Source organism: Chenopodium album, chromosome 19, assembly GCF_948465745.1.
Source record: "Chenopodium album chromosome 19, dcCheAlbu1.1, whole genome shotgun sequence".
NCBI classification, from domain to species: Eukaryota; Viridiplantae; Streptophyta; class Magnoliopsida; order Caryophyllales; family Amaranthaceae; genus Chenopodium; species Chenopodium album.
Window position 1 is genome coordinate 4772451 of NC_137852.1, and position 140244 is coordinate 4912694.

Below are 140244 nucleotides of genomic sequence, written 5' to 3' on the forward strand. Positions count from 1 at the left end.
TCATTGCATAACAGCTAAAAATAATGTATGTAATCATTTTCAAGTAACAGAATTATTTCACTTTCAAGGTTAAGAGAATATATACAGTACAGTCCAAGCAAGATAATACTAGCCTTTAGCTCTGTCTGCCTTTGTCACATTACGAGTTAATATCACAGCTAAGAAAATTCTAGACGCGGTGCATATCAGGATAGAAGCAGTGCCTGTAGATCAGAACATCAGACTACTGTATTACAACTAAGAAATTTCTAGACGCGGTGCATATCAGGACAGAAGCAGTGCCTGTAGATTAGAACATCAGACTGCTATTCGTGACGAGAGGTAGGGACCAAAAAATATCAGTGCTATCCATGTAATAAGCTTGGGACCAGAGTATAGGACATTACAGCCTTTGAATTTCCAGTAGACCACAGCAAAAAGTTCAGAATGCAATTGAATGAAAAAAATAGTGGTATAACTTCATATGATCTTATGAGATTGTAAATTGGTATTCAGCTAGAGAAAACATAAAAACTTCCCAGGCGTAAGTTAAATGTAAGAACCGCTATCACTATGGCTGCCAAGGACCATAATTTATCATAATAAACATCTCTAATCGTTACAAAGAATAGGGAAGCATGTCCTAACAAAAATGCCCAGCAACAGCCAGCATGAAATACATTTCAAACATGTTATGTAGCTGCACGTAAGCTGGCTCCTTTTTGCTCCATCGATGTATGGCAGCAGAAGGCAAGTGAGGCTCAAGCATTGAAGAGAGGATTTCATCTGTAACCGTCTGAAATTTACTCGTTTTTCTTCTTCTCCAAATTAGCCACAGCTTGTTGTTGTCGTTTCCTCCATGCAGGCATTTTTCCAGGGAATACCCATCTCAAAAACTTTTCCCAGGAATAGCAAATCAAGAACATAGACAGAGCCCAAATCAACAGCTTATTTCTCAAAGGTTTTGGCATGGGCACCAATTTTAGCCAGTCATTGAGGTCCCTGAACAGATCAGATGTGATGACGACAAAAAATCCGACTGCTGAGACAAGTGCGTAGAGGAAGGGCTTGTTTTCTGTAATGCTCTGGTTGAAAGGATGCCCCATATAATTCACTGCAAAAGTAGCAACCTGCAACATCATTCCAACCATGTATGAAACCGTATTTACCAGATTTGGATGGAAATCAGAGTCTGGTTCAATACACTCATCAGGCATGTATTTCTCAGCCTCCTTCACGGAACTAATCAAGTAGAACAGATGGACAGAAAACTGTCCAAGTAAAGAGAGAAAAACGTAGCAGCAGAATATATTAGGGTGGGGTCGATCAGCCGAGAGTGTTTGAAGCGGGCGAGCATGGGAGATGAACAGGAAAAAAGCAGCAGTGAAAACCCCACTAATAGTAGCTTGGACATCACCAAGTTTGACACCATCCAAGTTCATGACACTGAGCACATAGGCAGTTGCAAGGCAGTTAAGACCTAGGATCTTGAACATCTGAAGAGTGGTAACAAGAGTGCTCCGACCTTGACGAATAATATCTGTGGTTGGGGCCACTGATGCATGCTTTGCAGTGAAAGGTGAGGCCATCGAGGCATCCCCTAGCTTCACAATGGGGGCTGAACGACCATCACCATCGTCATTCATCTCTTCTAACATTTTCTCTAGCTTCTGCTTCTGCAACTCAACAGCAGTCAGATGCTTATTGCCAGCTGCTTGGGTAGAGGATTCAGATTTTGAAGCAGATTTCTTTTTTGAAGAGCCTTCACCACTAACAGTGACAGCTTTCTTATCCTCAGAGGCAACCTTTGGCTTCTTGGACTTGGATGCAGTAGTTTCATTTTTTGCAGTTACGGAGGAATCTCCAGGCACAGCATTTAGCAAAGCCACCCCAACATGTGCCTAATAACATAACAATAAATCAAGATTATTAAAGCATACTTCATGTGGGAAGCTTGGAGCTGTAAAGGCAATTTCAGATAAAATCAAGGCATAAAATTCAAAAATGAGTTCAGATGAGTTAAATTTAGAGCCAATAAGTATTATCCAAGTTCAATCAGAGCCACATGAGTTCTAATAAGTGTTTAGTTCAGATAAGTAAATATAGCTTTAACACAAAAATTGAACATCACAAGTTCTAGTAAGTGTTAAGTTCAGATAAGTATATATAAATTTAACACAAAAATTGAACATACTGTTGAGTATGAAACCAAATGAAACTAGCTTATAGAAATTTATATCTAGATCAAGTTCACCTTATGAAAAGATGCATAGGTCTTAGGCCATTGTCTATCCAAATGCAGCTCTAACAAAAAAAATGGTTGGATTATATGAGTTCCCACTCGGACACTTTTAAATGATGTCGCATAATGGCTGAATATATCAAAAGTAAAAAAAGGATTTTCCACAAAATAACTCACAATACATGAAATATTCTAAAGCAGCAGCTAATATGAAAGACCATAGGCAGCAGAAATGAAGATCAGACATTTATTTTACCAAACATTACCTGCTTGAGAGCTCCAACATCATTTGTACCATCACCACACATTAGTGTCATCCTTCCCACAGTTTTTAGTGTGGTCAAAATAAGCTCTTTCTGTTCAGGAGCAACCCTAGCAAAAACCTGATTTATTGACAGAAATAAGTTATTAATAAATTATAATTCTTTTTCAAACTACAACACTCAAACATTGGAATTCACAAACCTTAACAAAAGGCACAACTAGCAGAACAGCCGATGTCCGCTGCAGCATCTCAAAGCAATCACCACCAATACAAAGATCATGTGAGTCAGCCAAAGCCTCAACCTCATTTGCACTGAAAAAAAAGAGTCTAATCTATCAAAACAAATAAAAGAAAAGTAGATGGAAAAGACATGAGGAAATAGGCAACATTTTCAATGGTGAAAATGCTTTTATATCAAATAAATACATATGTAGCCATAAATAGGGAAGGGTGTGAGGAGAATTAGTCGGGCTTTACTTGAAAGGTATGGTCTCAGTTTCATCTGGTGAAACCCAGTCATATCTGTCACTACCCTTTACTGCTGATAGAATTAGTGCTGGTCTGGAAATGATATGCACTTGACCAGCAACATGACAAGCAGTTAATGCTTGATCACCAGTGATCATCACCTGCAAGGATTCCCCAAAGTGTAAAAGGCAACATCAGTCATTGATCAAGAGTCGGAAGAGATATAGTGATGAACAAGTGGAAATAGAAATTTATATATAAGGCACAATTAGTGATTACATGAAGATGCAGCAGGATCATATGAATTTACTCGTAATGATAATTTTCCAGCCAAATACACACAATCTGCTTTTTTATGTCGGTTTTCTATTTCAAGAATGGCTTACACATTTATCAAATTGCTTACAGTAAAATATAACTTTAGATTTGCCACAAATCTATATAATGAATGGAAGAAGTAAAAGATCAACTGGAAGAGATTAATAGCTGCTATGCTTCATTTACTCTTTCTCATTACATGATAATTGAACAAAGTATTACATGAAAGGATATATAATACATTTCAAAAAAAAATTTCCCTTTCAAATTATGGAAGAAGTCATTCCCACTTTACACTATACCAAACAAATTACGCAATTATTACTGAAGTCAACAATTAATCAACAGCAAATTTTGATAGGCTAAAAAATCATGACATAAGGCAGGAATTATCTAAAGTGAAGGTCTGAAAACAAGTGAACTAAGACATTGACTTCCTTACCAGATCATGCGAGGACCCTTTTAGTTCAGCCAATACAGAGGCTGAGTCATGGCGGATAGGGCAATTAAAAACCTGAAATTAGAAGTAAATTTAGGGATACCCAGAGACAAAAATGATAAGACAAAAATGCACAGTAATAGAGCCTACTGCAAAACCAGCAAATGTTAGGTCCTTTTCCACCACATCTCGATCCAGGCTTCTGGCTTCACTGACCTTCAGGCAGCCAAACACGTCAAACAATAATTAAGGCAAATAAACCAATCCATACAGCACAGTGAACATAGAGTGGGTAACAAACTTTGCTTTTCATAAATCAGAACTGATAAAATAAAATGGAAGAAAGCTTACTGTCATCTCTGGAAGGGGTTTGTATGCCAGGGCCAAAACCCTAGATCCTTGACGTGTATATTTTTTGTAGGTTTCCACATATGAGGATGGCAAGTCTATAAGTCTATCTTGAATAGTTTCAGGTGCACCCTGGATCATAAAAAGTGATACACATGGAGTCTGAGCCACACATAATTTTACATAATTGCACAATAATCAACTACTCAACAGCCAAGATTCATTGTATGAGAAGCAAATCAACAGAGAACATATATATTAAACGTATAGTTCTGCAGAGAAAGAACAGGATTGTTCTAAACATGCTTATTACTCATGTATTATACAGACTACCACATTGACAAAGAAACAATAAATTGACATCAGGACTATATGAGATTATACAAAGGAAATAACACATGCACAAGCGCAGCACACAAAGGTCATGAAATTGTAGCATAAAATGCTTGGACTCCAGCATTTGCAATAGTTATTTTTTTTTAGTTTTTATGGTTTCATGTATTCCATCTTAATTGATGCAGATCCACCATCTATATTTTGTTATACACAGCTAATTACATACATATTAGCTCATGAATTACCAATGAAAAATCAGGAGAGAGGTGCACAGACAAACCTTCACAAATGATAAAAAATTCTCATCAACACGTACAACCACTGCCATTCGTTTTAAGTGAGATGCAAAATGATGTCGTTGAACGATTTGCACAGGATTTCCATTACCCCTACAAGAATGATAGATCAAACAAACACATCAGTTCACAAGTACTCAAAATTTACATAGCATTTGCGATCCTATCATGCAAGTTGCAACACATCCAGGTCTCACAGACAAACAAAAAATTGTATTAGAGCGAGGATGGTCTGATGTAATCTTATCCTGTTGTGGTGTAGTTTGATAACTGATGTGTGTCAGCTAAGTATAAGGACCTGAAATAAGTTGAAGGCACATAGCCTTAACGGCTTAAATACTTTATAATACAACAAACAATAACGGAGAAGGCAACAAAGTAGATGCTGTTTGGATGTTTGAATGTATGAAGTACTAATTATGGCAAAGCTGTCATACTAGCATTGATACATAACCTAACCAAAAAAGTTGGTATAACAAAAAGAGCCTCTTTAGTCATTATAAGCCTGACATGACAAATATCTAAATCTCCCCAAATCTCCCCTTAATAAGGTGATAAATACTACAATCTACGCCTCTACAGGTTGTGGTGGTGGTCATTAATATAACTGAGTTGTATATATACATGGCCAAAAGGGCCCAAAACCATAAGACCAGATCAAGTTCCAACCAACAAAAACAGCAGGCAATCTGTACATGGACATTTATATATACGACAGTCCTTAATACTCCATGTGAGTACAAAAGCACTGAAGTAGAGGGGTGGGGGGAGTTTTGGTGAAATGACTGGTGCAAATTATTGCTGGAATTATAACATCCTAAAACATGGAGTAAGAAAGCCATAGAACTGATAAAGGGTATTCAAGTGTGTAGATAAAATAATACTTGACACTAATGCCATCTCTTACTTTTTAGGCATCGCCTTCTCGTCAGATTTGTAGGACCAGTCAATTCCTTTCAGTGCAGCTTTCTCAAGAGGATCACCAACCTAGATTTTTTTTTAAAAAAAAAAAAAAAAAAAAAAAAGAAAATATTAGAAGTTATACGCAGCAAATAATTTTGACGACTAACTGAATAGTAAAGCATACCAGCTTGTTGTCAACAAAGACTAAGGCGTGACAAGAAGCAAGAATCTCCAGTGTTCGACCTGGTACTTTTTTCATATCTGTTTCTAATTCCAAACTTTCTGTGGATCCAACCACACCTGAGAATTCCTAAGGGTAACAAGAAAAATATCAAATAAAGGAGTTGAAAGAATCTTGGGCTCAAGTTGACTCATTTAACAAAGCAGATATAAGACACACCATATCATCTGAAGTCAGGGTTCCTGTCTTGTCAAAGCAACATATATCAACCTGCAAATAACAAAGTGATTAAAAAGGTCAGAATACTAAAAAAGAAGCGAATATGTCGATGCCTATTCTGTCATAGGTAAATGTCAATGTTGCAATCCCACCATATATAGCCCAGCGCATCAAAAAGCTAACCATAATGTACAAGACCAATAAATTCAGAAGGTACCGCAACACATGGAACAATGGACCAAACTTCCTTAAGCTATTAAACATAACTTAGAGCTTGGTGAACCCATTGGAATATAATTCCAGAATTATTTGTGTTTTGGAAAAGCTAACACCAAAATATTATTGAAATCAAATACCAAAATAAAGTAGTGTATGGGGTTTCCAATCAGGATCTCCGGGCTCGGGGGTATTACAAAGTCTTAAGCATGCTCTGTAAATCAATCCAGCACATATACCTCTCATCCAAGAGAAATTTATAACACAAATTTCAACTCTTTAAGTAAATGATGGCAATTCAAGTAGAAATAATTTTGGAGGCTTTTATAAAAAAAAAGAATCACTCACCTTCCCAGCAAATGGAATTCGGAATGGTTCTGTGCAAAATATTCCACGTCTAGCTAAAGCAATGAGGGAAGTATTGACAGCTATAGATAATTCCATAGGAAGTTCAGGGGGTATAACAGAAGTGATAATCAGCGAACAACTCAGGATAAGTTTGTATCTGCTCCTGGTAGGGTCCTCCAGTCCCTACAAAAAACACTTTGGTTATCAGAAGCATAGTCATACGAGCTTTAAAGAGTTGAAATGCACACAAATTAAATAGTATTAAACTATGTAATCATGTACTTGCCTTCATCAATACATAACCAGCAGCTATAACTGCAAATACAACCAAGAATAAGATGAACAATCCACTTTCCCAACTGTTTGCCGTAACCTGATACAAAATGGCATGTTATGATGTGAGAAGATTACATCAAGTGTACCAACAAGGAAACAGTGACAGACAAGAAGATTACATACTCTCTCAGTAGAAAATAATATCGTGCGCATCAATTTCCCTTGACTTGTCTCGAAACCAGTTCGTAAGACAACAGCTACACAGCCACCATCAGGGGTTTTCAGAGGAAAAGACTGATACATCACAGCATATTAGTGAAAAAAAAGTTTGAACATAATATTATACTAATATAACATTAAGATGGAAAAAAAAAAACTACCTTATCTGGAGTGTGCTGTAATATTTTTGTACCACCAAAAAGCACATGGCTTTTATCTCTTTTAATTGAAAGCTTCTCCTCGGCAGATCTGGCTGTGGTGGATACCTACAAAATTCCAAGTTTCAAAACTCACTATATCACAATCCAGCACTTTAGTTCACAAACAAATACATCTAACTGACTTGGTGTATCAATGCCGATGCTACAACTGAGCTTCTTATAATAGTATTATGTTAAGTTTTCTATTACAGTTACATATAGAAAAATTTAGTATGATCCCTTGATCAACAATTTCATGTTTTAAGCTAAACTCGGGAGGAGGAGGAGAGTGATGAGCCCTTTCAACATCAACCCCATTGACAGGGGTTTAATACTCGAGGGGCTCAACTCAGGGATTCCCCTCAACCCTGCCCAAACCTCAGTGGTGGGTTCTGACTTGCCTGTTTTTTCAAATAAGACAACATTTAAAAAAATTTATGATCAAAAAATTATCAACCAACATTAACATCTCTGAGTAAGAATCCATTATAACCGAATGCAACAAAACTCAGCAGAAGCCACTACACCAAGACAAACTTGAAATGAAATGCAAAGGGAGAAGAAGCACCTTCCACTGAGGAGTAGACTCGCCTGTGAGAATGGCCTCGTTGACAATAGCACTTCCAGCTAATAATAGCATATCTGCTGGGACAGACTTATCTTCACCATTTTGACCAGATGCGCGTCCAATAGAAATAACATCTCCGGGAAGAAGGTCTGTTCCAGAAAGTTTCACCCACCTGCAATGCATCACCAATTCACCATCAGAAACTGAATTCTAAATCCAATAAACAAACTGATACAGCATAAATAATCACATACTTGCCACAACGATGCACCATTAGTGTCTGGCTATCAACTCGTACACGTCTAAGCTCCGTCAAAGTTTTTAAACGGGTTTTTGCCATAGTTGACTCAAACATGAACAACATGAACAAGGTGAACAGACTGTAATACCAATATTCATCTAAACACCAGAGACCTACACAGAAGACCTAAACACAGAAAAAATAATCATATACAAGGTAAAAACTTATCTGATATTTGAAGTAAATGACAAACAGGAGCAGGGAAGTTCTACAAGCAGAAAGAAATCAACACACACAAAAAAAGAGCGCCAGAAGAAGCAAACCTGGAAAACAAAAAAGGGCTCCATGCAGTGCTCTTTCATTAGTTTCTGAAAAGTTGGTTGGGGGTACTCAAATCTGCAGCAACATTTACAAAGTGGAGTAAAAGGAATCAGGAAAAAATAATATATATTTATCATCCATGTTTTCGCAATATGAAACAGCATTAGAAAAAAATAGTACATCAATTTTTGATTCGATCTAAACACCAGTCCCTTTAGCCTAATCAGTATGAGCGTACAGCAAACAAAGGGTGCTTCTACTTACACTCGATCTGCTGAAATACAAAAGCATAGTCTTACCTCTTCAGAGAAATAAGGAGGTCAATCTAAAAGAATCCCCAGCAAAGCCATTATATTGAAATAAAAGAGCAAGAATATGAAGAAAAGTATAAATTTAGAAAATCCTAACATCAGAAATTCCAGCTCATAGCTTAAGTCTAAAGAGCATAAAAGTACACTCTACAAGAAAACAAAATAGTTCGAAGTACTTGGTAAAATCATTGAGGAAGCCGAGAATAATTAATATACAATGAGATCAACATATATTACAATTTTACAAGTAAAAGGATACCAAAAAGTATTCTTACTAGCAAGTAGCAACAAGGGATACACACATTGGTCATGCTAGTCATGGTGATAATGATGACAGTGGTCGTGTTGCAAAAAAACATTATTCGCTAATATCATCATTCAGATTTGAGACATATTGCGCGAAAAAAACTTACACATTGCGACCCCATTTTTCTGTAGCAGCAACCACCTTAGCTTCAGAACCATGTCCAGTTTTTTTGAGATAGTATCCAAATGTTTCTTTAGTTGGGAAAGGAAGCTTGTAAAATGTTTCCTTTTCCTTTGAATAGATAAACCTTTGCTTTCTGAAATCAAAGAAAATTTCTTCATCTTCAGTGGAACCTGCCTGCAAGGGGTGAATCAAGTTTATTTGTTATTGATCATCATTATTGCACAGAAAATAGAAACATACTGCCCAGAAATCTGATATACTATGGAATTGGAACTATCTGGATCTGGTGATAAGAGGATCTTAGAGTACTAGACTATAAGGTCTTAAAACCCTCACACACACACACACACACACACACACACACACACACCCACACCCAAAAAAAAAATGAAGTGTCCTACTGTCCCTTAATAATAATAATAATAATAACATTTATTCTTATAAGTTCTTAGAGAATTAATGTCCTTCCCGATTAGCAAAACCAGAGAAGCAAAGACAAGATTATGTGACAGAGCACAGAGGAGAGAAAGGGTTGCCCACAAAAAACCTCCTGAATGCAAGACTTTAATCCTTAATTCTAACTTTGTACATGCGCAGGGAAACTAACCTCCAAAATAAATTTCAAAGGGAGGAGCATAAAATTTTTCAAATACATCAAAGCATTCCATTTAGTCCAGCGAAAACAACATTATACAGGGTAATAATAGATTATTATGCCACCAAGAATCCAAGACTGTCGGTGGTCAGTAGGTTGCCCATGTACAATAGGAGGGCTATATATCTATCAAACAAATAATTGTATGGTCTTATCCAGGTCTTATCCATCCCATGTCAACCTTCAAAGAACACTAAACAACAGTGTTATCAAACAAAACAGGACTATCTTGATAAAACACTCTCTTCATCATCTAGCCTTATGCTGACCCTTGCCAGAGAGCAGCCTGTATAAGCTAGCTTCTTGAAATACTACCAGCAAAGCCCTAGTCTCTGTGTAAGTAAGTAGCTTAAGGAGGTATGCATCCCCATCAAAGATGATATCCCCACAATTGCACTATTCTTAACAATAATCTAACTTGCACAGAATCATTTCCCAGCTTAACCCTTAAGCATCAAGACAACTTTGGAAAAACACTCAAACTCTACACGCTCAAACCTATACCTATGAACATCATTGGACAAATGAAGGATGGTAGGAATGTATGATCAGCAAACATCAAATTAAAAGTAGCACTAATCAAGTTAGATCCTGCTCTTATTTTTTCATCCCCACTTATTAATGTACAAGTAAACAATAATCAATATCCTCCGCTACAGTAAAAATAAGAGCATGACAACTCATAAAAATGTTTAGGAACAGGTACTGCTCCAAAAACATAGTGTCCCCAAATATTTACAAGAGTGGGTTCAAAATCTTAAACTTTCATCGAGCCTTCACTGTCTTACAAATATACAGAATCACCTATGATCTCACTTAAATTTTAGTAACTTTAGTTTTGATACCCTCGGATTAAATTAGGAGTAAGCAACACTAATTAATGCAGACATAGCTCTAAAAACCCAAAACCTGAAATAATTAAGCATCTCATGAACAGAAATACAAAAGAAATTTTATCAATTAATAAATCTATAAACCTTCCGAATCCAGGAAAAAAATGGATCTTACTTGTTTACGAAACTCAAGCAGGACAATTTCTTTTGAGCCACAGAACTTCGCGGGAGTAATTTTGCAGGAATCTGCTTGGTGGATATCGTCAACCTGCAGAACATAAAATGACAACTGTGTTATTGATAGATGATCCCACTGCCACACCTCAATAGCTTTCAAGTAGATGACTGCATGGAGCGAAACATGCCAGCAGGATCTACAAAATAGCCTTTCATATGGAATTCTAATGTATGCACCATTAATTACCACATGTTATTTACCAGCTCCACTCCCATATTGATCATTATGCTTTCTGTTTACATGTGTAGTATATACCTATACACCCTCAGCATATACAATATGAACATTAAGCCCTTACAATGGTCAACAAAGGCCTCACGTATTGGGGAACTTTTACTGCTCATATATTACCCCCTACTCCACAGTAAACATCTCCTTATTCAAACTAATGAACTTTAATAAACATATCTTGAACAAAAGCCGTTATTGGGTGCAGTTAAGACTTCAGAATACACCATGCCACTTTTCGATTGATTTTGTGAAATTTGGTTGTTAGGGGTGTCAATGGGAACAGATACCATACAGAAATTAAAAAAAAAAAAAAAACCATTGTTATGCCACATACCTTGTTATATTGTACAAGGCATTTGAAATCCACAGACCAAGCTGTGAAAAGCAGGATCAAGATGTGAAAGGTGATAAGACCGCCAAGAACTATCATGGCATCGGTTATATCTAAGCTAGGAACAATCAACGCCAACCAAAGAGCATAAAGAATGGCAAACGGCCAAACGTCGAGTCGCCATAGCTTTTGCTTCTTCTTCAACAAGTCAATTCCATCAACTACTTTCCCTCCAATACAAAATTTCGGCATCTCGATAGAAATCCAAGTCAAATTCTCAATCCACTGCATGTGGAAACAAGAAATTACACAAAATTAACATCTAAACAAGACATTATGCGAAACTTATTCAAAAGATTGAATCTTTACACCCACCAAGCTAATCTATCTAACATAGAGAAGACTCCCAGTGGAAAATCAAATACTGGGATTGCATTGCTACATCAACAACAAAAATTTTAAAACCCTAATCAATTAAATTTAATAAATTCAATCCAAATTAGCTCGAAATTCTTCAACTTTCGATCCCATATACTCCCAAATCAAACCAACAACCCCATCATGATTGAATCATCAAATTGAATCAACAAATAACAATAGCAAATTGAGCAAAGATAAAATCTTATGCAACACTATGTAAATATGTAATATAAGATGGGTTCATATCAAAATTAGAAATTGAATCAAAAAATTGGAGAAAAAACTAACCTTGAGAAATTTGAGAAATCGCTTGAGAAGCAATGGAAGAAAGAGTTGACAGTACTATAGTACTAGATTGTAGTTGCGCTTAAAAAGAGTCAGATAATTAGAAGAAGATATAACAGAGATTGGACATTCCGAAATCGAATTAAGTGTTCGGAAAGAGATCAATCTCTGCAACCCTAAAATCAAAGTACCTTGCAATGTGTACGATTGATTTATCTATTACAGTAAAGTGCACAGAATACGGTTCTTGTTCTTTGAGTTGAGTTTGGATTCGGGGTTAATGTTATGTCACGTGCTTCCGGTTTCCCGGTGTAACGGGCACGGGTCGGGTCAAACTGTGCAGGCCCACAAATCGTGGCTCGTGTTCAAGCGGTCTATGTTTAAATAATTACAGTGGGTCAATAATTATTTCGGGTTGGGGTTCACATAGAGGTGATCAAGGCCCGGCTCGTTAGCGTAGCCCGAAAATCAGGCAGGTTTGGGCAAGCCTAAAAACGCAATTTTAGTTAAAAGCTCAAGCTCGGACCAAAATTGTCCGAAAACCTGCTTTGACCTGACTAGCCAGCTACTTTTTTTTGCCCTTTTGGGCGCAAGAAATTAAGGTTTGGTCCGACCCGATTTTATGATCACCTCTAGGTTCATAGTGATATTTTATAAGTAGAGACGTAGTGTCCATGCATACATGTCAAGTATATGAGACTATGACGTTTAATCATATGCTACCTTGATAATTTTTACCCCGAATACAACATATATTTTTGGAAATTGATCAATATTGAGCATCTTGATTGTATCGAGCATGTGCCAAATTTTGATAAAGATGTCCACGCATTGCTCGTGTTATGACTTACGAGTCCACCGGCATGCCACATGTCATGCAGAGCGTATGGCAGTTTCGTGCAAGGTCATGCCATTTTTGTGTTAGCCCGACATATGCGCAATCTTAAGTGCTACAAGCCCAAACAAGCTAGAAGGCCATAAGTGCTTACCCCGATTCATTCATGTGAATCATTGAATTTGACAACAAACACCAGGCTAATTGCATTTGTTTCGTTTTTATAGGTGAGAAAAAGACATCCTAATGGGTTGTAACCTTACACAGGTCAACCTGACTAAATTTGCAGGAAAGGTCCCTTATTCAACCCCAAGGCCCAAAGTGCATTGTTTCATCATTGCCTACAAAACCCAAAGCTACTGAATATATGTATATCTATAGATCCATTGTAAAATAACATGTTTTTCTATCAATAAAAACGCTTATTACAAGGTTTGATGAACCCAAGACCAACAAGAAATCAACTAATGTTGTTACCATCTTTGCTATCGTTAAATTATGTTTCATATTCAAATATAAAAAACTAAATACATTGCATTAAACATCAATTTGAGAGCCCTTATTTAGTTTCATAGTTTTATTGTTCACTTTTATTTTAATTATATGGGTTATAATTTATAGCTCAAAAAATATTTGATATTCAAAGCAAAATCCGGTGCATCGTCCGAGCCTCACACTAGTTTACTACTAAGAATAACACATTTATACTTCTTAAATACTCGTATACAGTTTGCCTTTTATGCTTAATAATATCATATCGCCTCATAATATTTGGTATGTATAGGTTAACTTCGATGCCATAATCAGATTTTGTAAAACTCACAAATTTATATGTATGTGTCAATCAAAAGTATTCTACACTGCCATAAGTATCATTTTTTTTTTCATTAAATTCCACTTTTGGCATGTGGAAATCAATTTATTGAAAAAAGCAATTGATGAGGGGTCGAATGATCACATTTCAATAAGCATTAGAAAATAGACGGAGCAAGATTTATTGGCCTAGGTTAGTAGGTTATACCAGGTAATCATATAGTCCCATAATCAGATTTTTTTATTGAATCTGGGGGTCCAAATTAGTACAATTAAAACCAAAGTATAACGTGACATTTAAGAACTTTAGGCCTTTATATAATTCATTTCAACAATAAATCCATTTTCTATCAAACAAAAATTTCTACTCCAATAAACTACATATATTTATATTTTGCAAAATCACTAATGTTTTTCTCATAAGTGTCATACTGTCATGCACATTCACCTTCAAGTAAGTATGATAATTATAATTAAAATTATCTAATTTATCTCATATGCCTAAGGCTAAAAGTATGACTGATGATTAACTAAACCTAAATTTTTGTCATAATTCAAGTAAGCAAAACTCTATTACTTGAAAGGTCCTACTATGCTACATACTGCCAAATTAGTAAAATTACTTCACAAATTTAGAAATTTCGAAATGAAAAGAACAAGAGCATAAAACCAATAATGTATGTATGTGAAACTCGTTTTCTCTATTTTGTAATGACTAGTGGAGCAACTAACACAATAAGTGAAAGACAATTTAGTTAGGACAATCGAGTAACTCGTTGCAATATAGAAAATAAATACTGTCCAATAACCACTATTTCAACTTTCCATAAATTTGTCTAAGAGTGTTGATAGGTTGGAGGTCATTATCTTTTAGATGTAGTTCAATTTTTGTGGTTGGCTTTTCTTGGATTCATGACCCATAATTTTCTGTAGAGCTTAGGCAGATGCTCTTATCTCAATTTGTAGTCACAAGTGAGCCCATCAAACAACTCGCATTGTTACAAAAGAGTGTAGTACATTCATATACGACCGTTGCTTAAGAGTTGGGGCGTTAATTGGTTAAAATTTAAAAGGTAGTGTAAACACGTAATTATGAAGGTGATAGGTGATTGACAAAATGTAAAAGCTTATTGGTAAATTGATGTAAGATATTTTATGATACAGTGATGCAAGACTTAATGGTATATTGTGTAATTTTACAATTTCATGCGTTTGTTATTGAATGACTCGCTCCCCTGCCCTTTTGAACATCATATTTATTATACACCCGAATGTATTTACCTAAGTGCGTTCTTTTAAAATTTGCTACTTTAGTCACATACTCTATACATAAACAAAATTGATATTAAAATTGATATTATTGTATGAGATGATGCACCTTATTTTCAATTTTGTATACAAAGAAAGAAATTTCTAAACACATGTGAAAATCCAAGTTTGCTTGGTAGAGTTTGTGAGGAATTCACCTTATGATTTTGAGGCCATAAGTTTGCGACTCTCACTATCTACATATATTTGATCAGATTATAGGATTCTCTTACCCCCTTACTCTCAAGTGTTAGACCTGTATACCCGAACTAATTGACTTAAAGTGTGTCGGCCTGATTCAATAGAATTCCTTCTTTTTACCTAAACGTAAAGTAAAACTTAAACTTACACTATAATTTTGTTAAATTGTGAAACATGGGTGCCGACTACCAAAAAAGGAATGAATAAAAATCTTTTTGCTTGTGAGGCTAAGTTGATATGTAAGGCCCCACACTATCACCCCCACTCCATTCCAATGGCTAAAAATCCTCTTTATTTGCAAGCTATGCAATGACCATACAAGATACATCTTAGAAGATTAGCTTGTAGTATTTCATACTATTATAAATTGGACCGTACATACACCATAATAATACTCATTCAACCAAACAAGTAATCAAAAGCAAAAAAGAGTTTGAGAGTGAGTAACAATCTACATATATAAAGCAATGGCTTCTAGCTTGATGAACGCCGCCGCCTCCGTGGCCACTGCCAGCACTGCTCAGGCTAACATGGTTGCACCATTCAATGGTTTGAAGTCCACTTCAGCTTTCCCTGTTACCAGGAAGACCAACGTTGACTTTACCTCTCTTGCTAGCAATGGTGGCAGAGTACAATGCATGCAAGTATGGCCACCTGTTGGTAAGAAGAAGTTCGAGACCTTGTCTTACCTTCCACCACTCACCACTGAGTCTTTGCTTAGTGAAGTCCAATACCTTCTTAACAAGGGTTGGGTTCCTTGCTTAGAATTCGAGACCGAGGTAATCCCTATATCTTTAATTAGTTAAGAGATGCTGGTTCAGTATGATCTGTTTTTTTTACCAAAACAAATATAAAATGAAATAATAAATGTCTAAATCAGCTGATGAAAATTAAGATGACTATTGTAGAACTTTCAGTAACTCATTATGTGTTTTTTTTTTTTTTATGTTGTAGCACGGATTTGTGTACCGTGAGCACAACAACTCACCAGGATACTATGATGGGCGTTACTGGACCATGTGGAAGTTGCCTATGTTCGGATGCACTGACCCAGCTCAGGTTGTGAACGAGCTCGAGGAGGCTAAGAAGGCGTACCCCAACGCCTTCATCCGTATCATTGGATTCGACAGCTTCCGTCAAGTGCAATGCATTAGTTTCATTGCCTACAAGCCAGAAGGCTATGATCAATGATTGATCATGTTGCAACATTGGCCTAATTTGTGATTTGTTATGTTTTACACATATAAATTGTGTATCTAAGCATTATGTATGACTGATGATCTTTGTTTGAATTGAAGTTTTTTTTTTTCATTGAAAAATAATCATGTTTGTTTGGTTTATATTTTGTTATTTGGGGTTATTGAGTGGGTGATATATAGAGAGAAGTGAACTTGTAAATTAAATGACTTGATGTAAAAGGAGGCCTACGTACGGGTCATATCAAGTAATGGAACCTCTCATATTCTCAAATGTGTTATTGCATTTGTCATTAATTCTTAATTATTTTTATGTATGGCACTAATTGCCTACTTGCTACTTCTTCTGTCGCATTATTTAGAAATTTTTCTATTGTTCACGGGAGTTAAGATTAATGGAGAGAGTGATCGATATTCTTATATTGACATTTAATAGCGGCATAAAAATCTAATCAAATATGCTCCACATGAATTTAGTGAATGTATGGATATACGAATATTTTACTAAAAAAAAAAAGACAATAATGTCACAAAAATTTAGGAAAATCTATGTTAAGGTATTTTATACAAAAAATTTGGAACAAAGTGAGTATAATAATTCGTATATGCATAAAAAAAAATATATAAAAAATAATTTTTTTTTAAAAAAAAAAAAAAAAAAAAAAAAACAGTGGCTATCACATTAAGGTTTTTCAACCTTTTCTATGTGAACAAAACTTACTAGGCGATGGTGCAGAAATATAGATTCCAAGTATATACATATCGATCCCAAGTCTCAATTCCTGAATTCTTTCTTACACTTTACACTTCTCCTTGCCTTATATTTGAGCCCAATTGTGTTCCATATTACTCCGAATAAAAAAAAATCTAATTAAGTGAAGTGAGTACACCACCGTGTAACTAGATTTAGTATTGTAAAATTGATTTTTTGGACATAAGAGTATATTGATGTCTATGACTAAGGATTTTAAGACCAATAGTATAGCTCAATACCTAAAGACGGACATAATATTACACGAATTTAAATAGAAGTTGATCCCCTAAATAAAAAAGATCTTATTTTGAAAAATAATAACAATATAAATGTTAGTTTATGGGATAAAGTTCAAAATTAACCTGATTAAGGTTTAAGAAGTTAACTTTACCTCTTTGGACACAAAACATGCGGGCATGGGTAACAAAACAATCCAATTATAAGCCAATCACACAAGCATGGTCAATTAAATCACCCGACTTTCACCAATTAAATTGTTAAGAGAAATTGTAGTTTTGATCCTTCTATTTAATTTCCATATATCTAAAATTGTTCAGAAATAATGAGCACTAGCTATTGAAAAAAACAATATTATCAAAGAAAAGTCAAAAATTGTTGAGGTGGAAAATATTCATAACATCTCCAAGATTGAGTCATGTGTGGTGGTTATACTACAAGCTAAGGTGTTGCATACCCACTTGATTATAATGGCCAAAATTATTTTCACAATAAAATCACAACCATATCTCATTCATCTCTTCATTCAAATAATGACCATAAATTTTATTAGGCAACTTAACCAATTTTCTAGTATAAATAGCATTGGTTCAACACAACATAAGCCTCAACCAAAGAAGTAGTGAATATCAAAAGAGAAACACATAACATACACAAGAGAGTGAAAAAAAATGGCAGCTAGCATGATGTCCAACGCCGCTGCGGCCGTAGCCTCAGCTAGCACTGCTCAGGCTAGCATGGTGGCACCATTCAATGGGTTGAAGTCCACTTCAGCTTTCCCTATTACTAAGAAGAGCAACATTGATGTTACTTCTCTTGCTAGCAATGGTGGCAGAGTACAATGTATGCAAGTATGGCCACCAGTTGGCAAGAAGAAGTTCGAGACTTTGTCTTACCTTCCACCTCTAACCACTGAGTCTTTGCTTAGTGAAGTCCAATACCTTCTTAACAAGGGATGGGTTCCTTGCTTAGAATTCGAGACTGAGGTAATTTCCATATTAATTGCAACATTATTTTTTATATAGCAGTATCATATTATATTGCACATAGTTAACACATTTTATGTACTTATTTTTTTTGTAGCATGGATTTGTGTACCGTGAGCACAACAGGTCACCAGGGTACTATGATGGGCGTTACTGGACCATGTGGAAGTTGCCCATGTTCGGTTGCACAGACCCGGCTCAGGTTGTGAACGAGCTCGAGGAGGCCAAGAAGGCGTACCCTAACGCCTTCATCCGTATCATTGGATTCGACAGCTTCCGTCAAGTGCAATGCATCAGTTTCATTGCCTACAAGCCTGAAGGGTACTAGTTTGATTGTGTTTTTTGCTATCTTGTTTGTGATTAAATCCATTTATCCCGGATTCAAATAGAATATGTATGTGTTCATATAGAGGGATGTGATTGTTGTATTTATAGTTGATTTATTTCCTGATTATAAATGATATCTCCCTTTTTTGCTAGTCATCAACTATTAATTTCTCATATTTTTTGCCAAATTACTTCCTAGCTTTTACCTAATTCCTTTTTTTTTTCCAATCGTTACATCACTTACATGTTACGTGTCTTTAGTCATATTTGCACTGACAGTGCAAGTCCTAATCCAATCCAATCCGAAACAAAATTATATTTGAATTATTAAATTCGATCTGAATCTCCTACCAAGTTAGTTTCAATCAGATCTAATCAGAGAGAGTTTAGTGATTTGAATCCAATTCAACATTCAAATTACAAAGAATTATGATTTTTTGTAAAAATGCATTAAAAAAAATTACAATCTCATATTCTCATTTAGATCTTACAGAAATAAGTCCACGCCTTTTATAAATCCAAGTTTTGTTTATTCGGTAAGATCGGATTCAAACTCTCTCAATACAATCTGATCTGAAAAGCTTTGTTTCTTTACTTTAAAAAATTAAATTGATTCGATCCAATTTTTATAATATATTAACATGAATATCTACGGTTTGGATTGGATTGAACTCAATTTCATCCAAATACTAGATTAAGTCCCGTGCCACGCATTATTTCTGAGTTAAAAAACGTAACAATTAAGAATTTAAAATAGAGTTAATATGACGCTAAAAAGGGACTGAGTTACGTTTATTTTTGAGTAGAGAGAGTCACAAAAGGCATGCTCTAAGGGACCCACTTTTTAATAACGCTCTCATTTCATGGTTTCAAATTTCAATTGCCATTTCTTCTAAAAAAAAAAAAAAAAATCAATTGCCATAGTAGGTAGTAAGATTAATACAGTAAAAAGAAAAGGAAGAAGTATACGACATAACTTTAACCAATTAGGCTAATTGACATTAGATAAAACTATTGACATAGAACTTGAAAATTTTTAGCTTATTGGTAACGAATAAATAAATAAAATGATCTAAACTTTTAATGGATGAAAATTTCTTAGTTAAATATATAGATCATGTTATATTAGACATATATGCCAGCAGATTATACCCTTCTTGATTAAAAATAAAAATGCAGGAATCACAAATCATTTATAATAATTTCAGGGTCAAATATTACATAAGAACACATTTTTTCACATAATAAAATGCGAGAAAAAACAAAATGTGCTACCATAACTCTCTAATATGCCGCAGGCTTTGCCTCTCTAACCTCATCGGAAATTGCAATGTCCTATAAATTTAGTTTAGTTTAATTTTAGTTTTTTTCCTTAGGGATCAGTTGATCATCTTTCTTATATTTTTCTTTAGGGACCAAATGATGATCATCTTTTTTTTTAGAATCTGGAGTTTGTTGAATGTCCATCAAATTCCAAACATCATCTTGCCAAACAATCTCCTCACCATCTTCTTTTATTTTCTTCTCATAATCTTCAAATGCAAAATTGTAATGAGGATACCAACAAGCCTCACATTCATCATAACCCCATATATGATGATCCAACTTCATTTTCTCCCATTTCGTTAGATGTGAATGATAATTATTGCCTTCATCAAAATTACTCATTTTTTGTTGTTGTAAAAAAATTGTTTAAAAAAAATTATGAGAGAAAATTTAAAGAAAACAAAGATGAAACTGTATAATTTGATGAACACAAGGTTTTTTTTTTTTTTTTTTTTTTTATAGTGGGTGGAGTTTGTGAATTTAATTAGTTTGGCCTTTATTATTATTTAGTTTCTGTCCTTTTTATTTAATTAATAAATGTGTATTAATTGAATTTAGGCTTATTATGGGACTTTTTTATGGTAAAAAAATGGTGAAAATATCCTCTACTAATGGAAAATTTTGCTTGAATAAGAGCTAAAATGATTTGCTAACAATATTATAAAAAGTCAATGTTTGAACTAATCTTAATTTCCCAAAAAAAGATGATCCCACTTGGACTAATATTTATGTCCAACCATTCAAATCATGTGGGATATAAAAAATAAAAAAACCTTTCTTGGCCACTAATGAATGTTACCAAGTTATTATCCAACATTAGCAAAAATGCAAAATAGTATGTGGCATATTTTATAATTACAAAAAGATAGTCATATGATAAATGCGTTTATGTGCCAGTATGATAAACGCATTTATGTGTCGGTTTGATGATAAACGCGTTCATGTGCCAGTCTAGCAACTCTTCTATCCAATTTTATATTACCATTTTCAAAATTGTTCACATGAATTACAAAGTTGATACAAGTAGTTACTCTATTTTAGACATTAGCTGTGAAATTTAAATGTTGGAATTGGTAGTTAGATAATACAAAATGAAAGCAAGACCCTAATAAGTTTTGATCTATGTGATGGAGTTTCGAACAAAGTTAATTTATTCCAACTTTTTTTTTTCTCGTCTAAATCGTTTCTTCATAAGTGTTGAAGTCTTGAAGGACTTCCTGGTTTATATATTGGAATAAACAGTCTATCCGAAGATATAATCAAATTTCATTTTATATTTTATTCATCTGTTTTTTAAAACGAAGCTTAAAAACTCTTTTGATCCCTCATAGTTTGCGGTAACCCATTAAACTCACATTCTTAGGCTTTGATAACAATAATGGTCTCCCACAATTACTTAGAAGTGTAGGACAAAATAAGCTAAAGGTAGAAGTGCCCGTTTGGTTTTCAGTTTTAATTGAGGTCAAATCCAATATGAAATAAAATTCAACTTTTAAAATTTTTTAATCTCAACCGATCCGAATATCTCAACAACGCCAATTTAAATTAAAATTCAATTGTTTGGATCCCATCCAAAAAATCTGATTTAATTAAGTTTGCAATTTTTAGGACCTAACTAATGTGATTATAAACAAAAGTGCAATTTCAAAATAAAAATACGATTAATAAAATAAAATTGGCTTATCTAAATTTGAATTAATTTGGCTTTTTAATTCCAAATTAAACAAGGTCAAACCAATCCAATTCGAAATCCAAATTAGAAAAAATAATTAAAATAAAAGAATAAAACAAAAAAAAAAAATCATTCTAATCCAATTTAGAAGCATTCAGTGGATTGAATAGGATTTCGGTTTTAATCTGAATAATGGACACCCCTATAGAGTACTTCATATACAAATAATGAATTCAAGATACTTTTTGACACCTTTATTCAACCAGATGGTGAACTAAGAATTCCTCTCAAGACCATATCCAAGAGTTAAGAGTTTAACATGCAACTAAGTTACAAGATGATGAGGAATGTTTAACAATCATTGCAAATGAGTATTGTGTTCTTGTTGTAACAAAATGAAGCTTTGTTTATTTGCTGGTTAGTGGTTATTATTAATATGATTATGACCCTTCTAATAAAGTTGCCTAAAACACAACAAACTTTCGGTTTCGTTGTGACTGTTTAATAGTTAACTATCATTCCAAATTCTTCATCTCTTTCAAGTCAGTAAATGGAGGGAGTCCTCTCACAAAGATGTAGATTCCTGCAAAGAATGTTCGCGCAACAAACAATCCCAAACAGTAATCTTTTCAGGGCACAGCTTGTTTAACACTGTCCTCAAATCACCAGTTTCAAGCTTCTGGTTGAGATTAATAGTCGTAGGACAGAGAAGTTCCTGAGCCGTATAGAGTAACACGAAAAGATTAGCAAAGCAGAAGAATAACAAATTTTCTAAGACTTGGTGGAAAAGTTGTGCATATTATTACCCTGTTTAGCCACAAAATGTAGAAAGCAGAATGAATGATCTGTGATTGAACATCCTCAAACATGCTCTCTGGAAGATTCAAGCAATCTCGCAGAAGACCAACTTCACTGTCGATAAACACAGATACATAGTCATTTTCAATGCTCTTCTCGTTGGGGTGCTGTGAGATATCAGGTTGATCAGATCCGAAATGTTTCACCCAATATACAGATAAAAACCGGCGATGGAGCCACAAGGCCTGCCAAAATGTTGAAATACCAATTTTAAAGACTGAATGTAACCAAGAAAGATTGACTGCCAAGTGCAGGAAAATTGAGACTTGCGACTGTTGACTTTCCACTTCCCAAAAACCTTACAACAGGTTCCTTCACTTTTAACTTTTCCCCATCTGTTGAAATTTGACTCTTGCACCATTAGCTTAACATCATTCATCACACAAGTTTTATAAGTACGTAGTCTGTAGAAGACTATCAAGAGTGAAATAAGAGTCTAAAAGAGCAAAGTCCATAGAAGCTTAATACCAGGAGAGTACCAAAAGACCAAAATTTCATGTGATAAAGCATAACCTATTCCAAGCCTTCTTTAATCAATTAACATCAGTACTGAATCAACTGAACTGTTTTCAAACCAAAAGAAGAAATAACTCGTAGTCTATTACCAGGAGAGTACCAAGTATGCAAGTACAATACATGAAACAAACATTTTAGTTATCAAGCAATCAAATAAGAATATGTACCTCTCGCCCAATATAACGTCTAATTAGCACTTCATTCCAATCCAGTTCATCCTGCCATCACTCAAAAATAATTTAGATGGAAAGATAAGAACTTTAGGCACTGGAAGACCCAAAGAAGCCATAACCTCACAATCAAGGAGTTCCAAGCCCCTCAAGCACAACTGTGATAGCTTTAAGCTTCAGGATTTGGGGTATCTGAGCTGCAATGAGAGTTATGAGACCCTACCCAGTTCTTTGAAGCCAAAAGTGTAATGAACCCAAGTCAACCGTTGGTGGTGTATACGAGGCGCGGAAAGGGGCAGCAACGGCCAGCAACATAGGGAAGGCATTTCTTTGCAAAGTGCCAAAAACAATTAAGAAGAATGATGGAAAGAAGGGCAACCATCTTTTGTTATGTTCAACTATGGTTTTTCCTAATTAGTAAAGTAATCACATGTATCTTCCTAAGGTTAGCATTGACCATCTGTTTAAGTAGGAAAGTTGAATCTTGTAGAGGATTATTCAGAAAATTGTAAGGCAAACACTAGAGAGTGGCTACCTAAAGTGGCTTAGAGACTTGTGGCCTCAAGCTACTAACTATCCTTGTAATTGCTTTGAGAGAAGTTAATGAACATTCTGCCCTTTCTTCCATTGATTCATCAGTTTATTACAATTAAGTTACAATCAATTTCAGTTTATAACAACTTGGTATCAGAGCAACCGATCATGGCGGGGGGACCATCACTTACCCAGCGTGCCGACGCGGTTGATGAGAAGATAGAAGAAGTGGAATCGCGTTTGAAGTCAATCGAACAAAAGCTCACGGAACAGGGAGACATGGTTGGTCGTGCAGTAGCTGAGGCTGTGAGTACAGCCATGGCGGAGGCCCAGAAAGCAATAACGGAAAATTTCGCAACCCTATTTGAAACAGAGCGGAAGAGACGGGAGGATGATAGGGTGGAGCTTGAAGGAAGAATTGATCGGTTCAGGAGGGACCAAGAGATGCAGACCACCCTAGCAGCTCGGGAGCAGGATAGATTTCGCGAGGAGCTGCGCGCTGCCGTAGCCGCAGCCACACAACCCCGCCGCCCACCGTCTCCTCAACCACAACCCCGAATTCAAGTGGGTGAGGCTGTTAGTGGCATTCATGGAGAGAATGGAGTGCGCACGCCACCGGGGGGACAATTTGGTATGCCGGAATGGAGGAATCAGGAACCCAGAGGGCACGGCGATCAGTTCGACGGTGGTGGCGACCATCGCTGGAGGCCCAAGAAGTTGGATATGCCCGTTTTCGAGGGAAAAGACCCCGACAACTGGGTAATGAGAGCGAAAATGTACTTCGACTTCAATCAGTTGTCGGAGGAGGACCGCGTGACGGCAGCCGTGGTGGCCATGGACGGCGCCGCCCTCCAATGGTACCATTGGGAGCAGAGGAGGAGGCCTTTCGCTAGTTGGGCTGATCTGAGGCAACGGCTTCTGAAGGAATTCCGACCGACACACTCGGGAACGCTGCACGAACAGTGGTTGGCGGTGACACAAACCACCACCGTCGAGGAATATCGGAGGAGGTTTATAGAGCTTGCGTTTCCCTTAGAAGACGTGCCGGAAAGCCTTATGAAGGGGCAATTTGTGAATGGATTGAAGGAAGAAGTGAAGGCGGACCTCCGTTTGCAGAATCCGGCGACCTTGGAAGAAGCCATGGAATTGGCTGGAAGAATAGAGGAGAGAAATAGAATTGATGGGGGTAAAAAAGGGAGTGTGGGTCCCTGGCGGGCGGGACCTAGCAGCTCCGGGCTCACCCAACTGCAACCGTCCAGTAGCAGGAGTGGGGGAAGCCTGATCCAATCATATGGGCTGCCCACCGCTCCAACTAACCAAATATGGCCAAGGGCCCCAGAATCTCAGGGTTCAATTAACTTGGGCCGGCCCACGACTTCCCAAGGCTCCCAGAAAACGAGCAGTGGACCTCGAAGACTTACCGAGAGCGAACTACAAGATAAAAGGGCTAGAGGACTTTGTTTTCGTTGTGACGAGAGGTGGGGAATCGGGCATCGTTGTAAGAGGAAGGAAATGAGTGTATTGATAGCCGGAATTGGGTGCGAAGAGGAGGAGATGAACACTAGTTACTTGGAGGATAAGGAGGAGTGGGAGGAACCCGACACCAACGTGGAAGTCTCACTTTGTTCGGTGGTGGGGATATCTAACCCAAAAACCATGAGATTGAAGGGGTTTATCAAGGGAAGACAAGTAGTAGTTTTGATCGACCCGGGGGCGACTCATAATTTCATTTCAACATCGGTAGTGGATGAATGCAAAATACCGCTAACGGAAGGCGGGGAGTTCGGGGTGTCTCTAGGAAATGGGGATACCGTGCGTGGTAAGGGTGTTTGTCAAGGGGTGAGGGTCAAGCTCAATGGTGGGGTAACGGTTGTAGAAGATTTCCTTCCACTCGGCTTAGGCAACACCGATCTCATATTAGGAATACAATGGTTGGAGAAATTGGGGGCGGTTACCACCAATTGGAAGACACACGAGATGAGGTTCACGGTGGCCGGAGTGCCGGTGACACTCACCGGAGACCCATCCTTGGAGGCGGCATTAATCTCGCTCAAGGCCATGTTCAAAACTTTGAGTAAGCAAGGGAGTGGGCTACTAGTTGAGATTAGTCAAGTTGAGGAGGCCCAAAATGTTAAGGGTGAAGCAGATGGGCCTCAATTGAACAATGGGCCACCAGAATTTCTTAAGGGGCTCCTGGAACAATTTGAAGGAGTGTTTTGTTTGCCAAGTGGGTTACCGCCATCTAGAGGCAGAGAGCATGCTATCACGTTGAAGGAGGGTCGGGCCCCGGTTAGTGTGAGACCGTATCGGTACCCACAAATTCAAAAGGATGAGATCGAGAAGATGATACGAGAGATGTTAGAAGCCGGCATCATCAAGCCTTCTACAAGCCCTTTTTCAAGTCCGGTTTTGTTAGTTAAGAAAAAAGATGGTTCATGGAGGTTTTGCGTGGATTATCGAGCCCTCAACCGTGAGACCGTACCGGACAAATATCAAATTCCGGTGATAGATGAGCTATTGGACGAGCTTCATGGAGCGGCGATTTTCTCAAAATTGGATTTGAAGTCCGGGTATCATCAAATACGGGTCAAGGCCGAAGATACTCACAAGACGGCTTTCCGAACTCATGAGGGGCATTACGAATTCCTTGTGATGCCATTCGGGTTGACTAATGCCCCGGCCACATTTCAATCACTCATGAACGATATTTTCCGACCATTCTTGAGGAAATTCGTATTAGTGTTCTTTGATGATATACTTGTATATAGTAAGGATGAAAGGGAGCATACTGATCACTTGAAGCAAGTCCTCACCAAGTTGGCCCACCATGAGTTGTATGCAATCAATCAATCAATCAATCAATCAAAGCCTTAATCCCAAAAGTGGGGTCGGCTAACATGAACCAAATTTGATTATTCCGTGTAGTCATCAACATAAATCTTTCTCCTCCATCCCTTACGATCCAAAACTTCATCCTCACGTAAATCCATGCACTTCATATCCTTCCTCACTCCTTCCAACCAAGTCATCTTTGGTCTCCCTCTTCCTCGTTTAATCCCTCCATGGTCCCACTCTTCCACTCTTCGCACCGGTGCACCCTCGGGTCTCCGTCTTACATGTCCAAACCAACGCAGACGATTTTCCCTTAATTTATCTACAATGCCCGCCACACCTACTTTCTTGCGAATAACCTCATTTCTGATTCTATCTCTTAAAGTGTTTCCACACATCCACCTTAACATGCGCATTTCCGTAACCTCCATCTTTTTAATATGCTCTTTCTTAGAAGCCCAACATTCTGTACCATAGAGCAACACTGGTCTTATGGCAGTCCTGTAGAATTTTCCCTTCAACTTTAAGGGAATGCTGCGGTCGCATAACACTCCCGTGGCCGCTCTCCATTTAAGCCACCCTGACTTAATCCTGTGGGTCACGTCTTGATCAATGTCACCATTCTTCTGGATGATCGACCCTAGGTACTTAAAACATTCACTCATGGTCAAATCCTTTCCATCCAAACTCACCACTTCATTGCTTGTCCCCCTCTGAGTGCCAAAACGACATACCAAATATTCAGTCTTACTCCGACTTAGCTTAAACCCTCTAGATTCCAACCTTTGCCTCCATTGCTCCAACTTGGCATTAACCCCATCCTTAGTCTCATCCACCAAAACGATATCATCTGCGAACAGCATACACCATGGAACCTCATCTTGAATTGGTCTAGTTAATTCATCTAGAACCGTTGCAAAAAGAAAAGGGCTTAATGCAGACCCTTGATGCAATCCGATTGTAATAGGGAAATCTTTTGTCAACCCTCCGCATGTCCTCACATTTGTTGACACATCCCGATACATATCCTTAACTAGGTCTACATACCTTCGTGGGATACCTTTCTTCAACATTGCCCACCAAAGTATCTCTCTTGGCACCTTGTCATATGCCTTCTCTAAATCAATAAAGACCATATGAAGATCATTCTTCTTTACCCTATAAAACTCCATCATTTGTCTTATCAAATGGATTGCCTCCATAGTAGATCTCCCAGGCATAAAACCAAATTGGTTATCTGAAATGCTTGTGCATGCCCTCAACCTTTGTTCAATCACCCTTTCCCACAACTTCATAGTATGGCTCATAAGCTTAATTCCTCGATAGTTAGAACAATCTTGAGCGTCTCCTTTGTTTTTATAAACCGGGACCAAGGTGCTCTTCCTCCAATCTTGTGGGATCCTTGTAGCTGTCCATATCTTGTTGAAAAGGTTTGTTAACCAATCAATACCAATCTTACCCAAACACCTCCACACCTCTATCGGTACCCCATCAGGGCCAACCGCCTTCTTAGGTTTCATCTTCCTCAGTGCAATCTCCACCTCTACTCTCCTAATCCTTCGCACATACTCCATGTTGATTTCTTCATCACTCATAGAGGTATCTCCTATCACAACTCCATTACTTCCATTAAATAATTCATCGAAGTACCCCTTCCACCTGTCCTTGATGCCCTCCTCTTGCACTAGGACCATTTGGTTCTTATCTTTGACACACTTCACCATGCCAATATCCTTCCTTGCCTCTTGTCTTCTCTTTGCCATCTTATAAATGATCCTTTCTCCCTCCTTGGAATCAAGCTTTTCATAAACCTCCTGATATGCCTTTTCTTTTGCTTGGCGAACAGCTGCCTTTGCCTTACTCTTAGCCTCCTTATACGCTGCAAAGGTTTCATCACTCCTACATTTTCCTAAGGCTTGATAGCATTCCCTTTTTTGCTTAATTACTGCTTTCACCTCTTCATTCCACCACGAAGTATCTCTCTGTACCGAAGTTCTTCCCCTTACTTCCCCTAAGACCTCTTTGGCCACTCTTAGGAAACAGTTCTTCATTCGTACCCAAGTCATGTCCGGATCCACCTCTCCATCCCAATCCGCTTCTTCAATTACCTTTTCTGTAAAAACCTTAGCTTTTGCATCCCTTAGGGTCCACCATCTTATCCTTGGTTCTTCTTGTCTAACTTTTTTCTTCGCCTTCTCTTTCAGACGAATAGTCATTACCAATAGCCGGTGTTGGGTGACCACACTCTCCCCTGGGATAACCTTACAGTTTATGCAACTTTGTCTATCTATGCTCCTTGTGAGCAGGAAGTCTATTTGAGTTGCATTTGCTCCATTCCGAAAAGTTATCAAGTGTGAATCCCTCTTCTTAAACCAAGTATTAGCCAAAATTAAATCATATGATTGGGCAAAATCCATAATAGCTTCACCACCGGCGTCCCTCTGCCCATACCCAAAGCCTCCATGGACACTCTCATAGCCATCTCGGCTCGCCCCAACGTGCCCATTTAGATCCCCTCCAATATATAACTTCTCTGAGTGGTGGACACCCTGCACCACCTCGTCTAGGTCCTCCCAAAATTGTCGTTTCTCTTCTGCATCTAAACCCACTTGGGGAGCATAAGCACTGATAACATTCACAATCTCCTTGCCACATAGCAACTTCAGCCTTATCAACCTATCGTTCTTCCGATAGACCTCGATCACCTCTTTTGCCAACCTCTCATCGAGAACCACACCAACTCCGTTCCTAGCTCCACCATTCCTTGTTCTGTGGCTCGTTTCTTGCCCAACATACCATACCTTATACCCCAAAACCAAGCCTCGAGCTCCTTCTCCTGTCCATCTTGTCTCTTGGAGGCACATGATGTTCACGCGTCGTCTTTTCATTACTTCTACCAATTCTGCTGATTTTCCCGTAAGAGACCCCACATTCCAAGAACCAATCCGCAAACTAAATTCTTTTCTCCCACGCTCCCTCCTGATCCCAACTCCAAGCCCTTGATTATTTGACACCACAATTGGGCAATATGGCGCGTCGCTTCTGGGCGACGACCTAGCAACCCTTACATACTTATCACTGCACCCGGGTCTGGGAAGTGCAGCGCGTCGCTCAGTAGGGAACGCCCCAATGGCACGCCCTTGCTCATTTGACACCACACTCGGGCAATGTGGCGCGTCGCTTCTGGGCGACGACCTAGCAACCCTTGCATACTTATCACTACACCCGGGTCTAGGAAGTGCAGCGCGTCGCTGAGTAGGGAACGCCCCCACGAAAATATCTGTTTGGCTCATGTCATGGGATGTGACGAAGTTTTATACTGGCTGTCACTGGCCTACCGTAACCCTCCTCCTTTATCCAGGCTTGGGACTGGCAGCGGGAAACCCACTGGCAAATTACAAAAAATGTGAGTTTGGGAGTCAACGTGTGGCGTACTTGGGCCATATAATATCCAAACAAGGTGTCGCAATGGATAATGACAAAATCAAGGCCATCCTTGATTGGCCAGGCCAAGGAACCTTAAAGAGTTAAGAGGGTTTTTGGGCCTAACGGGCTACTACCGCAAGTTCGTAGCCCATTACGCCCAAATCGCCGGTCCTTTAACTGCTCAACTAAAGAAAGATGCGTACGGGTGGTCGGATGAAGCCGCTAAGGCGTTTGAGAACCTCAAGAAGGCTATGACTACCGCCCCGGTACTTGTTATGCCCGATTTTAAGAAAGAGTTCGTGCTTGAGACCGATGCCTCCGGTTATGGGCTTGGGGCGGTATTGATGCAAGAAGGTCGGCCCGTGGCTTACTATAGCAAGTTGTTAGGGGTACGAGCCCAAGCCAAATCCGTGTATGAGAAAGAGATGATGGCAATATGTTTGGCTATAGTTAAGTGGCGTCATTACTTGTTGGGACGGCGCTTCATAGTGCGACCCGACCAACAAAGTCTACGCTATATAACTCAACAACACGAGATAGGCCATGAGTATCAACGTTGGATGCGAAAAATAGTGGGGTTCGATTTCGAGGTCCGATATAAACCCGGGGCGTCCAACCGAGTTGCGGATGCACTTTCACGAAAGCAACCAGAATTGAGAGCTCTAGTTTGCTCCCAAAACATTGATTGGGGGGAGTTGGATAGAGAGCTCGACACTGATCCTTGGCTCACTGAAATTAAGAAAGGGTTGAAGCCCAATGAGATTGGCCCAATGGGTTCATTTTAAGAAATGGCCGAGTACAGTATAAGGGGAGAGTTGTGCTTCCTAAATCAGCCAAAATAATACCCAAGCTACTGTACGAATATCATGATTCTCCCACTGGAGGCCACGACGGGGAAGTGAAAACCTACCTCCGGGTGGCAGCAGAGTGGTTCTGGCCGGGGATGAGAAGGGCGGTGGCGGATTATGTGGGTGCTTGCGAAGTTTGTCAGCGCAACAAGGTTTCTCAGCGAAGTCCGTCGGGTCTCCTCCACCCTTTACCAGTGCCGACCGCCGTATGGGAGGATATATCGATGGATTTCATCGAAGGGCTCCCGTTGTCCAAAGGGGTAGATGTGATTCTAGTGATGGTCGATCGTTTCTCAAAGTACGGTCATTTCTTGGGGCTCAAACACCCCTTCACCGCCCTAAAGGTGGCGGAGCTGTTCGTGAAGGAGGTGGTGCGGCTACACGGGTTTCCCTCTTCTATTGTCTCTGACCGAGATAAAGTGTTCATTAGCCGTTTCTGGAGTGAACTGTTCAGGCTGCAGGGTACTCAATTGAATCGAAGTACGGCATACCACCCACAATCCGACGGTCAAACGGAGATCGTGAACAAAAATTTGGAAGGGTATCTCAGGTGCTTCGCGTCAGCACAACCCAAAGGGTGGGCGCAATGGCTGCCGTGGGCAGAGTTCGCTTACAACACCTCCCCGCACAGTTCCACCAAAACCACACCGTTCAAGGTAGTGTACGGGAGAGAACCACCGAAACTGATGAGGGTGGGCTCGGGTCAGACACCAGTGGGATCCTTGGAGGAGCAACTCAGGGAGCGCGACTTTATGTTAGATGAATTGCGCGTGAATTTAATTCGAGCACAACAAGTGATGAAATCAAACGCGGATAAACACCGCCGCGACGAGCAGTTTGAGGTGGGGGATGAGGTGTTCCTTAAGATCCGGCCTTACCGCCAGCGTTCCCTAGCTAAGCGGCCGTTCGAGAAACCGGCGGCGCGTTATTATGGGCCTTTTCGAATTCTCCGGCGCGTGGGTAAGGTCGCTTATACACTAGAATTGCCTGATTCGTGTAAACTCCATCCTACCTTCCATGTGTCTCAATTGAAGCGTGCAAAGGGAAGCAATATCACCAGCCAAACTCTGCCTGTTCAACTCACCGCCGATATGGAACTACTAGTCGAGCCCGAAAAGCTATTGGATGTTCGCAAGCGTAGGAGTGGGAACAACACTACCCTAGAAGTCCTGGTCCAATGGTCCGGGTTGCCTCCATTTGAAGCTACGTGGGAAGAGTACCAAGCCATGATCGATCGTTTCCCATCCTTCCACCTTGAGGACAAGGTGAAGCTTTGGGGGGGGGAGTATTGTAATGAACCCAAGTCAACCGTTGGTGGTGTATACGAGGCGCGGAAAGGGGCAGCAACGGCCAGCAACATAGGGAAGGCATTTCTTTGCAAAGTGCCAAAAACAATTAAGAAGAATGATGGAAAGAAGGGCAACCATCTTTTGTTATGTTCAACTATGGTTTTTCCTAATTAGTAAAGTAATCACATGTATCTTCCTAAGGTTAGCATTGACCATCTGTTTAAGTAGGAAAGTTGAATCTTGTAGAGGATTATTCAGAAAATTGTAAGGCAAACACTAGAGAGTGGCTACCTAAAGTGGCTTAGAGACTTGTGGCCTCAAGCTACTAACTATCCTTGTAATTGCTTTGAGAGAAGTTAATGAACATTCTGCCCTTTCTTCCATTGATTCATCAGTTTATTACAATTAAGTTACAATCAATTTCAGTTTATAACAAAAAGCTACTATGTCGGTGCAAAAACTTTAGTTCACAGATTTTGGAGTAACTTATGCAGCAAATCCAGTTCAATTTTACATGGAACTTGTGAGATAAAGAGTGTAAAAACAAACACAAGCCATGCCGCACTAGTAGATAGTAACTAATACCAGAAATTTGCTAAACCAACCACACTCATTACTAAAAGGTACAGTGATAAAATAGAAAACAATTTACTCAAAACAAATTATTGAATGGTCAGAAACTCAGAATTCTAGACATTACCTTCCATAGTTGTTTAACTGATTCCTGGGTAATACATGAATCAACAGCTATCCCATGGCTAACATCCCCAAACATCCGCAGCATTAGCTTCTGTAAACCAGCATTGTCAAAAATGTTGTAGACATCTATTAAATGCCAAATCATCCAAAAACTCTTCGGTAAACCAGCATTAGCTTCACACGAGAATGTACTTTTCTGCATTCTCAATGACCTCATCTTTTTAAACTAATGCATCTTAAAGATCAAGTAAACAAATTTTATGTCCTACATGAGTTACATCTCCCTTGGCATCAGGGAACTACTAACTGATAGCATTCATGGAAAGGGGGTTGGCACGATCTGTTTTTGAGGTATGTGGCTGAATATTTTTACCACTTAAGAATTTGCCAAGCGATCTAGTAGCTCAATCACATTTATACAAGTAGCATCATAATTCTAATATAAGCCTGAGAAACAGAGAGTATTCTGACTTATTGTTTCTACAGTTCAGCCTTTTCAGATTTATTCCATGATTCTGATTTGTCTCCAGCTATTGCATAAGCTGAGGAAGCAATTTCGGTAACAGCAGAAACCTCCAATATTTGTTTAGATTTTGGAACATACGCCATATGGGTCAGATATCAATGTCAATGATGCACCATATCAGCACTAACTATAATGAATATTTTTTTTTTTTAGCTTTTAACTTAACCTTGGCGGCTCTGCCAGAATTGGGGAAGTGGAAACAAGGTAGTATTCAGATTTCAGAATCATTAACAAAATTAAGTTAAAATATAATAAAGAAAAAGTGTTTGTGTGTGTGTGTGGGGGGGGGGGGGGGATCTGGTGCTTTTGTATAAACGGCAAAAGGAGGCCTAATGCTTCACCTGCAACCTAAGTGAAAACTGGAAGTATTAGCAAGGAATATTTACCCGTCGATAATGAAAGCAGCTATTATCAGCAACATTCAGCGCAGCCCATTTTCTGTTGGTGTTCAATTCAAAAAGAGCCTGTAACATGGCAGGGTCATATTCAATAAGAGACATACAAAGTATAGTAGGGGGAAAATCTAATAAAAAAAGGATGAAAATACGCATAACATGCCATTCTAGTTCAGAAGTCACCTGTTCACTAGTCATATAAGAAATTAACCAACATCTGTGATTCCAAGCACGGTAGTTCATTTTTGACTTCTGCAAAGACAGTCCAAAATAAGTATCTTTTTCTAGGGAAAAAAAGTTAATTGATTACTTATCTCATTCAGTCTTCAGCTAAAAAATACACAGTGTGATCTCATCGTAAGTACAGGTTCATTTCATTTAAATGAGAAGTTGGAGAACAGATCATATACAGCTGGTAAAAAACTTCCACACCCGAAAGTAAGAAAAGAAGATGAACATGAACAAAGACCAGCACTTAGCTATGAAGCCACACAAACAATGAATAGCAAATAAACCTTTAACAATACCCAGTTCTGCAACTGAAATTAAACCTCTGCTATTTTCTCAACAAGCTCAGATTCTTTTGCTAAAATCAGCTCCAGATTTGGACATCTTCCAGCAATTCTCTTGATAACCCATCTCCTATCAAGAAACACAGTCAAGGAGGTCAGAAACACCAGAACACACAAGAAAACGGTGATAAAAGAGGACCACAAACACCAAATTTCAGTAATAGCATAAAAGCCTCCCTAACAAAAGTTGACATAGAGAGGTATCATAGCATCCCCTCTCTTCCTGTTAGAGTGCATGTCAGATAAATTCTTATCATCCCAGCACTTGAATCAGTTCATTACAGTTAGCCCTGGATCGAAGTCATTGAACAGCTCAGCATGCACCCTTGTGCAAAAAATCACTATTCAAGGGTCAGATTACTTATCTCACTACCATATTATTATCTAGATCTAATCTGAATGGATTCAAAAGGTAAAAAAAATCATCAAGAAAATTCCCTAACCCCAACTCAACCCCTACCTTTGTTGGCTCATCACACTTTCCATCATAAAAAAATGAGGCCTATGGGGGTGAACAATAGATGACCATCAAAAGGTGCAATTTCTACTCCCCAAGCCTTGCAGGAATCACCAAAAGCAGCCAATAAAACACCAGTGAATCACAGTTCCGTCCAGATCTAATGTAAAAGTTTCTCTTCATGATTTTATTCTCTCCTTATTTTGCCCCTCCCTTGGCATTGCCAAAACCCCTTACATTCTAACTCTGGTTAAAGGATGATTAGCATTTTGCCAGTGTCTGAGCTTCCAGGAGGAGAGGAAGGGAGTAAGATAACATGCAAGACACAAAAAGGGAAAGAAAAAAAAGAGGGAGCAGTGTGAAGAAGCCACCACTTATTGCATGTGAGCATGTCAAATGTCCACCAATTGCAGGTTGCCTGATAAGGAGCCTTCGCAGCTTAAAGTTTTCTGGAGGAAAGGCTCTAAGAAGGGAGAAAAGGAAGACAAGGGTAATATTTGAGCCATCACACTTAAAACTAAGTATTCAATTTAACTCCATCATTAGCAGGAGATTCAAAGCCTAGGATTTAAGAATTAATTTTCATAAAACATAATCCCTCAAAGTAAAGAGGGTTCTCACATGGAGACAATCAGACAAATGCACCAAGTAATATTATTGTACTCGTCTCAACTGAGATAATATGAAGTATTAGAAAGAGAAACTAGGACATCAATGAGAAGCATAATACCTATAGTTCCAAGCACTTTCAGATTTAGGAGCAAGAGAAAGAACCAAAGAGGATACAAGAAGTTCGTCCGAAATTGAGAATTCTTCTCTCTTTGATATAATGAGCTTCCTGTATTGATGAGACAAAGTAACATTCAGTCCGAGTGAAAAGCATTTGCATCTATAAACTCACAACATATACTTTTAACAAATCAAACCATGTTATTAGAGCTTAGAATTATACAAAATAAAAATAAATAAATAAATAAACTTGCCGGCGAAGGCCAGACAACAATGTAGATAATCCCCAAAAAAAGAATCTAGAGTAGATTTAGAAATGGAAGCTGTTTTATTAAAAGTTTTAATCTTCTGCTTATATTAAATACCAAATAAAATAATATCAGCAAATTGCATCCAGCAAAAGACAAGCAAAATTAACCTTGCATTCCATGCAGTCCCAAAGTCACTACTCAACAACAAAAGAGCCTTGCTGTGCTTCATGACTGCATCCTCAATCTCAGATAAGATACAACTGCTAGCCGCATCCTCATCCTTCAAAGAACAACTGGAATGCTTTTTATACTTTGCATATGCATCCATGAACCGCTGCTTTGCTGCTTTATACAACGGAAGTAGATGCTCAGTGGATATTCCCAACTTGTGCTCTCTACTCCAGAAAAAATCATTTTTTCTCTCCACTTCACTAGCATCTAAAGGTTCAGAACCCAGTTTTGCATCTCCTTTGTAATCCTTAGAAGTAAGAATGGCAACATCTTCCCCTTCATTGAGCATCATTAGCTGGGATGGATGGATGAATCCCAACTCATCACTGTAAAGGAACCAAGCTCATCAAAAAGGGAGTGATAATAGGGAACAAGCAGTAAACATATATAATACAAAAATATAACTGTATTCATACTTTGTATAGCAGAGAAAGATAATAGTGGATAACCATTAATTCTTTTAATAGGGAGAGACATCCTCATAACAATCATTATGTACAGCAGTATATGAAAAGTTACACTTAAAGCCTTAAAGGCACTGAGGCTCGAGGTGCACAAGAAATATGTCCTAAGGGAAAATCCCTCACGATTATCACCAGAACAGGTATTCGACAAACTATCAGCAGTTTATTCTAGCAATGACCAAACAATCTCATTGGGTTACATTCTCTGGAATCGTAAGGTTAGCGTGATCCAACTTAGACTGTCATTTTTAATAATTTACTAGCAATAGCAAAGTGAATTGCTCACCAAATTAAGATGATGTATGCCAAGCGTCCAAAAGAACATAATTCAATATATCAAAAGCTTCAAACACAATCAAAAGAACTGTAGGTCTGTAGTAAAGCAAATTGCAAATACAAAAACTTACATAAGAGGATCACGATCCAAAATACACTGTAATTGGTCCAAGAGGTGGAATGCCTCCACTGGCTTGTTTGTCATTATTATGATGCTTCCAAATTCATAAACCCTAGTAAATAATCCAATAATATTAAATCATCAGCTAACACACTCCAACAATACAAATAAACATAAACAATTAATTCCAGTGATTTTTTTTTTTTTTTGACAAAAAATTCCAGTGATTTTACTGATTCATATCTAATAAACCTCCCAAACACCAAAATTAAAAGTTCAACTATCAAATCGAACACCCACTTATCCCAAATTCAGTAAAATATAAAAAACCCATTTCAAACTTCTCCAAATTCAGTTATAATTTCATCATCAAGTTCCAATCTTTTATCTTGGGTTCTTCTTGTACCCACATAAATTTCACAAATAAGCAAGTAATATCACCAAATCAAATGTACAAGAACACAAAATCGAGCAAAAATGTATAAAAATCAAAACATAAACTGAATTTCATACCTCCAAAATTATATCTATAGAAATCTTCAATTCTGGAATTTGTCCTGTTTTACAGGAGAGAGAAAGCGCTATGAATTGAAAGTGATTGCCACAAGAGCAAAGGAGGGGCAAAATTGTAAAAAGGGAGGTTTTTTATTTCTTAGAAAAAACCCAATAAAAAAAATAATAAAAAAAGGAGGAAAAAAAAATAAAATCAGCCCTTTTTTCTGCTTCTATTTTCTCTCTCTATATACTGAGCGACCGTCTTCTGCAGTGAGTTTTAGCTTCATTGACATCTTGCCATTGTTTTCAGGTAACCTTCTTTCTTTAATTTTTTACTTTTGTAGAGAACTTGTTGAATAATCATTGTAATTGTAAATTAATTGATTAAAACAATGTAATTTTATGGACTACTAACTATAATTATTAGGGTTCAGTATTGAAGCAGTAGGAGAAGAAGTAATTTGCTTACTATTTTGAAATGTCGCAAATTTAAACTTACTTTGATGTTTCAACTGGATGCTGTTAGAAAGTGGGTAGTGTTTGGATTGTTATTGGGTTTATGTTTTGTGCAAATGGGTTTTCCAGTAATTTGGAGCTGTTCTTGTTGTTCTTGTTTTGGGTTTAAGGAGGATCGGGTGATTCATCATCGAAGAGTGCTGTTCTTGTTTTATGCAAATGGGTTTTCCAGGAATTTGGAGCTGTTCTTGTTGTTCTTGTTATTGAGGGTATTAGAATTTGTTGATTATATTTGTTTCGTGCTGTATAATTGATATGAAGGATTGCAGATTGAAGAGTGCATTTGGGTATTAGGTAGTTTTTGGCTTGATTAAGAATTTATGAAAGGAATGTTAAAATTCCACGATTAACAATAGGTTGTCAGAAATTTCAATAGACTGTGTATTGCTTTGGGTTTACATTGAAATAATTTGGCTCCCTTGCAAAAGGGATTGTATTGCCACCCGTTTCGTAAGTGCTAGATCCATCAGAGGCTAAGTTATGCATGAGATACTGACATTAAGACTTAAAATAGGGAGAAGTTGTAACTTGTAAGGATTGCACATTATTTACAAAATTTGTGAAAATCTCATTATACCATGTATTGCGTAATACTTGTATGATTTAAATGGTTATGTTGACTGTTGAGCATATAAGAACCAATTCCTTGACAGATATTTGGTTGTAAGGATTTGATGCACTGAAACTAATCCAAGAAACAAAACTTAGTAGTTCGCTTACATAAGAGTATCTTCATTGTTTCTTTTCTTTTGATTCTTCTTCTTCACCAAGTATCCTTTGTTCAACTTTCTCGGAATGAATTCTTTATGCTTTGTAATTTCTCTGCTACTAAATGTGTTGGTTGTATTCTTTTGAGAGTGAAATGTTGGACATTGTTGATGGTTAACTTCATGAATTGTTTCACAACTCAATAAGTAAAACGTGACTTATAGTGTTGGTTGAACAAGCCCCTTAAAAAACTTTAGGCAAAGGTGGCTAAAAGAACAAGCCCCTTGCAGATTTTCCAACCATCAAAGGGAAAGGAATGCCCCCTGCCCCTTTCTTCTAGGCTACTGACTTATTGTACTTATTAGACTGCCTTTTTTCTCCATCACATTTCTACTTATGCAGCTTACTTTAGGCATTATGTGCATTTTCTCATATATGTGCCTTTGTTTCTCTTGTCAATGGACAGGCATATCAAAGTAAAAGATGGCATCTTCTCTGGCTTCCAAGTTATCTCGAGGTATATGCTCTTAATGCTATAGTATTACTTTATATATTGATTTCCGTATTTATTTGTCTATAAAGTGCTTTTTCAATGATCAACAAACTGATTAGTAGAAAACCATGGTCATTATTTTAGATGCTGATTATCTTTCTTTCTTCTTATTGTACTGATCATTTGATCTTAGATTTTGCCTTTAATTATGCTGTCGTACTGGACCTTGTGCATAAATTTTCTAACATGTCATCACAAATTCCCCTAACCTGGAAAATCAAAAATGGAATATGAACAACGGGAGCAGTAGATTTATACTAGGGCAAAACATATAATAGTGCAGAGTACAAAGTACGTACTCTTGTGCTTGGATCAAGGGAGTAAGAGTATTATCTGTCCATGCTTATGATATATCAAAGCATTATTATTGTACATGATCATCTGTCCAGAAATTATAGGCACTTTATTTGCTCCATCTGGAAATTATTATTGATGCTTAGAATCCAAAAACTAGATAAATATGTTTATAGATACAGTGTACACAGACTATTTTCATATCTATTCATAGGATGTCTTGCCCTTGTGAATCAGGCTAAACTACCAGATTCATAGTGGATGTTTTCTTAGCAAAAAAAAGGTTCTGTATTGATCTGTTGGGATGCTTTCTTGTACCAGCCTCAATCAATCAATCATTCAATCAATCTAGCAAAGCCTTAATCCAATAAGTGTTCTTGTACTAGCCTATAAGACTGTGTTCATAGGGGGACATTATTGTTGATTTACCTGTGTTCAGAATAAGACTCCTTACATTAACAGGGAAAGTGGCTGTGTTAGTTTGTGTGTATTGAGTATTGACCATCCCATTTATAGCTGCAACTCTACGAGCTTCTGGTTCATTTGCAGTCAAAAAATGAATTTTGGTGCCTACCCACACTCACTTTGCAAGCCTATCAGTCCCTGGCAGTACTAACAGAAGCTAATTCAATTCTAGATTTTTGCAGTTTTACTTGAAATGGATGGCTTATATGTTCTAATTCTTGTTCTGAGGTTGACTTGGTTTGTTTCTTGCAATATGTGTTGTAGGGGGGCGATCATTGCTAGGTGGTCTAACCAATGGTAGTGGCTCTGGTTTACTGAGATCTACATGTGAGACCACAAGCAACCACCCCCATCCCCAGGTCTGCTATCTTCTCTGCTTTACTTTACCTTCCTTGCAAATTTCGTATGCTATTCACCACAAAACCTAAATATCCAAATAATGCTGAATTGTTGCTCAATGAGGAAGTGAAAAATAAAATTGGCGTATTACATGAACATCTTCAGGTGTTGCAGCAGCTGAGGACTTTCATTCAGATGAGGACAAAGCTTACGGTTGTTGATAACTCTGGAGCTAAACAGGTAATGTGTATACAAGCTCTAAAGGGAAGGAAAGGAGCAAGATTGGGAGATACTATAGTAGCTTCAGTGAAAGAAGCTCGTCCTGGGGGGAAGGTAAAGAAAGGAGATGTTGTACGGGCTGTTGTTGTGCGAGCTGCCATGCAGCGAGGTCGCTGTGATGGAAGTGAGGTCAAATTCGATGACAACGCTGTGGTGATTCTTAACAAGCAAGGGGAGCCTGTAGGGACCCGAGTGTTTGGCCCAGTCCCACATGAGCTAAGGAAGAAAAAGCATCTCAAGATTCTTACAATGGCCCAACATCTTGCATGATCATATTGTGACCATAAGTTATTTTTTTATCTTGTCTTTTTATGGCGAAAGCTCACTCTTTTGTAGGATAATTGTAAGGTATATTGAAGAATTTGTTTAGTTTTATTTGGTTTTCAACTTATCATAAAGGTATCATAAACTTGAAATGTGATAGCTGCAGAAACAATACTGGCCCTAAATCTGTTGTTTTTGCTAATTCTCATTGATTATTCTGGTGTTCACTGTTGAGGTTTCCTTCAGTCTCAACTAACAATTTTACTGTCCTGAAGAATAAATCGTTAAATTGTTACTAAACCCAGCAAGAAGATTATTTGAAGATGAAAGGAGTATATTTTGGTTGTTTACTTCACCTTAATTAAGATAACTCTTTTTATAGTATTTTGTAGCGTAATTTGATATTTTTTTTTATATATAATCTAATTTATTATAGCAATAATATGTACTCGTAATAAGTACTCTGATAAAAATAAGACATCTTATTAGAGAACGTAAAAACAAAGCAAGAGACCTTAAAAATCTTGCAAAAAGATTTTTAATAAGCCTTGTTCCCTATAAATGATACTTGTATAATAATAATATCCAACTATGAATTCGAAATTGTCAAAAGAAAAGGAGTTAAAGTATAACTATTTCAAATAATTAAAAAAGTAAAGAATGTCTCTTTCTAACCAACAACAATTATGAAAAAGTAAGGTTCAAATCTTATAAGAACATGCAAAGCATTAATCTTGCAAATTACTACCTAACATCTTAGCTGTTACTTAATTGTCCTCGTACTATATATAATTAATGTATAATTAATCTATATTTTGACCAAGCAACAAAAAACCCATCAACCCAAAACCACGAATAAAAAACAAACACGAAGAAAATAAGAGATTGATAAAGTATGGTATTGACGTATTATTTAACCCATTAAATCATGATATTGACATAATACCAATGCCAAAGTTTTTAGCACTTAGCCAAAAGACTTGATCTTAACTTGATTTTTAAATTAAGCATGTGGTTGAATTCTTCAAAGCAGCCTCCATACATGTCCATTTCTTCACTTTGTTGTCTTCTTACCAAGTCTATCAATTTAAAGTCATGGATTATCAACAATTACGGAAGACAAAATAAATCCCGAGATTTGGACTAATCGATATACTCCTCGAAATTTTAATTGAATACGTTTTGTATATCTATCGACATATAAGTCAAATCTATCTAAATCACGAGCTTATGATGAAGGTCCATGGAAGGTGAATTCAAGCTCAAACTTGGGCTTGCAAGTTTGAGTTGATTCGAGCCTTCCCACCACACATCATTAACATTCGAGCTAAACTTAGGCTTGCAAGTTTGAGTTGAATCGAGCCTCTTCTCTACAGACATCAGAAACACCCTGTTTGGAAGATTGGAAATTGCTCATGATCCATGCTATATTGCTGGGGATCTTTGGGAATTGATGCACGAGTTAAAGAACAATGGAGTCGATATAATAGTAGCAAATGAGCGTATATTTACACCATAAGTTACAAGGTCAGACCACTCTCAATGGCTCTCTATACAAATTTCTCTTACAATCTTCCTCTCATATAGTACAAAAAGAAAAGAGACCACACCTCTGGGTTGTCTCCCTTGGTGTTCTTTCTAGTAGAACATCATCCTATATACAACGGCAAGACAATTTCTCTCCAGCAATTTTTTCTACAAAACCAAAAACATATCTTTTTCGTCAAAATCCGGAATTCCTTGACAAGAAGTTTGATGCAGTTGCTTATGCAATGGCAGCTTCACTTCGATCTTTTGTATATATACAGTTAACCAATTGAATATTCCTTTCTTTACGCCACAGCAGTGATGCCTGAATTCTGGCGATCCCTGTTGAGGCAATCAAATCCTTCTACTCTAACAGTGGGTGACTTGAGACCAAACTTCATCCTCACACCACCAGACTTCATAGACGATGGTGATGATGAAGATGATGCGGATGTGGAAGGAGACGCAAGCTGTAAAGTTGACAAAGGGGATAAATTTTCATCCCCAAACTGTGCATCCTGAACTATTGGGTTAGAAACTCTACTAGGTGGTGATCCACAAAAAAATGGGGGTGATTGTGCAATCTCTCTAGCTGAAGATCTTCCTTCACCATGACTTTCCTGCAGGAACCGATAACACAAGTAGATTAGCAAATTTTGTTCTTTGCAAAAGCGACAAAACACACAAACAAGTTGCCAATCTTAAACAGCTTGTTTCCTTTCGAAAACAAGAATATTATTAAACTCATCCAACATACTCAATAAGCATCGTCATAGTTAAATACAACCAAAACCCAAGATCATAAAACAAGTCTATCATTTTAAACAATAGTTAAATCTACATAAATAATCATCTAAAACCACAAAATCGAACACACTGGATCTTTGCAACAACCACATCAACAAAATCTACACCACATGATATAATCATCTAAAACCTTAGATCTTTACCACCACCACATCAACCTTAGATCTTTACCACCACCACATCTAGAAAAACCGAGGCCGGCTACAACGTTCCACACATATGACATGCCAGAGCCCAGAAGGTTAAATTTTAACCATACAATCAAACAATAGATCTTTGAATCAACACCATCCATTAAACCGTAGACGGCTACGCCTCAACACATACAACCTATTTGCCTAATCAGCTAAATAATTAGCAACAGATTCATGTTTCATCAAAATCAAACAGAATATTACACAATAGTCTCAAATACCCAAAAATTTCTAACCATTTTAACAGATCAACATAATCAGCTAAAATCAACCATTTCTTCATCAAAAACTATGTAAATCTCATCACATAAAAAACAAATCATAATCAGCTAAGATTTAACATATTCAGCTAAAATCAACTATGTGTTCATCCAAAACTATATAAATCTCATCAGATAAAATAAAATAAAATTATGAAAATTAATAATAATAAAAAGGAATTTACCTTGCGAAGAATCATGTCAAGAAGATCAGCACCAGCTTTTGAATCACAAACATCGTTTTGTTGGCTGCAATCAAATCAAACCAACCAAAATTCAGCAAAAAAATCCAAAAAAAAAAAACAAAAAAACCTAAAAATCAAAATCAAAGAAAAAACTAAAATTACAACTAAGATCAAAATTAAAAATTACCTTCTCTGCCATCTCAAAGACATGGTAAGATTCGTTGCTAAAAACTCGATTCGCCTGGGTTTCGGGCAAACAAGAACAGGACCTTTACGATCCGACAAAGATACTCCACTTGGGCCCCGGAATTCTTCACAACCCACCACCATGGCGTTCTGTTGAAGCTCCCATCGATTCATTTTTTTTTCTTTTTTTTTTGGAATTATTATTATATAACAAAAATTGACGCCTGAAAAAAGAAATTCAATTCAGCAAATTAGTCTTAAAGATCATCAACCCAGCTCAGATATAGAATTAATTCCAGATTTTTCAATGGTTAATTTCGAAAATTCCAGCTAGATCTAACCCAGAATAATTACTGGTTAATTTAGAAATTTCCAACTAGATCTAACAAAAATTAGGGCTTTTTTGTTTTTTAGATGAACTAGATCTGAGCTAAAATTAGATAAGAAAATTGAGAAATTGAATTGGGGGATTTTTTTAAAAAAATATACCTTGAAAAATCTCCGAGGAGAGAGAAAATGATGAAATAGGAGACGAAAGGGCGAAAGAGAGAATGAGGAGGAAATGGATGATTTATAGGAGGATAAAAGGAAGCAGATGACCTACTTAAAAATGGTGAAACGACGTCGTGTTAGAGTGAGATTAAGGTAGTACGGCGTCGTATGATTGTCGGGGAAGAAAGAGCGTGCGACTTTGGTTTGTTGCCAACTTGCTGTCACGTTTATTTGTGGTTGACAAGGAAGGGTAATTTTTTATGTGTGGGTATTAAACTATTGTACCGTACAGTACCAATTTTGTATAGACCAAACACATAAACAATTTAATACGAGTATTCCGTAAATGGATATTTAAAAAGTATTGACTCGTTTGGTAAATACTGGACCAAAAAATGTGAATGTTGAAGTAAAATCATGAGAATTAAGGTTTGGTCAAGGCGTCTTCCTATCCCACAAAACTTGTCTAACCATTTTCGTTGGATATACACGACCACTTAAAAGCGACCTCTAGGGACTAGGCCAACTACTTTATTGCCTACTTTGATTTCTCGTTACACAGCTTGTAATCGATCTCCGATCAGTGCGTCAAATAAGTAGGCAAGGGACACTATGACCAGTCATCGCCCAAAAAAAAGCAATCAGTGCATTATTTTAAGAATTTTGTGAAGACGAGAAGAGGAATTTTTGTATGTGCTGATCAAAGGGCGAGGCGTAGTATTTAATTATACTCCGTATCAATGTAATCAGCTAATAACAACAGGCAATCAATATAAATATATAATAATATGAAAAGACTAGGCAATGAAGAAAAAAATGGCTAGACTAAGGGCCTGTTCATATTTACTTAATTTCAGTTCAGTTCAGCTGCAATTAGTTCAGTACAGTTCAGTTTAGCTCCAATCAGTTCAGTTCAGTTCCAGCTCCAAATTTCCTTCTCTCGTAAAATATTCATTTCAACTCAGTTCAGTTTAGTTCAACTCCAATCAGTTCAGTTCATTTCCAGCTCCAAATTTCCTTCTCTCATAAAATATTCATTTCAACTTAGTTCAGTTCAGTTCAGCTCCAATCAGTTCAGTTCAGCTCAGTAAATGTAAACAGGCCCTAATTATGGAAGCAAACATAGATTACAGCACAAAGTAATTTTCATAACAGTCAATGACATGTTTTTTGACGTTACTCAAGTAGTGATAGAACATACGAAGTACATACGCAAAGGAATATGACAAAATATAAAAACTTTCGTGTAAGATTACTAAGGGCATACCTTTAGTTCTTTGAATCAAAAAGTAGAAGCAAATTGACAACATATATAGACAAGGGTAAAAGTTTCATATTCTTTCAATATGGAACACTAGTTTTTTCTACTTTGAGTAAAAAAAATGGAAATCTTGTGTTTACTACAAATATAAGGTCCAATTGGGGCAAAGGGCAATATATGTTTAGTTTATCTTGTTTTTGCTTAATTGTTTGATTTGAACTTATTCTTTCTAATTTGATCTGAATTAATAATTTATGATGCAATTTGACTTTCTTATTTGACTAACGTTTAACCTTATATGTATGTTAATCCATAAGGAAAAAACACATCGAATGGGGCTTATTAGAACTATATCTATGTAATTTTCATAAGCTTTTTCACCACATATTAGAGGTACGCGTTTATAAATTTGTGTATATGTCATGTGTATCCTTACACCAGTATGATGCCTCATCATCATCAAACAACCTTTAGCATCATGCCACATCCTCATTCAACTATCTTAATTAAAAATATATACAAAGAGATTTTGAACCCCAAACCTCATTGAATGGAAACCACAGGTATATTATCGTCTTTAGCTAGAATTAGATCATTTTTTTTTATTAATCCATATTTATATATAAATACATACATGATACATGTGTAAGGATTTAGAATTAAAACCAAAATATTCTTAAATAAGTTATTGTTGTCATTGTATTCTCTTATTTACCCACGTTAATATAAAAATAAAATTATTAAAAGTATCATCCGGAGCAAAGCCCGGGTCACACACTAGTTTGGTAATGAAAAACGTTTAATAAAAGGCAAGGTAGATCTAAACTTAATTATATTGTATCTATCAATGCGGTTGAGGAGCTAACCAAAAGCAAGTACCATCAGAGCAAATAATTAAACCATCATTGTCAAGAATGAGAAAATTCATTCCACAACATTCATATGCAAGTTTTAGTGTCGTCTTAATACACACCTAGTCAAGGAATTTTATTTTTAGGGGGCTTGTTAACTTCCCTTTGTGCATCCATATAACTATTAGAGTAATATATTTTGAGTTACTCTCATTCAATCGAGAACGATATACACAATCACTGAATCCCTATATTTCAAGCCATTAAGTTAAATAATACCAATACGGAGTAACAAGATTTATATACCTAAGCTTTAATTTCATGGCTTACCTTTTAATATGCACCGCACGAATGTATTCCACACTTGACCAAAAATATGATAATACAACTCCCAAACCACCACCACACTTTCCCCTCATCATCAATGCATTAGATCCAAATATTATTCCTTAATAAGATTGATTAAACAACACTAAAGCCATATGATATAATCGTACTTGAACATTATATTATACACTCAAGTGACTCAACAATACACATAAAATAATTTAAGGAAGGACATAGGAAAGGAGTACAATACAACCGCAAAATAAGCAAAGAGAGGTTATTGTTAGTGTTAGACAGTCAAACTATTCTAAGATACACCGTATATCTCCTCAAATACCAACAAATCAAAACATGCCACGTCATATGATACTCCAAAGTGTAGATCTCTATGCAACTGTATGTACTGGATAATAACTCACACGCGCTGAAGGTGACAGAAAGGGAACATGTTGTGGGACCCATGTTAGAAGTGTGTCGCCTTTATTAAAGTCAAAAGCATGGATTCGGCGCGTGATCTGACTCTTTGATCTCATCCTTGCTGTCTATGACTAAGCAAATTTACTTCAATTTTTATTTTATTTTATTTTATTTTTTTGGGTTTTTCCTCACTTTCCTTCATTCAAAGTAGTGGGCCCACTTTTATGCTAGTACCAAACTTTTTTTGTAATTGGGCTCCACTTTTGCTTGAATTATGCTAGTTTGGTACTATGGGTCCAATTCTATATAAATTTGGGCTCGACTCTGTGAAGATTTTGGATCACATGTCCAATATCCACTTATTTATGTGTTTTAGCTTTGTCTGATTTTTTTTATTATTATTAATTTTTTTATTCGCTTTTCTACTTGATAATGAAAGCACTCTTTCTATCTCTAATTGTTTGCTGCACTGCTTGTATTTTCGTGAGAGGGTTTAGAAGGATAAGACAATTTGCACTGTCAAATAAACAACACAACATAAATAATTATGAACAATTTTTTCTTTAACAACAGTGTGACATAGATGAAACTCAGTATTATATTGCTAATATAAGGTTTATTTAGGGATTTAGGTGACAAAATTTTAAGCTGTGGTGTCAATACAATAGTAAGGATTGAATTTCACATACTACTACAAAGTCTGCAACGTTAAGGGATTGTTCACTTCAGCTTAATTTCAGTTTAGTTCAGTTCAATTCGGTTCAGCTTCAATCAATTCATTTCAGCTCTTAATTTTCCTTCTCTCATAAAATATTCATTTCAGCTCTATTTAGTTCGACTCCAATTGATAAATGTGAACAGACCCTAAATTTTAGGGTAACTTTATTTGTTTTTTCCTCTTTGTGCTTATATCTTGAAATTTACTATTGAGATAGAATAAATTATTGCACTTAATTATTCCCTTTATCCTCAAATAATCTTTTCGTATTTTTTTGTAAAAACCATTCAAGGATAAATTTCTTATCAAGTATTACTTACACAAATCATGCGATGTGGAATCTTCTAATGACTTCCTTTTTCACAATTACTGAATTACACTAAACTCTACTCAATTCCTTAACATGCGTGTCCAAATCTAACAAGAAGATTATATGTAGACGAAGGAAACATATATTAAAATATACGAGCTATTTCCATGAAAATTGGTACAGGAACTCAAAATTCAATCTAATATTATATTCTTCCATAAAAAAAACATTAATGTTGAATGGTTGATGGAAATATAGATGCATGGTTGATGGAAATATTGATGTAGCAAAACCAACTAATAAATACAATTCTACCAAGTACTCTTCTTACAACACCAATGGCACCAACTCAATCATGCCCTTAAATTTTTGTAGATTTTTTCCCCTAAAAAACAATAAAAAAAATTCTCAAAAACACAATCCAATGGCAAAAAAAATATTAAAAAAAACCATCCAATCTCCAAAACTAGGGTATAAATATAATTGTTGATGAATTTGATAATTCCACAACTTTCCTAACTTGCTTATTAGTCATGCAACCATAGCTCACCCCCTTTATCCCATCTCTTTTCTTTTCCTACTCCCACTCCCCTTATCTCCATCATCATTCATTCACAAACTTTCCAAAAATTCCTTTTTTAATTTTTTTAAATACATTTTCTTAATTTAATTTTCTAATTATAGTAATTCCCCTTTATCCAACATGGCTTTGAATTTGGCTAAGTCATACTCCACCAACAACGACCAATCTCCTCTTGACGATGGTATATATATTTTTTTAAAAAAAAATCATTTTTTTTATTGTTAATTTTATTTATTAGGAATTTCAAGAAAAATTAAAAATTTGGGGTTTTGTAGGTAAAAAGCGAAGAATTGGGATGAATTGCTGCAGTTTTGTTGTGGGTGGAAGAGAGAGAAAACAAAACAAGAACAAGAAGAAGAAGAAAAGCAGAGAAGTGTCAGCAATGGCGACATCTCCATTATCGTCGAAATTTAATGGCATTTCCGACGATCTTAAGAAGATTCTCGACGCTAATATGGATCAAGCTCCTGCTCGTCGCCGTGCTCGCGAAGCTTTTAAGGATGTTCAATTCTCAGTCAATCATTGTTTATTCAAGGTTTCAATTTTTCTTCGCAATTTTAATTATTTTTTTAAAACAAAGTTTTTTACTTCGTATTTGTTTGATGTTTTGATTAATTTTAATGGGTGTTGTTCATTGGTAGTGAAAGTTGGGAACTTTAGTAATTTTAGGGGTGGATTATGACGGTTATTTAGAATATGGGGTCGGATTTGATTGTCACGTTAGTAGTTTAAATTACACTATTAAAGCGTAGAGGGGGATTTAAATTGTCACGTTAGTAGTTTAAATTAACCATCTTTGTATTGGTTGATATTGGGCTCTTCATTGAAGTTTGAAAATGCATGTAACTACTATAGTCTATAGTACTATGTTATAGAAGAGAACTATAAATAAAGGTGTGGGTTATATTAACAATTAACAAATTAACAATACAGTAGTGTATCAGTGTATGTAACAACGTGGTCAAAAGGTTGGAGTTTGTTGCATTTATAGTTGTGGGGGTGTTATTTTAAATGACATTATATGCACCTTGGTGATTGTTTTTTTAATGGGACATAAAGTAGTTGATCTTGTGTACGGTGTACCACAAAGTCAACACTGTGTCACACTGTCACTAAGTAATATGAAGTACTTTCTTCGGTCCACTGCAATTACCCCGTTTGATGGTCAAGTGGGGCAATCTTAGTGGGATGGACGGAGTATTAGATGTATATGTAAGTGGTGCCTTGTGGTGGTTTATATTTGTCTGAATCTTTGAATTCAGGAGTAAGGTATAGACATCAATGGCTTGGTTGGTTTTAGGCATTTGGACTTTCACTATGGTCACGTATTCACGGTGCTTGAGCCTATATTAAATTGTCACTCAAAGTCAATAGTGTGTCATGTAGTATTATATTGTTTATGGAATTGGCACATGTTGGTTGGTTGATTATTGAATGGAGTAAAACGCAAACATCGATAGCTTACTTGTTTTCGTTATTTGTATTCTCGCTAATAATATATTACATTAGTCTACATTCTAGCTTATAGTATAAGAGCCTCACCTGACCTGACTTGAATAGAATAGAGCTGAAATGAATTGTTTATGAGAGAACAAAATTAGGAACGGAACTAAATTGAACTGATTAAAGCTGAACTAAACTGAACTGAAATTAAGCTTAAGTTAGTGCTTTATTTGGGACTGTACCTCATCATCATATGGTAGAAGCTTAGGTTTTTAGTTTTTTACCCCAGTCATTGGAAGTTTCACATTACTTGTGAGTTGTGACATTCGATTTTGTTGATATTGTGATTGTGCTTGTTCTTTTGTTGATATTGTAATCCATTGCCAATATGTAATTTTGAGGATTTATGATGGGTTAAATATGTTGCTTATTGATTTCAGAAGTTGGAGTTTTCTTTTAATCTTTTTCTACATACTGGTGCATGAGACTTCTTTTAATTGATACTTATGTTTGTGTTTCTTTTTACATGCTACAGATTCCAACTCAGGGTTTGAAGATGGAAGAGGTAATGAATGTTATCTATCACTATCTGTTCAAAACTCTTGAATCTTCTAACGAGTCCAAAGCTCCTCCTTCTAACCCCCTAGCAAGAAAAAAATACGTAGTAGAAAAAGAAAAAGGGGAGGAACACCCTGCTAATCTATGAATAATCAATCTAATTTGAGTATCTTGGTTATTGTTTAGTATTAAAGTATATGTTTAAGTTTAACTACTTATTTTACAGCAAGTTTGGCACTTATGTAATAGTTTCAACTTTAAGATAAACATGCATTTTTGTGTCTTTTTGCAAAAAATGTCTTATAGTCTTGGTTATTTAATGGTAAGCCAGCCTACATGAAACTTGATCTCTTAGATGAACTGTTCCACATGGGTTTCGCTGCTGCTGCTATAATCTAAATAAGAATATAGGATATACACACCAGAATTTTTAGGGCCCGAGCAAAGTGGTAGCAAGCTGTAAGGGACATTTGCATAATTATCATCCCTGCTGCTGCTATAATCTAAATAAGAATATAGGATATACACACCAGAATTTTTAGGGCCCGAGCAAAGTGGTAGTAAGCTGTAAGGGACATTTGCATAATTATCATCCCTGTGTTAGCACTTAGCAAGCTGTATAACTGTAGGCTGATTGATCACAGTCATTATACCAATATACCCTCATATCAATTCACACTGGTGGAAAGTACTTGTAAAATAGAATCCAAAAAATGGCATTCTCTCCCTTGGTTGTGTAATTTTTTTGATCTAATACTCCCTCTTTGTGTGCAATGTAATATGTAATTGAAGATAATTTGTTGTTTTTTCATGGAACAGAAGTACGTAAAGAACTCAAGAGGTTTGGAGATTTTCACCAAAACTTGGCTTCCAGAGTTGTCTCCTCCAAAAGCATTAATTTGTTATTGTCATGGCTATGGAGATACTTGCTCATTTTTCTTCGAAGGCATGTACCTTGTTTCCCATTGGGTTAATATTTGGGTTGTTATTCATCACAAGTTTTCATATTTAAAATACAAAATTATCTTGATGGTAAAAATTCAATCTTTCTACTTTGTTAGTTTGCAGGAATTGCTAGAAAGCTGGCATCAGCTGGATATGGGGTTTGTGCAATGGATTATCCAGGTTTTGGCCTTTCAGATGGTCTTCATTGCTATATTGAAAGCTTTGATCAGCTTGTTGATGATGTGGTCGAGTATTATTCCAAAGTTAAAGGTAATTATGTACACTAATATGGCACTCTTCAGAGGATTTTTTTCCCTTACTGCATTGCCTGGATCTTTTGGCTGGTTTTGAGATAAATTTCGGTGCTTCATGTTGATATTTGCATCCCATATTCAGTTCCTGCTTTACTAACTTAATGTATTGAAAGGTCGAACGTGACCTGGCCAAAAGAGATTCCATCATAATATGCTATAAGCATTAAGCAATACAGGATGACACTTGTACATTTAGGCCTTTCTGATGAGTTCAATGGAAAGAGAATAAATCTTTCTGCTCGTTGATTCTTTCTTTTTCAGCCTCTTGACATGTCTTTCATTCACTGATTATCATTTTGGTGGAGAAAAGGGAAAACATTCTGATCATTCTCACTCGTGTTTTTTAACTCATTTTTTCGATTCTTATTTTTCAGCCTTCTGTTTTTTTCATTTCTTGGATATTATTTTGGTGAAGTAAAAAAAGAACATTCTCATCTTTATCGTCTGCTACATTTTAATTTGGAAGAGTCAAAATTCATATGCAACGTGTTTGAAGTATTGATTGCGAATTTATCTTTTCTCATCAGAGATTCTTATGAGTTCAATCAAAAGCATATTCTTCTGCAATAATTTACAATTATCTCTATTTGCTTTCAGAATCTCTTTTCTTGTTATTCTATATGGATAATCAATACAATGGTCACCTTGTCAAGTCAGGATAATGTTTATGGCAATGCTCATTATCTTGTGATAATTAATACAATGTTATGGTAATCTCATTTTCTTGCTGTCTATTCATGGGGTCTTTATGTATAATTAATTCAATGTGATACATTTATGGTCTTATGGATAATCACTGACTGGAACCATCTGATTTCCTTCATAAATTTCTAGCTGTATTGCCTATATATAAGCTCCTGAGTTCTGACCACTTACTTTGCTATAGCAGAAAGACCAGAGTTTCGTGCCCGTCCAAGCTTTTTGTTTGGACAGTCAATGGGCGGGGCTGTGGCTCTTAAGGTGCACTTTAAGCAACCCAATGCTTGGAATGGCGCTGTTCTATTGGCACCCATGTGCAAAGTACTTTTCTTTCATGAAATTCTTACAAGCATCAACTTATACATAGTGCTATTAAACCTGTGCATTATTGACAATTGCTGCCTTTTTTTTTTCCTCCTCTTGTGTAGATTGCAGATGACATGTACCCCCCATTTATTGTGGTCCAAATTTTACTTACAATCGCAAAGTTTCTTCCCAAATCGAAAATGGTTCCACAAAAAGATTTAGCTGATTTAGCATTCCGTGAGAAGAAAGAAACGGTAAGCCCCCTCCCCAAATCTCTTTTCCCTCTCGGTTATTGTTATTGCATCCCATTTCCCTATCTCTTGGCACTAGTGCAGAACACTAAGTATATTTTTTGTCTACATTCTTGAGTTCAGGCAGTTTATAATGTCGTTTCTTACAAGGATAAACCACGTCTGAAGACAGCTGTTGAGCTGCTTCACACAACAGATGAGATAGCTCGTCGACTGGAAGAAGTATGTGATTTCTGTTGCCTTGTAATCTTATGTATTTTATATAAAATGGTGTGCTTTTTTTTAGGAGAAATAAAATGACATTTACTGCGTGCAAGTTTTGATGTCTCCTATCGATTTTTGTACAAACACTGATGTTCATATCACTTTGCAACTTCCATGAGATTCCAGTCCCCCAGCTAGTATTATGCTTAAAAAAAGAGTAGGCCATTTAGTATTTTCTGTAATCTTACAGATTGTTTATCGTGTTCATAATTGAATAGGTCTCATTGCCGTTGTTGATCCTACATGGAGAGGCTGACGTAGTAACAGATCCATCAGTTAGCAAGGCGTTGTATGAGAAGGCAAGCAGCAGAGACAAAAATCTTATTCTTTACAAGGATGCATACCATTCACTTCTTGAAGGGGAGCCAGATGATGTTATTTTTCGCGTATTTGATGATATTATCTCTTGGTTAGATGACCACAGCAAGAATGACGCTAATCAGAGCTGATGAAGAAAATAAAGGAAAACAAATAAGTATTTTTTATAAGCAATATTTGTTCTGTACAAAGGGAAAATCACAGGCTTTGTTAAGTTTTGGTGCTAAAACCGTTGTAATTTATTGAAATTTTCAGGTGAATATGCAATATATTAATTTGAAGCAATAAATTTGTTTTGTTGGAATTTTTACTTATTAGCTTATCTCTAGTGTAAATTAATGTTTTTTCGGCTTTTCCACAAGGAGGGTGTTGCTGTCTTTGGCATTTGTGATGAAATCTACTAATATAGCTTTGTAGTCCAAGTCCTTACATTCCACAACGAAGTCCCTTGTGAATTTGTGATTGTCACAATGCCAATAGAACTAATATAATGTGTCTTTGATGAATTAAATTAAGCTGCTTCGCGTCTTTTAAGTGACTGCAGGGAGGGTGGTGAGCTCTGAGTGGTTGTGGTGGCTGTGGCTGTGGCTGTAGAGAGCATGCAGGGAGGGTAAGAGAAGGGGAGGGGAGGAGCAAAAAATTATAATTAGAATAATGTCAAGTAATTTAGGGTGGTATTTAGCATATGCATTTCTAGGTTGCATACCCAATACTTGGATCTTTTTGGCTAAACACTGGGTGTCTCTAAAAATTGTGGGACAATTTAAAGATAAAGTGACCAATATCAATTACCCAAATGGCCTCTTGAGATCTCGTGGGGTCTATGGGAAACACTCCAATCTCTTTCCTTTTTGAACTTGAAAAGTAAAAAAATTGTCCCATATTTAAGTTATATCCACACTTTTAGACCAAATTCAATTATTTATTTATTTTTTTTTTTTCAAAATCAAATTGAATGTGGGGATTGAGGAGTATCCCCCAAGGTCATAAGTTGATTTGGAACAATAACATGCCTATCAATAAGTCCATAAAATCAATAAAGTGTGGTTCAAGTATGTAGCTATTTCAAAATTCTATTGCATTCATAGTGAATAGCCCCTAGCACCAACTTGGCATCTCGGCCTCCCAAGATAAGCAGGATTGTATTAAGGTGTCGGAAATTATTAGTTGATTCATAAAATACCTAAACCCACCCCCATTCACTCATTCTTATCATACCACTTTTATTACCATGTCAAACGGCCAATTCAACCAAAAATTGTACATAGAGTATGCCAAGAAAGAACATCTTATTGTTTAGCATTTCTAAGAGGTGATGCAAAATTCGGGCTGGCCTTAACATCAAATCTCATGTCCAAACCAGCAAAAATGACAGGCTTGTTGGGCCAAAGCGGGTTTATCATGCCAAATTTAGCATTTTAACTAAAGAATATTTTTGACTTATCCAAACCCGCACTTCTTTTAGATCGGACCGTAATTGATCAGCTCTAGTATTTCCCACCCACATTTAGCATGGCACTAACCAACTACGGAGTATACAAGCAACTTTTATAGTCCAAAAAATTGGCACAAAATAGGAGAGACAAGCAAACAAAAAGGAGCCCACATGAGAATGACTGAATGAGCAGTAGTATGAGTCATGAATCAACAATTTAGATGAAGTCATGACAAATTTAGTCAGTGGAGCACTTACCTTACCAAGGCCTAACAACATGCCAGCCTACCCTTCTTTTTTCCTCTAATGGGAGGAAGTTTATCTACTTTCATCACCCATTTCCTTTTTTTCATGAATCATGATTATGTCTAATTAATTCACAGTAGTATTATATTTAAGCTATAATTTCATCATAAATGTATAAATGGGTTCTACTTTTCTTCATTTTTGCTAACTTCACTATTCATTATACTTTCTGGGTCTTTTGGAATTAGTGCTGTTTTTGGGTATGGCTTTTTCTTCTTGCTTTGCCTTTCATCCCCAGATCTCTTCTTCCAAGGTACCCACTTTCTTTTTTTGACTTACAAGCTTTTTAATTCACTTCAATTTTATATCCCAATAATCAAATTTTGAATTCAATTGTTTCTGATGTTGTGCTCAAAATTTTGAATTTTTTTTTTTTTTTTTTTTTTTTTTTGGCTGTTTGCATCATCAATTAGTTCATACTTTTGCTGAATTTCATCTGGGAGTTGATCAAATTAACTTCTTTTATTATGTATTTTGGGTTTCTGAATTATTCATGAGCATTTTTTTGTGATTAAAAACAGAACATTCACCCAATTGATTTATTTGATTATGCTATATATGATTGGTTTGCATGCAAAGTAGTTGAAAAGTTGGTCGAAAGCTGAAAAATAGCAAAGATTCAACTGCCTCGAATCCTCTTTAAATCAGTGGCAAAAATGATGCATTGTTAATGTTCTAGTGTTAAGTGTCAGAACCACATTATACACTGAATAATTACAGTGAAATTACTCAAATTCTTTAATTTTGTCCAATTTTATGATATAAGGTTGTTTGATGTAGATTGATTGCCGCGTTCTAGTACATAAAAACCATCACAAGGCGGGATTGAACCCGAGTTTAGTTCTTTCTCATCAGGGTGTGGGCACTGAAATTTTTAACCAGCAAGTGTCTAAGCTAAGACCTGAGGTAAAGCATGATTGGAGTTTTCTTGGAGGGCTTAGAATTGATATTAGACCGAAAGTAAACAAATTCGTTTTGTCGCGGAAGAATTCCAGAGTATGCTATTCTTGTAAGCCTTCTCCTCTTAATCCTGAAACTGCTGGTTTGCTCAAAGCCTCAAACATATTGTTACCAGTATTCTGTAATAACTTTGTCCGAAACTTGTTTATAGTAGTAACAACCTTAGGCCTGGAGCCTGCATGTTCGACTTTTAACCCAATGCAGCATACTTTGCATGTTATTTCAGGGTTGCCGGATCCTCAAATTGCTACCAGTGCATTTACCATAGGGACAGCAGCTGTCCTCCCGTTTTACACTCTGATGGTTGTTGCTCCGAAAGCTGAACTTGTAACCTCTCTGAACTTACTGAACTATATCCGAAAATCTTTTCTTGGTGTAATAGTCATAGTAAAATCTTCTACATGAATGTTACACTAAGGAAGGTGTTATTTTGTGTTATTCTATAATGTTTATGACATTACAATTACTTAATATACTGCAGACAAAGAAGACCATGAAAAGTAGTATACCTTATATTGTGTTTGGACTTCTGTATGCATATCTTCTGTACCTTTCATGGACGCCTGACACTATACGCTTGATGTTTGCTAGTAAATACTGGTTACCCGAGGTTAGTTTGTTTTGGCACTAACAAATTAATGACAGATTCAAACACAAAACAATTCATACTAACATTTTTGCATTTTATGGATGATATGTAGCTGCAAGGTATAGCGAAAATGTTTTCCAGTGAGATGACATTAGCATCAGCATGGATTCATCTATTGGTAGTGGACCTCTATGCTGCTAGGTCTCTTCTTCTGTCTCCCCTGCTTACTCTAGATTATGGTGTTCTATTATAATCAGGCATTGAATTTAAAACTCACATGCTCCTATTTTGTGAACAGGCAAGTTTATCATGATGGTCTACAGAAAGAAATCGAAACCCGGCATTCAGTCTCAATGTGCCTGCTTTTCTGTCCAATTGGAATCCTAAGCCATTTGATCACGTCGTCACTGACCAAACCTGCTGAGAAAACTAGACATACAGATACTATCATCTAATTTTTCAGAACTGTATTTTTAGGCTTTCATGAACTAATGTATTACTCCGTAAGTCCGTAGTTAAATGTGCCAAGGAAGTTGCTGTCAAGTTTTAGTTTCTCATTCATACATCATGCCATGGACCAGATTTTGAAGAGAACTTTATGACACCAACATACCAAGATATCCTTTGCAATTCAAATCAACGGAATTGTTACACTGTAATTTAAATGTAAAATCAATATCAGTGGTGTGCATATATAAGATTATTCTAAAGGACAATGAACCATAAAGGATATACTCCATAATGCACTTAGACAAGATTTTGCCATAAGAGACGCGTATGAATAACAATAGAGCTGAATATCACAAGTTTTCTTTCATGAATTGATTGTATCACTAAACTACACACATTTGCAATACAAGTAACAGGAAAGAGATGCACAAATAAAATCACTTTCCCTTTTCCTTATCGTCTAGAGAAAAAAATTAACTACAATTATGTTTTCCAGTTGAGTATATGTTGCTCTACAGCCAAGTCAATATTCTTCATATGCTGCATATTCCCGAACTACTAAAAAATCTTTCCAACAAGTAGCTCCAACATTGACAGACCAACATCAATTTACCTTGTTTGATCTCACAGGTCAATTTTCGAGCCTCCAAGCTTTGGCTATAAGATGGAAAAACACTGACATTTTCTTGAAATTCACCATCTGAATTACAACATCAAGCTCCCAGTCCCGGCTAAATTTCTTCTGGCCTAAGTTAGGTATCTACAATCTCGGCTGCATATAAATGACTAGTTAGCAAAGCTAGCCACTAAAATGAATAAAATAAATACAATCAAGTGGTCTAACTTGATACTTTGATAGTATTCACAAAAATCAGCTGTAATGTATTATTTACATCTAGGGATCATTGCACATACTTTTTCCAGTATTGTGCTATAATTCAAACTAAGTTGTACTACAACACACTCTCCATTCTCCAATATGACAAAGTCAAAAATCCATTTTCACCAAAATAAACCAATTAATATATATAATTACATCTTAGCTGATTAGCGAGCTTACAACGTGATCATACTTTAAGTTGGCAGTGATGACATCTGAATCTGATCCTCCTCAAATAAATTCTCCGAAGGTTCTAGAGTTTGATGATCTCGCCTCGGACGTTCCAAAGAAGTTGCTTCATATATCCCTGTACAGTGTAGACATTACGTAACATTCTTAGAGTTCCTGCATCATCATTTACTACTAAAATTGAACATTTGATAAAAGTAATAACACATACCAAAACCCAGAAGTGCGCAGCAAATAATGAATCCTGCCAAAGAGAAGTCCATTTTGTACAAAATCTCCAACACAATGATACATCCTCCAGCTACCATAAGGTGTTTAGGAGATGAAAACACCATGTGCAACCTACACAGGCACAAGGACTTCATCATTCACAGAGATTAGGGCAAGGATTCAAAAAGACACCAGTTTAGAAGAAGAAACTTTTACAGAAACATACCAATATTCAAGAAATACATGATTTTCTTGAAAAAAACAATAAAAAGTTATTGGAGAAGTGAAAGCAAATGAACAGAACAGCTTCAAAGTGCAATGTATTTTCAGTTTTCAGCTATCAAAACATGGTATTCAGGTAATTTTCAACATTTACTTGAGGCCTCACATCCTAGTTTACCTTTATTTTAGGTCACATTAAAGCTCCTTGATGAAAAGTTGAGTAATTATCAGAAAGGAAAGGTAAGGGAGAGTTTTGTGAACACAATATGATGTATTTCATATCAAGATTATGACATGATGCCAAAATTTACTCCTTTCATCCTTCCAAACTGTGACTTGACTTTTAATCATCACAACAAAGGAAGCTCCTAAACCATTGGGCCTGATTTTGGGTAGGTACAGAATAAAAGCCAATTTGGAGGTTTACACAACGCTATAGCCAACATCAATAAGACAAGAAATAAAGTGACAACGTCACCGGAGAACAATGATGATTCTGGCTAAAAGTTATAGCAGCAAAGTAAATTCAACTAACTGTTGTGACCTTGAGATACCAAACCCTTTACAAGTCTACATCTTGAAGGATGCACAGTTTTATATATATGATAGATCTAATTACATATGATGCACAACAAACACCAACAATAGAGAATAATAGAATAGCTGGCTACATACCTCTCTTCTGCAATATTCTCAACATACGATATCAATATCACTCCAAAAAGGATGGTGCTTATGTAAGGCCACGTGGAAAAGGGAATATCCCTATTGCTATCAGGAGCTGTCCCCTGAAGCACAAAACAATATCATACATCAAAATCTAATTGAGCACATAAGTTATACCTAAAATGTCAAATGGCAAACATTCCCATTTTCCCACATCTAGTTACTAAAGGAAAAAGAACATGATGAAAGTAGACTGAGTTAAGAATACCAGTATCACATCCCACATGGCAACAGGAAACATGAAGCATGTAGCAGAAGCAATGGTAATGGCATGAAGGCGCCTCTTAAGCTGATTCTGAAATTCATAGATAGAAAATTAAGACAGTTGAGTAAATTAAACTGCATATGTACTAAGTAGATAAAAACCTTAATTGAAATGGTAACTTTTTTTATTTATTTATTTATTTTAATAGCAAGTTGAGTAAATTAAACTGCATATGTACTAAGTAGATAGTAACCTTAATTGAAATACGCCGTGCGATCACTCTTCTGAAAGCTGATAATATTCCTGCCAACATAGGAACAGCCATTTCTCTCATTCCCAATACCTTTTCCTTCTGAGCATCAGAATCTAGATTCTCTCCTGATGGTAATCTATGGTTAAGTTCACAGCTCAAATTTGTAATTATTTAAATACTACTAGGATAATAGCAAGAACAAAACCAAGGCAATATTCTTCCCCTCCCCATGGGAGAAATAGGAGCCTATGTAACCAAAGGATATAAAAAGGAGAATAAGTGGCCATGGCCCATCCCTGAGATAGAAAGTAGAGGGAAGCTAGCATTGCTACCAGTCCACCAACCTGACAAAAATATACAGAAATTTATATACCCAAGACAATGAGCAACAAGAAAAAAACACTTTTCCATCACATAATCACATTCATTAAATCAAGCTTCAAAGTGACCAGTTTTTTTTCCTTTAAATATCTAATAGATAGGTCAAAGAATATGATATTACCAATTCAAGCTGCCTTAATGAAGAAAAAAAAACATATGGAAATAAGATGACTGAGACAGAAGCTTGGAGCTACCTTCTTCCAGATGTGACCCCTACGCCCATATAGAACTGCAGATAATACTCCAAGTACAGCACCTGAGTATTCTGCAAGAATTGCTCTGAGTTGAACAACTGTAATTGTTAATTTACTTCTCTCATAGTGTTACCATATGCGGAAAAAGGACACAAGCAACATATATAGAAACAACATTGAAGAATAAACAGGAAAATGCAACAAAAATGACAGCTGGAAATATTAAGTTCATCATCCTGGTCTATTAAAGGATGCTATCAACTGGTACTTGGGGGGGGGGGGGGGGGGTGGAGTTCACACTTCAATCATCGCCAATGAAGTCATCATAAGTAGACAATAAGAAATCATACCGAAGAGGGCCACATGCTTTGACTCCTTTCACCCAAAGGATGAAATACAGAGCTGTTATGGCTCCATTTATCAGAGAAGGAACAATCTGGAAGACGTAAGAAATTCCAAATTTCAGATTAAATGATATTAGGAAGCAAAGATTACATGTCTGTTTCCTTGCTGCCTAACCTGTGTGTTTGAAAGGGGCCTTCCTCTCCAAGGTTTTTGCAAAACTAGAAAGACGATGGATGATGGAACCAAGCAACTGAAGATATATAGCACAACCGAAGATTCTGACTGAGACAAATAATGGTACATGGAATAGATTGACCATATTCGCATAAAGTTCCCAGTGAAATGAATGATTCTAAGAGGAGTTTGCCTGTGAGAAAGCAGATCATTGGGAATTAGTGTACAAAGGAAGTGGCAGCAAAAGGGTAAAAACACATCCTACAACCTTTTGACCTTAATGATGCTAAATGAAAGATGAAAGTTCTTCAAAAGTGGTTCAATCTTAAATGCAATTTGAGTTCTTTTATTTTAGCAGCAATACCAATAGAATCATGACTCACATCCTACAACCTACGATACTCGTAATCAGGGACTCGGGGTAATTGTGTCAAACACGAGTACTTGTCCATTTTTCTGACTTGGCCACTGTATAAAGAATCAAGAATATCCAAAATTTATAGCTTAAAATGAATTGTGAAGTGCCAATACTGATATCCTTGTGTTGGGGATCCGACATGGGTACTATTTATGGTGAAATGAAGAGTCTGAGACTCTGAGTAACATAGCTCACAATCAACTACAGATTATGAGACATAAATCATAACTACTCAAGAGTCAAGACTAGAAACTTCTGTCCTCAGACATCGGACTACTGATGCAGCACTCTGTATCTTTAAAAGAAGATGTTCCCCATGCTTCTCATGACAGTTGGATCCTGGTGGCATACATACAGAAAGATTCATGCTTGCCTGACCAGAACCCCAACACACCCATCCCCAACAGACACATACCAACAACAACTAAGCAAAAATGTACTATGTTGAGTTACACAGAGACTTGATCAATAAAACGAGGACTAAATCCCATGGGGGAAGCCCCTTGAATGGCCCCTTCATAAACTCAAATAGTTCATTCCATCTTAACTAAGTACAACTTACAAGTTCCAGTCAATACTAACTAACCTCCAAAGTAAGGCAAAATCAATGCTCAAATATAGAAAATTCCCAGATAAGCTCAAACTCCGATTGAAGAATTTAGTATCACAATTAAACCATCAAGATACTTCAGGAAAAAAATAATCTGATCTAGGGTCTTGAAGTTCAACATACCCAAATAATGTAATCGGTTTAATAACATAAATTGAACAAAAATTAAACAAAATCACAAGAACCCAAATGCTAACACCGATAGCAAGCGTCGGAAATTAGGGTTCTCAATTCAATACAACAGTAATAAAAAAAGGGGTGAAATTGGATTATACCTGGAATAAACTGAGTGACGATCCTCAGAAGTTGGCTTAGGAGACATCATCTTGTTGAACCCCAGAAAAATTAAACAATTTGAGTTCTAAAATAAAATGTAAAATGTGAAATTTAACAAGATTTAGGTGACACAAAATCCCTATTTTGCATCTTCAAAGCCATAGATGGTTGCTTTAATTTGTTTCTGAGGCATCTGGGTACGAGTAATAGTTTTCGACCGAGTTAAGTCTTTGATGCACGAACTTAGGAGTTAAGTCTTTGAAGTCGTTGGACCATTTCACAAAGTTTGTGGTCTTCGGCATGTAGGCTAGAATTCTTTGTTATATCAGCATTGGGCTTTCGTGTTTATGGGGCGTTTGGTATGTAGAACTGAGAATTCGGGATTATAGGGTTTGAATTGTGTGATCAAAATGAATAATTATAGATGATAGACTTTTTATCTATGTTGAATTATTTGTATGGTGATCGAAATAGATTGGAAATACATCATTATAACACATATTATCACTCTTGGTTTTCTCATCAATGGCATTTTGGACAATTTACTCATTTCTCGTTAAAATCCCCTATGTAATTTGATCATGGGAATTGATCCAAACGTTTCTCATTCTCAAACTCGCCTTCATTTTTCATCCCCACAGGCCCACACACACAAACATGAGAATTGTTTCAAGTTGTATAAAATATTGTTCCTAAAAATAAATTCTCAATAAACAACATATTTTAAATAAATTACATTCCTTATTTACCCTAGTAATCTTACAAGTGACATCTTATAATTCATGATCCATTCAGATTATTCTAATTAAATGTTCAACCAGGTTTGACCCAATGTCAAACCATCACAACTTGACTCCAATAACAAGTTGTTTCCGAATCGAAATCGGAGCCCATGAACTCGGCTAAACCTAGTTAATTATAAGCACAAAATTTAATTAATTTCTTATTAAAAAATAAAAAAAAAAACAAATTCAAACATGTAAATAGCAACTCCATTCCAAGACTAACCCGTGTAATCAACGAGCATATTGACTAGGTGCGGTCCCATGTCTAGCTTCTCCCATTTAACCCAACCCGACCTAGCTTAGGTCGGCTCGATGGCTGCCTCTAGTAATGGTTTTGCTGTAAATAGCAACTCCATTCCAAGACTTCCAACATCCAAACCAATTCCAATTTTGTCACAAACTCACATTAGCTTAGTTCCTACATAACAATGGCAGCTACGATCTGTCTTCCTTCATTCTCTCTCTCCAAAACCTTCCCACCATCCACTAAAATGACAGTTAAACCCCTGGCAATTCTCAGCCCAACTGGGTACAAAATGGGAGCGCAATACGAGCTAAAACAAGGGCAGAATCGTCAGTTTCACGAGCTCTCATCTGGGTTAAAAATGGAGGTAATTTCCCAGAAAAAACAGAAAAGGAAAGAAGATGAAGAGGAGAGAGAAAGTCCGCCGCTTGTATTTGTCCATGGCAGCTTCCATGGTGCTTGGTGTTGGGCTGAACATTGGCTGCCTTTCTTTTCTCATCATGGGTTTGACTGTTTTGCCCTCAGCTTGTTAGCTCAGGTCAGTTCTCTTCTCAATTTTTGGCAATTTAATTTTGAGATAGAATTTTGGCTTTGTTCATGGCTTAAAATCATGAAAATTGAAAAGGGTATTTCACTAATTCTATATTATACTGTATTTTTTAGCTCATATAATTCATAGATTATATTGGCATCTTGATTCTTGTGGTTTTTGGTGATGATTGCATTATCATTAGTTTGATTAAACTGTTTATAATAACAATTGTGACTTGCTGTACTGCTCCTTTTGCCTTACTTGAATAGAAGTGGGGTGCATATAGTGTATGTATTGGGTTTGAGTTTGTTGCATATGGTGCATTTGCACTTATGCAAGTGATTTATCAAAATTCTAAAATGTTTGTATGCCCTGTCAAATCCTTCAATTCGTGGCACGAAAGTAAAATACTGCATTTGATCAATGGGATTGTGTTAAAATTTAGCTTATTGAAAGCTGATGATTGCATATCAAAGGGACAATGTAGGATGCTAGAATAGTATAAAAGTATGTTGTTGGGTCATGGCCTCATGGGTGATAAGTCTAATAACAGGTCAAGCTGAGGTCAAGGTCGGGGTAGCTTTGCTTTGAACACTTACATCTACATGAAATATACCTCAGCTCGAGTCTAGAACGAAACTCTTTTTAGATCCGGAAAAGGTTTCAATTTATCTTTTCAACTCAAGTTTTGCAATAAGAATAATAAAATGCATTAATATATTGAGGTTACAAGACTGCTAATATCAAGTTTTTGCTAATACTTACAGACTCATAAGTATTGGTGTAAAGGCAAGTCAAATGTATAGTACAAAAAATTAAATTCTTAAAGAAACTCAAGCCAGCTGAGTAGCTTATGTGCCTGTTAAGTTGAGCTTAGTTTGCTTATATACTCTGTATTATTTTCGACCTAAGCTTAACTAATTTGAAAGCGCTCTAGGCTCTTATCACCTCTAGGCATTGAAGAAGAAGTAGGGGATCCTCTCTTCAATCACTAAGCTTGAATGGTTGCTGAAGTGAATCTTTGCTGATGTGATTTCTGCTTTTGGCCAGGGTGAAAGTGATGCTCCTGCTGATAAGGCTGCTGGCACTCTCCAGGTAATGCATTCCCGGTTCCTTTCTCCTCTCTATCCCCTCTGCTAAACATCGGAAGTTTTCAACTGCGGCTGTCTAATCTATGAAAGCTTATTTTGTACATCTTGATGAGGCCATCTTACTATTCTGGAATCTGTATTGCTCAGTAGACACATGCAGCTGATGTTGCACACTTTATCAAGAAAGAACTTACATCTTCTGCTGTTTTGGTTGGACATTCATTTGGAGGTCTTATCGTTCAATATTACTTATCAAGCCTAGGAAACAAGCAGGTGTTAGGTTGTTTCATGTTCCTTCCTTTAGTACCGTCTGTTGTTTCACTTTATGTATGAAATCTTGAAGATATTGTGATAGTGTCTTGTTTATTCAAATTTGAAAGATGAAACTTGGCTGTCTCTTCTCTGAGATATTGTGATGCTGTTGCTTGACAACAATGTTCCTAATTTGAGAGCATATACTAGTAGCTAGCTGAAGAAAGAGTTGTATCCTTATTAAGAATCAGCATGCATGAAATTGCCTACCAGAAAAATTCAACAAACTTTACTTCCCAACAGAGTTTTACTCATTTTCAAGGTGGTAAATGCATGTTCCATTGAATAGAATATGATCAATTATCATTCTAATACTTGAGGCCTTTGTTACTAGATATGAGCAATCAGCACTCAGATCTTGCGGGAGCTGTACTTGTTTGCTCTGTGCCACCATCGGGTAATAGGTATTGATTTTTCCTTCCACTCTCTATACTATTCTCTTATAAGTAACTTTTTTAATTACTCTAATAGTAAATTGTTACTTCTGTTGCGTAGTGGCTTAGTATGGAGATATCTCTTTTCCAAACCAATTGCTGCTTTCAAGGTATTGCCTTCTCTTAGCCTGCCTCTTAGGCTTTTTATCATTTTACGCTGTTAAATGATTGTCAGAAACCAGCAATAATATATATATATATATATTATTTTTTTAATTTTTTATAAACCTCATAAACCATGGTCTTGCTATCATGCATGAATAAGGTCCCCCCCCCCCCCCCCCCCTTCTTTTTTTCCTATCAGGATCTCTAAACCTCCCTCCTGAGTTGATGTCTGTACCTCTTTTGTTTTGGATGAATGTCTGGAACTCTTTACCTTTGCATAATGGTGTTTCCCCAACTGTTATTTTAAATATCAGAAGCTTCTGTTAGAATATCTACAATACTCATAATTTACTTTTAAATATCAGAAGCATCTGTTAGAATATCTACAATACTCATAATTTACTTTTAAATATCAGAAGCACCATGGGTCAAACCAGCTGTTACAGCGAGCTAGAGAGTAATTACCTCCGAAATTCTTATTGAAAGGATGCAAGGATCAAGTTTTAATCTAGGGTCCAAACTCTGAACTCATGCTGTAGTTGAGGGAACTGTCATAGCTTAAAAATCCATCTGAACTTGTGCATTAACTCATTAGAGCAAAATTATGGCGAAAAAAAAAAAAAAAAAGCCCTTGTTCTACCGTTGGAGTTGGACAACTAATTCTAATTTCAAATCTGCAGAATGCTGCTACAAATTGTAGTACAGAATTTAAATGGGGTTGGGGTTGGGATTGGTCCAATGCTTCGTTGGTGTCTGCATGCCAGATGCCACCTCCTAACCTCCTAAGTCATCACTCTTCCTCCCGTTAATCTGACTATATTGCCTAGCTATAATAATGCTACTAATACCTTTGTCAGGACAAGATTTACTTGGTGTTTGTCAACTATGAAGTACCTTACTGTGATTTTATTGTTCATTTCTATCCCGATCTCAATCACCAATTTAATCTGGCCTATACTGTATTTGGTCCAACTTATTCGAGTTACAGTAAAACCACTTTGTTAAATTTAGTTGGGTGACCATTCTGCTAATGCCCCCCTCCTTTCAAACCCCAAATGTGATGTTGTGTAACGATGAAAAATCTTAATTACGTTCTACTTTTGGTAGGTAACTCGCAGCTTTGCAGCAAAAGCTTTTCAGACCGATTTGTCACTTTGCAAGGAGACATTTTTCTCCTCGCAGATGGATGACAACCTGGTCCAAAGGTTAGCTGGATAGCTTGCCTTATTGTACATGTTTGTTATGCACACTCCATATGATATCCAACTTAGCTTTACGTTGTGTTTTTAAGATCTCCAACTTTGACTGATACTCCAGGTATCAAAAGTTGATGACAGAGAGCTCAAGACTGCCTTTGTTTGATTTGAGAAAGCTAAACGCTTCCCTTCCTGTTCCTTCAGTGCCTGAGTCTTCTGTTAAAGTTCTCGTTGTGGGTGCAAGAGATGACTTCATAGTGGTATAATTGTTTTCTAGATGCTCCTTAATTTTCGTGTCATCCCTTATAATCCACATTCTACACTAGATGATATGCACCTAGATCCTCCGCTTTTGCTGGTTTTGTTTCTTGTTCTTTGATTTTATTGTCATTAAGAATGTGGGATGATTAATATTTTATATCCTTGTAGGATGCCAAAGGACTTGATGAAACGGGCAAATTCTATGGTGTATCTCCCATCTGTGTGGATGGTGTTGCACACGATATGATGCTGGATTGTTCTTGGGAGAAAGGTGCCAATGTTATTCTTTCCTGGTTAAGGACTATTGACTCCTGAGACAAGGGATTTTATTTTATTTTTATTTTTTTTTTTTTTTTTTTTTGTTTTGTTAAGGTTTATTTATAGTTCAGTGGCTTCTTAGAAACCCAGTGAGTTGTAATTAGTTAAACATTGCATGGTTAACACTTTTTGTTCTGGAATTTTATTGTTGGCAACCTTTTATCATCTGTTAAGTGGTTCTGAGCTTCTAACTATAGCCAAAAACCTTTAGCAAAGAAAAACTCCATTGTTACTATCCACGATCTATTCTTTAGCATATATCCAAAGGAGATTTTCTTTGCTTCTTCAAAATTCTCCAAATGAACAAATGAGCATAAAAATAGCCTTGTGGCATTAATTTGGAATAACGGAGTAGTTGTTGCCTTAACGGTTTGCCAATTACTTATGCTCGCTAGAAAAAATTGATATATTACAGAGTAGAACATTGGGGAAAGTTATCACTTTTAAAATACTTCAATTCAATTATATGTCCTAAAACTAATTGATGGAAATAGTTTGTAACAAGATGGTTTGTTAACGCGAAAGTAGCCTCAAAGCGAATAATGTTTAAAATTTCCCACACCTGAAATTGGCTAGTTGGTTTAGGTCTATTTCTTAATGTTTTTAACTATCAAAGAATGTAGTATTTGATGTTATTCACTTAAAGTAAAATATTAATAAGTAAATATAAAATGAACAAAGCATTGCCTGAGTCTAAAAACACGTTATAATCTATTCATGTTGATTTGATAAAACTTGTTTGAGCCATATACAAAACAGAGAACGACTAGTATTCCATAATAAGCTACTCGTATTGACTTCCCACTCTCACACTACTCAAACCGAAAGACTGGATTCTCACCTACCAATATAACACTTCCTCCATTTCAAAATAAATTTTCAATTTGATTAATGTAAGTTTCAAACACATCACATGAATCAATGTTGATACTTTATACATAAGGGCCTTGTTTGGCAATTGGCTGTTGGCTGTTGGCTGCTGGCTGTTTAACTTGGCTTGTTTGACTGGCTGTTAGTATTGGCTGTTTGTAGTGGTTGTTTGACTATTTATTGTATGTAAACATGTTTGGTAAAATCAGTTGTTAGATATTGGCTGTAACTATGAAAAACAACCTTAAAGGACATTATTATGTATTCTTATACATTTATTATCAGTATTATTAATTATTAATTATTAAACACTAATACAAAATATTAACTACTAATTTATAATTACTTATTATTAATTATAAACTACTAGTTATTAAGTACTAATTACTAATTATTAAGCACTTATTATTAATTACATATTACTAACAATTGTTAATTACTAGTTATTTATAATTAAGTACTAATAATTACTAATTACGGAGTACTAACTATTAATTTTTAAGTACTTCTAACTACTAATTTACTAATAATTAAACAATAATTATTAATTACTAATAATAGACTATTAATTACTAATTATAAATTATTAATTACTAATTTTTTATTACTAATTACTAATTATAAATTATTAATTAATAAGTATTGATTATGAATTACTAATTATAAATTATTAACTATTGATTATTGATTATTAATTACTAATTATAAATTATTAATTACTAATTATTAATTACTGATTACTTATTATTAATTACTATTTACTAATTATTAATTATTAATAATTAATTATTAATTAATGATTATTAATTATAGATTAATAATTATTAATTATAGATTAATAATTATTAATTATTAATTACTGATTATTAATTATCAATTATCAATTATTAATTACTGATTATTAATTATTAATTATTAATTATTAATTATTAATTATTAATTATTAATTATTAATTATTAATTATTAATTATTAATTATTAATTATTAATTATTAATTATTAATTATTAATTATTAATTATTAATTATTAATTATTAATTATTAATTATTAATTATTAATTATTAATTATTAATTATTAATTATTAATTATTAATTAAGGATAAAAAAGTAATTTGTTTAATGAAAAGCCAAAAGCCAAAACCAAAAAGCTAGTAACACTAGCTTTTTGTTTTTGGCGGAAAAAAGCCGGCTTTTTCACTTAGCTGAAAAGCCATTTACCAAACAAGTATTTTGGCTGTTTGACCAAAAGAAAAAGCCAAAAGCCAACCAAAAAGCCAACTAAAAGCCAATTACCAAACAAGGCCAAGATCAAACAGATTTATCTGAATATTTGCTAAAACCGCTTCAATACATAATTTTCACACGTCAACTTCGTATACTCCGTACTAGTAGTTCGTATTTAAAAACAACAATTAGGGCCTGTTCATATTTACTGAACTGAACTGATTGGCGCTAAACTGAAAAGAACTTAACTGAATAGAGATGAAATAAATATTTTATGAGAAGAAAATTAAGAGTTGAACTGAATAGAGCTGAAATGAATATTTGATGAGAGAAGGAAATTAGGAGATAAACTGATTGGAGCTGAATTGATTGGAGCTAAACTGAACTGAAATGAAATTAAATTGAAATGAACAGACCCTTAAAAATATTACTCCGTATTGGTTAAAGTTTCACATTGACAAGTGTACAGATAAAAAAATACTCGTAAATCAGTATTTTATAAACTTTGGGCTTCCTATGAAAAATAAGAACATAAACCCGAAAACCGAAGATAACAAATAGGTAAAAATGGGCCAAAGCCCAGGAAAGAGAGAAGCCATGAATCGTAGCCGTCGATCTCTAGGGTAAATAACTCTCCATCTAAAAAAAGAGGCTTCTCATATAAACCCTACATTCCAGCCTTCAACCCTTCTCTGTTCTCTTTCACTCTAATTGCAGCAGCTTCTCTTCCTCCCCTACTAGGGTTTTTCTCTCTCCTCCCTAGATCAACTCTCCCCGACTTCTGGTACGTATTCTTACTTTCTGGGTATTCTTGTTCTTCAATTGGGTTGCATTCTGTTTCTGGGGTTGTTCTGTGCTTTTCGTTTGTGTTTTGTGTTTAGGTTTAGTGAATGTAGAATTGGATTTGTATGTTTTGTTGAAGTTTTCATAAATTTTGATTATAGGGTTTAGAAGTTGGAAATTTTGCATCTTTGATTGATTTGATTATCTGGGTTTAATTTACTGAGTCTTATTATTATGATGTTAGATTTAATGAAATTGTTCTTCTTTTTATTTGTTTAGGCTTCGATTATTAGAATTGTATTTATTTTGATTTCATGGTAATATTTCGCTCTTTGACGGAGATTTTATGATATGACTTTTTTTGCTGGAATCACTCGCTCTGCCGCCTGAAACATAGAATTAGCATTCGTTATCTAAGAGAAGCATTTAGAATTTGATGTAGTGATTGAGTTTTTAGCGAATTGAATTATTTGGAAGATGATAGTCTGATTGATTTGTATAATGGGCTAAATATATGAAAAAGGGCTGCCTTTTCATTCAATTGTTGGACATTGATTCTACTAATATGCATTATACCAGTGGCAACGGTTTGATTCTTATGGTAATCACAAGTTTACAATTTGGGTTTCAGACTACTATATATAACTTACATAAGGCTATTTTGGTTATATAGGATCATTTAGCTTAGAATTAGTGCATTTTATAATCTAATGCTATGCATAATAATCGAATGCTAGTTGATAAGATGGCATTTGCCAGTGAAGTACTGTGTGACTTGAGCTGATTTGTGTTGTGCTTTGTTTTTGTGTTTCAGCTTTGTCAAAATGTTTACTTCTTCGAGGAAGATTCAAAAAGATAAGGGTGTAGACCCAACTGAATTCGAGGAGACTGTTGCTCAGGTAGCGTTTGCTTGCAATAAGCTGTTTTGTTGTTATGTGACTAGTTGTGTATAAATTCACTGAGAAACGAGCTATAATTGAGAAATAATTACTTTCATAGGCTATTTTTGACCTCGAGACCACCAACAAGGAACTTGGAGTTGATTTGAAGGATCTGTTTATCAACTCTGCTGCGTAAGTGCTGCTTGATTTGTATGCTCATGACATGAGAGGTCTTTGTTTGCTTTGAGGTTTGATAATGTTTTTTTTTTAATCAATTTGCAGTCAGGTTGATATCTCCAACAACAAAAAGGCTGTTGTTATCCACGTCCCTTACAGATTGAGAAAATCTTTCCGCAAAATTCACAACCGGCTGGTGAGAGAGCTTGAGAAGAAGTTCAGTGGCAAGGTAAGTTCGACCTGCATTACTTCATTGCTGATAAAGTTTTTTAGATGGATTGAATTCTTCCAGTTATTTTTGTCCTTTCCATTGAAAACAACTTTTAGTAATTTCCAATAAATCTATGTAAGATTAAGCTGTATGAACTGTTAATAAGCATCATATTAGGATTGTGCTATATTTTCTAACTAGGATCTTTGATTGAGCTGTTTGATCACACCAAGTATGGTGATTTGTATGGACATCTACTTTGACAGTGCGCTTTTTAATATCTCATTGCTGGTCTATTTAGAGTCTTTGGACATCTTGTAGGATTGCTAGTATGATTGTTCCTTTTGTGTTAGCCTCTGTTACTGGCTAGCTTAGCTGGCTTCTATGTTCTTGGGTGGCCTTCTCTTGGTTATCTCTGATGTCTCCAAATTAAACATTTTAGTTTGACATTTATTAGGTAGAGTTATGTGGTCAAATATTATAGTGTTAATTTTGAATTATCTTTGATTTGTTTTTCTGACCTTATGTCTATTCTTATCCTGCTATCTCTTCAGGATGTTGTCTTCATTGCCACCAGAAGAATTGTGAGGCCCCCAAAGAAGGGTTCTGCGGCCAAGCGTCCCAGATCCCGTACTCTCACTTCAGTGCACGAGAACATTCTTGAGGATCTTGTGCAGCCTGCTGAGATTGTTGGAAAGCGTTGCAGATACCGTCTAGATGGATCCAAGATCATGAAGGTATTATAAGACTTGCATGTATATTTAACTGCACTGTGTTCAGAAGCTCAGGTTTTGAATGTTTGTTTACATGTTTTGATGTAAATCTGCTTGTTGATGCGCAGGTATTCTTGGACCCCAAATCCAAGAACGACACAGAGTACAAGCTAGAGACATTTTCTGGCGTCTACAGGAAGCTTTGCGGAAAGGATGTAGTTTTTGAATACCCTAATCCAGAGGCTTAAGCTTGCAATCAGGATGTCATCAGAGTTTTGTGCTACCAATTGCAAATCTTGTCTATTTTTCTCTTTAAGATAGTACTACTATTAAGTTTTGATCCACCTTGAATTGCATTGTTAATTAGGAACAGAAGTACAATTATGAGATTTTCTCTTCTGCCAAAGATTTTGAGCTTTTGAAAGTGTTTGTAAAACATCTGTCTTTTTTGGAGCTAAAACTGCTAGCCTGCTATGATTTCTTGATGATGTTCTTGTCCTAAACAACCTTGTTCATGGCCTGCATATTTGCACATCAAAATTTATTTTTATGATGCACATAAACTCAGGGAGTGTAGTATGGGTTGTTGAAAGCGTAATTGGTTGTATGTTATTTATACGACGAAATTCTGTACTGTTGATTGTGAAAGCAATTGTGGTTTGCTTTGAAGGGTAGAAAACAATAGTTAACTGATCCTCAAAATCTTCTGCTTCGAATGCTTAGTAAACTGGGCATTGGCATATTTTTTGCTGTGATACACCCCAAATGGGAAACTGGTCGATTCTGTTATTGTGATAAAGAAAATAATCGGATCTATCAGCTAATACATTAGTTTAATTTGTATAATATTGTTTTATGGAGTAATTGTATGTGGTTGTTTTTATGTTGTTGAAGTCACTGTTCTTAGATGGGGCAATCATCAAAAAGCAGGCCAGACATGTCTGTTTGTAGTTAATTGAAAGGTTGCCAATTAATTGTGAATTGATATGTGGTTTTTCTTTTATCATTATATTAGTTTTCCAACCACGATGAAAGCGGCACTAATTGCTACCTGTACATATGTTGAATTAGTAGTACCTAAATACCTCAATAGCCCCTAAATGGTTCTCACTCGTATAGTCGTAAGTACTTGCATAACTTGTATTATGAATGTGTTCTTTTTTTTTTTTTTTTTTTTTTTTTTTTTTTTTTTGTGTGTGTGTGTGTGTTCTATTGCCATCTTTTGCGACTTCTGATGGCAAATCTTCGCCTGGATAATAAAATGACTAAAAAACCATTTAGGGCTAGTTTGTATCACATTATGTTAAATTGCACTTCGTACTTGGTTTTTCCAGCCAATGAGTTTGCCGGTGAATGAGTAAAGTTTTTTATGTAAATAATGTGAAGATCAAAACATGTCAACTAATAAGAAATGTAGAAAGTAGTAATTCAGTTGGAATTCCGTGAAAGGAAAAGTTTAAAACCACGCAATATTTTCTCTAATCACACAATTTATATACTTCGTGCGTTTCAAAATAGTATTTCCACCATCCCCTCAAAAAAAAAAAAAAAAAAAGAAAGGTATTTCCACCATTCATTAGCTTAATTCTGGCAAGTTTTTTTCACTTAAAGTTTTTTTTTTTAGGGAAACTTTTCACTTTAAGTTTGCAGTACCTATATTAGTACATTGATCAGAGCAAATATATTTGTGCATATGGGAAGCAAACTGAACATAAGACAACAGAGGAAGGAAATGTAAGAAATTTCTCTTACTACTTTTTACTATTTTTTTTTTTTTTTTTGTGTAGCATGTGTACAACAGAAGCCCTTTTGCTAAAATCAACAAATACATAGATACATTAATCTCAAAATAGTGAAATTATGATGCATTAGGGGCTGCCAAAAAAATCCTGAAAAATTATGCAGCTTTAGATCACAAGAATTTACTGTTCACTCCAGCTCGGTAGAGTTGCAACCTTCTACCAGAAGATTCTATGGTTACCTTTGTATTCGCTGGTGCAAATAACACATCACCTACTCTTACATTCTCCACTGAAAAGGCTGTTCTGATTATTCCAGTTCCTTCTGTGACTAAAAATAAGGATGGACCAGCCATTGACGGAAACTTTGTTGATGTTCCTTCAGGAAGATCACAATGATCAACTTCAAACTCTTCAAATGGAGGACGGTACCTCTTTGTGCGTCCATCAGTACCCTCTACGTTGAAGCCCCTAAGTATATCAGGTCGGCCCTGAAAATCAGATGACTACAGTCAGATATACTACTTTGATGATATACAATACTATTATGACTTATCACAGCCCATGCTTGCTTAAGTGTACAACTTTTTATCAAAAACCGAGTTTCATCAATACGATTTAGATTAAAAATGAAACGAGCAAAACACAATTTGGCCAAGAACAACACAGAAAACTGTCACCCTCAACTTGTCATAAATACTAACCTACATGGATTATAATAGTATAAAACTGTTATACTTCCTCCGTTCTAGTAATATTGCAACAATGGATTTTTTGCACTATTCATCACTCTTGTTTGACCATATAATATGATTTATGCGTTAAACAAAATATAGTCATGTGAGATCTTGTTAAATTCGTCTCATAAAATACTTTCACAATATCAATTTTTTATAATTTTTACTCTTACACAATTATAGATATTTAGCATATAAAATGTGCTTTGAGATGCGTAATTTCCTCCTTGTAATATTAACATAACGGAGGAAGTATAAAACTAAAATTCATGCACCAAAAAATGTTACTGACGTGCCGAGTGTGAAACCATTATCTAAAGGAAGTGATCAGAAAAAGACAGAAGTATCAGAGGAGTTTAAAGCACTGAAATTCCCCACCTAAGTATCAACACATCACTCAGGGATTGCAGCAATAACAATGCAAACTAAAACTAAATACTCCGTAGTAAAGCAGGATTCAAATATTCAAGCAAGTCTACCAAGAGCTTACCAGTTTGTAAGTGAGCATATCACATAATGTTTTAACATCCCTCTTTTTGGGAGTTAAACCAGCCCGAACAACATTATCTGAAGTTGCCATACACTCAATGCAATCACCAGATACATATGCATGTAGTTCATTTGCCCCCAAGCACAATGCTTCACCAGGGTTTAGCGTTACATAGTTCATAAGGAAAGCTGCCAGCACACCCACATCACCCGGATACTCCTTTTCAAGCCGTAGGACTAGCTTCTCCTCTGATGTTAACTGATTGATATAAGAGAAAATGTCATTAGATCAATAGCTTCACAATGACCCACATAAGTGAGGCAAATAATTGTATCTTGATGAATAGAACAATCATAAAGCACATGTGCTAAACACATCTAAGGGATTCCATCACAAACAGTAGATTTAAAAATATACAGGGTTATGCCAAATCTACATCAGATAAGCTAAAAGAGACATAGGTCTAAACATTTTTAAGACAGGGCAAGCCTTCATTGGCAACAAATAAAACAGGACATAGGTAATTTCAGTAAAACATCCTCAAAAGCAACATGCTAAATTCATCAACCAACTCAAAAAAAGAAAATTACTAAACACTGCATCCATGATATTATAAAAAACCAGTTGTTACATTTAAACAAAATCAATGTGGCGTTAGACATCAAGCTCACCAATTGCATATTGGCCCTTTTCTACATTGATAATTGAATCAGGACCCATTTCTTTCATACTACTATATAAATTAGAGCAATAAGAATTGCCAAAAGCTTTTCAAAATCTGTCATTACATAATTAAAAAACTAAGAGCAACATGAAATGGAGTAAAACACAAAACCAATAAGAAAAATAACACACCTCATCCTTCTTCCTCAGACGAGGAATCAACTGAGACAGCACCTCAGCAATCACATGCTCACTTGCTGACATAATTTGAGTAAACAGCTGTTTCAAGGCAATTTTAACTGTATCTTCCCCATCTTCAGGGGTGATGTTCAGCAGCTGATCCACAACTGCAGCACCAACCAATTGTGATATTTCTGGAACACCTTTAAGAATCCTTTGGAGTTCCTGAGGTACAAGAGGAAACTAATGCATTAGCCAAAGCGGTTTTATCTAACAAGTTACTCATCAATTTCTTAAAATCAAGGGAGGTGGAGATTGCACTTCAAAGAGATTACTTCCAATAAGAAAATTTAACATCATAAAGATAAAGACACAACCAATGGTCCAAAAAGCAAAACATGTACTTCGTATAAGCGAAGAAGACAAAAGTTTCTCAGTTATCTATGAGTTAATATACTGTATTTAATACACTACTATATCAAATAAACAGCAACATATGAGCTCCTCATAAAAACTCTTTATGACATGTCTAAGCAGCCAAGGCTTCTAGTTTACTACAGTCTATAGCATTAGTTTCAAACACTTGATTCAATAGAAAATCATCTCCTGAAAAATCAAATAATCAGCAATAGAGATTATTGAAATGGAAACTCAGGCAAGTTTCATACCTCAATACTGACAAATCCACAAAGGATCTCAAACTTTGTTACTGCAAGAGCCATTTCTGGCTTATGATTTCCATCCTTGTAAACAAGTGGGTCCCTAATGTGCAATTTCTTTGCCAACTCCTTGCATGGGTGAGCTTGTATTGACAATGTCTTTGCGACCGACAACGCCTACAATGTTCAAAACAACAACATTCCAATCAAATTCATCCTTTTAATCACAGATTAACTAAATACTTCATGAGTCCATAAAAATGTAAAGTACACATAATTCACAACATAATTTTCCACAAAATCACAAGTAATTAGTCCATAAAAATGTAACAGTATACAAAATTCACCATGCAAATTTCTCCAAAACTCAAATAAACATTAAATTTCCAATTAAGCAATCTAACAAACATGCAATTCAGCAAGATCAACAAATTAAAAAACTGAAAATCAATAGAATTTTACCTTAAACAAAAAGGGTAGATCATAACCCCACTTGTCAACTACCTTATGACCAAGCACATTAGGGTTCTTCTCAATCCAAGACTTGAGAGTGTCACCCTCAAAATCCCCAAATTTTCTATTCTTTCGATTTCCAAAAATATTCCCTTTTTTGAGCACATGAGAAGGACCTGATTCATGGGTACCCATCCAAAATTCAGCATAGGGTTTGTTTGGATCCAACTTATTACCCTCAGAATTGGCACTAAACAATCTATAAACCTCAGAATCACTCCCAATTTTACCCCAATCATAATTTTTCACAGAGCATTTCAGCCTCTGAAGCTTATGCTCATTCCAGAAAACACCATCATCAAACGCCATTACCCCTTTACTCTTCTTCTTCAACAATGAAACCAAACAAATCACAACAAAAATCAATGAAATTGGTAGGAAAGTTAAGTATGAAACATCATCTGCAAACTCGACAGACATTTAGAAATAAAGTATTAAAAAAAAAAAAAAAAACCCACCAAAATTCAAACAAAACCCAGAAATCAAAATTCAAAAAGAATGAATTTTGACAAGAAATTCCCAAAATTGATTGATACCCACAAATGTAGATGATGTACTGAAGTGAAATTAGGGATTGATTGATGATAGATTGTTGGAGAGGAAGAAGGGGGTGTGTTGAAAACAATAGAATTTGTGTGTCATTGTTAAAACAAATGTTTGGGTTTTATATAGAAAAGGAAAAAAAGTGAGAAATTGATGTAGAAAGAAAGAAGAATTGGAAGATTGAGATCCAGAGGATGTGTTTCTTTCTGTGGTATCGTAGGAGAGAGAAAGAGAAGAGTAAATTGAAAGGTATAAATTGAAACAAAATTAAGGGTTTTATTAAATTTGTTTTGTATTGAAAAAAGAAAGAATTAAATTCTGTAAAAATAGTCAGAAAATTGAGATTGAAGAGAGAGAATTAGGAAGAAGAAGAAGAAGAAGAAGATGGAGTTGAATGAAGAGGGTCGGTGGGGGTGAAAAAAGGGGGGAAATAGGCAGTTGAGTCGTTGAAAAGGGATGGCGAAAGATATTTACAGTCAAAAATTATTTACTTTTTATGGTAAAAAATATGATTTTTTTTACAGTTTTAATGATAGATTGATCATTGATGAGGTGCGTATATGGAGTATTTGGATTTGGATAAGAATGATGAATGGGAAAGTATTTTGGATGAGAATTAAATTGTACATTGTGCTTTAAGGAAAGTATATTTATGTAGTTTTCTTTCAAAAAAAAGTATATTTATGTAGTCAACGCGTTTTTAAAAAATTATACAAGTAAATACATTGAATGTGCAATATATATTCTGGTTGTTTTCGTTTTAATAAGTAATTACAGAGTATAAGATCCTACAATTTTTTTTCCATAAAAAATAGTCAAAATATGGTCAAATTTCACTTAAATTAAACCATGATATTGACCTTGATAATAATTTCACACCAAAAAACTACAATTAGAATATGATTGTCAAGACTCTTATATGCTTCTAAAATGTATAAAAATAAAAAATCAATCGAGCCCTTAGGGCCTGTTCACATTTACTGAATTGAGCTGAATTGAACTGAACTGAACTGATTGGAGCTTAACTGAACTGAACTGATTGGAGCTGAACTGCACTGAACTGAACTGAATTGAGCTGAAATGAATATTTTATGAGAGAGGGAAATTAAGAGCTGAACTGAACTGAACTGATTGGAGCTGAACTGAACTGAACTGAAGTTAAGTAAATGTGAACAGACCCTTAATAATTACAGAGGACTATATATTTAGTTCACCAATAGCATATCTAACAATTAATTATCAAAAAAAAAAAAAAAAAAAAATTTACTTATAGAGTTGTAGACCTTGTATTAATTTTTTTTTTTTTTTTCTTTCTTTTACAAATTTCCACATTATGCTAAAATCCTAAAATAACCAACTTCCTGCAAATTTGGACCGTCAATGGTCGAGTTTCGTTATGTATTGTTCGTGGACTGTATTTTACTAATGTGGATAGATTTGTTTTTAGTAGTTGTGTAACTATCATATTTGCACTTTGAGGACGTGGATACTTCTTGTATCGCAAAACAATTTGCGACTATAAAGAATCTACGAAGTAACAAAATTTTTATGATATTTTTAGAAATTATACTCCACATAAATGCATCTAAAATTTACTTCTTGAACGAATATTATTATACTATATGCTTCATACTTTTATTGGTCCCGCATTGTATACATGTATGAAATTTTATCAATTTTCTTTGACCTCATGTTACTGCTACTAATATATTAAAATAAGTAATGCCCCATAATATTATACTCGGTACAAATATAAATTTAATGTGTATAATGCTTTAAGTAAAGTGTCATTTCATAATCTACTCGTATCATAGATACGGAGTACTTATATTGTTGTAATTTTAAAGAAGAAGTGTACAATTTTGTATAATAATGAAAATGTTTGATGATAGTCAAAATGGCTAGCATTTTGTACCGGCCAATTTGTTTATAGAGTGCTGGCCACATCTTTATGAGATTTAAGTTACATTATTATATATTCATACATAGGGAATAATATTAGCTAAGTATGAGATATATGAGAGGATATTAAAATTGTTAACCAACTAGCTTAGTTACTTTAGAAGATTAATGTTACATGAGATCGATGATCACCAAATTAAAAGGATCAAATAATAATAGTCTGTATGGTAAGTGTCTTCCTTACTTTTTGAGTTCTTTGTCGAGATGGTGTTGTTCTTCGATGCTTTTGTTGTTTTTTTTTTGGTTAACATGTGTTTAGTCGTGTGGCTTTACATGATGTTTGGAGGGTTGAGGGGGTGTGTTAATCCTCTCTTTCAATTGCTTGGTTTTCGGTTTGGGTAGTGTCGGGAATGGTCCTTGTCTGTGGTCCATTTTAGTTATTAAGGTTTGGCCTGGTCTTGGCTTGTGCTTTTTATTTTGTTACTTCTTTTGACCTATCCGATCATCGAAGTATTGATAGGTTATCACTTGGTAATCTTCGTTTCAGCTTAAAAATGGATTTTCAATCTGTTGCTTTGAAAAACCTTTATCTTAACCCTGCTCTCCAACATGGGGGTCCTTTTAAGTTCCTTTTAGGGGTTTTTAGTATGGTAATGGTCTATTCCTTAGAGAAGAGGCCAAAGATACCCACAGTTAAGGATATCGAGTCACTTATTAAAATGACTCAAATTGTATTGTTAAGCCTTGGTCGTGTTAATTTCCTTCCCTTTTTACCCAGTATACAAGACTGTTTATGTCTTGTTAATCTCGAGTTTATGTACACCAATCACAATTGTGTGTGTTCCGCTCTTATGTTCTACTCCCAATCTCAATAAAAATGGGGTTACACCGCCAACAAAGGTCAACTGTGGTTTCTCCAACAGTGTGTTCGAGGCAAATCAAGTCGGCATTTACTTGCGAGAAAGTTGTGTCTAAGTTTTATTAGATTTTGTAATCTTTGTAACATTGGAGCTAATAAAGCTCCAATGAGTAGCTCAGCAAACTTGATCCATGGTTTGTAATAGTTGATTTTGTTAATTAAGCATATGTCAAACAAAAAAAAAAAAATGCTAACAGAAAAATAAGTCTTTATCTATTGCTTCTAACATTTTTAACGCGATTGAAATTATATTACAATACTAAGTAGGCCAACAAGCAAATATATTTGATCGGTCAAAGTTTCTAGTCCGTAGACTTCTGAACAAATTATTTGGTCATTAGACTTGGTATATAAGTTAGATATAATTCCTAATTGCAGGAATGTAAACATATAAAACTAATTATTATATAAATCAGACCAATTAAATCTTAGTTATTAATTACTTTGTGTATTGTATTGTACTTCGTATATATGATCAAACAACATACAATACATATGATAAATTAGAAAACAAAGAATATAAATATATGTGTAGGCAGTTGCGCACTTGCTGGCATATAAGCACTAAAAGAAGGTTGGAGGTGACGCAACTTTGGCATGCATAGTATCTCTTGTGAATTGTGAAGGTAGTTTAATGTAGAAGTTGTAATGATCTTAAACAAGTAAAGGAGTTGACCCTTACAAGTTTGGCAACATATCAATTGCTGAGCTAATGTGTGTATGAAGATAGCATTGGAATTGCATGTGTTGGGACAATGTTCAATTCCAAGAAACTAATGCTTAATTGTGCGTGTTGGGACTAATTTTAAGTTTCTATACATTATGTATTCACACCTAGGGATTTTTGGGTTTCATGCAAAAAATCAACCGGAACCAGAAAAATAGATTGGAATGAATGAGCTGATTGAAGAGAATCGGTCCAGTCTTTGGGTTAATTAAGAAATTTAATATTTCAATCATCGATCCAATTCGATCCAAAACCCCTTAAAATTTGGTCCGGTCTAACTTGGTTTCTCGGTTTTCGACCTAATCGGCTATTAGGCCAACAAACATCCCTATTCACACTTTCCTAGTTAATGCAAAATACATTGACATGCTGGTGGACTAAACACATAATGTCGTAAATCAAAAATTAATTTTTGTAACAACCATAAAATCAAACCTTGACTGTCTTTTACTAAGATTCTTGGAACTACATTTATAATGTAGGTATTTGAACTAACATTAACCATGATATTTTTGAATAAAAAGAAACAAGCGCTTCTTATTCACGATTTTTTAAGAATGGATCTTAAATTAATTCACAAAATATAATATAATTATATTATACACGAAGTAACAGAGAAGGGATTTTTTTTTTTTTTTTGTTATCACAAGCAACTCTCTAAAACCCTAATACTAAAAATCGTTCTTGCACTAATTATTTAAAGACACCCCTTTTTTCACGTACTTAAGATTTCATTAGAAATATCAAAATAGACGAGGAAATTGTAGTGATTTTTTATTCTTTATGCTGAATAATGCAGTGTAAGCTATAAAGAAAAAACTTCTTGGAATTTATGTGATTTGTAAATAAGTAAACTTATATTAAGATACGCAAAAGTTATACAATGACTTCGACATCTTGTATGCCGTGGGTTATGGGGTAAATTGACAAGTTTGTGAAGATCAAAACAAAATAGTTATGGAAAAGATGTTGACAAATCAAGGTACCACAATCTCCATTTTCTAATTATGCATATAGTTGTTGATTGTTACTATGCTAATTTAGCAACATTACTTTCCGGAAAGGAACTTTGGATTAAAGATTTTATAAACATGTGTCCAAAAAAATACGGAGTACGTATCAATTATTGTGTTTTTCTCTCGTTCTCAAATTTTTTTAAAAAATATATAGTTTACATTTTTTACGTAAAAGTTATTAAGAATAATAATAATAATATAGACTGAATTTAATCTTAAGTTTTATATTTTTTTTTTGAGGGAAATCTTAAGTTTTATATATCACTCTACTTTCAAGTAAGTATTATTGTTAAGGCTTTCTTTCTTTTTTTTTTTTTTTTTTTTGAAAACTTAAGGCTTTCATTCATCAACTACGGAGTACTACTTTTTTTTTTTTTTTTTTTTTTGGAGGGAACTACGGTAGTACTACTTAATTAATGTGGTATTCCGAATTTTAATTTGTTCTTTTGTACTCCAGTCTATGTGTTTATTATACAACTTTAATTAATGGTCTCAATTGTATAAATTTGCGTATGTCAAAATAGATGGTATAAATAAATTTATATCTACCCTTGCTTATAAATTAAAGTCATAATGGTTATTAAATAAATATTCAATTAGTACTTAGACTTTAATGAATAAGACATTATTATTCGTGGGTGTGATTTTACAGGCTTTCTCCTTCAGAAGTATATGGAGAAGGAACTCTAGCCCCCCAATTACATACTCGTACATCCCAATCACTTTCTAAAAAATTTCTCCCTTTTTTCTGGTTCAGAATTCATACAATTGTTTTTTCCAATTTTCACCCATCTTTTTTTAAAAAAAAATGCTCTATACTACGTCATTACATAACATTTTTCCTCGTTAATTTTCATTATTTGTGGTATTGCGGATGCCCTACCAAAGATATAATAACTAAAGTAACCCAATTAAATTGATTTCCATCTTTTTATAGTATTAATACCTTGATTCACAAGTTGTTCTAGATATGTTAATCAAACAAAAGCTTAACAATCTAACATCATAAACTTGCCTAATGACCAAATAATTAAAATGGAATTAAGCTTGGAAAAAAGAAAAAGAAATAGAAAAAGAGAAAGAGAAGAAAAAGGACTAAAGATCGAAGAGAGAGGTGATCACATTTTGCTTACTTGCCAAGTGACAAAAGGATGCTTTCTCAAACTACTATGCACGTGAGACTCTTGCCTTTTACTAACAAAATCACACCAAAATAAAACTCATATCATGGCTCTTTAGTCTTCAACTTCAAGATAGTGTAGTGTCTCCTTCTCTTTCAATGTTTGAAATGGTTTTAGTAGGGCTTTAATATGATTTATTTATCATTTCATTGTAAATAAAACAATTAGATTAGGTACCCTAAATTACGTTTAAAGTACAACTAGCATATCTAGTTCAATGAGGTCTTGATGAGTTTAAACTTTAAAGCTCATCATTAAGTAATTTTTTTTTTTTTTTTTTTTTTTTTTTTTTTTTTTTTTTTTTTTTGGTATGATGTCTGATCTTTAATAATCTTATTTGACCCACTTATTAATTTATGAAATAGTCCACATAAAGCTTGATTTACTTGCTTAAATATTAAAAGGACAATGACACAATATTCTAAATCTTCATGATGAGTTGGTAACAATGTAACATGCATTGTTGAAGATATAAAGGTACCATTTTTTTCCTTGGTATATGACTATAGTTGCTCAGATCGAGTAGATGTTTGATGGGTCTATTACATTCTTATATTTTGTCACTCAATCATTTTACCTTAACATAACATGTTTTATAATGCTACTTTTTAATTTCCACAATAATATTTAGGAGCGGATGGAGTACCTAAGTTGAGTAGTTGTTATAAAATGCATGTATATACTGTGATGGAAGCTAACTCGGTTGTATGAACTGTAGTAGTGTCGATATCCTTTGGTAAAATCAAATGATAAATCACCCACTAAATAGACACATCATTTCCTTAATATAATTAACCGCAAATAATAATTAAGGGACTAGAAACATCAAAATCTTAAATTCTCTGACAAAATCCCTTTCTTACTATAGTTACTAGTCAAAATGAAGGTTACATAGTAACCGACAGTCTTAGAAATTTTTTTCCCAGGTATAAGGTGAGGAGAGTTCATGAAATTATTGATTGATTATACCTTTACAACTAACGCAATTTTGAGATCACAACCACTACTATTTTCACTTTGGATCTTGCTTTTTTCTTTTTTAATTTTAAAATATCACATCATATAATTATGATTATATTTTGTACAATAACATACAAACTCCACCAACATATATACAGGAGTTGACCTTTTTCTTTTTGTATAGTTGTATAATTGATTTAATTTTTACGAAATCACGTGAATTGTAATGTCAAGTGTGCACTTTAATGAATATCTTTTGCTAAATGTAAATTATGGATGCATTATACTAGTGTATAATACTATAGTATTTGATAGAGAATATCCATAGAATATTCTCATCTTAGGTTTAGGATATATTTTGTACTCTATCACTTCCCCTCACATGAAAGGCCCTTTTGGGCTTGAAATGTGGATGCAACACAGGCCCACCCATACCTGGTGCGAATTAATTCCACTTCGAAGGAGGGGCAGATGAGATTTGAACCTGGGACCTTGGTGTCACGCTGGCTCTTGATACCATGTTAGTGGACCATCTCAACCAAAAGCTTAAGCTTAAGCCATCGTGACACAAAGGTCACGGGTTCGAATCTCATCCACCCCCCACTTTCAAGTGGAATATTAAGCGCAGGGTATGAAGAGGGCCCATGTTGCATCCACACTTCTAGCCCAAACGGGCTCTCGTGTGAAGGGGCGTGATAGAGTATAAAACATATTCCTGAGCTTCAACCATCAACTTAAGCTTTTGGTTGAGTTGGTCCTCTAACATGGTATCACAGCTTAGGTGAGATCTTGGGATCATATATAAAAATTCTCACCCTGCCGGTGGGTTGGAAAATTAAACCCACCGTCGGGATATACACAAACTTTTTATGCTTCCGCAAACACACACATATAGATTTGTTTTTTTCCTTTTCTCAAAGTTTTTTTTTTAGAATCTTTATGTAACCTTGCACCTCCATCATTGGTGGCAATCGCATACACTACCGCTTCCCACTACTGGCAGTAACCACATCTGCCAACCTTCTCCATGTGCCGCACTCTATTTCCACCTCCTCATGACCAACAATGATTCTTACGTTGTCCCATTGGTTTTTCTACACATAATCACATAGATTTTGTTTTGGTGGTCGTATATCAGAATAAGGTCAACTACTTTTGCACATCTCTTTTGCTATCAAGTTGGCTCCTCTTATTGTTGCAGCACTTGGAATCTTTGTGGAGTATTGATTCTTGCTACCTGGGTTTCTCTTTTGAGATTAATTTCAAGCGGTGGAATTTAATCTTTTCTTGCGCTATTTTATTTGTTTTTATTCAACTGTGATTTCACGTATTAGTGTAGTGTCTTCTCCCCGATGATGGTTTGATCCCTTAGTTTCTTCTTCTCTGGATCTGCAACTTAGCCCAAGTCTGTGTGCGGCTCTTCTCCTTCTCCTCCGGCCTAGCAGTGCTTATCTCTACTCTATGTAGGTCGTGGTCGTTGCTTCTCATCGTCATCACCGGCACATGTCTACTATTTCTCTTTTGATCATGGGTTACCATACTATCCTTACCGCTCGATGCGTGATTCAGATCCAGTCTGAGCATCCGATTTTCTCCCGCTCTGACTGCGGGGGTGTGATAGAGAATATCCATAGAATATTCTCATCTTAGGTTTAGGATATATTTTGTATAAGATTATCTTTATATCTGTACATATCTTATAGTTACCTAATATAATTAGGTTTCTCATTGTAACCCTATAAATATTGATCAATGGAAATCACTCTAATCAAGGAGTTTATATTATCTGACAGTATTCCCCTTTATTTCTCCTAAAATTTTGCATTACGATTGCAAATCATGACCTCACAAGATTGGCCCATGTTTGATGGAGTTCACATGATTGTCTCCGCCTGCCGCCACGCACAAGAGAGATTACCTAACAAGGGATTGTTCTACTAAGCTAAAGCCGTCAATGGAACCTACTATTATTTGCAACGATTAGACATTTTTCCTCTCTACTTTATGTCAAATCGTTGCAAATAATGTGTAACAGAGGTAATATAATTATGTACCAAATACGAATTCAAGAATGACACCTTGATTAAAAAAACTGCTAATTTCTTTAGTAGGCATGGACAAACTATGGTTATCAATAGGAAATGGAACTTCCATGAAGAGTTCAGAATTCTATTTGCCTAGGAGATGATATGTAAGCAACTTTTTTATTTTGTGGGAAGTAAAACTTTTTCAGTTGTTGTGTTAATGCGGCAATGCCAATCAAATAATTATTTCAAATCTTTGTCTTCTCACAATCTCACAAAGTAATGGGTGATTTTGTTTCATTGTGAGTTACTCACCAAATACATAAAATTCCATAAATTGATATGCCGAATATCATATAATTGTATTTAAAAAACTTACACTAAATATTCAAAAGTCGAAATGTTCATAAACATATTTGAAAGGTCTAATAACTTATATGTGTACCACTATGAGTCTGAGCTCATACACCAATTTCTCTTGTTTTCTAGATATTATGCATCATTTTCTTGAGTTTTACTTATATAAACTTATTTAACTTGTAAATTAAACTTAAGAAGTACTCTCTCCATTTTTAAATATTTGCTCCATTTCTCTTGGACACGCATGCTGATGCTAATCTTTGATCACTAATATCTTTAATTATCAATAAGTATAAATTCTAACAATTGAAAATTAATAATCTATTCATTGAGATGATTCTAACAAGTATCCACAAGACTATATTTTTTCTTATGTATAAATCACAAACATTAGTCAAAGTAGGATAAATGAATATTGCAAAAAATAGAAATGGAGCAAGTAATTAAAAACGGAGGGAGTACTAATCGAATAATCGACCAATATCAATTTGACTCATGTCATGGGATGTGACAAAGTTTTACACTGGCACTAATCGACCAATACCATTGTCATAATTGCAGAGATCAATCTTGTGACTCGAAAGTCCATAAGGTGAGTTCCCCGCGTCTATTCACCATCAAACAAAACGGCGACATATCAATTGGCTGTTGGTGGAGTAGTGATTGGGACTACACTTGGTAAGAAGGATTTGTGTTCAATCTCCCACAACAATAATTGAAGGGGACTCGAACCTAACTACTAAAAACTTATCCCCGAATTCGGATTAGTTCAAAGGGTGAATCGGGTTGAACACCAAAAAACAAAACGGCGACGTAGGGCTAGCGGGTATAACCAACCAACCGTTAACGAAAAATCAAAATCGAAAAGAGGTCAAAACCCCAAATTGCAAAATCTAGGGTTTTAGAGCGAGCTTCATCATCGTCAACAATGGCGGAAGCAACCTGCAGAGTTCTTCGAGACGGAGCATTAGAAGGAGAATTAGCTCCAGCGCTCACTATCAAAGACTCCATTCTCTCTCCTTTAGCCTTTCATGTCTTCGATTACGTTCTCTCTCAGCTTTCTTCCTTCATTTTGGCGGGAAAATCACAATCCAGGTTACAACCCTAACGACGCCGTATTGCTCCTATTTTCTCCATTATTATCAAAATTTACATTGATATTGTGTTTAATTTGTTTGCAGAGGTATGGTGATCGTCGCATTTGCTCGAAGCCCGTCGTATTACATTGATTTGCTGAAGAGCAGTGGAATCGATGGCGTTTCTTTGGATAAATGGCATGTATTTATTTTCCGCCATTTTTGTTTGATTTCGAAGCTAATATTTTTTATTTTATTTTATGTGAGTGAAAATATTGATGATAAAGTTGTGCAGATGTTATGGTAAAATGTAGGTTAGATTTTCCAATATTTTGGATTAAAATTATCTTGTATCCCTGAGTTTTTATCCTTTTTTCAAAATTTACATGATAAGCTAAGGAAATGAGGTTGTATTATTATTTGGATTTGTTGTAGAGTATAGGCATATGCTGATTTGAAAATATAGCATATAGCACTAGTTGCAGTACTATTACTGATGTTCATATCAGAAAGTTGTAATTTTTCTTAAGATAGTGATGGTTTACGATTCGATTTTGCGAGAGAATTGGTTGAGTGTCGAGGAGACCGTGAGAGTGGTTCGACCATATAGAAGGCTCTTCTTGTATATCATGCCTACCCTTATGAATTTATGAGTGATTGAGGAGTTGTGAGTTGTGACATGTGACAATTATTTCCAACCAGGGAATATTTCGCAATGTATTCACCTATATTGATTATGTAGTATTCTGAAATCTGAATTGCCAGGCTTCCTTAGTTTTATTATCTTTTTTTCATGGTTTTACATAATCAGTCAAAAAAAAAAAAAAAAAAGAATCTTAACAAGCCAAGGTCTAATCTTGGTTATGATGTGGAATATTCTGACTCTGGGAAATTCTTGTGTAGGGTTCGGATACTAGATTGTTATACAGATCCTCTTGGTTGGAAGCATAGGCTTAAGGAAAGTGGGCGGATTGACAGTTATCCAAATTCTTTGTTTGGGGTGACAGTTTTCAGGGATGTAAGAAATTTGGAGAAATTGCTTTCTGGGATGCTTGAGTTGGGAAAAGGTATAGCTTCGTATTGTGCTCTTATCTTTCATATTTATAAAGCTGAGAAGTATGGTTGACAATTGTGCATAAACAAGTGAATGCTAGAGATATGCCTTAGGCTTTGCTCTCCCCAAGTTATCTTTGCTGAAAAAAAAAACTCTTTGTTTTGCTTAACTTAACTTATTATAGCTCAAATTAACTTTTTTGTGTTGCTGAACATTTGCTTACCTCAAACTATTTTTTGTTCAATGAGGAACTCAACTTATTTCTATCAAAACTTATATTGATAAACTTCGGAGAAAAGAGCATTATTATTAAAAGTTCAGAATTTTGGTTGTACGAGAGAGAGAGAGAGAGAGATGTTTATCTTTTATGGTTAAAGAAAAAAAAATGGTACGGTAAGTGATATTAATGTGAATATTTGCTAGCTGTAGCCAGGAGTAGATAGATGAAAGACCGCTCTGTAACTTTCTACATGTTTATGCCACAGGATTTGTTGGACAAGGAAAGGATCGATTCTGTATAGCAATAGACTCGGTAATTTATTTATTTATTTTCCTGTTCTCCCCTACCTGAAAAAATTAGATAATATGCACTTTTTTTTTTGGTACAATAAATTTTCACATTGTATAGTTGTAGATTTATAGACTAGAATCAAGTATGATGAAATGCATTTGAGGTTTTCTTATTTATTGCTTTGTTTTGTGTGTGTGTGTGTGGGGGGGGGGGGGGGAGGGGGGATCATGGGCGGTTGTCAGAGTCAAAATGATGGGAGAAGTGACAACAAACCTTTTAGATTTAAGGGTTTAAGTTGCTACTAGCAATATATTATTTTGGCAAGCACCGGATTGAAATATTCACCGTTCATGCAAACACATGTCAATATCTATTAACCATTACTAAAACAGAAGATGTTGAGATCTCCACTGCTCACGTGTTGCTTTTTTAATAAAAATTTTCCCGCCTAAATGCAATGATGATATCATCTTTCTATTTTTATTTTTTATTTTTAATTTTTTTAAGAGCTATCATATTTAACATTTTTGAAATTTAAATAATAGAACCTTCTATATTGCAACTAAAACCTCTCAATTTAATATTAACTTAGGAAACAAATCATTTATAGAAATAATATTAATTTTTATACTATGCAAATAGGTATACCGGGTTTCGGGCACTATTTACGACTCCCAAGGCCCTTAATAATGATTAAGGATGAATTATATGGTTCCGGTGGAACTATTTACGACTAATAAGGCCCTTTGGGAACCCATGGAAGTACTTGGATGCATAATCTCACCCCGAAACCAAATACAAAGGCTATAATACACGAAATCGGAGTGTCTTAACCCGGGTGTCGGGACCTGGTGTCGGAATTTCACAAAACATTACATGATGTATCTCGGGGTCATATAATATTGTTTCGACCATATATGACCATTATTTGGTTACGTAGAGGCCTCGTGAAAGCTTAAAGCCAATATAAGAGGCGTGTACGAAAACGGGTAAATTAACCGTTTTAAGGAAAATTGGATGGTTCCACCCACCCAATTGGACTCTCGGAGGATATAAGGGACCATGGTAAACATCTTGGCAATTTTTATTTCCGGGCGAGAAACTGTCAAAAAAATTCCAAAATTGAAAGCTATTATTTACGCTTTTTGAGAAAATTTTGAGGTTACGGGCTCGATGGCGAAAAGTGTTGAGACCCTAAGGAATATATCTTAGGGTACATAATGTCGTTTGGAACCATATATGACCATTATATGCTGTCATAAATGTCCGTGGTTAACTTGAGTTCACGAAATTAGTGCTGCGAATTGGTAAATTGACTGTTTTATGGCAATTTGGATGGTTGCACCCACCCAAATAGACTCCCGGGGTGTATTAGGGACCATGGTAAACATCTTGGCAATTTTTATTTCCGGGCGAAAAATGGTCAAAAAATTCCAAAATTGAAGGCTATTATCCACACTTTTTGAGGTTACGGAGTCCGGTGGCGAAAAGTGTTGAGACCCTAGGGGATATATCTTAGGGTCATATAATGTCGTTTGGAACCGTATATGACCATTATATGTTGTCATAAATGTCCGTGGTTGCCTTGAGTTCACGAAATTAGTGCAAGTTGCAAATTGGTAAATTGACTGTTTTAAGGCAAATTGGATGGTTGCACCCACCCAAATTGACTCCCGGGGTGTATTAGGGACCATGGTAAACATATCGGCAATTTTTATTTCCGGGCGAAAAATGGTTAAAAAAATTCCAAAATTGAAGTCTATTATCCACGGTTTTTGAGGAATTTTGAGGTTATGGGGCCCGTGTCGAAAAGTGTTGAGACCCTAGGGGATATATCTAAGGGTCATATAATGTCGTTTGAAACTATATATGACCATATTATGTTGTCATAAATGCCGTGGGTGACTTGAGTTCACGAAATCAGTGCAAGTTGCGAATTGGTAAATTGATTTTTTTAAGGCAAATTGGATGGTTGCACCTACCCAAATAGACTCGCGGGGTGTATTAGGGATCATAGTACATATCTCGGCAATTTTTATTACTAGGCGAAAAATGGTCAAAAAAATTCCAAAATTGAAGGCTATTATCCACGCTTTTTGAGGTTACAGGGCCCGATGGCAAAAAGTGTTGAGATTATAGGGGATATATCTTAGGGTCATATAATGTCGTTTAGTACCATATATGACCATTATATGTTGTCATATATTTCCGTAATTGCCTTGAGTGCACGATATTAGTACAAGTTGCGAATTGGTAAATTGACTTTTTTTATGCAAATTGGATGGTTGCACCCACCCAAATAGACTCATGGGGTGTATTAGGGATCATGGTAACCATGTCGAATTTTTATTTCCGGGCGAAAAATAGTTAAAAAAAATTCCAAAATTGAAGGCTATATATGTCCGTTATATGTTGTCATAAATGTCCGTGGTTGCCTTGAGTTCACAAAATCAGTGCAAGTTGCGAATTGGTAAATTGATTGTTTGAAGGCAAATTGGATGGTTGCACCCACCCAAATAGACTCATGGGGTGTAATAGGGACCATGGTAAACATGTCGGCAATTTTTTTTTCGGGCGAAAAATGGTCAAAAAATTCCAAAATTGAAGGTTATTATTCACGCTTTTTGAGAAATTTTTGAGGTTACGGGTTCGATGGCAAAAAGTGTTAGACCCTATGGAATATATCTTAGGGTATATAATGTTATTTGGAACCATATATGCCCATTATATGTTGTCATAAATGTCCGTGGTTAATTTGAGTTCACGAAATTAGTGCAAGTTGCGAAATGGTAAATTGACTGTTTTATGGCAAGTTGGATGGTTGCACCCACCCAAATAGACTCCCGGGGTGTATTAGGGGCCATGGTAAACATCTTGGCAATTTTTATTTCCGGACGAAAAATAGTCAAAAAATTCCAAAATTGAAGGCTATTATCCACGCTTTTTTAGGAATTTTTGAGGTTACGGAGCCCGGTGGCGAAAAGTGTTGAGACTCTAGGGGATATATCTTAGGGTCATATAATGTCGTTTGGAACCTTATATGACCATTATATGTTGTCATAAATGTCCGTGGTTGCCTTGAGTTCACGAAATTAGTGCAAGTTGCAAATTGGTAAATTGACTGTTTTAAGGCAAACTGGATGGTTGCACCCACCCAAATTGACTCCCGGGGTGTATTAGGAACCATGGTAAACATGTCGGCAATTTTTATTTCCGGGCGAAAAATGGTCAAAATTTCCAAATTTGAAGGCTATTATCCACGCTTTTTGAGGAATTTTTGAGGTTACGGGACCCAATGGCAAAAAGTGTTGAGACCCTTGGGGATACATTTTAGTGTCATATAATGCCGTTTGGAACCATATATGACCATTACATGTTGTCATAAATGTCTGTGGTTTTCTTGAGTTCACAAAATCAGTGGAAGTTGCGAATTGATAAATTGATTGTTTTAAGGCAAATTGGATGATTGCACCCACCCAAATAGACTCCCGGTGTGTATTAGGAACCATGGTAAACATGTCATCAATTTTTATTTCCGAGTCAAAATAAGTGGAAGAGTATCCAAAATTGAAGGCTATAATACACTATTTCGGATCAATTTTTGACTTTTTTTTTTCCAAAAAATAAACTGAATGTGTTGGATGAGTCATGGGTCATATAAGGAAGTTTGAAACCATAAGACACCGATAAAGATGTCCATAAAGTACCAAGAATGAGTTATGATTCTATTTTGAAATTCATGAAATATAGTGATGTCATATAAGTGTAATAATGTGATGTGACTTGATTATAATAATGTCATATATATTTATAATGATGTCATATATGTATATATTGAAGTGATGTGACTTGGGAGTTGTAAATAGTGCCCGGAACCCGGACACAATTATTAAATATTAACTTAGGAATTGAAACAAATCATTTATAAAAATGATATTATTTTTTATACATATTCCATATTAACACGTAGTAATAATTATATTTAAAATAAAAAAGATTTCACAAATCTTTCTAAATAAATTTGGTAAAATATTAAAATAATGTGACCTGTTTCACAAAAAATATTGCACAGGATTTTTTTGCCTACTTTTGTTTAGTTGTGTAATAGAAGCTACAATTAAAAATTGCAAATACCAAATCAATAATTTAATATTCTTCGACTAATTTATGATTATAATACTTCTCAATCAACAATCTACAACTATATATAGCTATATAGGTCACCATGCATGGTACGGGATCTAACCTAGTATAAAAATTTTTCTTGATACTTTATTGTGCCTGTGATAGTGTGATGTGAAAACTTTTTTGGCAGAGGGTGTGGCATAATATATTATCTTGATTGATTCATATCTATCGAAACTTTAGTTATTGAAGTATAAGCTAAAGGTGTGGTTGTTCAACGCTTCAACCTAAATGTATGGTTTCAATGTCAATTTATGCTTGAGTAATATGAAACACAATTGGTCAAAGTGAACTTCCAAAAGGCTACAAATATTTGATGTGCTCTACGCAAACAGCCTCCCATTCATCACTCATTTAGCATATTATGTGAAAATTTGTCTTCTATTTTTTTCTGCCTTTTTGGGGGGTGGGGGTTAATTTGAATTGGTCTTGTATAATGTATCATTTGGTCATCTGTAGTGTTTGAAAAGTTTATTAATATTGTCTTCTTCTTTCTAACAGTTAAAATATTTTTTCAGGTAACTGAGTTACTAAGAGATGTCCCATTGTCATCTGTTGCCGGTCTTCTTAGTAATATTCGTTGTCATGGTATGTTTTTCTATCTAAAGTTAAAACTTTTGCTTCTTTATGATGCGTAAGATGTTAAACTAAATGCGCATAACTTATTGTATGTGTTAATCAGTGTACAGAATATGTTATGCAATGATTACCTTCTTAAAATGAGAGGGTATCATGAAATTACATTTTGCCTTTTCCTTATTGCAGCTGGCCTAAGACATGTATGTCTATTGTTTGGATAGTAGCAGGCTTAACCTTGGTGTACTATCACTTGTCTGGTCTGCCTCCCTTTGAATATCAATCAATCAAAGCCTTAATCCCATAAGTGGGGTTGGCTATTATGAACCAAATTTGATTATTCCGTGTAGTCATCCCGTAAGTGGGGTCTGCCTCTGGATAATTGGGCCATATTTTCAGCAACTTTTCATCTGACTTGGTACTTATTTGGAACTATAGGGTCTATGAACATATATTCTCCCACCCCAAATTTTGCTAGTTTGGGTATTTTTGTTGATTCTGCACTTGTTCAAACCCTCAAAAGATTGGGATTTCTTATGTAGTGTTGAAATCCTTATATCTCATCCTTCAATCCTTGTTTAAAAAGAAGAAACCCCCCCCCCCCCCCCCCCCCCCCCAAAAAAAAAAAAAAAAAATAAATAAATAAATAAAATAAGAAAATTAGTAAGCATGATTTTGCACTTTGAGTGTTGCTTATATTCTACCAAGATGGTTTTTTTTGGGTGTAGTAGATGGTCATCACTCTTATCCTTGAATATATATCTATTCCATGGTTGCATTGTGATATGATTTTCTTTGCACAGAGAAAGAAAGTACAACATATCTACAATATTGGAAGAGGACTTCCTTAACAGAATAACTCAGTCCAACACTATTGCTTCCTGGCTTTGATTGGAAACTTTATGTTAATTGTGGGGTCCTAGGGTTATTAGTTTGGTCTAGTAAGCTAGCAACTGGGTTTATCAATTTTTTTTGCACAATCCTGTGTTGCCATCATGCTTTGATTTTCCATAATTCCGTTACTGTTATGGCCACGGAACATTATATTTCATGTATAATCTATTTGTACATTCTTGTTTGTTGCTAATTTCTGGAATTCTTTGAATCTACTCCAGCAAAGTTTTGTCCATGAATCGCCAAATCGGTGCTACTGTACTAGCGGGATATGGCATATTCTATTTGACCTCTCATTTATGTTCTATTTTTGGCGTCAAGCAGAGCAGTGAAGCACACAGTTAATTTCTCTAGATGTAGGACAGCTTATAGTCTAATATTCCTACTGTTGGAGTGTTTTCCTGTCATTTTGAAAAGTGATAGTCTTTTAAGTTCGTTATACCAATGATCTCATTGCAATCACTAAGTTGTTCGTGGATCATGATCTTCTGTGGAGTATGCTATATGACCCTTCTTATTGCCATATCTGTGATGTTGCAGGACAAGTTTCCAGTACCTGTTGGCTGTTGCATTCAGATATTCATGACGCAAGTACAATTGCTGCTCTTGAGTATACGTCTTCTATTGTGGCTAGTGTGGAAGGCACGACTCAACTAAAAAATGGACAACAAGGCCTGCTTGAGCAGAATCTTAGGAAAGCAAAGTTGAGGGTGCGCCTAAAGCGTAGAAATGGAAGAGTTAGATTAATGGTATTCCTTTTCTAAGATAAATGCTATATCATTACAGGATTCAGTGGTCCAGATTTCCTTTTGCTGATACATTTTAACTTTGTTCAGTCTGAAGAATTTCATGTTGAGCAAACAGGAATTACTTTCAAGTCAATTTCTTCTGAAGAGGAGTCAATGGCACAGTCACTAGTACCAAAGGTTAGTAGAATTATTTCTTCCTACACTCCACGCTTTCCATGGCATAAAGACTGCAAAACACCCCTGTTATCTGATTCACCAGGACTTAAATGAACTTATTGGTCCATATTTGGACGTATCTGAGTAAACTAATATTCTTGGTTGAACATAACTTTTGCCTAATTCAATTTTAATCTCTGCAGGTGCAATTTAATCTAGATCTGTCAGAGAAAGAGCAAATTGATCGTTCAAAAGTGGTTCTTCCTTTTGAACACCAAGGTACTAATGCATTGAAGTGCAAGAGGCTGTTTTGGTTATATCTGAGCTTATTTTTTATATTGAAAGTCCAAATTGTTCAATATGGTATCTGTGACATTTGATGATGTCTTTTGTTGTTACTTCTTCAGAAACAGATAAAGCAAACCAAATTTATGATGGCCGACGATCTCTCATGGAGTCGCAGAATGGAATGGCAACCGAAGCTGAGAAAACTGGAGTTACTGAAAATTCTTCCAGAGGTGAGATAGTCTATCTCCGTGATTCAGATGATGAAAGACCAGACTCTGATGAGGATCCTGATGATGACTTAGATATATAGCTTTGTTCTGTAAAAAAATATTGAGCCTTGCATGAATTTTGAAAGGCTAAATTTTGTAACCTGGCATGACTTGCTTGTCTTTACAGTAAAAAAAATAGCTCATATTCTCAGCAATTGCACCATTTTAGTTACTTAGAATTTAATGTGGATTATAAATTTTTAGAATTAAGAAATATTCCAAGTCAAAATTCAAATGGAGAATACCAGGAAGTAAAAACCAGCTGAAGACTGAAACTCTCTAAACGTGGATCATATATCGTGCGAATTTGTCTCCCCTTTTTTTTCGTATTATTTTTTTCACACTTCATTGAATCTTACATTCATACACTAGTTCTTATTTTAATAAAGCCATAAAGGGAAAGCTTAATATTAAGACAATTAAAAACTCTTGACAAATTATAACTTGAACATTTATTTCTGAAGTTACTTAATTTGCTCTCTAGAATATTTGCATGGTACCGTAAACCTATATAATATACACCTTTATGCATAACAGAACTTGTATTAGTTGACTTTCTACAAAATCTAATCTAAAGAAAGTAAAAGCAACAAGAATTTATAAGTATTGTTGAAAAAATTCTAGTTGAGAGCGAAATTATAGGAACATCCGTCTAATGAAAAACAACTTTCGGGTTTACTTTACTTAAACTATACAAGTACTTCAGAACAAAGTATATGTGAATAGAATGTCCGGAACTCTGGAAATTATGGAATTTGATTAGTAAACTCAACTCAGGACAAGGTTTTCACTTAACTTCATGAAATGCTTTCGTGTTTACGCTGTTTTTAATGGTCTTTGAGCTTTGATGGGTACAGACTACAGAGGACCTTGACATGTTTAGTTATGGTCTTTGCTCCTTGAGAATCAAGGCCACCAATATAAGTTTGATACCATCCTGTCATCCGCGTTCCCAATGTATACAACCTTGGCATAATAGGTGTTTGTGTAGGGGAGGGTAATCGGAGAGGCTGGGGTTGTATGCGTGTATTGTTCAAAATAACCTAATGTAACACCCTAGAAATTCCTTTCCTTTAAAAGTACCTATTTTACTCTTTAAAATACGATTTAAGAATATCTAAGACATTACCGCCACCGTGAGAACGGCTAAGGCAATTATCAAAGACACACATCGGAAGACTTAAATTAAAACCATTCAAAATGAGTCAACTTAAAAGTCAACCAAACAAAAATAAAGTTAAAACCAAAGTCAAACGAAGTCAAATAAAATCAACCTACAACTTGGAACCATTGAAGGCCCTTATCAAAACCAATTAAATTACGAAAACCTTTGCGTTAGTCTCATAAGCATAACATATATAATATTTGAAAGCAATAAAACACATCTCAACTAATAGAAACTAGCATGATTCGCTCTTCACTCATGCCCCGTCATGAATATGCTTCAACACCTGAAAAGATTATCTCCACTTGCCCCCACTACTCTTCATTAAAAATGGGTCATCATAGGGCCAAGATAAAGACATGGCCAAACACACAAACACACACACATACAGCAAAGCTGAGTACATAAGCGTAAATAAACACACTAACATGCTTTTACCTATCAACACACACTTACCTCAATGCACCTGTTTACAAGCACACACAACAATCAACGAGACACTTTAACTAGTCACTAAATAATTCATTTAGCGTTAATTACGCATTGAACGGGTTTCCTCCTAAACCTCCCTCAATAAATTGAGGTTAACTGACACGGGAGCTAACCGTGCCAGCAACACCTATGCCACACATTGGTGGCGGAATTCTAGCGCATAATAATAATAAAAAGGAATATACAGCGTCTTGTACTCCATTAGAAGTTATGGTTAAATATAAAACCCCATAACTCCCCCCATTGTTCATACTCAAGGTATATACGTTCCAAGAGTTTTGGTGCGTAATCTCTTTCACTTTACGTTATTTACATATTATTAGACTTGGTGATGACCCTCAAAGCATAACAATTCAATCATCAATAACAATTCAATCAATCAAACATACCAATTTAATTCTTGAATATTTAGTGACCACATAATATTTAATGTTGAACCCTTTTTAATTCTACCTCAGTGTCAAAGACAACTTAAACGCATAAAGCGCCAAAAATCCTATCCCTCGGTGTTAAAAACACCTTAAGTGCACAAAGGCACCAACATACTATTTATTCCTTGTGTACATAGACACTTATATAGCTCCTTCCCCATGCTTAAAGCATCAATAAAAATTATATGAACCATAATAAAATTCCTTTTCAATATTCCAAACCAAATTAAACAATTAGTTTAATTAAACATGCTCTTTATCATGCCATAAATAAATATGTGGTTCATAAATAATATTCAAGCTACTATTTTCCAATCAATAATCCATCATAAATAAATCATGCTTCATAATTCAATCACCAATAACATCCAAATCATAATTTTCATTCCAAACCTAGCATGATATTACTTATAATCAATCAAACACATTTAGCATGCTACTACATCAACATAATTATGCTAAGTACGCGAACGTACCTCAATTAAGCCCATAAAGTGGCCGAAAATACTACAATAATTTCCGAATCAAGTCTCCTACATAAAGGGACAATAATACTAAATTAATTACCCTTGTATACACAATTTCCAGCAACTTAAACTTACTTTAGACTACTTAAAATAATATGAAAATTATTTAAAAACCCCTAATTAAACTCCTTTTTAATAGGTAATCACACCCTTTTATTAAAATCACAATTATACTACTTTAAATAAAATTCCAGCATTTTAAACTAATCAAAAACCACTTTAAAACTTCATCAAAATATATTTTCATACTTAAATTATCCATTAGAAAAATTAAATTATCTCTTACCCTTTAAACTCAAGGATAAAAATAAAAAAAAACTTCGTTAAAAATCAAAAACTGCCCGAAAATCATACTTAGAGGCTGAATTAAATTATCTCTTAAAACGTTGTTTCCACATGGAAAACACTACTTTTTTTGTCAAAATCGGATAAGTTTAGAACCTAGTCAGGATTAATATTAACGAACGGGAATCTAAAAATTAAAATACGAATTTATGTGTTCAAAATAATCTAGAATTAAGTTAAACTAATTAGTAGCTATAATTACCAAATTTTCAAAACATCATTACTATAAAAGCCCTAATTCAATTGTTCATAAAAACCCTAAAAATCAAGTCTTTAATAATTTTAAAACCCTAACTTATAATTTTATGAAATCTGAAAATAAAACACTTTATTATTTAAAATTTACAATCTTTAATCATCAAAACATAATTATGATACTAATCAAACACACTTTGAATAATTAAAACCAAAACCCATAAATAAAATCATCAAAATAGCTAGAATGAAAAGAGGAGAGAAAAGGGAAGAAAATAAGACTAACCTTTTTGTGTGGGAAATTTTGGGGATCTAGTAGATATATATAGTGTAGGGTAATTAGTGTAGGTTTGGGCTTTATATAGTCATGGACTTAAAATAGTTAACCCGGATACAAGAGTAGGATGAACTGGTTTAATGACCCAAATATAAATACTCGCTTTATTAATAATTAAATAATTAAAATGGTTTGACCCAAAATATACTTCATAAATAAATAAATAAAATATAAAATACGTTAAAAATACGGGGTATTACACCTAATAATATCGTATTATGTAAAAGTGTGAGTGGAGTCGGTAAACTCTGAAATCCATCCTCGTAGCGCATTGACACAACCTTCGTTTCAGTTGGTAGCAGCATGGTGCTGTTGCTGCGATAAAATGTGTTTCACAGTGCAGTAATGTCAGCACTCAGCAGTAGTCATCAGTAAAAGTTCTATAGTCATTTGGCAACACTATTGCATCAGAGACATCTCAAATATACAAAGTGCTATTTAGTAGAAAAAAATTACTTCATTAAATCATTTTCCATGGTCAGTAGTATGTCTACAACAATAGGTTCATTCTGTCTAAATGTACAAGCCACCCTTGGTATGTAGATAGCAAAAATTACGGCGAAAGAATGAAGAAATTCTGTTCATCCACGATGTCAGCTGAAACTAGAAATTCAATCCCAGAGCGCAATGATGCAAAAATCCTGCGAAAACAAGGGTCATGGTTACTGTCAATAAAATTATGAGGAAGAATATGTTTTCTGTCTGTTGAGTTGCAGTAATAACTGATGGCAATTGTGCAAATTTGTATTCCCCTCGTGAGGAGGGTTTCCTAAAGTTCTTTCTTCTTACCTTTACAACAAACAAACAAACAAACAAACAAACAAAAAAAAAGGGGGTGCAAATTTGCAATGCATTTCTGTGTAATTTTGTAGAGAAAGTCATTGAAATACAAGTCTATAGTAATGCAGATCCATCCCCAATTATGTTTTTAAGCTTAAATATTCATTACCACTCAATGCCGCTTTTTAAGTGGCACAAAACGCCTACGTGGGAATAGAGTTGCATAACCATAGAAATTGTATATAAATCTCCTCACTTGGTAGTTACCACACACATATGTACTACAATTACCACCATTCATTACTGATTAGAAAACGAGCGGCTTTTAACTATCGATCAGGCAATGGAAATGCACCTTAGAAAGTATGTTCAGAGAAGCATTGTAACTCAAGGTCATGACAGGATGACAAGGCCCAAATACATGGCTCCACAGAGACATGCAAAGGATATAATTCCCCTGCAAGAAAAATGTCAAGATGAGAAAAAATTATTGTCAAACTCAAAAAAACAAAGAGGTGTGATTGCATTTTTTTCTTCCCACAAACTCACCAAATGAACCCCCATGCAAACCCATTGCAAGGGCAAGGGCAAACCTCAGCAAATTTCTCAGCGTCACTAGAGTTTACTCTTCGAGATATTAGATCATCATAGATATCTACATCATAGCATAAAATTCAGAACTTTAACTCAAAATCATGCAAGTAGAGATTTCTGGAAAAAGGACAAACGAATTTACCATAAACTGAGAATAAACTGTTCATCACCCCTGCAAAAATGATTAATGCTTTTAGTGACTGATGCAAAATCTCTTGCTGAGATTTTATGGAATCAAAGATAGTGCTAACATGTACATATTATCAAACAGAAAAGAAGGATAGTAAGCACATACCAATAAAAAGGATGACATACCGAAGGATATGTATATCTGTTTTTTCTTGCAAGATCCAAATTACAGCAAGAAAAACAATAAATCCTGTAATGTCATCATCAAGTGTCAAGTAAATTAATACAACAACTAATCACTAGAAAGAAAAACCGAGGATTAGATTTAGCACATAGACTCACCAATACAAAGTCCTCGAAGTGTCCACTGTTTGTTACCAAGCAAATTTTAAAAACGTCAGATCTATCATCTATCTAAGAAAAAAAATGGAGCTAATGATGGTACCATGATGTAAAATCAATCATAAATCCCTTACATTCTGTGCAATGAATAGCACGATGATCAGAGCTACACCAAGACAGCCAGCAGCAATTCTTGCTGTAAGAAGATTTGTGGAGGCAAGTACCAAAAGCATTCCCCAGAATGAAGAGCCGAGATCTAAATGTGTAAGATGCATTGGATGTGTGAGTGCCCAAACAATATGATAAGATGTAGCTCTAAATAAGCAGATCAAGAAGTAAAAGGTGAACTTGAAGCATAGTATGAAAGCAAGAATCCTCAGATAGGCTAGATTGATTAAGGAGCAGATTAGTAAAATACATGGCATTAAATAAAACCATTAGACAGAAAATTACATCCAGCAGGTAAGATCAGCCAATATGCACCGCCACGCGTTCGTGTCAAACCTCCCTCATTTGCATGAACCTCAATTCCCTCCACCTAGAAATCAGCATGAACAAGCAACCATAATCATTAATCAGGAATTGACCTGCGGTACCTATGGTCGATAATTTATCTTGAGTTTACATTTTCTGAGTAACATGGAATAGTAATAGAAAATTTAAAACAAATTCCAATGTATAGATCAGCATAAATTTATTAAACCTGGCTCAAAATTTAGTCAGAATACTGTATTAATTACGTGGGACGGAAACTAAAATCTAAGCGTTAAGTTGCTTAAGCACAAAGGCATGTGAAGTGTTATTACAATTTTGAAATATCATGGTCCAAAATACGGCAGCAATTATTGAACTGCATAGATCACAGTTGGTGCAGATGAACTGCAAATGAATAGACACCTAAACAAGGTAACACGACATACCATTACCCCCAAATCGAATGCCACCATATTCCTAGTAGACAGATATCTTTACCTGTATAGCTGAAAATCTTACTCTGTGGCTTGTAGGTTGTAGCCTTACCCTTATGGCCCCTACTGTTCCTAACAAGAATTTTGATCTAGAAGATGGTTGACTGACCTCCTACTTCACTAAGAATTTGGAGACCTACTTGTCATTATGCTCTGATCAACCTAAGTATTTGAACAAAGTTATTCATAAACAAATGTATCAATTTCTATTTGCAATGTTCTGATGTGTTTGACTTGTATATTCCACTCAATATCCTTTCCACCTTCCCAAGGCCACTTTTATGAAAAATGCAACCATAAACAAGTAAATTAACATTTTTTTTTTCTTAAAAGTGCATGCTGTTCAGTCTGTAATATGATTCCAAACGCTGTAATACAATATTGCCTTAGGAGTTCTGTTTGTTGCATGTTGCTGAATCTCATATAGTCATATCTTAACTTCATACTATCTACTCGTGCTAGGAAATTTCTTTAAGATCTGTGTAGGTAAGCTATAGCCATGGAGACTTCGGTATAAGCTTGTTTTATGTTTTTTTATGACGATAAATACAGTTAACTGTTGGGTTGGCTTGATCTCTATAGTTGAAACAAATGCCTCTGACTTGATATTGACGTATTCAAGTGTATGGAACTTGACTCGTTCTCATTTCTTGAAAAATTCAATGCCTAAAGAACATTGGGGGGGGGGGGGGGGGGGTATGCCATTGCCTCCTAAAAAGATGGTTTGCAACATATACAGTTTCTCTGATTGTTTTAAGGACACTCCTGATCCATTTCATATGACCTAATGAATTAATTGGCTAATTCATAAGAAATGGCTCCAGACATAACTTTCTACAATTTGCTCTTTGCAATGCAAATTTAATTAACTAATTTGACAAATATAAATTTCGAAAAATGGTCTTCAGTCAATTCACCTTCCAACATACCAGAGGGGTGGGGGGGACTGGGGGAGGGCATTGGAGGAGGCATAGGGGCTTAGCTAAGTGTCACAGTTATCCTGTCTATTCTCTATACCTAAACAAATCTAGTGAAGAAAGTTGCAAAAAGAAAGAAAGAAAGAACTTACCGAACCACAAGTAAGTAAACATGCTATAGCGTGACTGACTTCATGCAGAAAGACGGTAATGAGCTTAAATGGTGTCAGCAAAAATGTCCTCCATAGCTGTCAATCAAGAGAGAGAGGAAATTATGTCACTCAGCAGTTTAATCAACTAAGTCGCAAAATCCAACTAATACGTTGAGTATAATAAGATCATACAAGTCTAAAACTTTAAACAATAAAGATTAAAAATATTCAAGCAGCTATATTGTTCAACTATCCTACCATACTTTCAGGTAGTTCAACACTTCAGCTAAAACATGTTGACCTTTGCTACATAACTGCCCCAATGATACAAATTGCAAAATCATCAGCGAAGAATGCCCGTGCTCAATTTCATGTTCATAACCATTTGAGCAATGTTTCCCTATTCACTATCAGCTATTGAGTTCATATCAACAATTGGAAATAATAGAGGAAACCCTAATGCAGGGTACCAAATTACCAATGTTTGAGTGAATAAGGCACATACTAAAACTATGAAACATATTCATAGTAATTTGAGTAGCTAACACTATAATCAACAACATATATTCCAAATTGTGTACCAATACCAAAATTGAGTATCATCCACACTCAAATTACAAACTTAATAACTTAAATTTCCTGTAAATCAAACCTTTACTCTTCCAATTATGTATTATCAAGTAATTCACCTAAACTGCAAGCTTAAAGTGCAAAATTTGATCCAAAATCTATTATATTACCATAACCCTATGACATTAAATAGTTCTTCTACTATAATTAAGAGTAAATTCAAGTGGATAATAAGTAGTAAAATTGGGATCTTGTTAACCCTTTAAAACCCAGAAAATACATTACTAATAAAACCCAAGATTCAAAGTTACATTGAAATGCACAATTAAAAAAGATCAAAGGCAAAGTTGTAAACTTTATTTTCTGGGTTTCATGAAAAATTATCAAGAAAATTAAAGGGTATCAGTAAAAAGAAACAAACCGCAAGAATAACAACTGTGAAGATGCCAATTGTGATCATGAAATTTCTTTGATCATGATTACAGCAACCCTTCAGCTCCCAATTTGGTTGATTCATCTTTCTCTCTCTACAACTTTCTCTCTCTAAAGCTTCAAAAAAATGGAGTAGCAAAAATGAACAAAAAAAGCTTTAAACTTTGCTTTCTTCTTGCTTTGTGTTTGGTGGAAAAGGTCAAACCCAGAATAAGAAAGGCCAATTACGTTTCAGAATTTTTTTGAATTCGAATTTAATATTTTTAATTAATTAATCTGGAAGAAACAAAAAAAAAAAGGTGGATGAATCAAATTCGCAGTTACAGTTGTTGAATTTGACCTGTTATTAACCGCGTCAGGTACCAACTTCTCAAGAAAGGTAGCCTAGTTGGCTGTTTCTGTATGAAACTCATTGAATTTATTAGTTTGGGCTTTAAGTAACAAATTGCCATTCAGTGTCAATTCTTTCAATTGATGTTCAATTAATGTATTCACATGATTTCCCTTGTTCATAATTTAATCATTCCTGGGCCTGTTCATATTTACTGAACTGAACTGAACTGAACTGATTGGAGCTGAACTGAACTGAACTGAATTGAACTGAAATGAATATTTTATGTGAGAGGGAAATTAAGAGCTGAACTGAACTGAACTGATTGGAACTGAACTGAACTGATTGGAACTGAACTGAACTGAACTAAAATTAAGTAAATGTGAACAGGCCCTTGGTTTTTCTAGGTATTACGGAGTAACAATGTAACAGATGAATGAATTGGTCATGTCAATAAAATCTTTTTGGATTTGAAACTGCTCATCAGAGACAAAATGAAATATTATATATAATGAAATTGAACAATTTTATGAGATTCTCGGTGTCAAATGTCAATATATCAAGGAATGATGAGGGATGCATCCAAAAGTCATACAAACTTATTATGAAATCATAAACGTCCATTAATCAGACATAAAAAAAGTTCATGGTGGTATTAAAAGACTCAAAGAAGATATGTCTTTAACGACCTAAATTGATAGGTAAGGATCAAAGTGGATTTTTGTTGACACTCAAGTTGTCTTTGGGGTTTATGAGGTTCTAAATTTGATGAGGAACCTAAATTGTTGATATGGCCATGAAGCCATGAAGGTAATGAGGCCCCAAGCCCCCAAGATAAGAGTCTTGTCACACCTACTAAAAAAAGTGTCCATAAATATGAATATGATATCATGATTAATACATAACAAATTTGACAATGATTGTTATTAGAACATTAGATGTATGTAGAACAACTCTACTACTAGATTTATACATCATGTGCAATTCCAACCATTTAATATTGTTGGCCATGCCTATCAATCTATCATTGCACAAGTTATCCATAAGTATTGTGAGATTTGTGACTCATACTCGTATAGAGTTCAAGTCTAGCCAATTTCTCGCTATTCCACAAGTTTGAAAAGCGCAACTTTAATTTCACAAAAAACTACATAGGGTCTCACTACTTTTCCCTCTGTTCAGAAATGGACATACGGCAAACAATTAGGGACGGAGGATTTTGATGAGATGGTCTAATGAGCAAATAGACACTTGTAGTTACTTCATTTTGTCGAAATCATGGGCCATTAAGAAAAGTGGGCCAAATGGCCAACAGGTGGACATTGGGCTCAAGGAAAAGTCCATTATCCTAATTGGGCCCTACATCATGAGGCATGTTCGGGCAATTATATAAAGCTAAAAAGAGAATAACAATCGGATTATAAATTTATCCTTTTCTTTCCTTTTTTTTTTTTTTTTTTATTTATTTGCATAATTACATACAAATTCATGCAAAGAAATCACATGATTATTACTCCCCATGTAATCTGGCACAAATTAACATATTAACTTGAAAACCGAGGTATTTTAATTACAACTGTTTGTTTAACTTTATGTACAAACTATATATCGAGGAATCAAAACAGAAAATTATGTATAATGCACAATTAGACTTGCGTGAATTCTAATGCGTTGGTATCTGGATCTCTAGTGAAAATTGCAGGTCTTCCTGATCGACTGAGGGTATATGGTATACCTGCCAAGATTGTATACTTACAATTAGTAAAATTATTTCCCTTGATCATGACAGAGGCTAATTTAAGCAGTTCATTCCTGATCCAAAAGGGAAATATATATAGATCTACCTGCTCGGTCGAGGATATCCTTAAGCTTAGAAACATCCTGAATAGCAATACAAGTATGACGATCACGACCACCATGTTCAGGCCTCCCAGTTGATGGGTCAGGATTTGGAAGCTCCATCAAATGAATCATCTCCGAGCCAACCCACAACCATGCACCCCTATAGGGGAGCTTGTCATGTGGCCTAGCCTCATTTATCTCCAGACCTGCCAAGATACGGGTGTATTAAAGCATTGAAATGAAAAATGAGACATAAAATATGTGTCCTTGGAAACATAGCAATATACATACCTAGTATGTTCTGGTAAAAATCAAGTGATCTTTCAAGGTTTTCACAAAGAATGCCAACATGGTGCATACCAACTACTCCAAAATCTGTATCAATAGCTTCAACTCAGTAAAAATGAGGCAACACTAATAAAGAAAACTGTTTGAGATACTACAGCAAACGAGAGCCTATTCGAATTGATTTACAAAACGCTTCATCTGTTTATGACACGGTTTGTAGCAAAGGAAATTATTATTGTGAAAAAATAAGCTCAACAAAGGTTTAACAGGGTAGAGTTATCATAAACTTAACTGAATAAGTAACCGCAAACTTCAAACCAATGATCTTATACTCTACGTGTACTACTTGTCTACTTTGTAAGAAGCACACATTTTCAAGATGAAATCATGAAGAAATAGAATAAAGAACATAATTTTGAATTGTAGTGTCTGAAAAACTTCGAACCTACACTTTTTCAGCCATGTGTGCTTGCATGCTTATATTTGACAAACCTACTGGACTCTGTTGTATATATTCAACTATCTGTGCATGCTAGTAGGAAGACATACCATCCTTTTTATCAGCCCCATGAGCATCCTGTTGAATGACATCGGCTTCAATGGAAGTAGCTCTTGATACTGAACATTTCCCATAGCCTCTACCCCTTCTTACGATAGAAGGGCTTGAAATTGATACTGATGAGGTAGTGAGTGGATTTTTCTCACCATGATATATAATCTGATATGGAGAAAATCGACAATAAGCAGATGTAAAAGTATTGTAAATGTTTCCGAGAAACATTTTCATTTATGTGTTTATTTGCAATCTTTAGACAGATCCATACATGAAAATGTTTCTCGGAAACATTTACAATCCTTGAAGGACAACATTTGCACATGTAAAAGTAGGAAAAATCACAAGAAACCATTTCAATCATTTTATCATTCTTAACTCTTCCATTATGAATTTTCAAGATCATTACACATTTGTGATGAATTAATGCTAATCTACACTAGTCGAATCAACTCGGGAATTCAAACTTGGCATATTTGATAGCATTGAAAAACCGGAAATTTGACGTATTAGTTGGAGTAAATTGATATGGAAGAGGCACAGAGGTGACTGAGCACATGATTAATTTCTAAGATGTTTTCCAAACTCGAACAACCATCATGCATTCGTGCTATTAATTATCTAATGTTGCAAATTTGGTGTTGGGCCAAAGTTAATTTCACAAAGTATAATTACCAAAATAAATATCACTGGTAAGATTACAACAATTGATTCTGGAAATTAATTCCTGAATAGCCTTAATTAATCAAATTCTGAATAACCTTAAATTGATTCCTGAATAACCTAAATTAATCAAATTCTGAATAACCTTCTCAGTAGCAAATAATTCCGCAACAAAATTAGGAGTAAACCCAGAAATTAGACTATCACAATCACTAACCCCAACCAAGCAATTATGAATCAATTGGATATTTGGATTCATCAATTAGGGTTTATAATTATAACTTCAAGCTTATGACTTTTCAGCAAGTGGATAAAAATTGAATAGAAATTCAAACCCAAAAATTATTCCTATCAATTTTCTCAGAATCGCAAGCAAGTATTCAAATTTGGACAATTAATTTTAACAATTAGGGTTATAATATAAAAAATTCAATAAACGTTTGCACAAATACAAAAATAATGAAAAATATTATGAGTATAGATTAGAGTATTACCTTGTTAGGAAGTGGAAAAGTGGGAGTTGAAGCGAGAAAAGATGCCATTGACAAACAATAAGCACAATTGTAGAAACTATGTGTTTGATCTTTGATGTTGTATTTCTATAATTCTATTGATGATAGAAATCGAAAAATGAATGCTGATGAAGTTGTAACCAAGCAATAGTCAAGTGAACTTGGAACACCAAACATAATGTTTGTTTGTGGCAGAGATGTGGTGTCAAAATGAAACGCACCAAAACCACTACTTACTCGTAGGACTTAACGATAATTTTTACAAAAATTCATATACGGATTACTTGGTTATTGCAACAGATATTATTTGGTCAATGTTATATGAACTGAACAATCAGTATTACAACGGAAAATTGATCATTATGCAAGCGACCACCTAATATAGAGCTTGTTCTTATTGACTTAACTCTGCTGAATTGAACTGAACTAAACTGAATATTTTATAAGAGAAGGAAATTAGGAGTTGAAACTGAACTGAACAAACAAAACTTATTAGAGCTGAACTGGACTGAAATAAACTGAATATAATCGTATGAGAACAGAGTCAACAAACCCATAGTCAGTCACAGCCGTACCCAAAACATGTTGTAGTGTAGTTTTTATGTGTACGTTGTGATTAATTACGAAACCGATGAAGTATTTTGTAATTTCATTTTGTCGAAATCATGGGCCATTAAAAAAGTGGGGCAAATGGGCAACAGATGGACATTGATCTTAAGGAAAAGTCCATTATCCTAATTAGGCCCTACATCACGAGGCATGTTCGGGCAATTATATAAAGCTAAGTGAGTAACAATCGGATAATAAAGTTTCCCTTTTCCTTCCCTATTTTTTTCCATTTTTTTTTTAAAAAAAAAAAAAAAAAAAAAAAAAAAAAAAAAAAAAAAATTGCTTTTTAGTAATTTGGACTTTGATGGCTGTACTCTGCAAAAGTTGGTGGATTCCTCTTTTATGTCGAGATTGACAATTGCATTTGACATTACAACCTAACAAGAGTGAAACAAAGATAACCAACGTCCAACAACGATCAGCGGATTATTTGGACTTGTTTTGCCTCTCTTTATGTATGGTACACTTTGTAGGGTAGTTCAGGCAAACTCAGGTCCGACTTGTATACTGTTTGGTCCATTCTCGAGTATAACACTTTGCAAATACACTTCAATTGTAACAGGTAAAAGTTGATCCGACATAATAGCTTGACAAATATAATTTGAGTTTGCATTAGTATTCGGATTATTTGGACTTGTTTTGCCTCTCTTTATGTATGGTACACTTTGTAGGGTAATTCAGGCAAACTCAGGTCCGACTTGTATACTGTTTGGTCCATTCTCGAGTATAACACTTTGCAAATACACTTCAATTGTAACAGGTAAAAGTTGATCCGACATAATAGTTTGACAAATATAATTTGAGTTTGCATTAGTATTCGGATTTGTTGATCTTTAAGTACTCCGTACTATCTATATCTTCAAAGATCATATTTGTATAACAATAAACAAAATTACTAAGAATGTGTCCTCTTTGAAAATTAATTTTTTGATCATTAGCAATACTTTAATCACACGTTCGACATATGAGTTAGGCCACTTATCACATCCAAAAAATTTGCCCTAAACATAGCCAGATGTTGATCATGAGCTCCTAATTATTGTTTGCTATTAATATGTCACAAGATACTTGGAAGTGTATATTGATCAACCGACTATAGGCGACAGAAATAGGCTCGACTTGATTGCAGCTTCATTTAGATTGGTTGGCCTATAATACTTAAAACTTTCAAGCTAATCTATCCTCGGCTCAACCTCAAAATTGTGGACTTGATTTGTTTAGGTGTTTTTAATTTCTAAATTGAAACCTCTTTACTTGAGAAATAAAATTTCAAAAATATTTTGAAATCATATCTACATCACTGTCTTTGGGTTCCTTCCGCACAATAACCGAAGAAAATGATAGCGATTTCTTTTGTCAAATTACTATTTAGTAGTGCAATTATCTTCTTTGTCTTTTTATTGATTCTTCTAGTAACTCCATGGCTCCACAACTCCATCTTCATGTTCATAATTCATGCATGAAGATATGGCAGATTAGTACTTTAGTAGCGTAGAAGGCAGGATATTAGGAAAGCCATCACATTATATTTATATTTTTGACGGTAAAATGATGAAAGATTCACCGACATCACATTCATTTCAAGTCTTCATTTATTGTGACTAATGTATATGCGCTCCTCTTATTAGTTGCTTCAAGTTTGATTTTCTTATTCTATGTTTTAAATCGGGGAGAAATTTTATGAACTTACTTTCAAAAGATTAGAAAATCGAGCTAAAAGTATTTTTACTTATTAAAACTTAATTTACTAATTATCTATTTATCTGTTTTTTTTTTTACTTATACTCGTACTGATTTTTACCAATTAAAATTTATTTTCACCAAATACTCTATTACAAGTATTTGAATTAGAGGAAGAAGAAAGGGTCAAAGTGTATGTTCTTTAAACAAATCATTATACTTTAAATACACGTAAAGTGCATTAATGATCAAGTTGTAGACAACATAAAACAGCCAAAAAAATCTTGGAGCTCACCTCTCAACTAGATTAGTAAATGAGTTTGAAAAATCAATTGGTTATTATGTTGGATTAAGGGATGAGGATTTGATTGATATTTGTTTGTAAGCTGTTGTACTCAATATAAATCCCATTTTTGCCCCCACTTGTTTCAACTTTTTTATTTGATAGAGATATTAGGGTAAGATAATAATTAATTTAAGAAAATATGAAACAGATTTTTATTAAAGAATAAGGGCTTGTTCACATTTACTGAAATGAGCTGAACTGAACTGATTAGAGCTAAACTGAACTGAACTGAACCGAACTGAGCTAAAATGAATATTTTATGAGAGAGGGAAATTAGAAGCTGAACTGAACAGAATTGAACTAATTGAAGCTGGTTGAACTGAACTAATTGGAGCTAAACTAAACTGAACTGAAATTAAGTAAATGTAAACAGACCCTAACTTTAATATTTATTAGATCATTTAACATTAACGATTCACATTTTACATTATCAGCTTGCCTTTTACAAGGACTTAATTTTATTAAAATCAGATCAAATTTCGCCAAAGTCATAAAACTTTAAAGAAAAGACTAGATACAAATTACCTCTATATCACAAATTCACAACTCGTATGCCCCACTTGTGCTTCACCTATAATCAAACCTTACTCATAACCAAAATGAAATTATTAGCCAATAATCATCTTCATTTCACCAACCCCTTTAACACTTTCTCTCTATTTATTCGTGCTAGTCATTAACTTCTCCTATAAAAAAAATTCTAAGTCTTCATTTATTTTACAAAGTCCAAGTCTTCCTTAGACTCTTGGTAATAGCCAATCTTCTTGGTTCCCAACTAACACATTTTCCAATACATTTCAAACACTTAGAAAAAATTCAAATACCAAAAAATCCCATTTTTAAGCCTTAACAAGACCTCATTCTTAACATCATCCTCTGTTTTTCTTCATCACCCAAAAAAATTAAAAATGGCGGTTGAATTATATACAGGAAGTCCTTCAAGTAGAGGAATGAGTCCTAGAATTTCGTTCTCTCATGACCTTAAAAACTCAGAAATTGTTCCAATTGAACCCTTAAAATCATCTCTTCTCGATTACGATTTTGACTTTTGTGTAACTCGAAAATCCTCTGATCAAGAACCTACATTAGCCGATGAATTATTTGCAAATGGGATAATTCTTCCAATTCAAATCAAGAAAAAAAACATACCCACAATTTTAAAATCAAAATCATTCTCTCCATCTTCATCATCTTCTTCGTCGTTGTATTCAGCATTCTTGCCGCCATTGCCGCCATCCTCTGTTTTGAACAACGGCGGCGAAAGCGAAAAGGAAACAGAGGAAAAACAGAGCAATAACAACAACTCTGGCAAATCAACATTTTGGACATTCAAAAGAAGTAAAAGTTTGAATTGTGGGAGTATTTATAAAAGAGGATTATGTCCTTTACCTCTTTTATCAAGAAGTAAATCAACTGGGTCTTCAACAAGTGCTAAAAGATCATTGATTTCGAAAGAAGAAAAACAGAGTAATTTGAAGAATTCAAGCTCAAGTAATCATCAAAAACCTCCATTGAAGAAGAATTTTGGTGGGTCTTCGTTTAATTCTGGTGTAATTCATGTTAGCCCTGTTCTTAATGTTCCTACTGGAAAGGTTTTTGGGTTTGGCTCTATTTTTTCTACTGGCAAAGATAGAAGCAAGAAGAAATAAATTTCATTGAAAATTTCATTTTTTTTTTTTTTTTTTTTTTTGGAAGAATGATTAGTTGACTGAGTTGCTTGATATTTCATTTAATTAGATTTTATTTTTATTTATTTATTTTGATAAAATTTAGTTGGTGTAATTTGGTTGTTAAAATTAAATTATATAGCATGTGATTAGGTATTAGAAATAGAGATTAGGGATGTGAAGATATATAATAACATCTCACATGGAATGGAGCATAAAAGACAGGTAACTAATTTGCTTCTATTGTTGGTTTTATATATTTTTTTTTAACCTTTTTTTGGTTTGTTATATTTATCTTTGTTAATAAATTGGGAGAAAATACAAGTATTTGATTTTATCTTTTTTAGTTTGTTTCTGACTTGTTTTTTCATTGTCCTGTCTTGTTTTGGTGGTACGAGACCTAAAAGGTACTAAGAAGTTAAGAACTAGCAAGTGCAACAACTGTATTTGTAAAGAGTTCTCTTGTACCGCGGTCTTTAAGTTGGTCGTGTAAGAAATATTGTACTCCATAAAAGGCTATGTTTTACGGGTGTACATAAATAAAAATTCAAAGTTTGTACAAGGTTATGTTTAGTTCATTTGACCTTGTTTGTATACAAGATCATGATTTGATCTCATTCGATTTTATATTATAAATAAACTAACACGGAGTATCAACTTAAATTAGTGAAATTGCATGAACATACCCTGGGAGCCATGAAATTTTATAAACCTTGAATTATACAGTTAGTCAGTTATGGCCCTTGTGGCACTTAAAAATGTATGGCCTGATGCACTCAATCTTATCTTAAATGTACATACGATGATACGAGCAATCACAAGCTTTAACACAAGTAAGATAGAAAACTATTCAATCTTGAAAGGCATAATATAGTGATCTTCACTTCTTACTTCTTACTTCTTTTCATCCGACTTTATTGGATAATGACTTTAGGGAAAATGAATTAGCATATATTGATTGGCTCTCTTCCAACTCTTTCTAAAGTTTCTATAATTGGCCCCTCATTACATCACATTATGCACAACACTGTGAAGAATGCGTGCTCCTTTGGGAAATGTCTACAATCTAACTATTCTAATCTAACTAGCTATTTGATCTCTTTTCCTCTTTCTTGGTGACCTTACTTTGTTACGCATGTAACAAAAATAAATACAATTATATTATTTATGTCCCATAAATCTACATGTGTAAATTAAGGTAACTGAGCTATATTTGTCGAAGTCGGATTGAGTTTATTTCAATTCTGACTCATACTAAATTATTATGCCAATACAAGACGAAATATGAATTGTATTATGTTCGAGTTAGATCGCGATTTTGGATCATAAGATTGTTTGAGTTAACAAAAGCTAAATTTAATTGTTAAACACGCACAGAAGGCGAGTATATTGGTCAATTTTGGATCATATATCTTCAATTACTATTCATGTATTACATACTTTAGGTATAAATTTAGGTTTAGTATATAAATTTTTAATTTAAACTAGAGAAATTCTGGAATCAAATGGGAAAAAATTTCACTATGAGGTGTAATGCAAAACAAGAAAAAGCATTTCATTTCAAAACTTTTACAAAAGCAAATATTCAAAGTAAAGCATGGGCTTGTAACTTTCTTGGCAATATTCCTTCAGAAATTATTCTTATCTTACAAGAAGCTAGCTTTAATTTGATTTTGGTGCACTTTATATATACCTCTAAAATTAATTTTCAGCAAAGAAAACCAATTATATTTATATAGTAAACCTTAAAACACCTAACATTATTCCTCTCAATAATAGAAATGAATGTAATTATATTATTATTCGATAATTAATTAAAGTGAGTTGTTGACTAAACTATTATTTACATAGGAGTACAAGTAGGAGAATATTATTAAGGGTACGAAAAAATATACTTCTGTAAAAGTTTGCCACATGACAGTGTGCATAAATTGGTCTGAACTCTAAAGCAAAGCAATCCTCTGAACAATCAAAGTCAACCCAATCATAAAATTATATGCACCATACAAATTTGTAGACAAAGCAAAGTGCATAAATATTTGAGTATTATATACATACTCCTTTTATAGTGTAATAAAGATTGTCCCATTATATTTTCTTAATTTGGTCAAATTTTAAAAACTTTTCACATAAAATCTGTAATCAATGAGACATATTATAGACTTTACTTGAGATTTTTTTTTTTTTTAATTTTTTTTTAAATGGTATGACAATTTTAAATCTACGAGAGTAGGGCTATTTATATTTTAATATATGGTTTAAAAACAATCAATAATTAAATTAAACCAAACAATCTTTGAAGAATAGGATGAATACTTCAAGCAGTTTACTCTTTATTATGCTCCATATTATTTGTTCCTTTAAGAATTTAACACGTTCGAGTTACAACTATTAGAGAATGAAGAGAGTATTTTCAAAGCAAAGGAGATCAAAAGATTTATGTTTCTTGAATGTCACATGGCATCTTTTCAAAAAAGAAAGGGGAGAAAAGTAATGTACAAATACATATGAAATGAATGCAAAAGATAAATTAAAAAGAAAGAAAGTACACGTTATAAGAACATGATTTCCACGACAAGAAGGAATGGCCGTAAAGATTTGTGGGATTGCCAACAAAAAATTGCTGTATCTTGGACCAGTTATTGTTTTATGGGTGCTATATGACAAGTAAGGGAAACCATAGATAGGGTTACATTCGATGTGATCGGAATATTTCTTTTTCGTAAAGAAACATATTGATACTGAGTAAATTTAATAAGATGTGTTTCATTAGATAATTAGATAATGGTTTTGTTTGGCAAATAATTGTTACGGTGTAGTTGGTTATAATTCGGGTCTGTTCTCTTTAGATTATTTTCAGTTCAGTTCAGTTCACTTCACTTCAGTTCTTAATTTCCTTATGTCATAAAATATTCAGTTCAGTTCAGCTCCAATAAGTTCAGTATAGAGGTGTGTTTACCTAATTTTCATGTAATTGTATTTAGCCGAATTTCCGGCTTTATTTTTTTTATTTTTATTTTGAAAGAGACTGTATAAATTTTTTGAACTTTTTTTTTTAAAAAAGCAAATTTTATTTGAACTTATTTACTCTTCATGTTTAATACAGCAAACTTATATAGTTTTTTTTTTTTTTTTTCCAAAACTTATTATATTTGAACTCTTTAACTCTTTTGAAAAACAATTCCCATAAATAATTGAATGATTTTAAGATAAGGTCATGCACTTATGCTAAACAATATTGTACTCCTTGTTTAAATTTGCTACCGAGTAGTTGCTAATTCAGCTGTTGGGTAATGGGCAACAAATATGTGGATTACTGGGCTGAATACAGTCAAACTTGATGGGCTGCCATTTGAAGCATTAGTGGGCCCGACTTTGTAAGTCAAAATTAGGCCCGACATTCTTTATTATCACGCAAAGGAGTAAAGGACCCGTAAGATTGAAGGATGGCTGACAACTGAGCTTGATCCTTCTTCTTATGCAAAGGTGTGCAAATTCAAAATGATCGGATTGCAATGGATTGGATTTGGACTCAATCGAGCGATTTTGGTCCGAATTTAGTCCTTCATAAACCTTGATTCAGGGTTTCGATTAGGTTTGAATTCTTTTTTATTAAAATAATTCATATTAAATTTGGGTATTCCGTACTAATTATACACCAACACCATTAACCTTTGTTACATGAAATGTTGTTGATAATTTGGTGAAGAAAAAACGTTGCAAAATAATATTTTCATAACTTTAATTTGGATCATAATATCGGTCTAAATCTAATCATATAAAACAAATAATTTCCATTTGACTTGGGGATAACAGTATTGTCACGGTACTAATACAATAGCCTAAAAAATACTCAATTATGTTTATGAGCCTTTGGTCCTTTACCATACATCAGAAAGACATCGTTATCTGCTAGTAAAGAATGAAATTCAAACTTTAGAAGCTCTACCAATATCAATCATCATTATTAGACCAAATTTAATTTTGTATTTAACATATGCTTCCTCATTCTATTTATTGATGGATATTATTTTCTAGATAATATTTGTCGGATATATTTGTATAATTATCTTATTAGATTCCTAACGTGATTAGGAATAGGCTTGTAACATTATATAAAGTGATTAATGGTACACACTCCAATTTGAGGAGTTTTCCCGAAATCTAACATGGTATCACAGCTTTAGGTTACGATCCTATTTTTTATTTTTTTTCTTGCTTCCGCTACACTGCCGCCCAACCTTCTTCTTCACTGTTCTTTTCACCTAGCTTGCAGCTATGTCTCAAGATGGCGACACACCACCTCCTCCGCCGCCAAAACCACCAGTGAATGAGTTTCACCCGGCCCTCGCGGTCAATAATATCAAGACAGCAATCCCGATTACCCTTGACTACACAAACGTTCACTATTTCACATGGGTTGAATTGTTTGAGAACCATGCTTGTGCATATAACGTTCTTGATCATATCGATCCCAAGACTCCGAAACCCACCGACATCTCCGATGCGTTTTGGACTCGATTAGATGCTATTGTTAAGCACTGGATTTATGGAACGATTTCTGTTGATCTTCTCAACACTGTGTTGTCTAGGAAAGCCACGGCTCAGCAAATTTGGGATCGCATCAAGGATATTTTTCAAGATAACAAGAGTACAAGGGCGGTATACCTCGAGAATCAATTTAATACTCTTCATCTTGATAATTTTGTCAATGTTACCTCGTTCTGTCAACAATTGAAAAGCATTGCTGATCAATTAGCCAACGTCGATCAACCCGTTTCCGATCAAAAATTGGTTCTTCGCTTGGTCGCGGGTTTGAACAAAACTGATTTTGACACGGTGGCCACCATGATTGCACAGTCTGAACCCCTGCCATCGTTCAACACAGCTCGTTCTCGGCTTTTATTGGAAGAAACTCGCCGGAATTATGATGCCTCACCACCACACACCTCGTTCGTCGCCCAGCACCAATCGGGACAGCAACCCGAACCCAATCAGCAGCAGCCGCAGCAAACAACCGCCGGCAGGGGCGGTGGTTCCTCCGGGAAGGGCCGCGGCGGTGGCAGCAAGGGTCGTGGAAAAGGCCGAGGTAAACCTGGTGGTCGTGGCGCTCCAGCAACCCCGCAACAGCAACAAAACAATCAACAACACGCACAAAATTGGCAATCTCAGCCCAGTCCTATTGGGCAGCCTAATTGGGCCCAACAGCAGCAATGGCCCAATCAGCAACAAGCTTGGCCACAACAGCAAACGTGGGTTGTTCCTCCTGCACCGTTCCCCACAGCAGCCCACTATCAACCTAGGCCAATTCTAAGTAGGCCACCTCAGCAGGCCTACACTATAGGGCCGTCTACATATGGCCCACCGATGAATCCAACCGAGCTAGGTAGTGCGTATTCATCAATGAGTTTATCAACTCCGGAGAATGGATGGTACATGGATTCGGGTGCAACGTCTCACATGACAAACAATCCCGGTACTCTTCTTCCCCTTTTTAATTTAAGCACTAAAAATCATATTTTAGTCGGCAATGGGCATCGCATTCCAATTACTGGTTATGGTCATACTTCCCTTCAAAATAATAACCTTAGGCTTAATAATGTTCTACTTGCACCACAAATTATCAAAAATTTAATTTCTGTGCGTAAATTTACCTCTGATAATTCGGTGTCTATTGAATTTGACCCTAATGGTTTTTCTGTGAAGGATCTTCGTACGGGGAGGGTAATAACGAGGTGCAATAGTGCCGGGGAGCTCTATCCAGTCACAACCCATACTCCAAGCACATGTCTAGCCACATCTCTCACTGCAGTCAACCTGTGGCATGATCGTCTAGGACATCCCGGGCCTTCTTCTTTACAGTTTCTTAGGAGCAATAATTTTATTTCTTATAATAAGGAGCACGACCCCTCGTTTTGCAATTCTTGTCAAATAGGAAAACATGTTAGACTTTCATTTTATGATTCAAATAATAATACAGTTTCTGCCTTTGACATTATTCATGCTGATTTGTGGACCTCTCCAATTCGGAGTATTAATGGTCATAAATATTATTTGGTTCTACTTGATGATTTCACACATTATGTTTGGGCTATCCCTCTTGCTTATAAATCTCAAGCCTTCCAATCGTTCTTACATTTTCGACAATATGTGCAAACACAATTTGAACGTCCTGTTAAATGCTTTCAAAGTGACCATGGTTGCGAATTTGACAATGACCCCTTCAAAAAATTTTGCCTTGATAATGGATTGGTTTTTAGATTTTCTTGCCCTCACACTTATTCTCAAAATGGGAAAGCTGAACGAATGATTAGAACCATCAATAATGTCAAACGAACTCTATTATTCCATGCTTCTTTGCCCCCTTCATATTGGTTACATGCTCTAGAGACGGCCATTTATCTTCTTAATATTTTGCCAACTAAATCTCTAAAACACATGACCCCGGCTCAAGCTTTGTTTCGTAGAAACCCATCATATGACCATTTGCGGGTTTTTGGTTGTCTTTGTTTTCCTAACCTTTCAGCAACTACTCCACATAAACTTGCTCCTAGGTCCACTCCTTGTGTTTTCTTAGGGTACCCTTCCAACCATCGGGGTTATAAATGTCTAGATCTTACAACTCGGAAAATCATTATATCTTGACATGTCACTTTCGACGAGTCTTCCTTTCCCTTTAAAAACTTGGAGAATTTTCAACTTAAGGACTATGAATTCTTGGGGTTTGATGATCGGTCTCCTCTCCTAACTCATTTTATGCTCCAGCAGCAGCCTAGGCCCAATCCTCAAGCCCACACTCCACCTCACAGTCCACCAACCCACAACCCCTAGCCATTGGGCGCTGGATTTCCAGCGGCCCAACCAGACGCTGGTGGCCCAGGCCCAGCGGGCGCTGGAAATCCAACGGCCCAGCCAGACCTTGGCAGCCCGCGTCCAGCAGGCGCTGGATCACCAGCGGCCCAAGACCATAACCCCCCTTCTGCTGGGCTTCATCCCCCTTTCTCGGCCCAATCACACCAACATACTCCTAGCCCACCTCCTTCTACTTCAAATCGCCAATCAGCCATGCTTTTTAGACCCAACCTTCTTTCCTCACCCTAAATGCAGACGAGATCTCGTCATGGCATTTCTAAACCACATCCAAAATATGCCCATTTGACCATTGAGCATAAATCCCCATTACCCAAAAATCACAAACAAGCTTTGCAAGACCATAATTGGAATGCCGCAATGTTTGATGAATATAGTGCTTTAATTAAAACGGGAACTTGGGATTTGGTACCTAGACCTATGGGGGTGAATGTGGTTAATTGCATGTGGCTTTTTAAGCATAAATACAAGTCTAATGGTGACCTTGAGAGGCACAAAGCTCGTCTTGTATGTGATGGCAGGTCGCAGGAAATTGGAGTTGATTGTGATGAGACATTTAGTCCGGTTGTTAAACCGGCAACTATTCGCATAGTACTCAGTTTAGCCATGGCTAAAAAGTGGTCCATTCATCAGTTAGATGTTAAAAATGCTTTTCTGCATGGTGACTTACAGGAAACAGTTTATATGCATCGACCTCCTGGTTTCTATGATCGGAGTAAACCTGACTATGTATGTCGTCTTCGCAAGGCTCTATATGGTTTGAAACAAGCCCCTCGGGCTTGGTATCAACGTTTTGCGAATTTTTTGATCAAGTTGGGGTTCATCATTGCTAAGAATGACACTTCTCTTTTCACTTTTCGGCAAGGGAATGACTTGGCATATTTACTGCTTTATGTTGATGATATTATTCTAGTCACTTCTTCTGACAGGTTGCGCACGGAAATTATTTCTAGTTTACAGATGGAATTTCCTATGTCCGACCTAGGGCCATTGAGTTACTTTTTGGGGATTGCAGTTACTCGCACACCCAACTATATGTTATTGTCTCAGCAGAAGTATGCACAGGAAATATTAGAGCGTGCAGGTATGAGTTCCTGTAAACCTGCCGCCACTCCAGTCGACACTAAGTCTAAACTTAGTGCCAATTCGGGTTCTCCGTTCCGGGATCCTACTTTGTATCGTAGTCTTGCAGGCGCACTTCAGTATCTTACTTTCACTCGTCCGGATATTGCTTATGCGGTACAACAGGTGTGTTTATTTATGCATGATCCCAGGGAGCCGCATTTTGATGCGTTAAAACGCATTCTGCGTTATATTCAGGGTACTATTGATCACGGCTTACATTTATATCCTTCAGCTCCTACTCGCTTGATTACTTATACCGACGCTGACTGGGGAGGTTGTCCCGACACCCGACGTTCCACATCGGGGTATTGTTGTTTTCTTGGGGACAACCTCGTTTCCTAGTCAGCAAAGCGTCAGCCTACTTTGTCTAAATCAAGTGCAGAGGCGGAGTATCGAGGCGTTGCGAACGTGGTTTCTGAAGCTTGTTGGCTTCGTAATTTATTATTGGAGCTTCATTGTCCCCTTCGACAGGCTACTATTGTTTATTGTGATAATGTCAGCGCAATCTATCTCTCTAGCAACCCGGTCCATCACCAACGCACCAAACATGTGGAATTGGACATCCACTTTGTTCGGGAAAAGGTTGCGTTGGGTGAAGTTTGGGTTCTACATGTGCCTTCACGGTTTCAGTTTGCGGACATCTTCACTAAGGGCTTATCAAGGGAGCTATTTTTAGACTTCAGATCCAGTCTCTGCGTTCGTCCTCCTACCGCTTCGACTGTGGGGGTGTGATAGATATTATTTTCTAGATAATATTTGTCGGATATATTTGTATATATTTTTGTATAATTATCTTATTAGTTTCCTAACGTGATTAGGAATAGGCTTGTAACATTATATAAAGTGATCAATGGTACACACTCCAATTTGAGGAGTTTTCCCGAAATCTAACATTTATGTTTTGACACAAACACTTTCAACTTTAAATTTGCTAACATATTATTCTATTCATTGATATTTTCAACATGATTGTTTCTTTGTTTAAGGTTACCAAGACATAGTACAAGACAATAAGAGTAGCTAATAATAACAACTAACAAGGCTATCATAGGTTAACGGGAGTTATGAGGATGGCAACATTAGTGCAATACCATTTGTAATTAAGTAATTAAACTTTGATCATTTTCATAAAACTCCATTAATGAATGCCTAGTGAATAATGATGTTACTTAGGATTTAGGAGTGACTCGAGTGACTTAGGCATTTGGGTTCATTGACATAGGCAACACAACCGACAACCGAAACATCGTTCCTTGGTTTGTTGGTAACGTGCCGGCTCTTATGCCAACTCACGTGACATTCTAAGCAAAACATCCCTACTCTCAACGACTCAACGTAACCTCACGCGCCTTCTCTTCGGCTGACAAGTGGCCATATACCCACATGTCAAAATTTAATAATGACGATGGTTATTCTTTACAGATTGTCCCATTAAAATTTTTACTTCCTCTGTTTTCAAAGTATTACAGTAAAATTGACAAAATGAATGAAGTGAAAAATTTGACCAAGCATATCTTTAATGTAAATAGTGTAAAATTTAAACTTTAGGCACTGAAAGAATAAATAAGAGATTACAGTACAATAATAAGAGTTGTAATGAGTGATCAGATATACTTCACATGAGTATATAATTTCGGTATAAAGTAGGTTATAAACAGTGTAAAAAAGAAGTTATGTAGATCATACATACTAAAATGGAAATAGAGTAATCTTTTAGCAACCTTATACTCCGTAGAATAGAAGATGACAATTTTTTAAACAATGAATGAAGTACTCATTTCATTTGACTAATGTTATGTTTAATACTCGTACCTAAGAAAAAATACAGTATTGTGTATAATTGTTGAAATTAAGTACGAAGTTTAATTATGTTTACTGATGATTAAAGATAATTCTACTTAGAAATTTACATTGACTAATGTGAGCAGAAAAAATGAAGCACTTACTAGTTACTACCTCCGCTTCATATTATTTGCAACTATAGATATTTTTCTTCTCTCTTTTATGTCAAATCGTTGCAAATAATATAAAACGAAAGTAGTACTAAAAAACGGGTTAGTATTAATCCAGTACTAGCATTGGCGCATTGCCATTGGTTGAATGCCCAAAATAATATCGAAAGGTGCGCATCAGCACAGTACATGAGTGGCGTAATCTAGCAAAAGTGAGGTATAAAGGGAACAAATAAAAAATAGATTACTAGTAATAAAAAAACAAAATTAGTTTCCAATTTTCAAGTGTCATCGTTTCCATAGTAGGAGCGTATTCTTCCATGCGCGCTTGTAGTGAACCTTTTTCTCTCTCCTCTTAGCCTACACACCCCTCTACGTTGTTTTTGGTCCTAGCCCTAAATATTGTTTTTGTTTTATTCATTTTTCAATTTTTTTGGAATTTTGTTTTATAGAGTTCCATGTTTTATTATTACCAATTAAATGCTTGTTACAATGTTGGGTAAGACTCTTAATACTATTTGTTTGAAAATATTTCAAATTTGAAAATTCAAATGAAAATATTTTTTTACTTTACAAGTTAATTAATTGTTTTTCCTATAAACCATAGGGTGTCATTACATGTTCTTTATATATGTGAAAAAAAAAATACATGTTCTTTGATAACTCTTCACATCATAATCAAATTTGTAAATTCTAAAATAGAATGTCTTGTGTAGGTCTAATTCAAAGTTATTTACAATTATTGGTTATTTAAGAAGAATTGAACTAAAGATATAAAATATTTGTAGGTTTAATTCAAAATTATTATAAAGGAATATCTTGTAAATTTTTAAGCTAAATTAGTAAATCTACTCGATTTAGATTTTTTTTAGTGTAAGACAAAAATATTATGAAGCAGTGATTGTGATAGACAATACACGTAAAGTGAGTAACGTATTTTAAAAACATGTCTATTGAAAATTTGAAATATTGTTTCACAATTTTTTTTATACTAGTCAACATATCCTCTCCATTCACTCATCACTTGTATGTTCACACAAAATATCTACATACATGAGAAGTCTCCATCAAAAAGTGTAGAATGATACAAGTAGTATATGGTATAGTGGTAAGATTTGTAGGCATTGTAGCTTTGAATCTGAATGTTATAGGGTCAATGAATCAATCCCCATTATAAGCTCCTTGAGGGTGAGGATTCCCTTACCTTCGGACACGATCAGTCCATACAAAGTTCTAATTTGATTGGACACTTTTTCTTACCTATACTTTAAATATCAAAGAAATGCAAAAGGCAAGTCATATTTAATCAATAGAGGCACAAGGTAGTAGACTACACATCTTTGGTAGATGAGTAGCATTAATCAAAGAACCCAACAACAAAAGAGCATTAGCTCCAAATTAGACATAAAGACACCACTATTTGACAATGACTAACAAAAGACATCCCAAAAAAGTGTAATAACACAAGATTAGATTTATAATTAGGTCAAAAAATGTCCCACTAATTAATTACACGCTCCTTTCAACCTTCCCCCCATCTCTCTGATTTTGTACTCACACTCTCACTCCTCCACTCTACTCTACTCACTCAGTGAGTGTGTGACCACTTCTTTTCACTCTCACCTGTGAACTCACTCTTTCTCTCTCCTCCCCACAAACCCCAAACAACAAAGAAAGAGATTGCTCATTTTTTAGAGAGAGAAAATTCATCCATTTTACTAAAGATTCCCCTGTTTTTTCAGACGCATAACAGTTGCAGTCTCTCTATTCTTCTTCAATTCCTTCTTTTTTTAGGGTTTTTGTCATTTGCATTGTAAACCCAGATCAAAGATTAAAACTTTCTTTATTTTCTTTCATTTTTTGTAATTATTACTATTTTTATTTCATTTGATTCCCTTTTCATTGTGATTGCGATGTGAGCTTAAATCTCTGCCTTTTCACGCTTTTATTATCAGAGATTCTCGTTTTTATCTTACTTGTTATTATTCACTCATTATTACTCGAATCTCCCCTTTTTTTTAATCTAAAGTTTGCATTTTTACTCCAAAATTATGAAGATTGATGTTCTCAGAATATGCATTCTTAAATCTGGGTTTCTAATCAAATCCTCCCATTTCTTTTTTAGCTGATTAAATTTTTATTTTTCTGTAGTAATTTATGTGAAAAAATTAGTAAAAATGAGTGATTTATCAGCAAGAACTTCATCAGCTTTAGCAATTACTGAGAAAAAGCCTCAAATTCAAAGGGCTGGTGGTTGTGTTGGGATTTTTTTCCAACTTTTTGATTGGAATCGAAGGTTTTCCAAGAACAAATTCTTCCCCAAGAAGCTTCTTCCTCCAGGTTATTTATTTATTTAATTATTTTAGAAAAAAAAATGTTTATTTTTTTTGGGGAATTAATGGGGATAATTTTACTGAATTTGATGGTGTTTATATTGTCAGTTCGTACGAAAGTTTCGAAGAAATTCAATGCGGAGGAGAAATTGCCTGTGACTAAGCATAAGCATTTATTGGTATGCTGTTATTTTCTTACTTGACTCTGAAATTTTACTGCTTGATTTGAGTTTGATGTGTTGAATGGTATAAATGTGTGATTTTTGGATAAGGAGTACTGTCTTTTTACCCTTAGTGGAATTCTATCGCGAATTAATAGTCACAGTCACGTTGATAGTGTAATTTGAACTGTATCGATTTGAAGGTGTTAAAATTACTTGATTAGGTACATTTCTAATGCAAAAAATTACTGAATTGTGTTTGTATGTAACAAAATTGTAGATGGCTGATGAGAACAATGCTGGTGGGTTTTCGAGTAAATCGAAGAAAAATGGGGGTTTAGAGAGTAAAAAACAGGAAATGAAAGCTCCTGGGTTGGTTGCTAGGTTAATGGGGTTGGAGACAATGCCTCGTCCGGTTGTAGAGCATGATAAGTATAGCAAGGATTCGACCAAGAGTGAATGTGATAAGGCTAAAGGAGAGAAATTTGGTAGTGGGTTGGTTAAGGAGGAGTTGAGTTTGAGTCCGGAGAAGGGGAATGTGAGACCTCAGAAGATTCAGAAGACGGGGGGTTCTGATAGGAAGCCGGTTACTAGGTTTGGGGCTGAGGCTTTGCAGATTAGGAACGTTTTGTCGAGGTCTAGGAAGCATCATCATCATAATTACCACCACCCGAAGCTTGCTTCCCCGGTGAAGAGTCCCAAAATGGGGAGGAATTCGTCTAGGTTGATTGATGTTGCTGCTAGGATTTTGGAACCTGGGATACAAGCAACGAACCGAGCTAGGTGTAGTCTTACTTATTCTAACTCGGCAATGCAGCAGCCGTGGAAGGAGGGGGTGATGGATGAGGTGAGAAGGGAGGTTGATTTGGAAAATGACATGTTGAATGCACAAGCTGCTTGTCGAAGTTGTGGAAACATGTTGGAGCAACAAGTGAATGTGAGATATGATGATGGAGACAAATATAGGGATGTTGATTTGCAAGGGTCTCATTTCAGGGAGCTTTTCTTTGATGGATTGGATGAGAGTTGGCCAAGACCGGCTGTATATTTGGAGAATGAAAACGATGTGGTTCTGTTGAAAACCAGGTATCAGTCTGAAAGTGTGACAGCTCAGCCAGTGGATAATAGATCACCCTTTCAAAACGAAACGATCAGGAACGATGTGCATCAGTCACTCAGTCATGAACAGATTCCAGCAAGCAGGATGTTTACCTCCCAGAAGGATGCATCGCCTTCTATTAACACGAAGCATAGGGTTCAAAGGCATGGGCAGTTGTTGCATGGAGATAGAGCTCCACCGAAGTCTAAAATAGCAAGCACACAGGGAAGAAGAGTTCCATCGGCTGTCAATCCGGTTAATGGAACAAAGGATTTTATTGCCCTCAACAGAAATGTGAGCAGGAGCCGTCTAAGAGCTCCCAGCAAACCTGATAGCAGTATTGATACAGAAAGAAGATTTTGTACAGGGAGGAATGAATCCCTAGCAACAGAAAGCAGTCCTGTTAGGAAAAGAAGGACTATAAATGCTAATAGGCCAGCTGATAATGTGCATGCTGCAAGTTCGATACTCGGTAAACAGAGAAGTAATAAGGTCAATATTGTTGCTCGAAATGGGATAAGAATCCAATCTCCACCTGCAAATCAAATTGGCCTCAGAGGCAGGCCTTCCGGCCAAAGAGGTAATAAAAATACTGATATTGTTTCTTTTACCTTCAATTCCCCGGTAAAGTCAGCTACAGGGACAACTTCTGATGAAATGGGTGCCAAAAGAAGGGATCAGATTCACCCTGCCACTAACGAGAATCTACAACATAAACTGACAATGGAAGAAAACAGTGTGAGTAAACCTTCCCAAAACTATTTGCTTATGAATGGAGATGCTCTAGGTGTCTTATTGGAGCAAAAGTTGAAGGAACTTTCTAACCAAGTAGAAAATGAAGCAGCATCAGGATTCATGCCGTCTGCAAGAACCACTGCTTCAATTCTTCAGGAACTAATATCTGCTTTGACAGCTGAGAGGCCAGTTTCATGTGAGGATGAATCCATTGGAACTGATTCACAGTGCCATAGCGAAGTTACAGATAGTGTTTCTCAGGTCAGTTGCTGCTTATACTGCCTATTCTTTGGACACTGGTTTCAGACAGTGTATTACCATAAATCAATATTTCACAGGATGATTAAAAAATAAAATCAATTGCTGGTTAATTTTCATAGTCTAAACTTAGTTTTGAAATTTTGATCTTTAGTTAGTTTTGCATTTTTAAAGCTCGTAAATAAATTCACTGAAGAGATGTGATTCAATTATGTTTGGAAGGTTGAGATGCTTTGCAAATGCCTTAAAATCTGCATTCTTCTTTCAGTCTCTTAGTGTCTCAAAACTTAGAACACTGGACCTTTAGCAGATTTTTTTTCTCATATATTATATGTACAAATGCCCGTGGCTTACGCGTGTATTATATGGTCATGTAGTCTGGTGTGAAATATGATGTACCACGTACATGCCTTCTAGACTTCTAGTTCCATGAAGAGACTCGTAGACTAAGGACAGTAGATGTATGTTAACTGTATCATTTTAAACAAAAGAATCGGGTGTGAACGTGTATATGCAGTCTGCCACATCATAACCTTTGGCTGAACCATCATCTTTGTGATCATTATTTGAGCAACTTGATCATCCTTGTCTTTGTCTCCATGACATATGTTTCTTGTCTGTCTTCCTTTGAGTATAAGCCCGTTAGCTATTCTGTGACTTCTGTCCAGGTTAAAATTTGTTCCAGATAAAATCATACATCTGCAAGAAAAGACTAGGCTATATATCACATCGTTGGTGTCGTTTAATGGCAATCCTGTGATCTTGGCATTTTCAGCTTACAAGTGGTCCCCTGACTGTATTTTTGAAAGTGGGTGTTGTATGAACTATGAAGTAATTGTCTAATTGATGCATTTCCATTATCTGACAACTGGTCCTCTGTTTTTTTTTTCACAGGCCTGTGAGGCCAAGTTGAGGAACAAAAGATCTTCGGATGGATTTTCTCGTGAAGTTGACCATTTTAGCCCAGGATGTGTTCTTGACGCCTCATTTTCAAATGATAGCTGCATTTCAAGCAGCATTGATGATAACTCAGGTAAATGACTTTTGAGGATATTGTGAGCCCTGTCTTAAATTACATTGACATCTTAGGTGTTTGATTTTAGCTGTTCTGTTTATATTCTTTATAATAAACCCGTTTCTTAAGCGATTTTTGCGTCTTCTACATATCTGTACATTGACTTAACAGACTTACTTTGACATACAGTTAAACCGACGGTCTCTTCTGACACTGATCTTTTGGATTCTGCATCATCAACGAACAAGCCTCGTGGCTGTGGTGTTATGGTGGTGACTGATCTTGTAAATCATGCCTCAGCAGTACTGCAGAATGTCAATCGCGTTCATTCTAAATTAACGACAACCAAGCTTGACTATGTACAGAAGATTGTTTTAAATGCTGAACTCTTATTTGGCAATGCTGCTGCACCTAGTTCATCAAGAATTCTAGATTTTCTCATAGGCCCATTTCTAGATGAGCTAGAATCCCTTGTTGTTGCAGCATGGAAGGACAGCATCATTCTCGGTATTGAGGTGAGAAAAGAGGATAACCCGTTAAGGAGATTTCTGTTTGACTGTCTTGTAGAGTGCCTCGATGTTAAGTACACTCGGTATTCTGATTCTGGGTTCAGGACATGGAGTAGGCTACCGAAGAGCATCGATGCAGAAGTTTTGATTAAAACTTTTGATGAGGAAGTTAGGAAGTGGATTAGCTTCTCCGGGCACACAACAGACGGGATAATAGAGAGGGAAATGAGTACTTCATTGGGTAAATGGACAGATTTTGAGATCGAAGCATTTGAAATGGGTGCCGAGATCAGTCAGGATATTGTTCAGATCTTGGTTGATGAAATTGTGACAGACCTTTGCAGGTCCGACTTGAGCGTTTACTGATCTTACTCCTAATGCAGAACTTTCGCTGGTTATGTAATAATCTGTAACTGATAATTACCAGTCACCCTGTTTAAAAATTTTGTACAAATGAAAGTGGTACATTGGAGGATTATTAGGTAACTTAATTCTCACATACTTCGTAGGTAATATAATGTTAATCCTGAAGTAGTAGATGTATTTTTTTTTTTTTGGGAGGTTTAGTATTTAATGTACTTGGATGGTTGTAAGCTTGTAACTCCTCTTGATCAGTACCATACTCAAATATTAAAATTCAAGAGCTAAATAAACCTTAGCTTCTTAATTTTCCGAAATCATGCTCAGGTTTCACCATTCAACTATTAGATCAAAGCAAATTTTTCAGGCGTGGTGGTGCTCTCCCTTGAATGTAACAAATTCGAATCTTCAGTCTAATGTTTCAAGCTTTCAACACTAAACACTTACTGTTATTAAGCTATATCAATTTATCAAATATACATTTCTTCCTTTCAAAATAAAAGAGAATAAGTTACGGAGTACTATATGATAAAGAAGATATAATATTGATTTTCATATTTAAGGGCATAGTTGTAATCATGTTAGAAGTCGCCATTGCCCGAAGCCAAATACTAGGTTAACATGAATACAAGTTACAGTCCATACATCTTTGCTCATCGATAAAATGTTGCAAACTGGAAACTCTGATTTTGATGTTTGATAAAAATCCATGTGCAAGCATGAAGCCCAGTTCAAGTTATAGTCTCAGGCCCAAGTAAACGAATTCTAGCAAAAATGTCAAAACTAGTACCGTTCTGTTTCTGTCAAGAAAAAAAAAAAAAAAAAAGAAAAAAGTACTGTTCTGAAAGAGATCTTTTTTTTTTTTTTTTTTCTTTTGTTGGAGATTAGCAAAAAGCTTTTTTATGGACGCTAACTAACTTAGGGCATGTTCCAATTTACTGAAAATAACTAAATTGAACTGACTGGGCTGAATTGAACTGAATAAAGCTAAAATGAATTGCCCTTCGTGGCTCTCTATATAATGATATGTTCGATTGAAAGATCAAAACTAATTGTAGAATAGTTCAAATTGTTATAAAAGCGTGTCAAAAATAATGTTATGATGCTTTAAAATTAGGAATTTTTCACTTTTGCTACCAGCGAAAGGGCCCTAAATCACATTTGCTACCGGTTTAATTTTTTATTTTATATTACTACCACCTAAATCACCGTTTTTTAAAAATCACTACCACTTAACGGAATCCGTTAGGATTTCCGTTAAGTTTATTAAAAAAAATAATAATTTTTTTTTTAAAATATAAAAAATTAATTAAAAAATAATAAAAATATATATAAACCACCCTCCCCAATACCCTGCCACCCCTCCCTGCAACTACCACCACCCTGCCCTCCCCCCCTGCCGGCAGCCGGTGCCCAGAGCTTCGACAGGCGCTGGCGCGTACCACCCCCATCCCTTTCCCCCACCCCTACGCAGCCAAACGAACCCCCCTTTCCCTTTCCCCGTTCTCGTTGCCCTGACCCCCACCCCTTTCCCCTTCCCCCACCGGAATCCGTCCCCGCCAGCCCCGTTCCCCAACCGAATCGACCCCCCTCCCCTTCCCCTACCGTTCTCGGCCTTCACAAACCCTAAACCGCTCGTCCACCACCCCAAAACCACCCAAATTGAATTTAGGGTTTTGTTTCGGTCTCGATTCAGGTTAGGGTGGGGGAAATCGGTTGTTTTAGGTTCGATTTAGGTTGGGGAATAGGGGAAATCGGCCGTTTTTGGCTCGATTCCGGTTGGGGTGATGTCGGGGTTGGCGTTTAAGGGTTGGGGGTGGTTGTTTTGGCTGTTTTGGGTGGGGGAAGGGTGGTGTCGGGGCTGGTGTTTATGGGTGGGGGTGGGGGCAGCGAGGAAGGGATAAGGGAAGGTGGTGGGGCTGTTACCGGCGCCGACAGGGGGTAGGGAGGTGGTCGAAGGTGGCTAACGGGGAGGTAGTGAGGGTGTTCGAGGAGGGAGGGGTGGCAGTGAGGGTGGTTGATGTCACTAACGGAAATTGTAATGGAAAATGTTAAGTGGTAGTGATTTTTAAAAAACGGTGATTTAGGTGGTAGTAATATAAAATAAAAAATTAAACCGGTAGCAAATGTGATTTAGGGCCCTTTCGCTGGTAGCAAAAGTGAAAAATTCCTTAAAATTAGCATTTATTCTACTTTTATAAATCAGTGAACAGTAATCATGAGTATTTATGGTCGTGGAAAAATCATAAAATGTACTGTAATATGCTCAAGTGCTCAACAATAAAAATAATGTGAACTAACAGTAATATTGATTGACATCAAGAGACTTTCATATCATTCTTTCAATTCCTCCAAAGTTGTTCAAGTCTAGTAATCATAATTGAGATCCTAGTTAATCCATAAAATCATAATTAGTTAATTTATTAGGGCAAGAAAAAGCATGATTACAATTGAAACTAGGAAGCAAGCAATGATGGGAATCAAAGAAAAAGGGCAAAAAAGGCAGAGAAAAACAAAGACCAAAACTTGTGTTAAACAACACCAAATGCTGGAAACACAAGGAACAGAAGGCCGAGAACAAGAGAGTAAAGTGAGATACCCACCTTCACATGTTATGTTTCAAAGTCTCAACTATGATTACTTTGTCTTTGCCTAGTTTACATTTGGGTCCCATTTGATCTCTTCTTCCTCTTATTCATCATTTATTCGTTTATTCCAAGCAAATCATTTTACACTTCTAACATTGTCTCATCGCTTCGCCAACTACACTACCTCTATTTAATTTACACATTTTGATTCGCACAATAGTGAAATATTTCTTTACTACTACTCGTATTAGTAATATTGTTGTGTTTGGACTTTGATACTATTCACACATTAAAACAAATCTTATTGATAAACGTGTCAAAATTGATTCTACATGAAATTTTTTTCAAGTTGAATGGAACAAGGTATTTGTTAATGGAATACAAGGTGTCGAAATTTGGTGATTTACTTTGATGAACACGGGGTATTGATTCTTAGCCCTAGTTAAGTTTCACGATGTCATTAATTGACCACAATATTTAACAAATAATTAATTTTAAATCAAACAAATAATTAATTTTTATATAAGTGAATAATTGACGAGTAATAAGTTGGATAACTTGCTAGTATTCAACTAAGATTAACAATCCCTTCAAAAAAAAAAAAAAAAAAAAACACTAAGATTAACAATTAGTTGATCTATAAACAAGCATATAATTACGTTGATCTTACAACAAAATAGGTTAATCAATGTTAAAAAAAAAAATTGGAATATTTGTTGAGCTTTTTTGGTGAATTTGTGGAATATCTAACATAACAATGTTAATGATATAAATATGTAAAAATTGTAATGTAAATTCTACAAAACCTTAAAAATACTTGTAAGAGATATTGAAGAAAATAACCTATTGAGAACTGATAGAATAATATTAAGATATAGTGATGAAATGAAGTAATAAAAAAGATGTCACCGAGCTAAGCTAACCCAAGGCACGACACGAAGTAGCACTCTCCTGATCGAGACAAGATGAGCATAAGACATTCATAAGAAGATACTTCCTCCGTTTCTATTTAGTTCACGCGTTTGATTTAGGCACATATATTAAGGAGAGGAGAGAGAGTGAGAGAGAATGAAAAAGCAAGTGGGGTAGCTTGTAAATGCAAGGTAAAAAAGTTACCTTAAAAGAAAACGTGTCAACTAAAAAAACTTTCTAAAAAGGAATACGTGTCAACTAAAAAGAAACGGAGGTAGTATGTATTTTTGTGAAACAAGTCAAATCAAAATAAGGAACAACAAGATTAGTGAAAATTAACCTAAGGACAGCATAGAAGAACCTGAAAAGTGGATGCACCATGCTTGTTGTACTAGAAAGGGAGTTTTTTTTATCAATTCAAAGGGCTACACTACACACCAGAAGTACAGGCTACATGCCCAAGTTGATCAACACTTATTAATGAGGGTCTACCAACAAAACTCCTAGATTCCTTTGTTTTTTCAGAAAGATGGCAACTGTGCATCCAATCAGTTGAATTTAAATTCAAAAGGACATCTACTTGCATTAAACAATAGTATAAGAGTAGCAGTAGTAGAATTGAAGATAACAAAAGAAATTTTACTACAGTACTCCCTTCATATCTAAATAATACCTGTATTAAGAGTTGAAGTTGTGCATTGCACCATACGTCTATCAAAGTAATACTCGTAATAACTTAAATAGATACAGTGGGACCGAGGGAGTAATCATTTAATCAATCAAAGCCTTAATCCTATAAGTGAAGTCGGCTACATGAATTAAAAGTGATTATTCCGTGTAGTCATCGACAAAATTCTTCATCCTCCATCCCTTACGCCAAAGTCTCATTCTCATGCAAATTCATATACTTCATATCCTTCCTAACTCTTTCCAATCAAGTTATTTTCGCTCTCTCTTTCCCTCATTTAACCCCTCCATGGTCCCACTCTTCCATGACTGAGATAGTAATAATTAAATGAAATTTGAACAAGAAAATTGGAAAAAGGGAGAAAAAAAAACCTCAAGTTGAGAAAAAGGGATAGATAAGCATGGGAAGATTGATTCAATTCCCCATTAAAAAAGAAGTAATTTGGGCCCCTTTGTCATACTGTTGGGGTTCACTGTTTTGCATATCTGTCTATTAAATTATACAACTATAGTATAGCTTTTGATCTACCTATGTTATACAGTCCCACCTTTTATATTGTCATTTTCTTTTCTATATTATAATATCCATGAAAATCCATGAAATTAATGCTACTGGTGATAAGAGAAAAAAGGTAAATTACAAATCACATCAATCATAAAATCAAAAACAACAACAAAAACAAACAAATTTAAATTGGTCAAATAAGCTAATCATATATCCCCCTTATCTCAGATTCTGTTCTTGTGGTGGTGTGTGATTTGTAAACCCAAAAAATAAAAATAATAATGTAATAATAAAAGATCTTTAAATTAAAATGTAAAAGCTGCTTATTTTTTCCAATTTTTTCAGAGCATCTTGGCAGAGGTGTTTGCATGATTTCATGAATTCTCCAAACACAATCACCCAAAAAGAACAACAGTAATAGCTGTTGTAGTAGTAAAAAGGGATTTTGATTTTCAAATGAAAGACCTTAAAACAGTATCTGCAACTTTTCTTTTGCCTCAGTTCTGAGTAAAGACTCATGCTCAATAACAGAAGAAAAAAAGGGGAATTTTGGCATTCTAAAGAATTTGATCATGGAAACTTTGATCAATTTGATCAAAAGAGGTGCTATGAATAGTCTTCGTTGAATTTTTAACGATGTTTAATTTATACACCTGTTATGAGTATATGAGTTCAAATTACATTATTAACGTGAAACTTATTTATGAACAAAGGTTTAGTCGATAAAACAATGATGATCTTTATTTACACATACAACAACAAACAAAAGGGGACATTATACCATTAGCCTTGTGATTACTCTTTAGACTAATTCATTCACTTACACAAACATAATGATAGAGCAATAAGAAAAATATAAAGTATCAAACAAATCAACTTTGACCAGAAACAGAAGGAAAAAAAAAAAAAAAAATCTTGAGGGCTGAAATTAAAGAAGCATGATTGATTTTCAACTAGGTTCAGAGTAACAAAGAAGTTACAAATCCATTGAGACTATGAAGACTTATTTATGAGATTTTTTTTTTAATCATTTTTTGTTTATCAGAAAAAAGGGGGGAGGTAACTATCAGAAAGAAGTATCCGAATACAAGAAGAGTTACAGAAAACTCTAAATCATTTTCCTCTACCTCAATGCACATACATACTATATAGATATATGCATTTAGCTCAATGCCCACCAAAGATAAAGAATTAAAAACATCTAATAATGACAAAGTCGAGTTGATTCGAGGAGCTAGCTAACCAGGCCGATTTCTCTTGTGAGTAGCTTTGGCATCGGATTTTAGAACACCGCTGGAATCACCTTCCGATGAAGCTTCCATGGATCTAGTTAGGGAATGAGAAAGATCAGAATAAAGGTCAACAACCCTCCTTATATTATTGTTAAGCTCCCTTATTAGGCCCACATTCCTGGAAAGGTTATCAGGAATCCTTGACTCATGATTTTGGTTGATCTGATTGATTAGCAATCTGTTCTGATCCAATATGCTCTGAACTTGCACAAAACTCTTCTGAAATGTCTGTAATACCTTACTGTCTACCTGTGTACCATTTCCTAGTCCTGAAAATGTGTCTCCTTCCATTTTTAGAATCCAACACTTTCCCAATCCACAGCAACTAATTCACTTGTCCTTCCTCCCCAACTGCCAAACAAGTTCGAAAATTTACTAACTTCATTAGGATCATTGACTAGTGTATTAAATCAAAGCCGAAAACAGAAACAACATAAATTCACAATCTTAACAAGGGGGAGTAGAATCCTACAACAATCTTTATCAAATCTTACTCATATCATCCTCGAAGTCAGAGTTTTGAATCGACAATTATGACATGAAATCACAATCTCCACAACAAAATTACTCATATCATCCTCGTAGTCAGAAGTTTCGAGTCCATGATTATGACATTCGAGTAAAATCACAATCTTAACAACAAATTTAACTCATACCAATATACTAATATAGTATACACTATCCTCATAGATAGGTTCAAATACATAATTACAACATACGAGGAAAATCACAATCTTAACAACAAATCTTACTCATACCAATATACCATTTCGTAGTCAGGGAAGTTTGAACCCATAATTACAGCATAAAATCACAATCTTAGCAACAAACCATAATCATATCATCTCATAATCAGAGGTCGAAATCCATAAAAACGGCAAACAATTGATTACACGCCAATTTTTTTTGTACCAAAGAGACAATTTGTACTAAAGATGAAATCATGACCTCCACAAATTGAATTGTCCCCTACAATCATAATTATTTAATTTTTCTGATTTCAGGTAAATTTGGATTATAGGTGAAAATTTTAACTGTTGTGGGAAAATGATAATAATTATAAATTCTTTTTGGGTATAATGAGATGTGAAAAGCAGATCCCATTTTCCATAAAAGGGAACCTTTTTCAAATGTACTCTGAAATACCCACCTAAAGTTTTCACAGTTTCAAAGAAAAATCTCTCTCTATCAAATCCCCTCATTATAATTTTCTTGTACGAATTTTGCACACAATTCCCAAACTACAATTATTAAAATTAAATAATTAAAATTAACCAATAATTCTGAATTCATACATATGAAGTAATACTGTTTATATCATTGAATTACATAATTAAGCAACCAGTAATTAAATTCTAAAATTTTGAATTTCAAAAAATTAGAAGAAGAAAAAAATGCCCAGAAAGAAAATACTCTGAATTGGACTCAAACTCAGAAATTAGTGTGAAACAACAGAAATTAAGAGGTACCCATCAAAGAGTAATTGAGAAGTGATTAAAAGGAACAAACCCCAGAAAATTTAATTAAAGATTAGATTTAAAAAGTGGCGTATTCAAATCTGAAAATTACTTAAGCTTACCGATTTAAAAAGTTTAAATAAATAATTAACAATTGGAAAGAAAAGTTAAGGAAATGAAAGAATAAAAGTAAAATTTAAATAATTTACCTGGCGAATGATTGAGTTTGATTTCTGGGAAAAAAGATTGAATATGAAAGTAATGATCTTGAATTGGTGTGAAATTGATCTTGAAATTCCTCAAAAATTGGGGGAAATTAGTGAGGAAGGAAGGAGGAGGAAGGACTCCCTTTGGCTGTTTATGGTTTAGTTTGTGTTTTTTATGTGTTCAGCTTCAGCCCAATTGTTAGATCCTACAAGCACATGTAAGATGAGCACTATTCTCTCTCCTTAAAACGACACCCCCTTTAGTATTAAACGCATTCTGCCAAAAACATTAAAAATTACTTTTATTTAAAAATACTCCAAAAAAACAGAGATTACATTCCCATAACCTTGCTGACATCAATAAAAACAGTTTCATTTTTGATATCTGTGGGCAGGGATAGTTACGGAGTTACAACAATGTTGACGGGATTTGATCTCTAATAATATAGGGTATTCATGGGGCAAGATAATCTGCGTATAGGGAGAGTTACGGAGTTTTATATAGTAGGCGGAGTTATAGTGGGCATTGATGTCAACGAGATTTAATCTCTAAAGTTGGATACGAGTATATGTGGATAGGGTAATCAATGGGTAGGGAGAGTTACGAAGTTATAGCGGGCATTGGGTCAACAAATTTGATCTCTCATGACGAATATCTGTGGGTTGAGAGAGTTACAGACGGGATTTAATCTCAAATGTTAGATATCAGTAATATCACTAAACGTGTATCATCTTCCCTTACAATTTAAAATAGCATGTTTTGCAATACAATACCGTAATTTAAATCATCTCAAGCTACGTATAAAATAAACATATTTAAAAATTATTAAAGCGAAATAAATCTAATAATATTTTACTTGACTACAATACGAAGCATTGATAAAAGCCATTAAAGCACAAGATTTCATTTGTATTGGAATCACTCAAAATTTCATAAACAAGGGGAATAGTACGTTATGTCATGTTACAATAGGTAAAGAAAATCTCAAAAGCTAAGGAAACATTGTCCTTTCATCCTTTGTCTTTGATTAATTTGGATTTTGTCTTGAGGGAATATGTATGCCTAAAATATCATGCATCCTTATCTTATCCATTTAAACAATCCATAAATTGATAAAAGAAAACAACACTCAACACTCTTTTATATATTTTGATTAATTTTTACGTAAAATAAACCAAATCTTCCTTGTAAAAAATAATGATTTTGATTTATTTATAAGATTGATTATAATTGCATAGTAATTGTTTGTAATAATTTAATTTACGATATTTTTTAATGCATAAATCCCTAATCAACTCACCTCAAAATTTGTATGAAAAAAGTCTTAATAAGTAAAAATCGATTATAATGAGTAAATTTCAATTGTTATCAGTGAAAAAAATTACTCCCTCCTTTTTATATTACTCGCAACAAAGGAATATATTATGTCTAATACCCCTTTGTTGCGAGTAATATGTAACGGAGGGAGTATAATAAATAAAAAAAACAACAATCTTACGCAACATAAAACGGAATTTTAATCTGCAACAATTAATTACTACATTTTTTTTCTTGTCTTAGAAAAATATTTCTTGAACTCATAATTTAATTTACTCATCTCTATTCACTTGATTTACCTCTTATATTTGAACTTAATAATTTTTAAAGTTTACTTTATTTGTAAATTGAACTTGAATTATTCTTTTCATTATTATTTGAACTTAGGGAAATTCTACATGGTGGCCTTAAGGTTTCCATTTTTCTACGTGGAAGACGAAGTTTTTTCCAACTCTCTAAAGTGGCCCCAAGGTTTTTGAAGAATTATGCATAGTGCCCATTTTTTGATTTTTTGGCTAACTTTTTTAGCTTTTGGTTAGCCATAAGTAAAAAATAAAAAATAAAAAAT

The 140244-nt window shown here is 35.2% G+C and overlaps 17 protein-coding genes and 1 pseudogene across 20 annotated transcripts; 10 read left to right on the plus strand and 8 right to left on the minus strand.

Moving 5' to 3' along the window:
* Positions 1-432: 432 nt before the first annotated feature.
* On the minus strand, positions 433-12190 carry LOC145595242 (putative manganese-transporting ATPase PDR2). The gene is made up of 22 exons (XM_081651623.1): positions 12121-12190; positions 11416-11697; positions 10788-10880; positions 9108-9298; positions 8386-8458; positions 8076-8248; positions 7822-7993; positions 7215-7319; positions 7018-7128; positions 6845-6931; positions 6559-6741; positions 5995-6045; positions 5779-5904; positions 5599-5678; positions 4676-4784; positions 4063-4191; positions 3862-3927; positions 3715-3786; positions 2964-3115; positions 2687-2798; positions 2488-2604; positions 433-1880 (listed from the first exon to the last, which is right to left on the minus strand). The coding sequence occupies exons 2-22, from the start codon at positions 11662-11664 to the stop codon at positions 783-785; spliced, it is 3549 nt and encodes a 1182-aa protein (XP_081507749.1). The 5' UTR covers positions 11665-11697; positions 12121-12190; the 3' UTR covers positions 433-782.
* A 3455-nt stretch (positions 12191-15645) lies between these two features.
* On the plus strand, positions 15646-16744 carry LOC145595245 (ribulose bisphosphate carboxylase small subunit, chloroplastic 3-like). The gene is made up of 2 exons (XM_081651628.1): positions 15646-16053; positions 16229-16744. The coding sequence occupies exons 1-2, from the start codon at positions 15742-15744 to the stop codon at positions 16463-16465; spliced, it is 549 nt and encodes a 182-aa protein (XP_081507754.1). The 5' UTR covers positions 15646-15741; the 3' UTR covers positions 16466-16744.
* A 1271-nt stretch (positions 16745-18015) lies between these two features.
* LOC145595247 (ribulose bisphosphate carboxylase small subunit, chloroplastic 3-like) lies at positions 18016-18924 on the plus strand. Its single transcript, XM_081651630.1, has 2 exons — positions 18016-18447; positions 18545-18924. Exons 1-2 carry the CDS (start codon positions 18133-18135, stop codon positions 18773-18775), a joined length of 546 nt encoding a protein of 181 aa, XP_081507756.1. The 5' UTR covers positions 18016-18132; the 3' UTR covers positions 18776-18924.
* A 2978-nt stretch (positions 18925-21902) lies between these two features.
* On the minus strand, positions 21903-37632 carry LOC145595252 (uncharacterized). 2 transcript variants are annotated; one of them, XM_081651636.1, is made up of 11 exons: positions 37480-37632; positions 36977-37078; positions 36042-36431; positions 35625-35732; positions 34417-34507; positions 34049-34117; positions 33857-33934; positions 32946-33035; positions 23314-23364; positions 22579-22815; positions 21903-22487 (listed from the first exon to the last, which is right to left on the minus strand). In XM_081651636.1, the coding sequence occupies exons 2-11, from the start codon at positions 37048-37050 to the stop codon at positions 22338-22340; spliced, it is 1338 nt and encodes a 445-aa protein (XP_081507762.1). In that variant the 5' UTR covers positions 37051-37078; positions 37480-37632; the 3' UTR covers positions 21903-22337. The 2 variants fall into 2 exon arrangements, with proteins under 2 accessions (XP_081507762.1, XP_081507763.1); XM_081651637.1 differs by lacking the exon at positions 36977-37078 and having other exon boundaries at positions 21905-22487; positions 37480-37598.
* A 40-nt stretch (positions 37633-37672) lies between these two features.
* Positions 37673-41106, plus strand: LOC145595253 (large ribosomal subunit protein uL14mz-like). Its single transcript, XM_081651638.1, has 4 exons — positions 37673-37771; positions 39152-39202; positions 40262-40356; positions 40502-41106. Exons 2-4 carry the CDS (start codon positions 39169-39171, stop codon positions 40883-40885), a joined length of 513 nt encoding a protein of 170 aa, XP_081507764.1. The 5' UTR covers positions 37673-37771; positions 39152-39168; the 3' UTR covers positions 40886-41106.
* A 1235-nt stretch (positions 41107-42341) lies between these two features.
* Positions 42342-44605, minus strand: LOC145595260 (uncharacterized). Its single transcript, XM_081651645.1, has 4 exons — positions 44528-44605; positions 44040-44262; positions 43853-43916; positions 42342-43026 (listed from the first exon to the last, which is right to left on the minus strand). The coding sequence occupies exons 2-4, from the start codon at positions 44210-44212 to the stop codon at positions 42712-42714; spliced, it is 552 nt and encodes a 183-aa protein (XP_081507771.1). The 5' UTR covers positions 44213-44262; positions 44528-44605; the 3' UTR covers positions 42342-42711.
* A 4088-nt stretch (positions 44606-48693) lies between these two features.
* Positions 48694-54409, plus strand: LOC145593832 (caffeoylshikimate esterase-like). Its single transcript, XM_081650201.1, has 9 exons — positions 48694-49178; positions 49273-49532; positions 50976-51005; positions 51818-51944; positions 52067-52213; positions 53147-53277; positions 53385-53516; positions 53637-53735; positions 53996-54409. Exons 1-9 carry the CDS (start codon positions 49118-49120, stop codon positions 54224-54226), a joined length of 1218 nt encoding a protein of 405 aa, XP_081506327.1. The 5' UTR covers positions 48694-49117; the 3' UTR covers positions 54227-54409.
* A 1370-nt stretch (positions 54410-55779) lies between these two features.
* Positions 55780-57942, plus strand: LOC145595256 (protein ABA DEFICIENT 4, chloroplastic-like). Its single transcript, XM_081651642.1, has 6 exons — positions 55780-56089; positions 56617-56845; positions 57023-57123; positions 57278-57406; positions 57498-57586; positions 57684-57942. The coding sequence occupies exons 1-6, from the start codon at positions 56039-56041 to the stop codon at positions 57838-57840; spliced, it is 756 nt and encodes a 251-aa protein (XP_081507768.1). The 5' UTR covers positions 55780-56038; the 3' UTR covers positions 57841-57942.
* A 161-nt stretch (positions 57943-58103) lies between these two features.
* Positions 58104-63310, minus strand: LOC145595255 (uncharacterized). Of its 2 annotated transcripts, none has more exons than XM_081651641.1 (11): positions 62918-63310; positions 61615-61807; positions 61446-61531; positions 61096-61180; positions 60786-60864; positions 60521-60651; positions 60271-60357; positions 60012-60124; positions 59116-59246; positions 58896-59022; positions 58104-58607 (listed from the first exon to the last, which is right to left on the minus strand). In XM_081651641.1, the coding sequence occupies exons 1-10, from the start codon at positions 62965-62967 to the stop codon at positions 58910-58912; spliced, it is 1068 nt and encodes a 355-aa protein (XP_081507767.1). In that variant the 5' UTR covers positions 62968-63310; the 3' UTR covers positions 58104-58607; positions 58896-58909. The 2 variants fall into 2 exon arrangements, with proteins under 2 accessions (XP_081507767.1, XP_081507766.1); XM_081651640.1 differs by having other exon boundaries at positions 58909-59022; positions 62918-63307.
* Positions 63311-64074: 764 nt separating this feature from the next.
* LOC145594939 (uncharacterized) lies at positions 64075-68359 on the plus strand. The gene is made up of 8 exons (XM_081651290.1): positions 64075-64485; positions 65530-65574; positions 65721-65850; positions 66217-66286; positions 66378-66426; positions 67529-67626; positions 67739-67877; positions 68047-68359. Exons 1-8 carry the CDS (start codon positions 64132-64134, stop codon positions 68191-68193), a joined length of 1032 nt encoding a protein of 343 aa, XP_081507416.1. The 5' UTR covers positions 64075-64131; the 3' UTR covers positions 68194-68359.
* Positions 68360-70970: 2611 nt separating this feature from the next.
* Positions 70971-73544, plus strand: LOC145595259 (small ribosomal subunit protein eS7-like). The gene is made up of 6 exons (XM_081651644.1): positions 70971-71075; positions 71889-71973; positions 72074-72147; positions 72238-72361; positions 72898-73080; positions 73185-73544. Exons 2-6 carry the CDS (start codon positions 71899-71901, stop codon positions 73302-73304), a joined length of 576 nt encoding a protein of 191 aa, XP_081507770.1. The 5' UTR covers positions 70971-71075; positions 71889-71898; the 3' UTR covers positions 73305-73544.
* Positions 73545-74210: 666 nt separating this feature from the next.
* LOC145595258 (mannose-6-phosphate isomerase 2-like) lies at positions 74211-78942 on the minus strand. Its single transcript, XM_081651643.1, has 5 exons — positions 77987-78942; positions 77534-77701; positions 76878-77090; positions 76023-76280; positions 74211-75286 (listed from the first exon to the last, which is right to left on the minus strand). Exons 1-5 carry the CDS (start codon positions 78455-78457, stop codon positions 74969-74971), a joined length of 1428 nt encoding a protein of 475 aa, XP_081507769.1. The 5' UTR covers positions 78458-78942; the 3' UTR covers positions 74211-74968.
* Positions 78943-88512: 9570 nt separating this feature from the next.
* Positions 88513-97582, plus strand: LOC145595038 (elongator complex protein 5-like). Its single transcript, XM_081651393.1, has 9 exons — positions 88513-88764; positions 88851-88943; positions 89649-89812; positions 90285-90331; positions 95014-95083; positions 96506-96714; positions 96802-96891; positions 97074-97149; positions 97278-97582. Exons 1-9 carry the CDS (start codon positions 88598-88600, stop codon positions 97466-97468), a joined length of 1107 nt encoding a protein of 368 aa, XP_081507519.1. The 5' UTR covers positions 88513-88597; the 3' UTR covers positions 97469-97582.
* A 3774-nt stretch (positions 97583-101356) lies between these two features.
* On the minus strand, positions 101357-106023 carry LOC145595043 (uncharacterized). The gene is made up of 10 exons (XM_081651395.1): positions 105793-106023; positions 104802-104897; positions 103218-103302; positions 102899-103020; positions 102765-102789; positions 102589-102672; positions 102436-102465; positions 102249-102354; positions 102055-102156; positions 101357-101560 (listed from the first exon to the last, which is right to left on the minus strand). Exons 1-9 carry the CDS (start codon positions 105886-105888, stop codon positions 102093-102095), a joined length of 708 nt encoding a protein of 235 aa, XP_081507521.1. The 5' UTR covers positions 105889-106023; the 3' UTR covers positions 101357-101560; positions 102055-102092.
* Positions 106024-107550: 1527 nt separating this feature from the next.
* LOC145594566 (uncharacterized) lies at positions 107551-110295 on the minus strand. Its single transcript, XM_081650883.1, has 5 exons — positions 109975-110295; positions 108814-108982; positions 108268-108351; positions 107979-108182; positions 107551-107869 (listed from the first exon to the last, which is right to left on the minus strand). The coding sequence occupies exons 1-5, from the start codon at positions 110020-110022 to the stop codon at positions 107781-107783; spliced, it is 594 nt and encodes a 197-aa protein (XP_081507009.1). The 5' UTR covers positions 110023-110295; the 3' UTR covers positions 107551-107780.
* A 3240-nt stretch (positions 110296-113535) lies between these two features.
* On the plus strand, positions 113536-114276 carry LOC145593844 (uncharacterized). The gene has a single exon (XM_081650213.1). It carries the CDS (start codon positions 113536-113538, stop codon positions 114274-114276), a length of 741 nt encoding a protein of 246 aa, XP_081506339.1.
* An 11623-nt stretch (positions 114277-125899) lies between these two features.
* LOC145594570 (uncharacterized) lies at positions 125900-131072 on the plus strand. Its single transcript, XM_081650888.1, has 5 exons — positions 125900-126581; positions 126683-126753; positions 127016-128830; positions 129722-129860; positions 130032-131072. The coding sequence occupies exons 1-5, from the start codon at positions 126419-126421 to the stop codon at positions 130715-130717; spliced, it is 2874 nt and encodes a 957-aa protein (XP_081507014.1). The 5' UTR covers positions 125900-126418; the 3' UTR covers positions 130718-131072.
* Positions 131073-136368: 5296 nt separating this feature from the next.
* LOC145595366 (protein ELF4-LIKE 4 pseudogene) lies at positions 136369-138549 on the minus strand (annotated as a pseudogene). Its single transcript, XR_014102940.1, has 2 exons — positions 138362-138549; positions 136369-137046 (listed from the first exon to the last, which is right to left on the minus strand). The product of XR_014102940.1 is annotated as a protein ELF4-LIKE 4 pseudogene (transcript).
* Between the last annotated feature and the right edge of the window lie 1695 nt (positions 138550-140244).

What these genes read in the sequence shown, in the direction of transcription:
- LOC145595242 (XM_081651623.1), bottom strand. Translation starts at nt 11,664, where the DNA reads ATGCCGAAATTTTGTATTGGAGGGAAAGTAGTTGATGGAATTGACTTG. An exon ending in TCTTTGTTGACAACAAGCTG is followed by an intron (nt 5,679 to 5,778) that starts GTATGCTTTACT and finishes AAAAAAATCTAG; the next exon opens with GTTGGTGATCCTCTTGAGAA. An exon ending in ATGTTGGAGCTCTCAAGCAG is followed by an intron (nt 1,881 to 2,487) that starts GTAATGTTTGGT and finishes TTATGTTATTAG; the next exon opens with GCACATGTTGGGGTGGCTTT.
- LOC145595245 (XM_081651628.1), top strand. Translation starts at nt 15,742, where the DNA reads ATGGCTTCTAGCTTGATGAACGCCGCCGCCTCCGTGGCCACTGCCAGC. An exon ending in GCTTAGAATTCGAGACCGAG is followed by an intron (nt 16,054 to 16,228) that starts GTAATCCCTATA and finishes TTTATGTTGTAG; the next exon opens with CACGGATTTGTGTACCGTGA.
- LOC145595247 (XM_081651630.1), top strand. Translation starts at nt 18,133, where the DNA reads ATGGCAGCTAGCATGATGTCCAACGCCGCTGCGGCCGTAGCCTCAGCT. An exon ending in GCTTAGAATTCGAGACTGAG is followed by an intron (nt 18,448 to 18,544) that starts GTAATTTCCATA and finishes TTTTTTTTGTAG; the next exon opens with CATGGATTTGTGTACCGTGA.
- LOC145595252 (XM_081651636.1), bottom strand. Translation starts at nt 37,050, where the DNA reads ATGACAAACAAGCCAGTGGAGGCATTCCACCTCTTGGACCAATTACAG. An exon ending in TTGTTGAGAAAATAGCAGAG is followed by an intron (nt 34,118 to 34,416) that starts GTTTAATTTCAG and finishes CTGTCTTTGCAG; the next exon opens with AAGTCAAAAATGAACTACCG. An exon ending in CAGTTAAACAACTATGGAAG is followed by an intron (nt 23,365 to 32,945) that starts GTAATGTCTAGA and finishes GAGTGATGGCAG; the next exon opens with GATGAACTGGATTGGAATGA.
- LOC145595253 (XM_081651638.1), top strand. Translation starts at nt 39,169, where the DNA reads ATGGCATCTTCTCTGGCTTCCAAGTTATCTCGAG. An exon ending in GGCTTCCAAGTTATCTCGAG is followed by an intron (nt 39,203 to 40,261) that starts GTATATGCTCTT and finishes TATGTGTTGTAG; the next exon opens with GGGGGCGATCATTGCTAGGT. An exon ending in GCAACCACCCCCATCCCCAG is followed by an intron (nt 40,357 to 40,501) that starts GTCTGCTATCTT and finishes GAACATCTTCAG; the next exon opens with GTGTTGCAGCAGCTGAGGAC.
- LOC145595260 (XM_081651645.1), bottom strand. Translation starts at nt 44,212, where the DNA reads ATGAATCGATGGGAGCTTCAACAGAACGCCATGGTGGTGGGTTGTGAA. An exon ending in TCTTTGAGATGGCAGAGAAG is followed by an intron (nt 43,917 to 44,039) that starts GTAATTTTTAAT and finishes ATTTGATTGCAG; the next exon opens with CCAACAAAACGATGTTTGTG. An exon ending in TTGACATGATTCTTCGCAAG is followed by an intron (nt 43,027 to 43,852) that starts GTAAATTCCTTT and finishes CGGTTCCTGCAG; the next exon opens with GAAAGTCATGGTGAAGGAAG.
- LOC145593832 (XM_081650201.1), top strand. Translation starts at nt 49,118, where the DNA reads ATGGCTTTGAATTTGGCTAAGTCATACTCCACCAACAACGACCAATCT. An exon ending in TCAATCATTGTTTATTCAAG is followed by an intron (nt 49,533 to 50,975) that starts GTTTCAATTTTT and finishes TACATGCTACAG; the next exon opens with ATTCCAACTCAGGGTTTGAA. An exon ending in TCCGTGAGAAGAAAGAAACG is followed by an intron (nt 53,517 to 53,636) that starts GTAAGCCCCCTC and finishes TCTTGAGTTCAG; the next exon opens with GCAGTTTATAATGTCGTTTC.
- LOC145595256 (XM_081651642.1), top strand. Translation starts at nt 56,039, where the DNA reads ATGGCTTTTTCTTCTTGCTTTGCCTTTCATCCCCAGATCTCTTCTTCC. An exon ending in GTAAATACTGGTTACCCGAG is followed by an intron (nt 57,407 to 57,497) that starts GTTAGTTTGTTT and finishes GATGATATGTAG; the next exon opens with CTGCAAGGTATAGCGAAAAT. An exon ending in GTGGACCTCTATGCTGCTAG is followed by an intron (nt 57,587 to 57,683) that starts GTCTCTTCTTCT and finishes TTTTGTGAACAG; the next exon opens with GCAAGTTTATCATGATGGTC.
- LOC145595255 (XM_081651641.1), bottom strand. Translation starts at nt 62,967, where the DNA reads ATGATGTCTCCTAAGCCAACTTCTGAGGATCGTCACTCAGTTTATTCC. An exon ending in GGCCCCTTTCAAACACACAG is followed by an intron (nt 61,532 to 61,614) that starts GTTAGGCAGCAA and finishes TACGTCTTCCAG; the next exon opens with ATTGTTCCTTCTCTGATAAA. An exon ending in CCATGTGGGATGTGATACTG is followed by an intron (nt 60,125 to 60,270) that starts GTATTCTTAACT and finishes TTTGTGCTTCAG; the next exon opens with GGGACAGCTCCTGATAGCAA.
- LOC145594939 (XM_081651290.1), top strand. Translation starts at nt 64,132, where the DNA reads ATGGCAGCTACGATCTGTCTTCCTTCATTCTCTCTCTCCAAAACCTTC. An exon ending in AGGCTGCTGGCACTCTCCAG is followed by an intron (nt 65,575 to 65,720) that starts GTAATGCATTCC and finishes ATTGCTCAGTAG; the next exon opens with ACACATGCAGCTGATGTTGC. An exon ending in CAAGAGATGACTTCATAGTG is followed by an intron (nt 67,878 to 68,046) that starts GTATAATTGTTT and finishes ATATCCTTGTAG; the next exon opens with GATGCCAAAGGACTTGATGA.
- LOC145595259 (XM_081651644.1), top strand. Translation starts at nt 71,899, where the DNA reads ATGTTTACTTCTTCGAGGAAGATTCAAAAAGATAAGGGTGTAGACCCA. An exon ending in TCGAGGAGACTGTTGCTCAG is followed by an intron (nt 71,974 to 72,073) that starts GTAGCGTTTGCT and finishes TTACTTTCATAG; the next exon opens with GCTATTTTTGACCTCGAGAC. An exon ending in ATGGATCCAAGATCATGAAG is followed by an intron (nt 73,081 to 73,184) that starts GTATTATAAGAC and finishes GTTGATGCGCAG; the next exon opens with GTATTCTTGGACCCCAAATC.
- LOC145595258 (XM_081651643.1), bottom strand. Translation starts at nt 78,457, where the DNA reads ATGTCTGTCGAGTTTGCAGATGATGTTTCATACTTAACTTTCCTACCA. An exon ending in ATCTACCCTTTTTGTTTAAG is followed by an intron (nt 77,702 to 77,986) that starts GTAAAATTCTAT and finishes TGAACATTGTAG; the next exon opens with GCGTTGTCGGTCGCAAAGAC. An exon ending in GTGGATTTGTCAGTATTGAG is followed by an intron (nt 77,091 to 77,533) that starts GTATGAAACTTG and finishes CTTGTACCTCAG; the next exon opens with GAACTCCAAAGGATTCTTAA.
- LOC145595038 (XM_081651393.1), top strand. Translation starts at nt 88,598, where the DNA reads ATGGCGGAAGCAACCTGCAGAGTTCTTCGAGACGGAGCATTAGAAGGA. An exon ending in GCGGGAAAATCACAATCCAG is followed by an intron (nt 88,765 to 88,850) that starts GTTACAACCCTA and finishes ATTTGTTTGCAG; the next exon opens with AGGTATGGTGATCGTCGCAT. An exon ending in TCTTCCTTTTGAACACCAAG is followed by an intron (nt 97,150 to 97,277) that starts GTACTAATGCAT and finishes TTACTTCTTCAG; the next exon opens with AAACAGATAAAGCAAACCAA.
- LOC145595043 (XM_081651395.1), bottom strand. Translation starts at nt 105,888, where the DNA reads ATGAATCAACCAAATTGGGAGCTGAAGGGTTGCTGTAATCATGATCAA. An exon ending in TGCTATTCATTGCACAGAAT is followed by an intron (nt 102,790 to 102,898) that starts GTAAGGGATTTA and finishes GGTAACAAACAG; the next exon opens with TGGACACTTCGAGGACTTTG. An exon ending in TTTGCATGGGGGTTCATTTG is followed by an intron (nt 102,157 to 102,248) that starts GTGAGTTTGTGG and finishes TTTTTCTTGCAG; the next exon opens with GGGAATTATATCCTTTGCAT.
- LOC145594566 (XM_081650883.1), bottom strand. Translation starts at nt 110,022, where the DNA reads ATGGCATCTTTTCTCGCTTCAACTCCCACTTTTCCACTTCCTAACAAG. An exon ending in CTTTTCCACTTCCTAACAAG is followed by an intron (nt 108,983 to 109,974) that starts GTAATACTCTAA and finishes TCTCCATATCAG; the next exon opens with ATTATATATCATGGTGAGAA. An exon ending in GGATATCCTCGACCGAGCAG is followed by an intron (nt 107,870 to 107,978) that starts GTAGATCTATAT and finishes CAATCTTGGCAG; the next exon opens with GTATACCATATACCCTCAGT.
- LOC145593844 (XM_081650213.1), top strand. Translation starts at nt 113,536, where the DNA reads ATGGCGGTTGAATTATATACAGGAAGTCCTTCAAGTAGAGGAATGAGT.
- LOC145594570 (XM_081650888.1), top strand. Translation starts at nt 126,419, where the DNA reads ATGAGTGATTTATCAGCAAGAACTTCATCAGCTTTAGCAATTACTGAG. An exon ending in CTAAGCATAAGCATTTATTG is followed by an intron (nt 126,754 to 127,015) that starts GTATGCTGTTAT and finishes ACAAAATTGTAG; the next exon opens with ATGGCTGATGAGAACAATGC. An exon ending in CAGCATTGATGATAACTCAG is followed by an intron (nt 129,861 to 130,031) that starts GTAAATGACTTT and finishes TTTGACATACAG; the next exon opens with TTAAACCGACGGTCTCTTCT.